At 37.4% G+C, this 125,791-nt stretch overlaps 6 protein-coding genes, 1 long non-coding RNA gene, 1 other non-coding gene and 5 pseudogenes across 9 annotated transcripts; 4 read left to right on the top strand and 9 right to left on the bottom strand.

Moving 5' to 3' along the window:
* Positions 1 to 5,960: 5,960 nt before the first annotated feature.
* LOC149016567 (uncharacterized) lies at positions 5,961 to 8,239 on the bottom strand. Its single transcript, XM_089157092.1, has 2 exons — positions 8,126 to 8,239; positions 5,961 to 7,101 (listed from the first exon to the last, which is right to left on the bottom strand). Exon 2 carries the CDS (start codon positions 7,096 to 7,098, stop codon positions 6,046 to 6,048), a length of 1,053 nt encoding a protein of 350 aa, XP_089013218.1. The 5' UTR covers positions 7,099 to 7,101; positions 8,126 to 8,239; the 3' UTR covers positions 5,961 to 6,045.
* Positions 8,240 to 13,939: 5,700 nt separating this feature from the next.
* On the bottom strand, positions 13,940 to 18,706 carry LOC149016566 (uncharacterized). Its single transcript, XM_089156234.1, has 2 exons — positions 18,540 to 18,706; positions 13,940 to 15,666 (listed from the first exon to the last, which is right to left on the bottom strand). The coding sequence occupies exon 2, from the start codon at positions 15,657 to 15,659 to the stop codon at positions 14,022 to 14,024; it is 1,638 nt and encodes a 545-aa protein (XP_089012360.1). The 5' UTR covers positions 15,660 to 15,666; positions 18,540 to 18,706; the 3' UTR covers positions 13,940 to 14,021.
* Positions 18,707 to 46,199: 27,493 nt separating this feature from the next.
* On the top strand, positions 46,200 to 49,409 carry LOC149016565 (putative disease resistance RPP13-like protein 1; annotated as a pseudogene).
* Positions 49,410 to 49,668: 259 nt separating this feature from the next.
* On the top strand, positions 49,669 to 50,664 carry LOC149016564 (uncharacterized). Its single transcript, XM_089156780.1, has one exon. It carries the CDS (start codon positions 49,669 to 49,671, stop codon positions 50,662 to 50,664), a length of 996 nt encoding a protein of 331 aa, XP_089012906.1.
* Positions 50,665 to 52,197: 1,533 nt separating this feature from the next.
* LOC149016563 (non-functional NADPH-dependent codeinone reductase 2-like) lies at positions 52,198 to 54,838 on the top strand (annotated as a pseudogene). The gene is made up of 7 exons (XR_016173587.1): positions 52,198 to 53,185; positions 53,265 to 53,443; positions 53,533 to 53,762; positions 53,883 to 54,058; positions 54,141 to 54,382; positions 54,476 to 54,655; positions 54,746 to 54,838. The product of XR_016173587.1 is annotated as a non-functional NADPH-dependent codeinone reductase 2-like (transcript).
* A 3,945-nt stretch (positions 54,839 to 58,783) lies between these two features.
* On the bottom strand, positions 58,784 to 60,954 carry LOC149016562 (uncharacterized). Its single transcript, XM_089156256.1, has 2 exons — positions 60,293 to 60,954; positions 58,784 to 59,615 (listed from the first exon to the last, which is right to left on the bottom strand). Exons 1-2 carry the CDS (start codon positions 60,766 to 60,768, stop codon positions 59,498 to 59,500), a joined length of 594 nt encoding a protein of 197 aa, XP_089012382.1. The 5' UTR covers positions 60,769 to 60,954; the 3' UTR covers positions 58,784 to 59,497.
* LOC149016561 (U5 spliceosomal RNA) lies at positions 60,851 to 60,967 on the bottom strand. The gene has a single exon (XR_016173852.1). It is a non-coding gene; the product is annotated as a U5 spliceosomal RNA (small nuclear RNA).
* A 2,347-nt stretch (positions 60,968 to 63,314) lies between these two features.
* Positions 63,315 to 65,370, bottom strand: LOC149016560 (Galactose oxidase/kelch repeat superfamily protein). The gene is made up of 2 exons (XM_089155879.1): positions 65,277 to 65,370; positions 63,315 to 64,592 (listed from the first exon to the last, which is right to left on the bottom strand). Exons 1-2 carry the CDS (start codon positions 65,304 to 65,306, stop codon positions 63,648 to 63,650), a joined length of 975 nt encoding a protein of 324 aa, XP_089012005.1. The 5' UTR covers positions 65,307 to 65,370; the 3' UTR covers positions 63,315 to 63,647.
* Positions 65,371 to 67,500: 2,130 nt separating this feature from the next.
* LOC149016559 (5S ribosomal RNA) lies at positions 67,501 to 67,619 on the bottom strand (annotated as a pseudogene).
* Positions 67,620 to 75,180: 7,561 nt separating this feature from the next.
* On the top strand, positions 75,181 to 101,183 carry LOC149016556 (uncharacterized). The gene is made up of 4 exons (XR_016173347.1): positions 75,181 to 75,289; positions 75,377 to 75,415; positions 95,373 to 95,467; positions 100,441 to 101,183. It is a non-coding gene; the product is annotated as an uncharacterized LOC149016556 (long non-coding RNA).
* Positions 81,988 to 87,275, bottom strand: LOC149016558 (uncharacterized). The gene is made up of 4 exons (XM_089155224.1): positions 87,182 to 87,275; positions 86,970 to 87,045; positions 86,714 to 86,860; positions 81,988 to 82,175 (listed from the first exon to the last, which is right to left on the bottom strand). The coding sequence occupies exons 1-4, from the start codon at positions 87,266 to 87,268 to the stop codon at positions 81,988 to 81,990; spliced, it is 498 nt and encodes a 165-aa protein (XP_089011350.1). The 5' UTR covers positions 87,269 to 87,275.
* Positions 98,086 to 98,953, bottom strand: LOC149016557 (cell division control protein 2 homolog D pseudogene; annotated as a pseudogene).
* A 258-nt stretch (positions 101,184 to 101,441) lies between the features above and the next one.
* Positions 101,442 to 104,981, bottom strand: LOC149016555 (multiple C2 domain and transmembrane region protein 6-like; annotated as a pseudogene).
* Positions 104,982 to 125,791: the final 20,810 nt, after the last annotated feature.

Genomic DNA, 125,791 nt, shown 5'->3' with positions numbered 1-125,791 from the left:
GTGCCTCATTCCACCCTTACCTCATGGTGCCTCATTCCACCCTTCCTCAGGGTCCCACACACGCTTTGTGCCTTTTTGAACTTAATATATAGTATTGTTTTATCCTCCTGAATAGCAGATAACAGAGTTCATATTACAATCATTAATTATTACCTCAAATAAACGAGTTAATTGAGCAGAAAGAGCAAGAGAGAGAGCAAGAGGGAGAACCAGTTGGTAACTCGGAGAGAGAGAGGAGAGCGCCAGGATAGTAGTTCAGTGGAGAGATGTCAGAAGAGATGAAGAAACCGAAGGAGCTGAGAGGCAATTAAGGGTTGGAATCGGTGTTTTACCTTGATAACAAGCTTGGAACTGGACGTCAACTGGTTTGAGCAGTTTGGAACATTTCGTTTGCTTCACTTTTGTATTAGACGTTTGGAATGGGATTCACAACTTCACAATTACTTGTGCTTTACCCAGTTCTCTTAGAACTCCAATTAGTAAATTAATCATAAAAAAATCTTTCTTAATTGCAGAGCAATCGATGAAGAAGCCAACCCAAATCCCATGATATTTCTGTGACTCCATCAATGGAATCTCAATGTTTACTTATCAATACTTTATAATTTCAACCCCTCCCCCCACCAAAAAAAAAAAGAAAAAGAAAAAATCTGTTTGGGAGTGTTAGTGATATTACATAAATACCCTTGTATTTATGTCTTTTATCTTATTTATTCAGGGTATTTATGTCTTTTATCTTATGTATTCTGTTGTATCTGTAAATACCTAATAATAATCTAAGTCTTGCTGAGAGGTTTCATTCTCATTCTTGTAATCTCACATGGTATCCGTCCTGAGGTCGATCCTCTTCCCTCTAGGGAGTGGATCCTTCGATCAAATTTAGTGGGGACATAATTGTTAGGTCGACCGTGTCCAACATATAGTGAGATCTAATAAACTGGTCTCTGTGTAGTCGTTTTTCTTGGAAACTTGTGCTCTTCTTACACTTCTCCTTCATACATTAGGTGTGGACTGCTATTATAAGAGAGTAGCAATGGCATCCTACACATCCTTGCAAGCTTGAAAACCAAGAATGTGGTAAGACAATGATTCAATTAAGGTGGCATTTATGTTGCTCTAACAAGATGATCTTGCTTTTGCCATATAATTATTCAGGATTGATAATAGTTTTGTTGTCTGTGGTGATGGTTGTTGTTGGTGTCGTTAGAGTGTCATCGAGATGCCCCATAGATTGGGACTTATAAAAATTGATTCTGATTGTTCTTTCCAAGGAAGATAATTGGTGTTGCGTAATTTGATTGCAACCTATTTTGAGAGATTTGTGAAAGGAAAGGGAGCCAAACCTGCTAAACCCAACACTGAATCATAGAGTTTTGTGGTTTTGAAAAATAAAATAAAATTCGAGTTTAGATTGTTGGCTCTAGCACCATATGGACGAATGTGATAATGTGGTTGAATGGATAATTTACACAAGGTAAGTCGTTTACTTTATTTATAGAAATAGTTGCAGTATAGTGTTTGAGTTTTACATAACATAGGACTCTCTACAGAGAAGATTTACATGACATATAATTATCTATAAGAAGATAGGGTTGATGAAGATAACATCATACCAAATCAAATAAATGCTGGAGCCCTCTTTGAAGGATTGATCCAAGTGCTCTATTTTTGATCGTTTAAAACAAAGAAAGTTGTTGCGAGAGCATCAACATAACAATTCGCTCCATGTTGAGATTGCACTAAGAAGACATTAACCAAAGCATTGTCACAAAAGTACCAGAGACCTTCTTAATTGTCCCAATAAAATGATAATTATCGTTGTAGAAGCAGCAGTGGTTAGTTAGTCTTGTCTGCATTATCTAGAGCCTCATTCACAATCCCAAGAGCCGTCTTTCTTATCCCAAGAACTGGTTCCTATGGATGCCATAAAATATTTTCGTCGTGTAAGCTCTTGTTTAGGAGAATTGGTATCAAATTGCATAAGCTTAAAAGGATTATTGAAATCAAAATCCGTATCACCGTATCGAACGATACCCATTGGAGTTTGGTCTTGGGGCTTGTCCATTAATTGCAATAGCACCAAAATTAATCAAACTTGAGATATGTTCCATGTTTGTTGACAAAGGTTTTATTCATCCTAAGGAGAAACTCAAAGAAGTTGGTTGAGCCAACTAAGATCCGTGAAGGTTTGAATCTAATATCTATTAGGATTAGGGTTTAAATACAAGGTTGCTTAAAGCATTACACCATAAGTATCTAGATTGGAATACCCAGATCGTTGCTTCCAGCTAGTATTTATAGACCAACACTAGATTCTACGGTTAGTTGGACTCTCCCACAAAGGTCCATTACATCGTTGGATCGTAATTGATTCAATGGCCTATATTAGAACATATATTGGGTTTAACTCAAATACTTCAACCATATATGAGCATGACTTAGATACTTCAATAATCTCCTCCTATGTTCTACATATGGCTCTAGCATTAGTCTCAGAAATGTAATGTTCAAACTCAATATAAAATCATTCATAACTTTTAAAAAAAAAAAAAAGGGATAGTATTCAATAAAATCCAAAAGAACACTTTAAATCAAAATATGAGTTTAGAACAAATCTAAACCCAATCTAATTAGAAGTTCTTCTTGGAAATGAATTACTTATCCTCACAAAGAACTATACAATTGTTATTTGCATCATTGAACGATTTATTGATAAAGTGAATCATCCTTGTCAAGATCCATCATGACAGGTTTGATTGATTTTACTTGTCAAGTAAATCTTTCCACTAAGCCAGAGGATTGGATTTGCTCCTCCATTTTTACCATCTATTGGAAATTTATCAAAATATGAATTCAAATATATGAATTCAATCATTTGCATAAGTATCTAGTTCAATCAAAAGAACTTAGTACAACCCACATGATGACTGAAAAATCATTCGCATTCTCATCAAGTTTCTATAAAAAAACAAGATCTAAATGGTTTCTTTTACAATGAACCATTCCATTTTTCTATTTGGAATGTTAGAGTTATCATGTCCAACACAGTTATTAGTTATATCATCAAATTTGGAATGATAAGCCTTTCTATAAAAAACATATCATCAAATGTGAAATGATATAAAGATAACAATAATATCATCGAAACACATTAATAATTTTCATATTCCTTGTTTGGAATAATAAGGTAATCAAGCTTTATACAAATGTTGTTATATCATCAATGTGGAATGATTTCACGAACCTGTATACTCCACAATCCTGCCAAATTATCTGAAATATGTAAATTGTCATGAATGTTAACTATGGTTAGATAAAATTCGAACAATTCAAAATAACATAGAATTTGATTAAATCCTATCTATCTACATGGTTTTTAACCCCATTTCCCCCACAATTTTGAATGTTCGATTTGTATTTCAATCCCTTTGTAAAGACATCTGCTATGTTCTATCTTGATCACACATCAATCAAAGAGATCACTCCTTGTTCAATAAGATAATTCAGCACGACCTGTTTTAGCTTAATTTGTCTCCTCTTACTACTATAGAGTGAGTTATTGGCTATCATTGTCATTGCTTGATTATCACATAACAAACTCAAAGAGGTTACCTTCAAGTTAACCAATGGAATATTCAGGATCAAATCTCTTATCCACTATATCTCATCTATTGTTGAGGCTAGAGCATATAATTCTGATTCTATAGAGTTTAGAGCAAGTAAGTCTATCTCTTAGATTTATACACAATAGCTGCTCCACCTAGTGTAAAAATATAATCACTAGTGGATTTGTTGTTTCCTATATCTGAGCACCATAATGTATCATATCATTCCAAAATTGGTTTTGAGCATTTCAAACATTCAAAAAATTAGTTGTTTTTAGTGATAAATTGGACAAATATATCCAATGAAAATCCAATTTGGGGCAATGAAAATCCAATTTGGGGATCTCTGTGCTTTAAGGCCTCCATTTTGGGGTGCCAATGCAATTTGCTCTTGTTTTAATAAGTAAAACTTGGTGACATGTGGATTATTTTTTTCTAGTCTAATACGTGGTGCTAACCATTTGAGAAGGAAAGCAAATTTAAGGTCTCCACTCTCAAATGCTGGTGCAATTTGTCTTAAAATTAAGAATTCAGAAGATGATACTGCATGCCTTCATTTATAAAAACCATAGTGGATTCCAAATGAACCCTTATTTTCAAACATCACTCACTAACTTCGTGGGCCGGAAAAAAAAAAGAAAAGAAAAGAAAAGGAGAACGGCACATGAGAACTTGACTAAAGGTGAAAGGATGCTTGGCTCTCTGTATATTTTGAAGTGGCTATCACCGGGAAGGGTCAATGGTCTTCAATGTTTCACTCAAAGCTAAAGGCAAGTCTGCAAAAGGAACAAAATCTCTGATGATCGATCGACTGCTGAGTGCTTGAAGAAGTAGACCAATTGGGAGATGAAGAAGGCGAAAGTCACCACTCACCACAGTTTTATTTATCTCGTGATCATCATTGGTTCGAACTAAGAGCCGAAAGCGCAAATGTATCAGCTCCTAAGCCCTTTATAAATTGATATCTGGGTTTGTCAAATTGGGAAGTTGGTCATATAGGCTGGTTTTGAGCGTTTCTTGTCAATGGCTCGGTTGCTATTCGTCGAGTTTACATGAACTGCATTTGTTGGTTTTTTTTTTTTTTTTTAATTGTCTTCCTGTTCTTCAGTTTAGGGTTATTCTCGCACCTGCAACATAAATAGATCGCGATTTACTTTAGATGATTGTGGTTTCTTTTGAGTCGTTTTAAGGAATCTAATGTAGAGAATCGACTAAAAGTGTTCTATTTTTGGTTGCATATCCGGAATTACTAGTGAGAAATTAGATAGATTAGGAAAAGGTTCTAGATTCAAAGACAAAATCAGATAGAAGGAACTGAGTCAACTCAACGATTCAGTGCAAAATATATTACGTGATCTTCAGTTTCAAACTTTGAGTTATATCAGAGTTTTTTTCATCTTTAGTTTCTCTCTTTGAGTTCTATTCAATCATTTCTTTCCTTATTGAGATTCAGGGGACAGAAAACAAAGATTGATCTTTTTTCATTTTTAGTTTCTCTCTTTGAGTTTTATTCAATCACTTTTTTCTCTTGTTGAGATTCAAGAGAGGAAAACAAAGGTAAATAAATAAGTAAACCATTTTCTTCCAAAGGGGAAAAAAAAAAAAAAAAGATTTCTTTTTTGGTAAAAAAAAAAGGGATTTGAGATGAATTTTTTTTACAATAATTAACTAAGAGTAATATTGTAATTTGACAAAAAGGTAAATAAGTAAAGAGATAAATGCAGGTGTATTTTGGAGATTTAAAAAAAATACAATAAAAAAATACCACAGTAATTGTAGAAAAATTTAGAAGGATTGAGGTTATTTTGGAGATTTAAAAAAAATACAAAAATACCACAGTAATTGTAGAAAAATTTAGAAGAATTGGATTATTAATTTCAACAAACATAAAGGATAAGATAGTAATTACGTTATAGTATAGAGTGATAAGAGTAATTATTCCTAAATAAATCAATTATACAATTGATTAATGGAATGAAACAAAAGGATAATAACTTGGTCATCATAAAATGTTAACGGAAAAGGAGATGCAATAGTTCAATATTTTGGGAGCACCAGAATGTGAAACAGTGTAAGAATAAATGGATAGCAAGTCTAAGGGAGGAAAAAAAAAAAAAAAAAATTTCATTTACATATATAAATTTTGAGAGTAGGGTTTAAGTCCAACATTTTTTCTAGATATCATCTCTTAAAATTAAAAATAGTATGATAAATCATTTGTATACAATAATCATTTGTTAGCTAGTCATCCTCTCTCAATTAGTTAACAATGCAATAAATATAAATAGAAGAAAAAAATGGGATATTAAAAAACAAACAGAACACAATCACATTGATGAAATGATATCTTATGGGAAGTAGAAACATGCAATGTACAAGAGCCAGTCAATTTCTCTAAACCAGCATAAAAAGTAGGGTTACATAGAAAAAACTGCAAACCTTAGCGATCAATTTTGGGGGCCTTGTTATCGACAGTTTTCCAAACTGGTATTTTCTCTGTATTCAAAACAAAGAAAGTTGTTGCCAAAGCATCCACAAAGCAATTCTCGTCGTGCTGGCTCTGTTCAAAGAACACAGTGACTAGAGCATTCTTTCTGAAAGTACCTGAGACTTCCGTTATTTTTCCAATAAAACAGAAATTTTTGAAGGTGAAAGCACAATCGTGACCCAAACCTTCATTTACAATCCTACTGGTGGCCTTGGATGTAAGCTCACGTCCTTCTCCATTAGGTAATGAAACTTCTCCTTCTTCAATTATCATTCCATGTTCATTTGAATCAAACTGCACCAACTTAAAAGGCTCAGACATGATTTGATCCTTGTCAAGGTAGCCAATTGAATTGTAAAAGACGTGGCGAGGTTTGCAGGAATTCTTAGCAGTAAAATGAAACTTGAGATATTTCCCGTTCTTGTTCACGAATGTTCGATTCATCCTACGAAGGAACTCAAAGAAGTTGTTTTGATCACCTAATACCCGAGAAGGAGGAAATTGGGCTTCTTTTAGATTTCGTGTCATTGATTCAGCCAGGGTATTGGCTAATTCAGCCTTGGTATTTTCCAACTTTGCCTTGGTACTGACCAGTTCATCCTTGGTATTCGCAAAGTAAGCCTTGGTATTGTTTAAGCAGCACTGTAACTCATTAAGCATGTCATCCTTCGTCGCCACTTCATTCACTGCTTGTGGCTTTGGCAATGGCACAGTCTGAAAACCATAGGAATCCAATGGAAACACCCTTTCTAGAATGAAGGTTTCATATTGACATTCAAGCAATTCACCATCATTGTCGCGTTTTTGAACACGTACGATAGCTTTTCCTTGACGATTCACTCGAAGGTTCTTAGAACGCAAGAACCTCTTGAAATCATCACTCTTTGGCCCATTGTAGATAACATCTTTGCTTAGGGTCAATTCTAATGATTCCGAAGAAAGATCTACCGTGAAGACTTCTAACTTTGAGTTCACAAAAAATTTATCACTCTCCGACCAACTCATTTCCTATTCAAAAATAAACACAGTCAATCAACCACAAAGCTATGGCGATTGAGATGCTAAAACAATGCTCAAACAATATAAAAGTATGTACTTTGATGTGAAATGGCTGTAGATTGTTTCTAGCACAGTTGTGGAAGCCTCTTATATAGAAGTAGTAAGTCCAAAGAGGTTTCGGGCTTGATTTCCCCTCCCTCCACAACTTCCTCTCCTCTCCCCACCCCCTTTTTTTTATTATTTTTGGATCATTAACACTTGTGTTCAATCCTTTGGCCCAATTATTTTCACGGGTTCATATTGACACCAACTAGCAGCTACTGTCTCATGGGATTATGTCTCAAAATTGAATGTAACTTGTGGATGATTAGAAGGTTGAATTTAGATCTCCCCAACCATGCAAGCCATGCCCCTATCCTCTGACCCTCAAAGTTGGGTTGACATAGGCCTGCCGGCCGTGTACCATAGGCACGCCATATGTGAGGGTGGGGGAGATGAGATAAAGGGCTGCCTGGGTGGAGAGGGTTTGAACACACATAGACACCTGCACATATGCAAGGCGATTAATGATAAGTGCTATAATTAGACTAGGAATTGCGAAAGCTGATCATTTCATTTCATCAGTAAAACACAAGCGCATATAGAAGCACGCACAGACAGAGCTAAGAATCTCATAAGAACATAAGAGAAGGATAAACATCCAAGAGAGGGAATTTAAGATAGATCATGGGAAGAAGCAGGGGTTGGCCCCCAGACACCAAGGTGAAAGATGGTTCCTAAACCATGGCAAAGGCCACAACAAAAGGCCAACTCTCACTTTCATGGCTCTTGCTCCATCAATGGCTCAGTTTATATATACAACTGCATATCACACTATAGAACAAGCATTTCCAGAAATAGAAAATGGTGAATTGTTTATAATGTCTTTCGAACTTATGTTTCATGCATCTTACCGATGCTTGATAGGTGAGTCATGTAATCAAGTATGAATATAAAATAAAACACTGTAGTAATCAAAGAGAATCATTATTACCTTGATGGTACAAGAGAACCCAAGTCAGATGGAAAGAAAATGCACTGCAACGACAGTGGGCACTTGGTTATTGGAGTTTTGTAGAGTTGGGAGAGCGGTTCTGTGAGAGATCTAAGAGAGAATAAAGGAGGTCAGAATAAATAAATAGAAGTTAAGGTTCTGTATTTGTTTTTTTTTTTCGCTTTTATATAGCAAGCTTGGAACGGGATTCTGAACTTATTTCAGCAGTTTGCATGGAAGCTTAGGTTTTCTTTTTCCCCATCTCTTAGAACACGCATGGAAAGGGATTCGGAACTGGTTTGGGCGGTTTGGAACATTCTGTTTCTCCCTTTTATAACACACTTGGAGTGGGATTCGAAACTTCAACTTCTTTCAGATGGGTTCCAGTTTGGCTTCTTTGGTAATTCTTGGTGCTCCAAGGATGGGATATCTTCTTAGACGTTAAGAGATGAGAGATGAGATCCGACTGTAATTTTCACATGTAAGAATATCTTGATTTATAAGTGTTACTTCTCTCAGTTATATATACCATACTTCATTGGAGGTACTTGCAAAATTTTCAAATATATCTGATGAATGGTCTTGAGGAAATATTTCTCCACTCTTTCTTGATCAAGTCTTCCAATGTATTAAGTTATTCTTCCTCAGTTTCAACAACTACTTCAAGCTCCTCCTCATCAAATGATACAAGCTTAGGTTCATCATCTCTTAGTTTTCATGACTCGACTGAGCTACATATATAGTATGCTTGATGGGCAGGCCTCAAGGAATTAATTGAACTTATAAGATGTAAAGAATGGATGAAGGGGATGAAGGATTCAACTTTCAGTCCTCGTATTTGTGGCAAAAAATAAAACAAAACCATTACCCCGGAGAATGAAAAACCCTTTCTTGGCCATGCCTTGGATTAATGTCACATTATAAGAACATTCAGAACAAGATTTGAAAGAAAAATTTTGTAGGATTAATGTAGATTCTACAAAAGTAAGGAAAACGCAGAGTTTGTAGAACTCTTTCTATTTTTTCCACAGAATTTATTCAAAATGGTTAAATTTTTTAAGGTATAGGGTGGGAAAAGTAGGTGTCACATTGGTAGGCAATTAAGCTCTTTAACTTAAAAAAGCTTGTCTATTCGTTATTCCACCCTATTTAACTAAATTCAACTTTTGAGACTTTTATTGAAAACATTATACTTTTCTTCACCTCTTTCTGTTTATCCTATTTATTTTATCAGACAAACAATTTCTAATATCTTATCTTGCTGTTTGAAATTCCACTTTAAGTCAATGAATGGATTTAGTTTGGTTTCACGATCAACATAACACATACATCCACAACTATTTAACTTTAGGATTTATTTTTAGATGTATGCCCTTCTTCTTTTCTTTTTCTTTTTTTTTTTTTTTTTTTTTTTTTTTTTTTTTTTTTTTTTTTTTTTTTTTTTGTTTTTTTTTTGTTTTTTACCAAACACAACAAAGAAATTCATTCAGAGAAACAAGTCTGGGATCCGAAAATCCTCCCAGCAGAATAGAGTACAAAGGATCAAGACCTCTTGGTACATGGTGAGATTATGAATTTTTTGTGTGCCAAACCTTGGTGAGGATTACTATTGCAACTCAAACATAATTTGAGTGACATGGAAAACCTTGAAAGTTTCAACTACCTAAAAAGGAACAACTTTGTCTAGAAGAATGAGCAAGTTGTGTTATCCCTTTCTTTTTATTTTCTGCCCTTGGTGGATTGTGCTTGAAGTTCACACATATAAGAATGTACAGCAAAAAATTCTATATAAATTGGGAGGAAATAAATTAAATAAAAAAAACTTAAGGAATTTGAATGTGGCATTATATATCCTAATTATTTTTAAGTGTCTTTTTAACATTTTCTTCAGTTATATATGTAAGCAGATTTGATAAGAATAAATATATTATTTTCCATTTAAAACTAATAGTATTAGGCCCTAGTGACATTTGTAATAAAAAAATTAAGGAAGAAGGGGGAGAGGGTGTAAACATAATAGTTTACAAACTCAGGTCAATATATACGTGATTAATGTATAGAACTAATTTTCACATAAAAGAAAGTGAGAAGTTGATATTGCTAAACGTATTAAAAAAAAATTAATAATACAAGAATACAACCACTAAAATCACTTTAAGATACACAACCAATCTTCTTAAAACAATAGTGCAATCAGTGGATTCAAACCATCCTCAAAGTCTTAGGGTTAAGCAGGAATAGATTAAAAACTATATAGAATAAACTTCCGAGCTACCTTACCAATCTCTAACTGGTATTTCCTCTGTATTTAAAACAAAGAAAATGTTGGACACTTTAAACATGAAAATTGATTTTTTTTTTTTGGTAAAATTGATTTCATGTTTGTATGAATGATACTTTTAATTTAATAGAAAACAATAGACACGTTTGTACTTCTATAGCTAATAGGAGTCAACTTAATATTTTGATTTCTTTTGGAATGACATCAATATTAGGGTTAATTCATGGCAGTGGTTGATAATTTTCTTTTTAATTAAGGGTATTTTTCAAATATTGGACATCTGTCATTAAATTGGGTCAAATACTTTATGAAATAGGTGGAGTATTAGAAATTGTAGCAAAAAAAGCTATTTCATTAGCTACATCCAAAATGACTGGCCAAACTTTTTTTTTTTGGTTGTAAAAGATGAACCCAATTTGTTAGTGGGATAGGGATGTGGAACCAAAAGAAAGAATTTTTTGTAGTATTAATGTACAACAAAAGTAAGCAAAGATCATAATATGCAGATTCTACAAATTTATTCTATGTTTTCCCCAAAATTCCATTCAAAATATTGGAATTTCCAGTATAGGAAAAGTAGATGTCATGTTAGCAGACAAACTCTTTAACTTAAGAAAGTTTATCTATTTACCATTTTTTGGCAATACCCTATTTATATCATCAAACAAACAATTTCTAATATGATGAGAGCAGATCCTACTATTTGAAATTCTAAGTCAATGATTGGTTTTAGTTTGGGTTCCATGGTTAACACAACACATACAAGTACAACTCTTTACTTTTAGAATTTATTTGTAAATATAAGCCATCTAGGCCTTGTTGAGATTTTAGTATGAAGTGGTGGCTACTAGGGTTTTGGTTGAATTTCTAGAAATATTCCTACTTCTTTGTAGATGATGTGAGCTTACTTTTTTCACAAATACCCTCACTGGTGAACGACTATAGATGATGAATTTAATGCCCTACTAAAGAATGAAACATGGTCTCTTGTCCCTCCTCTTCCTCAGACTAATGTTATTGGTTGCAAGTGGGTGTTTCGAATTAAAAGGAAGGGTGATGGTTCAATTGAACGATACAAAGCCTGCTTGGTGGCTAAGGGGTTCAATCAACAAGAAGGTCTTGACTACGATAAAACTTTTAGTCCTATTGTCAAACCCACTACTATTCGACTTGTTCTATCTCTTGTTATCTCCCATTCTTGTCCTATTCACCAACTAGACATCCAAAATGCATTTTTACATGGCTTTCTTAATGAAACAGTCTACATGAAATAACCACCAGGGTTTGCTGATTCTCTTCATCCTGATTATGTTGGTCGTCTTCACAGATCTTTAAATGTTCTCAAATAGGCCCCTCTTGCTTTGTTTGATCGCATTAGTTCCTTCTTATTAGAATTTGGTTTTGTTGGATTTAAAATTGACACTTCTTTTTTCATTTATCATGGTATTTCTGGTACACTTTATATCTTAATCTATGTAGATGACATCATTGCTACTGGAAGTTCTGAGTTGTTATTTTCTAAATTTATGATTGTTATTGCCTCTGTGTTTGCTATCAAAGATTTTGGTCCCTTATATTATTTTCTTGGAATGTCTGTGTCTCCATTCTCTAATGGTTTGCATCGTTGTCAACAACAATACATTACTGATCTTGTTCATAGAGCTAACATGAGTGATTGCAACCCTGTTACCAACTCTCTTTCTCCTTATACCCAGTTGGGCAAATTTTCGGGGGAGCTAATGGCCGATCCTACATTATATAGAAGTATTATGGGGGCTCTATAGTATGCTACTATGACTTGCCTTGACATACAGTTTGCAGTCAACAAGGTGTGTCAGTTTATGCAAAGTCCGACTCTTGATCACTAGTCTACTGTCAAAAGGATTATGCATACTTAAAGGGTACCATATCTCATGGAATTATTATCAACAAATCCTCTAATATGACATTAACAGCCTATTCTGATGCTGATTGGGCTGGTTGTCCTGACTATCTTAAGTCTACCAGTGGTTATGTTGTCTTCTTAGGGGCCAAAATTGTATCTAGGAGTTCTCGAAAACAATCCACTGTCGCTCGCTCTAGTATGGAGTCTGAATATCGAGCTCTTGCTAATGTTATTGCTGAGCTCACTTGGCTACAATCTCTCTTCCACGAGTTTCATGTTTTTCTAAGTGATGCTCTAGTCCTTTGGTGTGATAATATTGGTGCAATCTACCTCACTGCAAATCCTATTTTTCATGCTCGTACCAAACATATGAAAATTGACTTCCACTTTGTTCATGATAAGGTTGTCAAAGAAGATTTTCAGGTTCGTTTCTTATCTACCAAGGATCAAACTGGCTGACATCTTCACCAGAGCCGTTCTCTACTACACGTTTCAGCACCTTGCTGGCCAACCTCAAGATCACTTCACCTCCCTTGAGTTTGCAGGGGTGTATTAGGGATATTTTTGGAAATTCAACCAAAACCCTAGACACCACTCCATTTCAAGCTTATGCGGCTAGGTTGCTTCTAAGAGTTCCATAGTTGATCAAACACTAGCCACTACACTCAAGAAAGTCTCTACAATTGGAACTCACAAGAACTTTAACCAATCAAAAGAATAGTTTGATATAGATTACAATTTCTACAAAACCCTAGTCAATATTTTATGTAATCTAAAACACTTATCTTCATGTAAATCAAAATACTGTAACTTAGAGAATCTAGAAGATCACAACTACAGAAGTTCAAGAACACTAATGAACAAGGGCTCTATCTCTAAATAAGGAAGCCATGTACACAACTTTCAATATAGTGGAAAATATATGAAACTTTCCCGTGGACGTAGGTTGAATTCAACCGAACCATATAAACTTGGTCTCTCTCTCTCTCTCTCTCTCTCTCTCTCTCTCTCTCTCTCTCTCTCTCTCTCTCTCTCTCTCTCTCTCTCTTAATTCCACGATTTTAGCACAAACAGGTTATCTACCTTTGTCCTTGGGGATGTTTAGGTTAGCATTATTTTTAGTGAGTTTTAACAAAATGATATTGAGAGGAACTGTCACGTGCCCCAGTTGGATGTCCACAATATGGGCCCCACCAAGCCTTAAAAACTGGGGTTGTAACAGTTATAGAACCCTTTCTTCCTCCTATAATCCCATTCTTCCTCCATGAACATCTTCTGCAACCACATCCCCCAAGACATGATTGATCATACAATACACTACCAGGACATATGTTCTTGCTAAGGTAGCCTAGCTACTCTATTCTGCTATGCTAGTCAATTTGGGCCTATAAAGACAGATCTTGCTGCAACACAGACAAGCTCAAACTCAAGGCCTGGAAAGGCCTATGCTGCACGCGTGATGCTTCTTCTTATTACTTGTTTTGATTTTTTTTTTGGGTGTACTACCGGTGCATGAAATCCTTAGAGGGTATCTCTATAAATTTGTCGGGCTTTTTTTGCTTGTATGGATTGGTAATCACAATTATAAAATTTCCATTCTCTTAAGTTTTTTTACTCTTTGACATATACTTGGTAATCTTGGGGGATGAGAAACACAATGGAAGTGTTGATTTATTGATATGTCAACGCAAAAGTAAACAACAATGAGAGAGAGAGACAAAAATGCCCCATTACAGAAATTTTGGAGCCTTGGACTTATCGGTATAAGTCCATGATGTTACTTTCTCTGTTTTCAAAACAAAGGAAGTGGTTGCGAGAGCATCAACGTAACAGTCCTGGCCATGTTGGTTTTGTTCAAAGAACACACTGACCAGAGCGTTCTTGCGGAAAGTACCAGATGCTTTCGTGATCTTCCCCATAAAACAGAAGTCACCGAATACGAAAGCACATTCGTTGCCAAGAGCTTCATTCACAATCCAACTAGGATATTGCACCCCATAAGTTGCTGTAGAAGTAGAGAATTGAACTCGTCTCTGTAGCGTCTCCATTTTGGGTGTATTTACATCAAATTGCACCAACTTGAGAGGAGCCAAAATCCCACCATCCTTGTTATAGTATCGAACCAAATTGTCACGAAACACAGACTGAAACTTGCCTCCAGTAAACTCGAAGTTGAGATAATTCCCTTTCTCATTAACAAATGTTCGATTCATCCGACAAAAGAACTCGACGAAGTCCTTCCGATCTCCCAAGCATCGAGAAGGCGCAAACTGGATATCTTCCAGTTTTGAAGGCTCCTGCTCCTTTAGAAATATACTTGATCCATTAGCATTGATAAACCAAAACCTTTGTTCACCAGTAAGGTTTTGCTTTCCTGCTACTTTAAGTTTCACCATGATCTCATCTGGGAGATTCACATGAATTCTTGTCAAAACACCCTTGAACATTCCTATTGTAGGAATGTTAAAGTAACCATAGAAGATGGAGTTCCCATCGATGTTATCAATTGATTTTGCACCCACCTCCCTTTTCTTGAGCTCAACCACATCTGTTGCAGAATCCCGAAAGATAACTGGCAGGTCTTCTTCGTTCATCAGATGTAAATCCTTGATTATAACACTGCCATCAATGAAGAAATGAGAATCCACCAGAAAACTTCTTAAGGTACTTAGACTCTTGATGAAACGGGCTGGAGTGCTCGGACTGTTTTGTCCCATGCCAATATTTAAGCCAGTGCGTTTCTCAAATACACTTGCAATTGAGGCTAGCATCTCATGGCCAGCTACTAAGAAGGTTGCACCAAAATCTTTTTGAAGGATTAGATCATGTAACACCCTTAGCACAGATTCTGGATCTTCACTTGCAGGTGGTTCAAGACCCAAGTCAACAAACACTCTCTTCATTGATTTTGTGATTGCAGCAATCTTCAGTCGCAAATTTACAATATTCAAGTCCTGATCAATCTTTTGCATCATTAATTCATTAACTTCATTATTCTTCTTAGCCAATTTACCCTTGGTACTGTCAAGAAGGCTTTCCAATTCCTTCACCACTTGTGGCTTTGGCAATGGCACATTTTGGAAGCCAAAAGGGCCTAGCGGTACTATCATTTCTAGAGCATATGTGTCATACTGACATTCAACGAGTTCACCATCCCCATTATGCTTCTGGAAATGTACAATAACTTTTCCTTGACGATTTACTCGAAAATTCTTAGAACGCAAGAACCTCTTAAAATCATCACCCTTTGGCCCATCATAAACGATATCTTTGGCTTGTATCAATTCTAATGGTTTGGATAAGAGGTCTACCCTAAATACCTCCAACTTTGAGTTGACGAAAAAATTATCATTCAATGACCAACTCATTTAATTTCTGTTAAAAAAATAAGAATAACAGTCACAAAACAATGGGATAACAATCATTAAGGAATGAGATTGAAATGCTTAAAAAGTGATTTTTAGAAATTGAATCAGTATGGCTTGAAGTGAAGTATAGGAGATACTTATAACTGTCCTAGTTAGCCAACACTGAATGTAAGTTGTGAAAGTGATATTCCTAAATTGATGATCATGGTGACATTTGCGTGGTATTCATGCATCTTCCTCCAAGCTCAAAACATACTACAACAAGACATTACAGAAATATGGGTTTAAGTATATATATATATATATATATATATATATATATATATATATATATATATATATATATATATATATATATATATATATATATATATATATGAAATCTTGATTTACAATCAAATTTATTAAATATTTTACAATCTTGTATATAGCAAAGGAGATAGTCTCTATCTAGAATTTTATAAGCGTTGTCATATATATTATCATTTAGTCTTTTGTCATTTATTACTTTTCTAGTTTTTCCTCTAATTCGTTCAACAATGCATATTAATTATGAAAGCAACATTAGAATGTCTGGAGTTTGATTTTCTTATAGATTATATTTTATAAGTTTTTTCATATATATTATAAATCCTTTACTATCATTGGCTGTATATTTGGCATGTCCTGTATCTATTCTATGTATTGTGTTAATTATTTCTAATTTACATAATAATTTATCTATTTTCCAATGTTTTAATTGGATATAATTAATTATGCTACCTATTTTTTCTAAATTTCCTATAACTTGTTGGATATCTCTATTATTTTCTATACTATAATATAAGGATTCTTATGTTACTATATTTTCAAAATCATGTAAATTTATGTGCAAAAATCTTTTGGCCATGTGGGAGTGTTCCCACCTTCATGTGTTTTCACCCTCACCTAACAACTAGCCATGTTAGAGGGTGAAAACATGTGAAGGTGGGAACACTCTCACATGGCCAGTTTTTATCGCCACTAGTGACGTGCTTGAATTTGTACAAGAAGAACCAATAATCTACAAATGGTTTCTATCATGTATGCCATGCAAAGAAAATTATAGAACAGCCTAGGAAATGATAGAGGCACGACCGTAGGCATGCTCATGTCAAATCCTTCCTTTATAAAATTAATATATATATATATATATTTGTATATAATATATATAATATATATATATATATATATATATATATATATATATATATATATATATATATATATATATATATCAAATTAGGCTATAGATTTATATCATTACATTACTTGGGTTTTCTTTCAGGTTCCCAAAAAATTAAAAGGGTTGGGACAAAGCCCTTACCATAAGAGAGCTTTATTAATCAAGCTTGTATTTTTTTTTCACTAAAAGATCATTTTATAAAGAATAAGAGGAAAAAATTTCATGATTCAGATAATATATAAGACCTATCCTCAACTATAAAGAGGTAAGAGAAAGGAACAATCAACTGCTCACTAACACTATTAAAATATCAACCTAGGCAGACCCACTACATCCATGTGTAACTTCATTTGGACCATACTAGGCCACATTACACTATAGTTTGATACTCATTCTATAGCAACATAAGGTGCCCAAAAACTCTACTGCTATATTTGTTTCTCTATAACAGTGTGTAATCCTCCCTTTAATATCCACTAGATGTAATTGCCAGTATCCACTACTATTTCTTTAAAAATGATGGTGGGGGGGGGTATTCTTTTGGGATTTGAGTCATAACACCACTAGCCCACTTAACCCACAATTTAGTGACACTCCACTCCTTTGGCTATCTGTATTTTATCTATGTTACTTTTTCTTTGACAATGAGAACGGTTTGGAATAGCTGAGTCATGGCGGATAACAATTGGTACGAGATTAAAGATAAATAACCATGACTCCACAATTTAATCAATATTCCAATGCTAAATTTTTTGATAACAGTTTCAACTATCAAGATTTCTTGATTAAAAAGGTAAGAGAGAGAAAAAAAAAAAATCCGGATTTGATAGTTATCTGAAGGGGAGGAGAATTGGTGTAGGAAGAGCTAGTCTTTAATTTTTTACCAAACCTTTGGGACTTGTTCGATAACCCACCAAATATTTTTGCTTCAAGAGACACAAGAAGAAGTCTTGGATGTTTGTGAAAGTGGGAACACTTTTATAGTTTTTTGATAAAACTTGATTTTGGAATTGGACATTTTATCATAATAATTTGGAGATACAAAAGATGAAGAAAACAATCCCCTTTCATAACGACAGGGGCTAGGGTTTCAACGGAGATTGAGAAGATGAAGATAAATTGTCATAACCATAGATAGAAAATATGAAGAATCAAAGGATACCTATCATTATGATTGAAGAAGCAACAAGTGAAAGAATTACATTACAAGGTTCTTATTTTTTAAATGCCAAATTCAATGAATTCCCCTCTTTAAAATTATTTCATTTATATGCAATATGCTAACTTTTGCTTCAAGAAATCGTTATTGCGTCAAAAATACTCGAAGCAAAAAAAAAAAAAAAAAAAAAAAAAAAATCAATTTATTTTGCAAAATTTACCAGAAATAAAACAATTTTATCAATCAATTTTTAGCTAATTCTTTTTGTTTCTGGAAGCAAGAAAAGCAAAAAACTCTTGTTGTTGAGTAATCAAACATTTGCTTACTCATATTTTTTTTAAAATTTTCTTATTGAAATTTTACAAACATAATACAGCACAAAGTAAACATTAATTGTTTATAATCATTAACAGAATAACAGCACTGTGACTTCTGCCTGAGCGTGGCCTTAAAAATAAATATAGAACCCAAATTATCATTCCATGAAGATCTAACCATGTAAGTTTAGGATGAATACCTTAAAAGAAGCAAGCGAAATGGAACACAAATACACGGAGAGCAGTAGGCAACGCGAAGTATGACGGGAGGAGGTGCCCGGGGAGATGGCCTTGAGAGTTGTTATGTGGGGAGATAACAGAAGGGAAGGGTAGCAGAAGAAGAAGAAGAATGAAGCTTTAAGGGGTGGATTCTGTAACTCAAGGAGGGACGATTTTGCACCTTCCGTATTTGCTTTTATTGCATTCTTGGAAGAGGATTCGAAACTGGTTCAAGCAGTTTGGAAGATTCCAGTTTTATGTTTTATAACATGCTTGGAATGGGATACATGACTTGTTGGAGCAGTTTGGAACATTCGTTTTCCACTTTTACAATACGCTTGGGATTGGGATCGGATTCAGAGATGGTTTGAGAAGTTTCTGGGTCTTGGGTTTTTCTGGAACACGCTCGTAACGGGAGTCGATCGACACTGATTTGAGCGGTTTGCCCGGGGCTCGTCTTGATTGATACAAATTCAAACCGGATGAATCCGTGAAGTGCAGGGTGCAGTGGATATCACGGTGGCTGAAGGTGGAGGATCATGATTATCGATTATCGTTGCCGGAGATGGAGGCAGAAGGAGTTTCGTCAGCGGTGGTTGTGTGGATTTTTTTTTTTTTAAAACAATTAAAGAAGAAGTAAGGGTATAGTGGTCATTTCAAATAGAATTTTAAATTCGACCAATTGGTTGAAAGACCATTCGTTTCCAAGAGAAAAAAAAATGTAGAAAAAAGAAAGAGGAATTATATGATTAGCTATTTTTAGTTTTCTTTACAAAAAGTAATCATATAATATTTTTCTGCCTAAAAAATTAATAGTTCATTAACAAAATTAAATAAAAGTGACTTTGGATTTAGTATTCTAAACAAAATAGTGATTTATTTCTTTTTTTATTATTATTTTTTAACATTTTTCCATCTAATTTTTTTTTTCTTTCTGGGTACAGCTCTTAAAACTAACTGTTGTGGAGAGTAAAGGTCCCGAGTGACCCCCTGGGGAAAGATACACACACCTCTCGGGATGATGTATCCCTCCCTCCATAAAGGTCCCGAGTGACCCCCTCGGGAGAGATACACACCTCTCGGGATGATGTATCCCTCCCTCCATAAAGGTCCCGAGTGACCCCCTCGGGAGAGATACACACCTCTCGGGATGATGTATCCCTCCCTCCATAAAGGTCCCGAGTGACCCCCTCGGGAGAGATACACACCCCTCTCGGGTTGATGTATCTCTCCCTCCATAAAGGTCCCGAGTGACCCCCCTCGGTAGAGAAACACACCCCTCTTGGGCTGGTGTATCTCTTCCTTGGCAAGCCACGATCGAAGCAGGTCTCAGAAGACCCTCTTGACTAAGTCGAGGAGAGTTAGTTACGAATAAATACTCAGCATACCTGTTCCGAGAATTGGGGAGATGAGTCAACAAGATAACGGCTTTATCTGGTGCAACAAAGAAGGAGCCGTTATTCCAATACTCCACTCACTCTTCAACTGTCGATCCGGAACTCAAGGAAGCGCCGCCTCCAGGTAACCTCTATATAAACCCACCTCCTACATGGAGAAAGGTACGAGAACTTCATCTGATAAACTATTCATTACGTTCTTGAGAACTCTCTCAAGAACTCTTATTGTTGCCTAGGCTGACTTGGGCGTCGAGGCGGTTCCCCGGCCAAAACTTGGCCGGACCGTTCTTGCTTTCTTTATGTGTGCAGGCATCCCAGTTATTCCAGCTTGGCTGAAGAGCGTTTAAGGAGGTCATCTCAATATCCGACCCTCGAAGAAGTTCTAGACGCAACACTAACCATATCAACAACACATTAATGAACCATGAAAGTTATATAAAAAGTTGTCTAACATGTCAGTATGATTAATTTTAAGGGTAGAAATACCCAGAGAAATGAAATTCACTATTTTAATTAGTTTAGTAATCCCAAAGTCATTTTTAGATAGTTTTGTTAAATATAATATTAAGTGACTATTTTTGTAAAGGAAAAACTAAAAGTAACTGATTACATATTTTTTTTTCCAAAAAAAACAGCATACAAGGCTCACTAGTAGCGGGGGAGGGGAGTAAGAAAAGAAATGATCTTATAAAAAAATTAAAAATATAGATCTGAACGATAAATAAAATAATGTTTCTTTTAAATTCTTCACATGAGGGTGAAGGGATGGGAAGTTGTGCAATTGTCTTGCTATTATCCCACCTCAACAAAATAAACAAACCCAAATTCTAGAATTTTAGGGCCGGGGGGAGATTTGAGACTATTAGAAAAACAAGCTAAAAAGAGAGATTCAAGAAGAATTAATTTACAAAATAAGAAATTATTATTTGACAAACTCATGATAGAATTAACATACCTCTTCGAAGATAAATTCCAACCTTGTAGAGATGATAAAAATAAAAAGAAGATCTAGCTAACACCACTGGAGCAAAAGTGAAGGATGAGACTTGAAGATAAACACCACAATAAGAAACACGTTCAACACCAAGGATCTCACAAGCAATCGAGGTGCTCACCCCAGCTGACAGGTATACCATTACTTGGTATTTTGAGCTTCTGAAAATAATTCTTATCCATTTGTATGTGTGACCTTGAGATTTTTTTTTTTTTTTTTTCATATCTCTAGGGTGGAGATGACCAGCCATAAAGTCCACCTTAAGTGAGATGCTAGCCTACTAATGCTCATATCCAAAATGCCCTTAAGGCTTACCTTGACAATTATTAGAAAGCCCCCCAAAAGAATTAGGAAACAAAATTACAGAACTGCCATTAATAAAACAAAACAAATTGGTTTTGCAAAAAATAGAGAAGAAAATAGATAAGTTTTTTACTAATAAATAAATACAAATTTGCAAAATCATTTTATTAATAAATTCTTTCAAAAAACAGTCTGTAAGTACGCGTACACTTTTGTAATTGTCAAGTCACTGGCAATGGAGTACTAATCACTAAGATCAACACTCAATGTACACAATCTTTATATGGATGGACTCCACAGATTCAAAGTGTACTAACCATAGAGAGGCTAGTCCTCATATCTCTCATATTCTGAGCAATTTTAACTTGCACCCCTCAAAACCCATCATTATCCAACAATGTATATTTATACAATAATACATTATGATGGGTGTGGTCAAGTCAATGACTAAAATGAGGTTAAACCAGATAATCAACCATAAAATCAGTCCAAACAATCCAATGGACCAAATAACCACATAAATCATCATAAACAATAAATGCCACATATAATCAAAATAACCTTACAAGTGTCCAATGTGAATGTGCAAGTAAAATAATAATATGTGTTGAGCCACATAATTCCTACAGAGACTACTATGAACAATTTAATAGTATCGAAGAAGTAAAGCTGAAAATCAATTATTAAATTCCTCTCTTTCGATGGCATTCCAGTCTTGATCAATGTTCTGCTTAAATAATTGAGCCATTTTATTGTTCTTCTTTGCCAGGAAGTTTTGCAATTTTGAGGGACTAATCTGTAATTTAGCCCTTACTTGGTTTGCTTGAACTATGGTCTGATGACCTATTCAGTTTAGGCTTAACTATGGTTCATGTACTTTTGGGTTTTATTCTTTGCTCTTCTTCTTCTGTACGGTTGTTAGGGTTGTTCAAGAACCTTACTGCTGCCACTTGGTGTTTGTGATGGCTTTCGGTGTATGATAGATGGTTTCAGGCATTGTTAATGTCATTGTAACCACTTAGATGAGGGCTATCTTTGGTTGTAATCGTCGTGCACATCTTGTAAGGTTTCCATACTCTCTTTCATAGTGAATTAGGCTTCTATCTTGAGCCCTGTGGAGAAGTAGATTATTTGATTGAACTCCATGATCAACTCCTTGTGTGTCTCTCTCTAATCTCGTGCATAATCTTTGTTTTGATTCATAACCGGTTTCAACAGCAATTCATTAACTTCATCATTCTTCTTCCCCTACTCAACTTGGTGTTACCAGGAGGCTTTCCAATGTGTTTCCACTTGTAGCTTAGGCAACTGTACATTCTAGAAGCCAGAAGGACTCAGTGACACCATACTTTCTAGGAAGAGGAGGAACAAGGAGGTTAGAAGCAATTTATGTTAGTTGCGAATTCGATACTTTTACTTTTAGAACAAGCATGGATTGGTGGATTCATGGCTGATTTGAGCAGTTTGGAACCTTTGGGTTTTCACTGTTACAGGCTTCGAACTGGATTTGGAACTTAATTTCTCTAGCACTAGGGCTTTGGGTTTTTAGAGGATTTCACTTTAGACGCAGTTTTCATCCCAATAATGCTTTCCACTTCTGCAGGTCAAATATTTGAACTCATAGTTAAAGTTTGAATCCGTGTACAACCAACCTAATTTGATATTCAGAAGTTAGTTGATTCATTGCTAATTCTCTCCTGGTCTAAGGAATCTTGCCAACCACTTAAAGAGGATAAGTTGGGATTGTTTAAAACGTTGTCAATTATTTGTGAGTGATTTTCTAAGAAAAGAATAGCATTCCAGTGTTAGTGATCTTCTAAAAAATCTCCAACTTTGAGTTGACAAAAAATTATTCTTAATGACCAACTCATTTTCTGTTAAAAAAAAATAAGAAAAACAGTCACAAAACAATGGGATAACAATCATTAAGAAAAAAGATATTTAAAAGTAATTTTTAGAAATTGAATTCAGTATGGCTTGAAGTGAAGTCTAGGGGATACTTATAACTGTTATAGTTAGCCAACATTGTATGTAACTTGTGAAAGTGATTTCTAAATTGATGATCATGGTGACATTTGCGTGGTATTCATGCATCTTCCTCCAAGCTCAAAACGTAGTACAACAAAACATTACAGAAATATGGGTTGAAGTATTTGATAGTATATATATAACCAATATTGTGTATAGCTAAAGAGATAGTTTCTATTTGGAATTTAACCATTCTCATTTGTATTATCATTTAGGTTTTTTTTTTTTTTTTTTGAATACTGTAAATGAAATGCGTCCGCAAGGATCAAACCCAAGACCTCTATATCCACTGAGAAGCATGAATTATTACCACTCAACCAACTCTGCATTGACTATTATTTAGTTTTTTGTCATTTATTATCATTCTAGTTTTTCCTCTAATTTATTCAATGTACCTATTAACTATGAAAGCAGCACTAAAATGTATGGAGTTTGATTTTCTTATTAGATTATATTTTATAAGTTTTTTCATATGTATTTTAAATTCTTCGTTATCATTGGCTCTATATTTAGCATGTCCTGTATCTATTCTATGTTTTGGGTTAATTATTTCTAATTTGCATAATGGTTTATCTATTTCCAAATGTTTTAATGGATTATCATTAATTATGATATCTATTTTTTCTAAATTTCTTATAACAACTTGTTAAAAGAGTTGGAGTTGGATGACTTTAAACTTTGGTATACTGGGGATAAAACAAATAAAAATGGAGTGTGTATAATAGTGGATAAAGATTTAAAAAATGATGTGGTGGATGTTAAAAGAGTGGGTGATAGATTATTGCTATCAAGCTTGTAATGGAGAAAGAGTTCGTAAATATAATTTGTGCATATGCACCTCAAGTAGGATTAGATGAAAGTCTAAAGCTAGAATTTTGGGAAAATATGGATGGATTAATGCAAGGAATTCGTCAAGGAGAAAAGATTATCATTGGAGGTGATTTAAATGGACATATTGGAAAAGATCAAAGAGGATATGAGAGTGTTCATGGAGGATATGGTTTTGGAGAAAGGAATGAGGAGGGGATTTCAATTTTGGATTTTGCTACCACTTTTGATCTATCTATTATAAATACTTACTTCAAAAAGAGAGATGAACATTTAATTACTTTCAAAAGTGGACAGCATAAAAGTCAAATAGATTACTGATAGATTGTTGTGCAAGGATTGCAAGGTGATACCGGGGAAAAGCTTAACTGCACAACATAGACTTGTGGTCTTGGATATGTGCTTAGTCCCAAGAACACATAAAAGGTCCAAGGTAAACTATCCCAGAATAAAATGGTAGAATTTGAAAGGAGAGTACTCTAAATCCTTCGTTAATGAAGTAGTCAGACAAGGAAAATGGAATTTTAAAGGGGATACCAATGCAATGTGGAATGAGATGGCTATGTGTATTAAGAAGGTGGCTAAAGATGTTATAGGTGAATCAAAAGGAAAGATCCATTCTTATAAAGAGACGTGGTGGTGGGATAGTGAGGTTCAAGCTGCCATTAGGAATAAAAAAGCTAGTTTTAAGACATGGAAAAGAACTAAGGATATTAAGGATCTTCAAAAGCATAGGTTGGATAGAAATGAAGCTAAGAAAATTGCGGGAAAAGCATGGGAAATGAAGTATAAAGAGTTATACAATAAGTTGGGCACGAATGAAGGGGAAAAATCTATTTATAAGATAGCTAAGATGAGGGATAGGAAGAGTAAAGATCTTGACCATATTAGATGTATTAAAAATGGAGATGATAAAGTATTAGTTTATAAGGAGGATATTAAGAAAAGATGGGAAACCTATTTCTCTAGTTTACTAAATGAGCATTCTTCAAGCACTTATGTTTTGGACAATTACACTTTTCACCAAAGCACCAATGTCCGAACTTTTATATGTAGAATTTCGATGTCCGAAGTAAAAGAAGCTTTAAAGAGGATGAAACTCAGCAAGACACAAAGCCCTGATGAAATCCCAATTGAAGTATGGAAGAGCTAGCTTAGGAACCCATGGAGTAGTTTAGTTGACTAAGTTGTTTAATAAGATTATGAGCACAGGGAAAATGCTAGATTATTGGAGGAGAAGTGTTGTGGTTCCAATTTACAAAAATAAAGGAGATATTCAAAGTTGTAATAACTATAGAGGCATTAAATTGATGAGCCATACAATGAAATTATGGGAGAGAATAATTGAAACCCGTTTGAGATACTTAACTACAATTACGGAGAACCAATTTGGGTTTTTACCGGGAAGATCTACAACGGAGGCTATTTACTTAATTAGGAGACTTATGGAAAGGTATAGAGAATGTAGGAAAGACCTTCATATGGTATTTATTGACCTAGAAAAAGCTTATGATAGAGTCTCTAGAGCGTTAATTTGGCAAGTACTAGAGAAAAGAAGTGTTGCAAGTAAATATGTAGTTAAGGATATGTATGATGGTTCGATGACTAGTGTTAAAACAGTGAGGGGACAAAGTAATGAATTCCCGATAACAGTTAGGCTACATCAAGGGTCAACTTTAAGCCCATATCTATTTGCACTCGTAATGGATGAATTAACCAAAGACATTCAAGATGAGGTTCCCTGGTGTATGCTTTTTGCGGATGATATTGTGTTGATTGATGAGACCCAAGTGGGGATTAATACCAAATTAGAATCATGGAGAGTAGCTTTGGAATCAAAAGGCTTTTAACTTAATAGATCGAAGACATAATATCTAGTTTGTAATTTTAGTCATGATCGAGCAGATGATGAGGTGGTGATACTTGACGATAAAGAGATTCCTCAGAGTGATTGTTTTAGGTACCTAGGTTCAATCATAAGTAAAAGAGGTGATTTAGAGGATGAAGTTTCCCAAAGAATTAAAATAGGGTGGATGAAGTGGAGAGGTGTGTCCGGGGTCTTATGTGATCGGCGTATTCCATTAAAGCTTAAAGGAAAATTTTATAGGACCGTTGTTCGACCAGCTATGATGTACAGTGCAGAGTGTTGGGCTGTTAAAAATAATCATATAGATAAACTCAATGTAGTAGAAATGAGGATGCTAAGATAGATGAGTGGCAAAATTAGGATGGATAAGATAAGAAACAATCATATTAGAGTTGGTTTGGGAGTTGCTCTCATAAGTGATAAGCTTCAAGTAAGTCGTTTGAGGTGGCACGACCACGTTCAACGGAGACCTATAAATGCTCTTGTACGGAGAAGTGATATAATCCATATTGAAGGAACTAGAAGAGCTAGGGTAAACCTAAGATAACCTTAGGAAAAATGATGAGAAAGGATATGTATAGCTTAGGCTTTGTATCTAGCATGGCCTCGAACAGAGCTGATTGGAGGGCAAGAATCCATGTAGCCGACTCCATTTAATTGGGACAAGGCTTATTGTTGTTGTTGTTGTTGTTGTTGTTCTTATAACAACTTTGTTGGATATCTCTATTATTTTATATATTATAATATACAGATTCTATGTTACTATATTTTCAAAGTCATGTAAATTTATGTAGCAAAAATCTTCTAGCCATGTGCGAGTGTTCTCACGTTCACGTGTTTTCACCCTCACCTAAAAACTAGCCATGTGGGAGGGTGTTAACATTTGAAGGTGAGAATACTCCAACATGGCCAGTTTTTTGTGTGACTAGCGATGTGCTTGAATTTGTACAAGAAGAACCAAGAATCTATAAATGGTTTCTATCATCCATGCAATACAAAGAAAATTATAGAGCAACCTAGGAGATGGTGGAGGCACATGTCATATCAAATTCTTCCTTTATGAAATTAAAAAAAAAAAAAAAAATCAGGCCGTAGATTTATGTCATTACCTTACTTGGGTTTTCTTTCGAGTTCCCAAAAAATTCAAAGAAAATTCAACGAGTTGGGACAAATCCGTTACCATAAGAGAGCTTTATTAATCAAGCTTATACTTTATTTTATTTTATTTTTTCCCTACAAGATCATTTTATTAAAGAATAAGAGGGGGAAATTTTCATGATATAGATAATATGTTTAACATATCCTCAACCATAAAAAGGAAAGAGAAAGCTAACACAATATTAAAATCTAAACCTAGGTAGACCCACTACATCCATGTGTAACTTCATTTGGACCATACTAGGCCATATTACACTATAGTTTGATACTCGTTCTATAGCCACACAGGGGCAGACCCACTAAGGGGCCGGGGATGGCCCCGGATTTTTAAAATTTTTTATTTTTTTCTTAGCTTTTTTATTTTTTTATATTAATTTCTTTCATTTTTCCAACTTTTTTTCTTTCTCACATGTGAAATATCACTATTTGCCCCCCCCCCATTTGAAAACAAATTTTAAAGGTAAAATAATGGGTATAAATGTCATCCATATTTAAAAAATAAATCATCAATCCTTATTTATTCTCCCCTCTCCTCTCTCACATCTTTTCTTCCTATATATTCTCCTTCTATAAAGTGGGTTAAAGAAAAATTTTGAAAAAAAATATAATATTAAATATTCAAAATTTAATTTCTAATGGAAATTAATTCCTCAATCCCTATCTATTCTCTCATATCTCCTCTTTTCTTCGTATTTATTCTCTTCGGTTTCTTTCTTTTTATTTATTCTATAAGTGCGGATTAAGGAAAATTTGAGAAAAAATCTTCTGCACAATTAAGTTCTCTTTCTTTTTTTCAATTTATTTATTTTTTATGTTATTTTTTATTTGATTTTATATTCTTTGTTTTTGTATTTCTTTTTTAATTTTTATTATTTGATTTTATATTGTAAATAAAATGTCTATAATTGTAAGGTAACTAACTATTGATTTGCATCTCTTACCTAATTTTTTAGGGTTAAAGTCATGTGTATTTTTTTTTTTTAACTGATGCTTTAATTTACCTATATCTTGTTGAAAAAAAATATCATTATTAATACTTTACCTATTTTTGTCAAATATATGTGGGCCCCACAAAATATATGCTGGGGTATTCTTTAATATAATAAAATAATTCATAGGTGGGACCTCCAATGGGTCCTATAAGGGCCCACACAATATGTGTGGCGAAAAAGCATTGATGCTTTCCAAATCTGAACTTTTATTATTGCCCCCCCCCCCCCCCCCCCCCCACTGTTGAATCCTGGATCCGCCCCTGTAGCCACATAAGGTGCCCTAAAAATCTACTACTAAAATTTAAGATTTCTTGATTAACAAAGTAAGAGAAAAAAAAAATCTGGATTTGATAGTTACCTGAAGGGGAGGAGAATTGGTGTAGGAAGAGTCTTTTATTTTTTACCAAAAGTTTAGGACCTATTGGATAACCCATCAAGTATTTTTGCTTCAAGAAACACAAGAAGCAGTTTTGGATGTTTCTAAAAGAGGAAACACTTTTATAGTGTATTAGACAAAATTTGTTTTTGGAATTGGATTTTATCATAATAATCGGAGATAGTAAAGATAAAGAAAACAGACCCCTTTTGCAACGAACTGGGGCTAGGGTTTCGACGAAGATTGAGAAGATGACAATAATTTGTCATAACCATAGATAGAAACTATGAAGAATCGAAGGATAGCTATCATTAAGGTTGAATAATCAACAAGTGAAAAAATTATATTGCAGTATAGTAGGCTTAAGCAAGGTTCTTATGTTTAAATGCCAATTCCATGAATTCTCCTCTTTAAAATTGTTTCATTTATATGCAACAGGCTAAACTTTTAGACGCAACAAGAAATTGTTAGTTGCATTAAAAGCAAAAAAAACTTGGTAAGTTTCAATTAATGTAGTAAAATTCACCAGAAATAAAATAATTTTATCAATCAATTTGTACGCCAATTCTTTTTGTCTGTGGAAGCAAGAACCGCAAAAAACTGTTTATCGGTGAGTTATCAAACATTTGCCTACTCATTTTTTTTAATTTTCTTATTGAAATTTTACAAACGTAACACAGTACAAAGTAAACATTAATTGTTTATAATCATTAACAGCACCGTGACTTCTGCTTGAGCGTGGCCTTAAAAATAAATATAGAACCCAAATTATGATTCCATGAAGATCTAACCATGTAAGTTTAGGATGAATACCTTAAAAGAAGCAAGCGAAGTATGATGGGAGGAGGTGCCCGGGGAGATGGCCTTAAGAGTTGTTCTGTGGGGAGATAACAGAAGGGAAGGGTAGCAGAAGAAGACGAAGAATGAAGCTCTGAGGGGTGGATTCTGTACCTCAAGGAGGGATGATTTTGCACCTTCTATATTTGCTTTTATTGCATTCTTCGGAGAGGATTCGAAACTGGTTCAAGTAGTTCGTTTTTTTTTTTTTGGTGAAAGGTTCAAGTAGTTCGGAACATTCCAGTTCTATGTTTTATAACATGCTTGGAATGGGATTCATGACTTGTTGGAGCAGTTTGGAACATTCGTTTTTTCCACTTTTACAATACGCTTGGGATTGGGATCCGATTCAGGGATGGTTTGAGAAGTTTCTGGGTCTTGGGTTTTCTGGAACACCTCTCGTAATGGGAGTCGAGACTGATTTGAGAGGTTTGCCCGGGGCTTGGCTTGATTGATACAAATTCAAACTGGATGAATCAGTGAAGTACTGCATGGTGCAGTAGTGGATCTTACGGTGGCTGACGGTGGAGGATCACTATTTTCGTTGCCGGAGATGGAGGCCGAAGGAGTTTCGCCCGCGGTACTGGTTGTGTGGAATTATTTTTTAAAACAATTAAAGAAGAAGAAAGGGGTGGTGGTCATTTCAAATAAGGTTTTAAATTGGGTTCGTTTCCAACTTCCAAGAGGGGGAAAAAAATGGGAAAAGAAAGAGAAATTATATGATTACCTATTTTTAGTTTTTTTTTTTTTTTTTTTTTTTTTTTTTTTTAAATCATCATCAAATATTCTTCTACCCAAAAGAAAATAATATTCAATTAATAAAATCAGGTAAAAGTGACTTTGAGTTTTGTATTCTAAACAAAATAGTGATTATTTTGCTTTTTGTTAAAAGGATCATTTGTATTAAAAAACGAAAATAAAAATTACAAATATACAATTAAAGAGTCATCTCTCTCGAACCCGCATCATCAGTTGCCCCCAAATACACCCAACCTCATTGTATCTAACTCACAGTCATAGATAACAAATAAAAATCTGAAACGAGAACGACTAGAAGCTTCTAAATCAAGTTTACTCCTTATCAATGTTGTCCAGGGTATATTAACAGCAGAAGAATCTCGTCATGCTGCCTGATTGTTTTCCTTATAACAATGCAAAATTTTCCAAGGACGACTGGCAAGAAAAAAAATCAATACCTCTCCAGCGCTACAAGAAAAACCATGAAATCTTCATTTGTTGAATATAAACCACAACTGCCACTGAATCACATTTTATCCATAAACGTTGAATATTTAACTTTATTGCCTTCTATACATAAACGTTGAATATTTAACTTTCTTGCCCACTTTATATCCTGCATTAGGGCTTCCATTTCAACCTCAATTAAAGTTATTTTTTATAACAAAGCTGATGATTCATCCCTTAAAAAAAAAAAAAAAAAAAAAAAAACCAAAGAAACAACAATGCATGCTTGTCTTTCGATCACCATTACCCACCTAATTATCTCATTACTATCTACCACACAAGACAGAGACCTTCCCTTGGTTTCTTGACACAGATGCAATGACAAATTCATAAAAACTTAGTATTATTTTCAATTATCAAAGAATTCATAGCAATAACAAACTCATAAAGACAAATCAAATTAGTTAGAATAGAACAAAGGTTGGAGCATTTCGATGAATGCAAATAGAGGCACCTTGGAGCTTAAAAAATGCATAGAAAAGAAGAGATTCTTTGGAGGTTAAACAAATGCAAGACTCACCTTTGAGTTGCATGACTAAACTTTGTTAACTCGTTACTTTGATTAAAAAAAAAAAACTTTGTTTTCACAACCATAACTATTGCTAATAAGAAAAAAAACAAAGATTGGACCTTACAAAATGCAGCAGAGAGTCCCTTTTGCTAATCGACTTAGTAAATAAGAAAGCAACGCAAAATCGGAAGCTTTATGAACTTGGATTGTCTAGCGCAAAATCGAAAGTTCAAATGGAAGACGACATCTTACATAGAGCTTTACTTACACTGATATTGCAAAGTTCAAATGGAATAGAGAGGGGGGGGGTTGGCGCCTTTTGCGCCCCCCCCCCCCCCCCCCCCCCCCCCCCCCCCCCCCGGCCTTTTGATTTACTATATATATCTCTCTTTGTATAGTTCCCATAGACAATGAAATGAAAAAGACAATTTAGTGTCACTTCTTTTCACATGGTATCAGGCCATCACTCGATTGCTTTTTCAAAGTACGGGTTTGTCCTGGTTTTTTCTTGCTTGTTTTCTTGAAAGTGGTTTTTGACTTTCTTGCTTTTTCCCATTTGTTTTCTTGACGTTTTCTCTCAAGCTTTGTTCATGGCGTCGTCCATCACTTTACCTCTTTCTCGTAGCACCTTCATTTCCCTATCCGCCTTCTTTGAATGTCAACAATTTTGTATCTCTTCGCTTAACCACCGAAAATTTTCTATTATGGCAAACTCAATTTCTTTCTCTCGTTGAAGGCCAAGACCCGTTAGGGTTTCTAACTCGTGATTGTTCCGCTCCCGATCGTGTTCTTCGGTCGTTGATGGAGTTGAGCGCTTAATCCTCGTATACCAAGCTTGGTTACGCACCGATCGACTTGTTAAAGCCTGGATTACGCACACTTTCCACGATGTTCTTGGATTGGCTTTTGGTGTTCAATCCCGAGTTGTGGAAAATCTTGTCCGATGAGTTTTCTCGACATCCGAGCTCGCGAATTTGAATTGATTTCTCGCTTGCATTTTCTTAAGAAGAAGAATACTCAATCTCTTAGTGATTTCTTGCTTCGCTTCAAGTCGATTTGTGACCAGCTTGCTGCGATCGGCAAACCGGTGCGATCAGCGAAAGGTTTTCGCTCTTCTTACTAATCTTGGTGCGCCTATGAGTCTTTTGCCACTACGATGTTGAAGCCACCTGTTCCCTCATACGCAGAGATCATACCACTGCTACATAGTCATGATCTAAGGAGTCGTGGAAATCTTCTTGAGTCTCCTAATCCTAATATGGCTTTTTATGGTGCTCGATCTATCGCGCGGGGGTTTCGTGGTGGTCGCATTGGTCGTAATGGTGGTCGCTTTTATCGCAGAATGATCGAAGTTCATTTTCTTCACAGAACAGAGGTTTTGCTCCTTCTGCCAATGTTTTTGGTAATTCTACTTCTGGTTCTGGTGTATCCATGCCCACTGGCTCTTCTTCATCTGGAAAGGAGAATCAAACTTCCATCACTCCTCTTCGTTGCCAAGTTTGCAAGAAATTTGGACATGATGCCTTGAAGTGTTGGGGTCATTGGAACAATTCTTATCAATCTAACGAGCTACCGAAGGCTCTTGTCGCTATTCAGCTCAATCCTACTCAGGATTCTCAGTGGTTCCCTGATTCTGGGGCTACTGATCACATCACCAACACTACAGGTAATCTTTCTAATACAGTTCCTTTTGGTGGTGCATCTTCTCTGCTGATTGGTAATGGTGACTCTTTGGAGATTTCTCATATTGGCAATGGTTTGATCTCTGATGGTTATAATTCTCTGCCATTGAAGGATGTTCTTGTTGTCCCTTCAATTAAGCAAAATTTGTTGTCTGTATCCAAGTTGACTGATGATCTTGGCTGTATTCTTGAATTCTCTAACATTGGTTTTATTGTTAAGGATCCCTTCACTCGTAGGTTCCATCTGGAGTAGGAAGGGAGGTCTCTATGTGTTAGAAACAATTCTTTGCTAATTTTGTTTCTCCTAGTATGGCTATGTTTTCTTCTCGGCAGAATGTTGTTTCAGAGGATAGATGGCACCAGAGGCTTGGACATCCTTATTCTGGGATTACCAAATTTTTAAGTTCTCATGGTTTAATTCAGCTTACTTGTAAAAATAAGACTGGACTGTCTGTGGTGTCTTCAATTAAGTAAGAGTACTCATTTGCCTTTTATTACTTCATTCACCCTGCACAAGCACCTTTAGATCGAATTCATTGTGATTTGTGGGGCAAATCACCTGTGATTAGTGTGCTATATCGCTATTATGCATTGTTTGTGGATGACTATTCTCGATTTACATGGCTATATCCTTTGCGCAAGAAATCTGATTTTTATCATTGTTTTTTGCGTTTTAAGTCTTTGGTTGAAAGACAATTTGATGCAAAGATTAAAGTGTTTCAGAGTGATGGTGGTGGTGAGTTTGGACTTGCTGATTTTCAGTCACATTTAGCTGATTCTGGGATTGTTCATCATCTTTCATGTCCTAAAACTCCAGCCCAAAACAGTATTGTTGAAAGGAAACATAGACATTTGGTTGAACTTGGTTTGGCTCTTTTGTATCATGCTTCTGTTCCCCTTCGTTATTGGGTAGAAGCATTCCTTACTTCAGTTTTCTTGATTAATCGTTTACCTTCCAAAGTATTGCATATGGACACTCCTTTACATGTTTTGTTTAATCAAACTCCTCAGTATCAGTCTTTTAGAGTCTTTGGTTCCGCATGTTATCCATGTCTTCGTGACTATGCTTCTAATAAGTTTGATCCCCGCTCTCTTCCTTGTGTTTTCATGGGGTATAGTGACCGTCATAAGGGGTATCGATGTCTTCACATCTCTAGTAAAAGAGTTTACATTTCCCGTGATGTCATTTTTGATGAGGGTATATTTCCTTTTAAACACTCGGGTCTTCTTCTTGTTCAGTTGGTCTTGATCGTTGTTCTTTTGAGGGCTGGACCTCTTATCATGATCATATGTCTCCTCTTATTTCGGAGTTACCTTCATCTCCTATTTCTTCTTGCACTCCTTGGTTCTCAGACTCTTTTGTGGCTGATTCAGCAGTACCACCTACGGTTGATCCTCAAAATGTTTCATGTGCTGTTAGGGACACTGTTTCTGTGCATCCTACTGTGACTGGGGTTGCTACTACAGCTGGTTTAGTCTCTTTACATCATGCTACAGGCGGTTCGGCATCTATTGTTGATCCTTCATCTCTGGGCTTTGTTCCAATGACTTGTCTACCGATGGTCTCATGTCTCTACCTAGTGGATTGCAAGGTTCCAATGCTAATTGTGTAATGGGTAATTCTGTTGCTACTTTTGATGGGTCATTTAACTCAAATGGACTGTTTGATAATTTTGTGGGTTCTCCTTCTAATACTACTACCAGCCCACTTGTGTCACCTACAAAGGCCCACTTCGATTCTACACTAAATAATGTTCATGGTTCTCTTGTTGAAGATGGTTCACCCACCGTGGTTGGTTCACCCGTTGTCCATGGTTCACCCACCGTGATTGGTTCTCTTGAAGTTGTTGGTACGCCTATTATGACTAGTTCATCTAATGGAAATGCTTCCTCAATTTTGCCATGCACCCATGGGATGGTTACCCGTGCCCGAGCTGGATTCATAAACCTAATCCAAAATATGCCCTTGTTGCTTCCACTCTTCCTTCAACCAAAGAGTGTTAAAAGGGCCTTAGATCATCCTGGTTGGTATGCCGCCATGAAGGAAGAAATGGATGCCTTGGCTGAATCATACTTGACTTTGGTTCCTCCAACCCGACATGAATGTTGTAGGGTGTAAATGGATTTTTAAAACGAAATTGAAGGCCTGGGACTTTAGAACGTCTTAAGGCTAGACTTGTTGCTCCGCTTTACCCAACAAGAGGGTATTGATTTCTTTGAGACATTTAGTCCTGTCATCAAACCGGTTCTATTCGGTTGGTTCTTAGTATTGCTACGTGATGAAATGGCCTATTCGCCAACTTGATGTCAAAAATGCCTTTCTTCATGGATTTTTGACAACTCCTGTGTTTATGACCCAACCGCGGATTTATTGATGATGTCGCCCACCGATGTGTTCAACTTCACCGATCTTTATATGGTCTCAAACAAGCTCCTCGTGCCGTTTGATCGGTTCGCTTTCTCTGGATTTTGGGTTTACTAGTAGTCTTTTTGACCTCTCTCTTTGTTTATCATCATGACCGTTATATCTTAGTGTTGCTTCTCTATGTTGATGATATTGTTCTTACTGGGAATAATGAAGCATTTCTCCACTCCTTCGTTGCCACTTTGGGTCGTACATTTGCTATGAAGGATTTGGGGCCCTTGCATTATTTTTTGGGCATTGAGGTCACTACTACCGATTATGGTCTTTTTCTCTCTCAATCCAAGTATGCTACCGATCTTCTTCATCGTGCTCGATGGATGAATGTAAACCTATTGCCACTCCTATGGCATCTCGGGCTCCCAATGTCCGATTCACGGCTTTTTGATGTGTTACCTTATTTCGTAGCATCGTTGGTGGTTTACAATATTTGACCATGACACGTCCCGATTTGTCTTATGCTGAATATTGTTTGTCAATCGATGCAAACTCCAACGATGACGGATTTTCTTGTCCAAACGTATACTTCTTACATCAAGGGTACCTTGGATTATGGTATTCTATCCTCGCGATAGCTCTCTTCGTCTTTCGTTTTTCATGCCGTTGGCTGTCCCTTGACTCTCGTCTACTCCGGTTTTGTACTTTTCTTGGTGCAAACCGCATTTCATGGAGTGCTAGAAGCCCTCTGTTTCCGCTCTGCACCGAGGCCGGTTCGGCTTGGCTTCCACCGCCCAGCTCACTTGGTTGGTTATCTTTTACGTGATCTTGGGATTTCTCACCGATCCCTTGTTTTGTTTTGCGATAACATGAGTGCTCTTCACATGTCGGTTAATCCTGTTCCATGCTCGCACGAAGCACATTGAGTTGACTACCACTTTGTTCGTGGAAGTCCGGGTCATCTTGTGACTCGTTTTTGCCTTCCCGTCATCAATTAGCTTTTGTTCACTAAACCTCTAGGGTGTTTACTTTTTATGTACCAAACTTGGCCTGCCCGTGTTTGCCTGACACTGTATTTGATTTACTATATATATCTCTCTTTGTATAGTTCCCATAGACAATGAAATGAAAAAGACAATTTAGTGTCACTTCTCCCCCCCACCCCCCCTTTTTTTTTTTGTTGCACCACACCATCAAACAACCCCCCCCCCCCCCAAAAAAAAAATAAACAAAACAAACCCCCCCCTTTCCCCCCCCAACCCCCCCCCCCACCCCCCCCCCACAACAAAAATCACAAAAAAAAGCCGGGGGAGGGGGGTGGAAGGGAGCCCCGCCCCCTCTCTTTTTTTTTTTTTTATAAACTAGTCAGTTGGGCGTTCTTCTTTAGTATATAGACTAGTCAGTTGGGCCCATGAAGACAGATCTTGCTGCAACACAAACAAGCCAAAACCCAAGCCCAGGAAAGGCCTATGTTGCACGCGTGACGCTTCTTCTTATTACTTGTTTTGAATTCTTCTTCTTTTCTGTCTTTCTTTCTTTCTTTCTTTTTTTTTTTTTTTTTTTTTTTTTTTTTTTTTTTTAAATTTTAAATTTTTATATATTTTTTATAATTTAATTTAATTTAAATTATCGGTGCATGAAATCCTTAGTCGGTGGGTGTCTCTACCCTAGGGGTGTCAACGGTGCAGTTTGAAGCGGTTTCGGGCTAAAAAACCCCCAGCCCAAACCAGCCCATTTAAAAGATAACGGTTTCGGTGCGGTTTCGGTTTGGTGCGGTTTAGATTCGGTTTGACTAACGGTTTGGCCTAATGGTTTGAATTCGGTTTGGCTAATGGTTTGGACTAAATTAAAAATCAATATTAAAATATATTTTTATTTTTTCCTCAACTCCAAATCCTAGTTTCTCACACACAAAACTACAAAAGATAGAGGATGAAGATTCCAAGTAGATCCAACGATAAGTAATGGCATTAGCTTGATCCAAACAACCCTCCACCCTAAAAAAATAAAGAATTTAGATTTTTCTATCATGTGTAGACGGTGAAACAGCGTTAACGATTAAGATTAAGACTTAAGAGTTATCAATTAAGACTTTTAAATTTTAAAATAAAAAACTAAATGAAGTTTGAAAATTAAAAAGTTAACGATTAACATTAAGACTTAAGAGTTATCAATTAAGACTTTTAAATTTTAAAATAATAAAATTAAATGAATTTTGAAAATTAAAAAGTTAACAATTAAGATTAAGACTTAACAGAGTTATCAATTAAGACTTTTAAATTTTAAAATAATAAAACTAAATGAAATTTGAAAATTAAAAAGTTAAAACTTAAAACTTAAACCGTTAAACGTGTTAACACTCAACTCTCAACTACTCAAACTCGAGTCTCAACGTCTCAAACACCGAAATGCATGGATCATTAATTACATTTAAACAATACCAAAAATAATTAATTAAATTTAATATTTTAATTTTATTTATGTAAAAAACTAACGAGCTGATGGGCCCCACACGGGCTGGGCTGGGCCAGCCAGAAATCGTTCGGGCTGAGGACCCTCAGCCCAATTACGGCCCATTAAGGACCGGTTCGGGCTATAACAGGCCGGTTCGGTCCGATTTTAACGGTTCAAGTTGAAAATTGACACCCCTACTCTACCCATTTGTTTGGTTTTCTTTGCTTGGATGGATTTGTAAACCACGAATATGAAATTTCCATTCTCTTCAGTTTTTATCTCTTTCACAGATTCTTGCTAATCTTTGGGGATAAAAAAACAGCAATGGAATTGGTGATTTATTGATTTTTGAACGCAGAAATAAACAACAACAAGAGAGTTTGAGAAAGAGAACAAAATGCCCCATTACAGAAATTTTGGAACTATGGACTTGTCGGTGTAAGTCCATGATGATACTTCCTCTGTTTTCAAAACGAAGGAAGTGGTTGCTAGAGCATCAACGTAACAGTCCCGGCCATGTTGGTTTTGTTCAAAGAACACACTGACCAGAGCGTTCTTGCGGAAAGTATCGGATGCTTTCGTTATCTTCCCCATAAAACAGAAGTCATTGAATGTGAAAACACAGTCGTTGCCAAGAGCTTCATTCACAATCCAACTGGGATATTGCGACCCAAAAGTTGGTGTAGACGTAGGTAATTGAAGTTGTCGCTGCAGAATCTCCATTCTGGGCGTATTTGCATCAAATTGCACCAACTTGAAAGGAAAAAAAATCCCACCATCCTTATTATAATACCGAACTGTATTATCACCAAACATTCGCGGTCCTGAAAACTTGCCTCCAGCAAACTCAAACTTGAGATATTTCCCTCCTCATTAACAAATGTTCGATTCATTCGACAAAAGAACTCGCCAAAGTCCGTTCGATCTCCTAAGCATCGAGAAGGCACAAACTGGATATCTTCCAGCTGTTTTAAAGGCTCCTGCTCCTTCAGAAATATACTTGATCCATTAGCATTAATAAACCAAAACCTTTGTTCAGCAGTAAGGTTTTGCTTTCCTGCTGCTTTAAGTTTCACCATGATCTCATCTGGGAGATTCACGTGAATTCTTGTCAAAACACCCTTGAACATCCCTATTGTAGGAATGTTAAAGTAACCATAGAAGATGGAGTTCCTATCGATGTTATCAATTGATTTTGCACCCACCTCCCTCTTCTTGAGCTCAACCACATCTGTTGCAGAATCCCGAATGATAACTGGCAGGTCTTCTTCGTTCATCAGATGTAAATCCTTGATTATAATACTGCCATCAATGAAGAAGTGGGAATCTACCAGAAAACCTCTTAAGGTACTTAGATTCTTGATGAAACGGGCTGGAGTGCTCGGACTATTTTGTCCCATGCCAATATTTAAGCCAGTGCGTTTCTCAAATGCACTTGCAATTAAGGCTAGTATCTCATGGCCAGCTACTAAGAAGGTTGCACCAAAATCTTTTTGAAGGATTAGATCATGTAACACCCTTAGCACAGATTCTGGATCTTCACTTGCAGGTGGTTCAAGACCTAAGTCAACAAACACTCTCTTCATTGATTTTGTGATTGTAGCAATTTTCAGTCGCAACTGTAAAATATTCAAGTCCTGATCAATCTTTTGCATCATTAATTCCTTAACTTCATCATTCTTCTTAGCCAATTCACCCTTGGTACTGTCAAGAAGGCTTTCCAATTCCTTCACCACTTGTGGTTTTGGCAATGGCACATTTTGGAAACCAAAAGGGCCTAGCGGTACTATCATTTCTAGAGCATATGTATCATACTGACATTCAACAAGTTCGCCATTGTCATCATGCTTCTGGAAATGTACAACAACTTTTCCTTGACGATTTACTCGAAAATTCTTAGAACGCAAGAACCTCCTAAAATCATCACCCTTTGGCCCATCATAAACGATATCTTTGGCTTGTATCAATTCTAATGGTTTGGATAAGAGGTCTACCCTAAAGACCTCCAACTTTGAGTTGACGAAAAAATTATCACTCAATGACCAACTCATTTTCTGTTAAGAGATACGAAAAACAGTCACAAAACAATGGGATAACAATCATTAAGGAATGAGATTGAAATGCTTAAACTAATTTTTAGAAATTGAATCAGTATGGCTTGAAGTGAAGCCTACGGAATACATATAACTGTTCTAGTTAGCAAACATTGAATGTAACTTGTGAAAGTGATATTCCTAAATTGATGATCATGGTGACATTTGCGTGGTATTCATGCATCTTCCTTCAAGCTGAAAACATACTATAACAAAACATTACAGAAATATGGGTTTTAAGCATTTGATAGTGAAAAATTGATCTTGAAACAAAAACTATCAATATATATATATTTCATCCTTCCAAAAGCGCATGGATGAAATCCTGATTTGCAATCAAATTTATTGAATATTTTACACTCTTGTATATAGCTATTCTCATATGTATTATCATTCTCATAATGTAGAATCATTTAGTCTTTTGTCATTTATTATCACTTTAGTTTTTCCTCTAATTTGTTTAGAATGCTTATTAACTATGAAATTAGCACTAGATGTTTGGAGTTTAATTTTCTTTTAAATTATATTTTATAAGTCTTTTCATATGCATTTTAAATTCTTCACTATCATTGGCTGTATATTTGGCCTATCTTGTATCTACTTTATGTTTTGGGTTAATTATTTCTAATTTACATAATGATTTGTCTATTCCCCAATGTTTTAATAGGTTACCATTAATTATGTTATTTATTTTTTTCTAAATTTCTTGTAACTTTTTGGATATTTCTATTATTTTCTATACTATAACATAAGATTTTCAAAATCATGTAACTTTATGCTTGGGCTCAACGTAACAAGTGCATTGAACCGTTCAACAAGACATTGTGGGCCAGTCGGATCGAAATCTCGTCCATTGAAACGAATCAAAATCTCCACCGATATGCATGATTCCATGGCCTAAAATCATGTTGAAAGGTTCAACAATTTTAATTTTTATTTTTTTGGTACTGGTGTTTTTTTTATAACTGGAAATGAAATGCTGCTGGATGGCGCAACCGTACGATCTCCCCAGGGAGTTTGGCCATCCTTCCCATCTTGCATTAACCCACCATTGGTTGTTCAAGCTAGAATTATCGCGTCAAAGCAAGTGAAATCTAAATTTCCACGGTACACTCACAGACCATCCTTCCCATCTTGCATTCCAGCAGAAAAAACACACCATCCACGTGGCCCCGGATGCTCCTTTTGAATCTGACACGTCATCCGAGAGACTCTGCATCATCATCTCCGTGTCCAACATGTAAACCCCACCTTTAACAGCTTGACCTATTAATACCTCTTCACATGCACTCATTGATCCCCAACTTAATGCGGAGACTAATCTCCACAGTAGAAATATCTTCACCTAAGATTAGATAGAACACAATATTGAACTCCCTAATTCTACTAACTAAATCTTGGGACCTCAACCTTGGTAGCTTCACTCCAATATGTATTCTTGGACTCAAAAACAAAAAAAGTAGCTGTTTGAGCATCTACATGGCAATTGTCCTTGTCATACTTGGTTTGTTCAAAAAATACGCTGACCAAAGCATTCTGAAAGAAAGTACCGAAGGCTTTTCACATTCTCCCATAACGCCAAAAGATGCTTAGGGAAAGCAAGAGGCCGAGATCTTGCCGACACAAGATATGGATTTTCATCCATTAGATTGCAATAATGCAACCGACAAGCTTTGCCTAAAGTAAAAGGCAGTGGGTCATTCCACACTAAGTTGGTCAAGCTTAGCTGTTTTCCAAACAAGGGTTAAATGACGAATACGCTAAGAATATACCAAGCACTTTCCCCTTCTTACTTCAGTGTTTTTTGGTTGGGGGGGGGTAATCACGTCATACTTCATTTACAGATCTAGGAGTTGCACTTTTTCATATTAGCCGCCTGCCCTCATCTCACACAAATGGAGCTCCATCCTTCTCTAACTATTCGGTCTCCTCCATAGCACCGTAAACTCATACAACGACCATTCACGCTTATCTTTGGTAATACAACTTCCTGTTGTTGGATGTCCATTGCACAAAATCAATAAATATCCACCCCACCATTAGAAAAATATCGAAGAGATATGAGATAACAAGTACAAGAACTCCAATGCAAGCGAATTAATAGGCAAAAAAAATATTGTAGAAGCTAATGGAGGGAACAGAATCTACATATCACTTACACTTCAAATTCCAATCAAATTGCATGAAGCTAAAAGGATCAATCACTCGATGATGCTTTTCCTACCTATAGGGGGTCATGTTCTATTAACTTGAGATCACCATGTCTTTTATCATCACCTTGATACAAATCATATTTCTTGTAATTTTAATGCCTACACAGATGTCATCGATGAAGAAGATGGAGATATGGATACAGTACAATGAAAGAGAGGGAGAACAAGTTCGGGTCAAATGAAGTTTGAGAAAAATGAATTGGATACAAATTTTAAAAAGAAGGCACAGGTACTCATTGAGATAAAAGTCTCACATTCTTAAGATTCTATATGTGGGAAATGTGCATGCTTGATGACCTATGTTTTATTTGGACCTTTATCCATCTATATACTATATTTTTTATTTCGTAGAAGCCCAAAGAATAATACAGTGAGACATGAATGAGAGAGGGACATTGATTAATTAATTCTCTCCTGCAAACTCATTTTGCTCCAAGATGGTTCCCATTCTTTAATGGAGCTATTTGGAATCTATTCTTTGTACATACAAAATTCTTATTATCATGTATTAAAAATATAAAGAGCTATGACAAAGCTATACATTTTTACTACAAAAGAAAAAACCCCTTTAGATGTTTTTTCTTGTGGCTCTTTGTTTTGCATAAAACTTAGTCTAAAAACTTTGCAGAGAATTTTCCACAAAAAAGTCTAACATATAAACTTTTATTTGTTGATAAAAATATATATTAAAAAAATTTTGTTGTATAAATTTTTTTTCTAAAAAGTACATATGTGCGACTCCTACTCCACCTATTACGTACCCTCCCTTTAGACTATAACTTCTCTCCCTAGGTTTTAAAAAAAACTTTTAATTTCCAATTAAAGAGGAAGTGAAAGACAAAAATAAAATAAAATAAAAAAGAGTAAAAAGAAAGTCTTGAAAAGAAGAAGTTTTAATGGATTCCGAAGGGAATAAAATGAACTTTTTATTATACTTCAAAAGGGGGAAAACTAAACATGTTTGTCAAATGAAATTCATTGAAATTAGTTTCAAATTATCTACAAAAATTCCTGCTATGTTCTCCTTAAACAAACACTCCTTCCAAAAATTAACAAGTTAATCTCTAAAAAAAAAAAAGTCAAAACAGACCTGATTTTCACATGATAAAATACATTATTAAAAAGAAAAAAAAAATAGAACTAATTTTACTCCATTATCTCTCTTCTTTTTTTTCTCAACCTTTAGGGTTCTTATCCGTTGAAAAAAATAAGCTTACCACGTGAATGTTCTTAACTGTCAAATACTATATTTCACGCCTAGAAAGTGAGAATTAAGAAAAAATAAAGGAAAAACAAAAACTTTTAACAAAATCTGAGGAAAAAAGAACAATGCATCGACAGTATCTTTCCAAACTTTATTAATGATACAAAATGACAAAAAAGAAAGGAAAAAAAAACACATGTGGACGGCACCAATTAGGACCACGCCTGTTTCTCTTCTTTTTATTTGCTTAAAATCTCAAGAGTGAAGAGTGAAGAGTGAAGATGTGAAGCCGGAACCACTGCCTGAAACTTATCCAGTTATCCCACACGCAAAGAGAAGAAATATCTCTGACCCACCACTTTGAAAAATGAAAAGAGGTTGCGTGAGATGGGAATGGGTTGGGATTTTCAAGTTTAAAAATGGGTGGGACCCTGGGATTGCGTGTCATGATAATATGGTATTATAAGAATTGGTTTGGGAATCGGGAATTGGGATTAAAATTGAATGAGGAGATCGGCGTCGGCGTCGCCGGTTTGCCTGGTTTGCCAGGTAGCAAACCGGCGATTTCGTACCGTGATTGAGACCACTCTCCCTTCACCAAATCAAAACAATGTACTTTAACTACGTACTACTATTTGTCAACAAAACCCAACATGAAAGATCAAGTATTCAAAGCATAATCAAAATGATTAAATCCCATTAGAAACGGACAACACAATGCTATTGTAGTGCAATATTTCTAGGGAACAAAAGCAAATAAAAAGAAAAGATTCACACTGACCAGTCCTATGGAAGGAAGACACTCGACCTATTAATACCTCTTCACATGCACTCATTGATCCTCAACTTAATGCGGAGACTAATCTCCACAATAGAAATCTCTTCACCTAAGATTAGATAGAAAACATTATAGAACTCCTTAATTCTACTAACTAAATCTTGGGACCTCAACCTTGGTAGCTTCAGTACTCCAATATGTATCCTTGGACTCAAAAACAAAGAAAGTAGGTGTAAGAGCATTTACATGGAAATTGTCGTTGTCAAAAAACACGTTGAGCAGAGCATTCTGAAAGAAAGTTCCGGAGGCTTTTGACATTCTCCCATCACGCCGAAAGATGCTTAGGGAAAGCAGAGGCCGAGATCTTGCCGACACAAGATATGGATTTTCATCCATTAGATTGCAATAATGCAATCGACAAGCTTTGCCTAAAGTAAAAGGCAGTGGACCATTCCACACTAAGTTGGTCAAGCTTAGCTGTTTTCCAAACACAGGGTTAAATGACGAATATGCTAAGAATATACCGAGCACTTTACTTCTTAATTTTTTATTTTTTTTGGGTAATCATGTCATACTTCGTTTACAGATCTTGGAGTTGCACTTTCTCATTATCGGCCTGCCCTCATCTCACACAGATGGAGCTCAATCCTTCTCTTTTTAAATATTCGGTCTCCTCCATAGCACTGTAAACTCATACAATGATCATTCACGCTTGTCTTTGGTAACAACTTCGTGTTATTGGATGTCCATTGCACAAAAACAATAAATATCCACCCCACCATTAGCAAAATAGTGTGTGCTTATCTAGATTTTGGTGTATGCTTGAAGAAATTTGGTCCAAGGAATTCGGGTGAACTTCTTATCTATTAATTGTGTTTGATGTTTAAATTTTTATTCCATCATATTTAAATTTCTTTCCTGTTTAATGAAGTTTTTTTTTTTTTGTTTCGTCTCTTCTTTTGACTCTGTGTTTTCAATTTACATTTAAAGGGAAGGAACTTGATAAATTTAACAAACTTTTCTTTTCCCTAGATTAAGTTACTTCTTGCTCATGGAAGAGTATACGTGCTAGTTACCTTAGTGTCAATAGAAGTGAGGAAGTCCAGTACTTTATCAATTAACCTTTTTTAGCTTCTTTTCTTTTTGAGTTAACATAGAAATAGATTTAGTTGCCAATTATTCCAAGATAAAGTAGAGACTTTTAAATAAAAAATGAGAGGAACTATATAGAATGTGTAATATTTAAAATTGCAAATTGTTTTTTCATTGAAAAAAATATTATCAATAGATAACGATATAAAAAAATTAGCAAATCACATTACATAATTAAAGAAAACTTTGTTTAAGGTCTATCTATTCAAATATCAAAATAATATAACCAAAAGACCATTTTGGAGACTTTTCCTAGCTGTGAATGCATAAACACTCAACCAAACAATTCAATAAACATGTATTAGAGTGGTAATATTCTAGTTTGATGTCCCTCTTACAAAAACTAGCTAGATCATTGAGTTGGGCAGGTAATACCTATGTGATATAAAATTAGAGCGAGGGCCAAGATTGAACATATGGAGAGGTTGAATAATGAGTTCAAATTCCTTCATCGGGTGAGCATTAAAGCATTTTTAACACATATATTGTGTAGGCCCATGTGAAACTCACTGTGGGTCCAACCTCTAAATTATTTTTTCATATTCAGACATCGGACTTAAAATAAAAATATAAATAAATTAATAAGACGACTAAAATATAGATAACATAGTTATAGATAAATTATTAAAAATACATTGAAATAAAGTATAGGGCCTGAATTTTTGGAAAACCATCTCCTGCTATGCAAAACAGTGCACTTATATGTCAATTAAGTAGTTGAGAAAAAAAAATTAAAAGATTATTAAGAATTCTTTAATTTAAAATCAAACTTTTCATAGTTTTCTATTTGGCATAAAAGTGCATTGCTGTACATGGTAGATGATTTTTTTCCTAAAGTTGTAGAATTATATTTTATTATTTAAAAATTTAAAAAATCATTAAAGAAAGAAGGTAAGAAAGAAATCGTGAGAGATGTTATAGGAGAAAAGAAAGGTTTGAAATCTATTAACTAAATATGAAAAAAATAATTAATTTTTATAAATTGAGTACAAAAAAAATTCAATCGTTATGATTAGATTTGATAAAATTAATGGCTAAAAATCGAAATATCCAACTCATAAAAATTTAGGACTGAAATTGCTATTAAAGAAATTATAATTTTAGGAGAAAATTTAAGATTTCTTAGAAAAAGCAGACCGAATACTATATTTCATGCGTAGAAAAAAAATAGTGAACGCTAGCTTGACTTCCTTGACTCTATGCCTCAAAATAGATTCATGCTTTTCATAGTTCCTTCTTCCTCTCCCTCTCTCTCTGATTTCTGGATCTGAACTCTGTTTTTTACATTATCAAGAGAAGAAAATGTCAGATCTTGCCATCCTCTCTGCTTTCCTTCAGGTGGCCTTCGACAGGTTGGCCACTCCTGAGTTCAAGAATTTTGTTTTCAAATGGAAGATTGACTCGAGTGAATTGGAATCACTGAAGCAAACTTCAGCCATGATTCAAGCCTTATCTAATGAAGCTGAAGTGAAACAGTTTAGCAACGGCCTTGTGAAACTGTGGCTCGATCGCCTCAAGCAACTCCTGTATGATGCAGAAGACACGTTGGATGAGTATGCTACTGAAGTTCTTCGGCAGCAATTGGAATCTGAAAATCAGTCCCAACAGGTAAGCAACCCTGCTCCTCTGACTTCAGTTAAAAAGAGTGCTTCTTCTCTGTTCAAATCTGGTATAGGATCTGCTGTTAATGGTTGCGGTGAAGCATTTTCGAGAACCTACAACTTTGCTGAAGAGCCGCTGAGAGTTAAGACGCTCGGATCAAAAGTAAGGGATATCGATGGGAGGTTAAAAAGTATGCAAAAACAAGGTCTTGCTCTTGGCCTGAACTTGAGCGTCGGATCTGGGTCCTCAAGACCAAAGGTATTCAGTGAAAGACCACCGACAGGTTCTTCAGTGGACAGATCTGATGTTTTCGGCAGAGAGAAAGATGTGGAAAAGATTTTAGAGTGGTTGCTATCAAACAAAACTCTCGGCGACAAGGATAAAAATTTCTCAGTGCAACCCATAGTTGGCATGGGTGGTTCTGGGAAAACAACCCTTGCTCAACTTGTGTTTAACGATAAGAGAGTTGATGACTACTTTGGTCGGAAAGCTTGGGCCTGTGTATCAGAAGACTTTGATGTAGTGAGGTTAACCAAAGAAATTTTTGAGTCAGCCACCAAGTCATCCCCTCCTGCTTCTAATTCACTGGACCTGCTACAAACGAAGCTTCAAGAAGTATTGAGCGGGAAAAGATTTCTATTGGTTCTGGATGATATGTGGAACGAACTCGATGATAGATGGGAATCCTTAAGCGTCCCTTTTGCATTTGGTGAACCAGGAAGCAAGATATTGGTCACAACACGAAACAAAGGCGTTGCATCTATAGTGCGCACTGATAATGATCATGATCTGAAAGGTCTATCAGATGAGGCTTGTCTTGCATTGGTTAGACGGCATGCTTTCGGGAAAGGAAATTCATCTGATGCAAACCAAAAGTTGGAAGCGTTCGGACAAGAAATTCTGAGGAAATGTAAGGGTTTACCTTTGGCAGTGAAGACACTTGCTAGTCTCTTGCGAGGTAAAATGGAGAACAATGAGTGGAAAGCTATTTTGGAAGATGAAATATGGGATTTAGGACCAGAGAGAAGTGAGATTCTCCCATCGCTCATGTTGAGCTACCATCATCTTCCGCCACATTTAAAGAGATGCTTCACATATTGTGCTTTATTCCCCAAGGACTACGTATTTAACAAGATTGAATTAGTCCTATTATGGATGGCTGAAGGTATGGTCCCACTAGAAGGAAAGAAACGGCCAGAAGATATAGGGGCTAGTTATTTCGAAGAACTATTTATGAGATCTTTCTTTGAGTTATCCGATCGACGTCCTTGCATCAAATCATCTGCTTTTGCTTTGTCAGCCAATCAAATCAATGCATGAGAAGTTGTTCCATGACCTATCAGATGCACTTTGCATCAAGTCATTCTTTAAGTCGTCCGATTCTCGTCCTTCTAACAAACCATCATCATTTTCTCCACTTGAGAAGTCGTTATATGGCTCTCACTCCAAGTCATATTTTGAGCCATCAAGTTTCTATGGATCTGGATTTGTGATGCACAATTTAATCCATGATTTAGCACAATTTGTTTCTGGTAAAATATATTGCAGGAGAGAGAATGATAAGCCATCAGAAGTCTTGAAAACAACCCGTCACTTGTCCTACCTCACAGACAATTGTAAAATTGATCAGGTGAGTGAATTTGAGTCCATGAAAAGCTTACGCACCATTCTAAATGTAAAAGAGGACAACACCTTTTGTCCTACCACGAATCTTTCTCCCACCATACAATTCCAATTCCAATTCCAATTCTTACGTGTTCTACGTATAAGAAATTGTCACAACTGTGAGTTGCCTGATTCAATTGGCGAATTGAAACATCTAAGGCTTCTTGATCTCTCATTTTCCGATATTTTGAAGTTACCCAACTCAATTACAAGTCTCTACAATCTGCAAACATTGGTCTTAATTGGTTGTTTGAAACTTGAAGAGTTGCCTGAACATATGGGTAAGCTTGTCAACCTTCGTCATCTTTTTCTCCCTATAATACCGGCATTCATGCAGTGTTCCTATAAAATGCCATTGGGGGAGAGTAACTTTCGCGGTCTTCAAACATTGAGCAGATTTGTTGTTGGGCCAAACAATATTGGTGCATTGAAACACTTGTCCCTACTTCGTGGTGCTCTAGATATTTCAAATTTGGAAAACATGAGTAGTAATGGAATGGAAGCCATACTGGCCCATTTAAAGGACAAAAGGCACCTTCTTGGGCTACGACTACATTGGGGTTGTAATTTAGAGAGATGTCAAGAAGTCGAGGAGAATACACTTAACCAACTACAACCTCATACAAATCTTCAAGCCCTATGTATTGAAAACTATGGTGGTATGAGATTCCCAAACTGGATAGAGTATCCAACCTTCTCCAGTTTAGAAGTTGTCGGTCTCATTGATTGTGACAAATGTAGGCTCCTGCCTCATCTTTGGCAGTTGCCCAAGCTAAAACACCTTGTGATTGTAGGCTGCAAGGCTACAAAAAATTTGGGAAGTGACAACTCAAGTGGACATGGTACATTGTCAATGAATAAGCAATTCCGTTCACTGCAAACACTTTTCATTAAACGGATGAATGAGTGGGAAGTGTGGCCTGAAGAGGTTAAAGAAAAGCAAGGTGGAGGACAATTCCCTTGCCTCCGTGAGCTGGTTTTAGACAACTGTCCCAAGCTAAGGATGTTCTCTCATAGCTTTCCTTGCTTGGTGCTACTACACATCAACAATTGTGGCGAGCTAATAAAAGCACCACCACTTCTTCCTTCATTACTAGAGTTGCACATTGGTGATTGTCCAAAATTGGTTCAACTTCCAAGTCTTCATTCCATTGAACGTCTAATGTTGGCCAGTTGTCTCCAGATAATGAGTTGTGCAGACAACTCATTCCCTTACCTCTGTGAGCTAGACATTTATTTATGTCCCAATTTGAGAGAATTGCCATGTAGTCTGCCTTCTTTAGGGAGATTCTTCCTTCGCCATTGCAAAGAACTTTGCGTTCTTCCCATACTTCCATCAATCAAGGATTTACAAGTGGAGGAGTGTAAGGGGATGGTACTCAACGGTGAAACATTGTCTGATCATCTCTCATCACTTTCCTCCTTGAGTATTCGTGCTATGTCAGGTCTAGAATCACTATCACATGGATTTACGCAACACTTGACGGCACTTCAAAACTTGCGCATCTTTGATTGTAAAGGGCTTATGGTTCTAGTTGAGAATGAGATTGAGGGGCTGAAAAACTTCAGGTCTCTCCAATCTCTTGAAATATCAAAATGCGAGAATATCAAGACACTACCCAAGGAGCTGCACACACTAACATCTCTACAAGAATTTGTACTTGTAGGTTGCCCAGCTGTTTTGTCTTTCCAGGAAACAATGTTACCCACTTCTCTTCAAAACTTGAGGATCAAAGATTGCAAGAATCTGGAGTCCTTGCCTATGGGACTACTCGACCAACTCACTTCTCTCCGGGTATTAGAACTCTCTCGATATCCAAATCTAACATCACTGCCGGAGGGACTCCACAAACTCACATCCCTACAGAGATTAGAAATCAGGTTTTGTCCTGGTCTTGAGTTCTTTCCGAATATGGAGTACTTACCCCCTGCTCTTCAATATCTATCGGTTTCAAATTGTGTGAAGTTGAATTCCTTGCCCAAGGGGCTGCACAAACTCACGAATCTTCAAGATATAGAGATTGTGGGATGCGGTTTTCTTATGGTGAGCGAGGATCTTGAACCCCTCCGTAGCTTGGGCCTCGATAATTTCACCTCTTTTTCATCTGTCACCATAGGTGGATGTCCTAATCTGGTGTCCATTCCCAGGGGCCTGTTTCCCACAAATCTTGAATCATTTTGTATCAGAGACTGCCCAATTCTTGAATCCATAAGTGACATGCTTTGTGACCTAACTTCTCTTGCATTTTTGAGTATCCGTAATTGTCCAATGCTAGCAGAACAGTACTGGAAGAAGGAAGGAGAAGAGTGGTCCAAGATTGTGCAAATCCCTGATCTAGAAATAGATCACAGAAAACATTTGAAGTGAAGGAAAGATGTATTGCAGCCAAAAATAAACGAGGTATTCTTTTTACAATAACAAACATATGATGTATGTCCCTAGTTACTTTATGTTTGATGAAATACCAGATGCGGTGGCATGCAAGGAGATCTTGTCCATAAATCAGCAGGGGATATACTTCAACAGGTGGGAAGCTTAGCTTCTCTGCAGAATAATTGGATTGGACTATGAGGTTCATTTGTATTCTCACTTGCTGATCCACTAGAACTGTATACTTGTTTCACAGTATTACGCATGTGAAGCACACAGTTCAAATTTTCAATCCAGTTTTCGTTGCAACGTCTTTGTATTCCTTATGCTGTGTACTGGTTGTAATCCCCTTGATCTTATGGACTATGTATCTAAATTCCTTCTGTGAAATCCTAATCCCTGGCCTCTTTGGTCATATCTGATTGACATGCTGGGGAAGGAGAGGAGAAAAGTGGTCCAAGGTTGCCCAAATCCCTGATCTAAAAATAAATATATTATTACCATTATGGGAATATCCCTAAGTGGAATGGTTCCATTTGAAGATGCACAATAATTGATGTGTTAACTGCATGTAAATTTTCAGCTAATTAGCACTGCTACTGCATCTATAAGTTATCTCTTGTCAGTTTCTCACTAGTTTGTTTTGGCCTTCAGGATTCAATTCAGCACCAAACATGGTTAAGTTTTGTACCAGCGGAATCATTTCTACAAGTCAGCAGGGAATTCACTTAAAACAGGTGGGCAGCTCTCTCTCTCTCTCTCTCTTTCACACACACGCTCGCACGCACTTCTTAGCTATTTTGCAGAACAGAAGCCGCATTGTGGGGTTGTTAATTTTTAGAGCTCATCTCTCCCTTTTAGGCTTCAAATTGGTTGGAACAAAAGGAGACCCATATTATTTGTCAAAGTGTAAGACGTGTCAATTGTGTCTGAACTCTTGTAGCTGTTTTGAAGAATGGCTTGCAATGAAATTTTTTGTAAGGACTTAATGGGATGGATCAGATTTGGAGGAGTTTTTACTAGCCTTAATGTCCAATTGTAGAAGTAAGAGAAAAGTGTGAGCTTTTGGGTTTCCAATTGCAATAATCACTTTCTAGAGAGAATTCTTGATATAATTTTGGTGTTCTTAGAAGATCGTCATTTTACTTCTCTTTCATTACACCGTGAAGCGTTCAGCTACACCTGTAGATGTAGCATATCATAGTGGTATATAAACCGCATTAAATTTCTATTTGGTCTTTGCTCTCTTTGGAATTGGTTAAAGGGTTCAGTAATAGTTTAAAATCTGCATTTGGTGAAGGTGCTGGATTTTAAGTAGATTCAGATCCAACCATCAATAAGCACAGGAAGCATACATAGCATCGGCACTAAGAAGAAGGTTAACTGTCATGTTACCAAAGTGGCCAGTGAGAGAACCGAGGGGTCACATATATCAGTAGAAAAATTGTGTTGATCCACAGTGACATTTAATTTTCAGAATCAATTGGTTTTCCAGTATTCTTCTACTCAAAAAAGATTCCACTAGTCCATGTACTATTGGGAACACTGCTGATCTCGTAGGAATTAGATCAGTTCCTTTGATTAAATGATATTGGAGAGGATAAGACTAGTCCAATGACAGGATAGATCTGATTCGAGCATGCTCGAATCACTGAGTGCCATTCAGTGAAAATAGCATCTTCTTCACTGGACCACCATAATTTCCATTAACAATAAATGAGCTCCATGTTATCAGTAAGTCCACTTGCTTTTTACTCTGGAATTCAGATCAACTATCCTCAAAGGTAGCCTCTGAATGTATGATGACAGTGCGCTCGAGGGTTGAGAAAGCAGACTTTTCACCATTAGTACTAGGTTCATTGACTTCCATCCTATTTGTCATTGATTTCGATCTTCTTGAATATCCTATAATGCTGGACAAGGCCATTGCATTATTGCAATAACCTAGAATCACTGAGGGATAGAAAGAAAGAGGTATGGTTGGTATTCCTGAGGTAACCCTAAACTCTGGCTATGTCATGCCTATACTAGACCTGGGCACAGCAGTCTACCCCTACATGGACTCTAATGCTGTTACCTCGGCGATTCTCCGGGCAATCAAGCTAGGTTATCAACACTTTGACAAAGCTACCGTTTACATGACTGAGCAAGCACTTGGTGAAGCTATAGCTAAAGCTCTTGATCAGGGTCTTATTGTAGTTTGCTTAGAAGCTTGTGTCTATATCTCTTTTTCTTTCTTAATGAAATGTTACAACTCTTGAATATCTCTGTAGGAGTCTTCAATTGGATTACCTTGATCTTTATCTTATACATCACCCAGTAAGCTTAAAGCCAGTACCTTTTATTCCTCCACTAGCAAAAGAGGACCTTATGCCTATGGACGTGAAATCTGTTTGGGAAGCAATGGAAGAATGTCAGAGACTTGGTCTCACACGGTCAACTGGAGTCAGCAATTTTTCTTGGCAAGAAACTCTCTGATTTGCTTCTTAATACCAAAAGCATTCATGCAGTTATTCAAGTGAGTCACTTCGATCTTTATCACCATTTTTTTTTTTTATTAATTCCATTGATGCTAAATGAATTTGGAACCATGAAAGGTGGAGATGAACCCAGTTTGGCAGCAGAAGAAGCTAAGGGAGTTGCGCAAGAACAAAGGTATTCACGTGGCAGGTCACTCTACTTTTGGTTCTCCAGGAACAATTGGGGTTCCAACTATGTTATGGAGTGTAAGGTTCTTCAAGAGATTGCCGAGGCCAAAGGAAAGTCTACAGCTCAGGTAGTTCTAATATTTTTACTCTAATTTTCCTTCTCCATGCTCCAACACTGTATGTACTTTTGATCAAGTTTTTCTCTTTGGGGTTGCAGGCAAGTTTGAGATGGACTCATGAGCAAGGGGTAATCGTTCTGGTTAAGACCTACAACAAAGAGAGGATGAAAGAGAACCTGGGCGTATCCGATTTGGGCATTGGAGGAGGAAGATTACCTGAAGATTCAGATTCAACAGTTAAGTGGATTCCCTACAGATTTTTTTTTTTTTTGTCTCAGCAGCTGGGCCCTTCAAGTCTGCTGAGGAGTTTTGGGACGGAGAGAATCTAGTTCAGCCATTGTGATTCTCATGACTTTGCACCATTAGAAGTTGTGTTTCCAAGAATTATTTTGCTTAGTGTTATTAAAATGACCAACGCTTACCCATTGGTGTTTCCCTTTGAGAATAGTTTGATACAAGTAGACAAGTTTGTATCTCCACCACCAAAGCTCTTGGTGAAGCCATAGCTCAAGCTCTTGAGAAGGGTCTCATTAAATCTAGACAAGAGCTCTTCATAACATCCAAGTTATGGTGCAGTGATTCTCATGCTGATTTAGTCCTCCCTGCTCTTCACAAGACTCTTAGGTAACAAAACTGTATGGGTATACAAGTTTGTGTTCATTTCCTTGCTTAATTAATTGCTTATAACTATAGATAATATCTTCAGGAATCTTCAGTTGGATTACCTTGAACCCTATCTCATGCATCTCCCATTAAGTTCAAAGCCTGGAAAGCTTATCTTTCCACCACCAAAGGAGGACCTTATGCATATGGACTTCAAGTCTGTTTGGGCAGCCATGGAAGAATCCAAGAGCTTGGTCTCACAAGGTCCATTGGTTTCAGCAACTTCACATGCAAAAAGCTCAATGATTTGTTTCTTAATCAAAAATCACTCCAGCAGTAAATCAAGTGAGCCCTCTTCTTCTTCTTTCTATTCCTTCTAATAATTATTAATTGAGAAAGACCTAATGATCTAAATTAATCTGGAACCATGAAATTAAGGTGGAGATGAACCCAACTTTGCGGCAGAAGAAGCTGAGGGAGTTCTGTAAGAGCAAAGGGATTCAAGTGATAGGTTACTCTCCTTTGGGTGCCATAGGCACAGCTTGGGGGACCAACCTTGTTATGGAGTGCAAGGAGCTTAAAGAGATTGCCAAGGCTAGAGGAAAGACAATTGCTCAGGTTCTTACAATTTATTTCCGTAATTTATATTCTCCAGGGTTCATCAACAATGTATTTATGTGTTTTTAGCTTCTGTTTTTGGTATTGCAGATTTGCTTGAAATGGGTTATTGAGCAAGGGGTTGTGGTTATAGTTAAGAGCTTCAATGATGAGAGAATCAGGACATATTCAACTGGAAATTGAGTGAGAATGATTACCAGAAGATCAATCAGATCCAACAGTTAAGATCATTCAAGACTGAAACTTTTTTTGTCAGCAGATGGGCCCTTCAAGTCTGTTGCGGAATTTTGGGATGGAGAGAACTAACCCAACCTTTTGAATCTCATGAATCAAATCTTACACGGTTGTACTTCCAAGAATTATTTGATTTTACTTGGTTTTACTTCTGTGACTAGTTCTTAATTGCCCCATGTATATTACATATAAAATAATAAATAAATAAATGAGAAAATTACTTGATTAGTTAGTTTTAAATTTTCATTTACAAAAGTAACCACTCAAAATTTTACTTAACAAAACTAGCTAAGTTTGAATTTACAAAACTAAGCCAAAATAGTGATTTTTCATCTATTTGGACATTTTTACCCTTAAAATTAATTATACACCAATATATGGGTAAAAATGTCCAAAGGAAATGAAAAAATTAGTGATTTTTTTCTTTTTGAACATAATAGTGATTTTCTCTTTTTAATGTGTTTTATTTTAGGGATTAAAAATGTCAAAGGAATGAAAAAATACTATTTTTGCTAGTTTTAATAATTTTCCCTTTTAGTGATTTATTTATTTAGTAATTTAGTTTTAACCATCCGATGGAATGCTAAAGCGGGTGTTTGTCCGCCAAGATCCCAACCAAATGCCTTAGTTTTGCACATATCCTGTCTTACACATTCGATTATCATGAATCTTCTTCACCAACATGAATGCATGTGAAGTTATCAAATGAAATCAAAGTGGATCTCACATCATTAGTATCATGTACATGTAAAATGAGGCAGATGATATCTTTCTCAAGGCAAACAATAAGAAATCATCATGAAAAAGAGATTTAAGGCAGTTTATACACGAATATGACGTGCTATGTCTGCAAGTGAAGAAGAAAAAGAACTTCTGCGATATAGGAAGAAGACTATAATAGAGCTTACCGATTGTCAAAAACGACATTACAAAAGATCGTATATCTGTAATACTAATATGTATTATCTATCATTCCACATTCTTTAAAGTTCAACAACTTAGCTGTTGACAATATCCGAGTTAAAGAGCTCAACGTGAAAAAGTGGAAATTTTGCCTCTCACTCTCAAAAAGGAGATGACAGATCTCGACAGATTTCCAGGAGGCCATTTTCTCAGCATTCCTGCTAGTGACCAATAGATTTCCCTCGCCTGAGTTGCTGGACTTGTGGTTCCAATGGAAAAATATATTTTGATGAATTGGAGTGACTAAAGCACACACCAGTCATGATCCAGGCTAAATTTGATGAAGCTGAAGTGAAGTAATTCACTAATGATGCCACAAAATTGTGGCTTGATCACCTCAAACTCCATGAAGCAGAGAAGATACTGTAAGAGTATGGCAGTGAATGCAGCTGAAATTGAACCAAACCAAACAGGTAACAGACCATGTTTTCTTTCTTACTTTCTTTTTCTTTTTATTTATTTTTATTTTTATTTACTGTTTATATGAATTTATATTGTATTTGTATTACTGTGGAGATTGACTTCAAAACTCTTAAGACCAAAACAAAAATAAGAACAGTATGAACCATGTTTCTTTCATTCCTACTGAAAGTATTGTCTCTTCTTTGCTTAAGTCTAGTAGAGAACGGATATTGAAAGGTTTACATCAGAAGGCATATCAATTGAGTTCGTTGATTCATCCAAAAAGATTGACAAGGTATAAGGGCACACGAAGGCATTTTTCTGGGTTTGAACTCAAGCATTCAATTTGGGTCTAGCAGGTTCTTCAATCAAAGCCATGGTCGAGTTCTTGGGTGAATAGACCTGGGGGGTTTTGTCAGAGAGTAAGATCTGTCAAAGATTGTTGGATGATTAAAATTCCCAGACCAAGTTACAAAGATAATATTTTCTCAGTGGTGCCCATAGCAGGCGTGACTAGCAGTGGAAAGACGACACTTCCTGTCTTGCTCAACTTGTCTACAACAATGAGAGCATTCAGAAGCATAAACAATGACAGTGCTCAGAGCATTTTGATCAGAAAGCTGGGGTCTACATATCGAAAGATTTCAGTGAAGTGACTCTAACCAAATTAGCCACTGGGTTACAGAGGAATCTAAAGAAGCACCGAGTGATAAGAGTCAAGAGTAAGTGTTTTTCTATATATTAATAAAAGGGTTACAGTGTGACATATATAGACAAGATATTTCAAGATCAAGAAACCCTAAATAGTCCACCTGCATAATCCTATAAACCAAGTGACAGCTAGCAGCTGTTTCTTATTGACACTGAGCAGGAAAAGATTGTTCCTTGCTTTGGATGACATGTGCAATGTAACACTCAGCAGCTGGAGGATATAGTGCCAGAGTACTTTGATGAGCCATTGATGATGTCCTAGTCCTTATATTCCATCACTTGGATCTGTGGGTTGACTGCAAAGGGCTGGATCTTTCTCTATGAGAGCTGTGTGGACAAGCAACTATAACCCTACTTTCTATTGATCTGTATTGATGGCAAAACAGAAATTGGTCCACTATAGATATTGGCGATCTTGTCAAACCGTGTGAATCCTTCTGCATTGAGGATTCTTTCTTGTTTGAGATCTCTGTTCTTTTCTGCATATCATCCTAAGCATCAGGATCCATTCTCTGTGTTGTTTACGTAATGGTGTTCTTAATAATGTAGGATGCATGGACATGCACAAAAGGGAAGGCATCAAATGAGAGGCAAATGACTGAATTTGAAACTGAAATAGTCACATGGCCTTACCAAACCATTTCTTAGATATACAATTTGCAACATCAATCTTCTATGAGGAGATTTAGGAGATCTTTTAGGGAATAGTTGTATGTATGAAGACATTTAACTAATGATTATATAACTAACTACAGTTGGCAACTAAATTTTACTTAACACCATTTAAATTTGAATTGGAAAATGAAAACTGCATTTCAAATCAGCAGCTAGTTACGTGATCATCGTTACAAAAGTTTCTATTTTTAATCTAACCTTAGAGTGAGTAGTAGCACAGCACTCATGCTGGGTCAGGACAATTGATCAACCTGAGAAACACTGATTCCTGTCTTCTCAGCAACAAAATATCTGCACCACTGACTATGAAAAAGAGAAAGACCATGAGAACACAAACAATGCAAAAACAAAAGGAAACAGAAGTGAACCCATGGAGAATGTGAAATACCTTTAACCTGCAACTTCTCTGAACTAGTTGCTGCTGCACCTTCTATGGACTACCAGCCAAAGTGAACTTGAAATCTTAATACATTTAACTTTAAACGTAAAAATTTGCTTAACCCAATTGAACTTGAAATCTCAAACCAATGGAACCAGAGTGTAAAATCAGCAAATCACTACTCAAAAGGGAATATTACCAAAGAAGGAAAGACAAGACAGTGATCACAGAAATGAAGACAGGAGAGACACGGGGAGAAGTGAAGAGAGAGAACTTATATCGGATATGGAGATCACCAAACATAGACAGGGAGAGAGCCAACAAAGAAGAAAAACGAGGAGAAAAGTCAAATGAATGGGATCTCAAAATGCTGATCCAATGGCCATGGCTTCAGAAGTTACTCCAGTCCCAGTAATGCAACTGTTGTGTATGCTTTCCACCTGAACTTTTAAATAATTTTAGCATAACACCATGAGATTTATAAATTTCAATACTTTCCAAATGGAATCCTTTGGTATATGTCATACATTTCCATTCACATCTAATTGATTTGCTTGTTACACAAATACTACTCATAATTCTGGGAACTTCTATTATATTTTAGTTTTAGTTTCTTTTCACTTTACTTGCAACTAAACAAGAATGAAAACAAGGAGAGACATAAAGCAAAGAATGGAAGAGAGAGTCCAACACACAGGGGAATTACAGCCCCCCCCCCCCCCTCTCTCTCTAATATCTTGGGTTGGAAAAATTCTACCTAAACTGCACTTCTATTCTCTCTCCCAAGAGAAACATGCCATCTATATTACTTGTCCCTCTGAAATAACCCTAGCCCTACAGTAATCCTGTTACAATTACCATCTAGAATTGAGAAGGACTTTACATCCACCCCACTCCTGTGCAGGGAATCATCAACCTTGTCCCAAGGTTTCTAGTTTCACAACCATCCTGCTTTGTCCAGCCAAAATCCTCCTATCAAAAAGAATTTACTTGTGATCCCGCATTGTTCTACTCGAAAATTTTTACTTAACAGCATTTTTTCCAGCAAAGGAAGAGCATTGAGAAGGCACTGCTGTTACTGAACCATTCAATTCTAGTGCTTCAAATCACATTAAGCAATCATTCTAGAAAATACAGGTGAACAAGCTATTCATATCCCAAGAGGAATAAACAGTGGTTATTGCATTCAGTTCAAGTTCTTCAAGATATATGAAAAAACCATTGTAGACGTAAACCAAGTGAATACACTATTGTAGAAGTAATCCAAGTGAACACACTATTTTGATCTCAGAAGCAACAAAATCCAAGCAATTTTATTTATGAACAATGACTCTTTAATGAAAAGGAAGCATGAAGTTCCTTGCTCTTTACAACCAACAGAAAGAGGATTGTACATTTTTACAGAGAAACTTACAACAGAAAGAAGCCTAAGAGGCTATGAATTCCACAAAGAGAGAGAACGTGCCAGAAAATGGTAGTCAGTATGGAAGGTCTCCTTCGGGTAGTTCCCAATTATCTTCTTCATCATCCTCATCCTTCTTGTTCTTCGATGTATCCTCTTTCTTAGGTGGTAAATGAGTTTTTGATGATAAATGTCTGAACAGGGAGAACAATTGTGGTGAAAATACTAAAAGAATCATTACCCAAATAGAAAGCAAACAGAGAACCACAATATATTCTTCCAATAAATAAAATGCATAGACAACCATGCAATTCAGCACCACTAGTACATACTGGAAGTAATGGCCCTTCAGTGTAAACATAATAAAATGAAGATGGCACTTAAGGCATATCAAATTGGAGCTGCAGATGTAACATGAGCTGAGTTTCCAGATATATGAGAAGCAAACCAGAGTGACCCACAGGAAACAACCACCAGACAGTAGAAAGCCCATCTCATCAAACTAGCGAAACAAGAGAAAACAATAGAATTCCCACGCAAAAGAGAGACAGCAACAAACAGAAGTGAGCTAGATTTCAGGGGGGGAAATGATTCATGGGAAACAACCAGAACCCACAAAGCCCGTCTCATGTAACTGGTAAAACAACAGAAGCCAATGGAACTCCCACCAAAAGAGAGAAAGAGATTGATGGTGTCACTATTAAAGATTCGAAATAAAATTATCTACGGGGCTTTTTACCCTAATAGAGACCAGAAAGACGATTTATCCAGAGGCGAAAATTTTCCAAAGAAAACACTCTCCTGTAGAGGGGGAAAAATCCATTACGTGCCAATAGATAAAGAAAAACAGAGAACCCAGAATAAAAAATACCTTCTTCGAATCCGCCCAGCTGCTTCCCTTCTAGCCGAATCTCTGGACTTCCTTTTTCTCTTATCTTGATTACTCTCAAAAAATCTTCTCCTCTTGCATTCCTTGACAACCCCAGTCTTCATTACTTCTTTCCGGAACCTCTTAAGCAAGGACTCTTCAGATTCATTTTCACCCACAGATAACTCAAAGTTGTATGCAGATTTAAAGAAGAAGGTATTCTCGTAAAGAAGAGAAGGCCACACTACAGATAATATATCAAATGAATAAGGAGACTTGTTAGTTACAACAGGAGCTAAACCATCCATGTATGTACCACACTGAAACGATATGAAAGAAGAAGAGACAGAAAAACGAACACCCAAAGGGATCGATTGAGAAGAGGAACGAAAACTGAGTTGGTCTTTCCTTTTCTTGGAATCAAATTCATGCGAAGGTACGCAAACAGAAAGAAAATAGCTTCTAGACGAAGCAGCCATGAACAAAGAAAGATTAAGCTGTATTATTACAGAGCAGACTTCGTATTACACCTTCCAGAAATTTTTTGAATAAGGTATGTGGGACCCTCCGTGAAGGAAGATCCTTTAAAAATTGGCGTATGCCGCTTTCTGCGGCGAGCACACGGTATTCTTTAGTAAAAGGCGAAAGAATAGTTCGCTCTGTGCTCACCGCGCGGCTGCGTGATTTACCAAACAACCATGAAAGCTATATATATTTGTGTTGAAGGTGGAGCTTCTCTCACCTTATCGATGTGGGATTATTACCTGAGTAATCAACTAATCTCTCTCTCTCTACCTTCTCGTGTACAAAATTCACATATGACTTATACAGTATTACTATTCACTAAGATGGATTTGCTTTTGATACGGTGGTACCAATGTCTTATACAGAGACAATAAGGTTAAGTAAGGCTTGAGTACCTTAGCTCTTTGACAATCCATGGTTTCTTGATATTAGTATCACAAGTGACTTGTTATCATTATTAACAATTAAATTATAACACTCTCGTTCAATTGATTGGTGAAATAATAGTTAAGTGTAGGCTCCTAAGAGGTTATGGATTTGACTCTCTTATCTTCATCTTTAATTGCATTTGCGGTCACAATCTTGGAGAGGAGATACCTTCATCTTTAGCTCATCATTTGTCGATTCAATGTTAGTTACTCCAAACCCAATGTTGTTACCCATCAATTATTACTTTAGAGTTCTTTGATGGGGACTTTGAGATTGGATTCCTCTCTTGGATGTTAAGGTGTCGTTTTTCTCACTAAGTATGATTAGACCTGTAAACAGATCGGATTCGGCTCGAATACGCCAGTATCTAAATCCGATTAGCAAAACCATTATCCAAATATGAATCCGAATCCGGCAGATATTTAGAGAAGGCATCCGAATTCGAATCCGGAACTATATCAGATATCCAATAATATTCCGATCCGATAAACTATCCGATTATTGATTGGTGGTTGTCATTTTTTTATTTTTCATTTCCGATTACCGATTACCGGTTTCCAAATCCGATTATTAGCTTCCTTTTTAGAGAAAAATGTTTAATAATTTACTCTAACCGGATAATTTTCAATTTTCAATTATTCGGATACCGATTAACGGTTTTAAATCCGATTATCATCGTTTTTTAGAAGAAAAAAGTGTTGAATACTTTACTCTATTCGGATATTATCCAATCCAATAAACAATTATCCAAATCCGAATCCAATCGTTTAGCAGATGGATACAGATATTTTTCGATAAAAAAAATTTCGAATACGAATGCAAAGTTGGAGGCAGATTTTGGCTATTCATTTACAGGTTTAAGTATGATCGATTTTAAAAAAATAAATAAAATTGCACAAAAAGAAAGGTGTACTTCGAGGCTTATTGGCATACAACATAATTAAAAGCCCTATTTGAAATGCCAAATAAACAAGAAACCTTACAAAGTGTAAAATTACAAGGATAGAAATCGTCCAAAACAAGTGGAGACTCGAGATTATTAATCAGAAGTTTCTATGAGTATTGGTCGCAAGTGTAAAGGTTAATGGGATATTGATTTAGTTGGAATAGAGAAGTTCATTTTGTGTACTCATCAGCTTAATTTCCCTATTCAAGATACAAAATTTTTGGATGTAGTTAGCAATTTTCTCTGAAAATAGTTCTTGTATTCTTTCTGTTCTTCTAAGATAAAAGTAATGTTCTCTGAAAATAGTTTTAGTATTCTTCTGGAATAAAAGAACAGGTGATAGGTGTTTCTCAAGATAGTTCCTTCTTTTGTTCTTTAAGGTTGAATCAATAAAAATAATGATTCAAATAATGGCTTTTACAGAAATATAAAAACATGCTTGTCTCCTTTTTTTTTTTTTTTTTCTTTCTTCCTTTCGTTTGTTGGTAAAACATCATTTATTGAAGAGAAGCTCAGAAGGCTTCACAGGAACAAGCCTCCTGAAACCAAGTGGTGGATAACGGCCATAAAGTCTCACCCTCAATAGTCCGGACCTCCTGAGCTACAAAGTTTGCCACAGAGTTGGTCTCTCTAGAAATAAATTCAAAAACAATTGAACTTATCAAGGGATAGTTTCTTAACATCCTCCAGAACCACCCCCAATTGGGTAAAGGCATTGGTAGGCCTGCTATGTAGTTGATTTACAACGGCATTACAATCAAATTCTATAATGATAAATTATAGACCCCTTTTGATTCCCTCCATTACAATTGCTTATATTGCAAAGCTTCTCCCACCACCACCTCTGCAAGTCCCACTTTCTGAGACATCACACCTAAGAGAAAACCGTTAGAATCTCTAATTAAATATCCAACACCTGAATTGCCATCCAGATCCAAAAAAGCATCCACATTGATCTTAACCAACGGTAACATGACCTTATGGTGAGAGTTTCTCCAGAGCACCCTCACCCCTTTTCCTACTCACAAACTCCTTTATCTTGCTCTCCTAGTTTGTGCCTTTGCTCGAAAACTAAGTTTTTCATATGGTGCCCAATTGAGAATATTTCCAATCAAACACACATTTTCAAACAAAGAACTACTTTCCCGCACATATAAATATATAAAAAAGTGTTAATACACAATAATTGATCTCCCAGAACTCCAACATTATCATATACCAAGACAAAGTGATTTTCATGGAAATGAGGGAGGGTAGAGATAGTCAATACACATTATAAAGGGAAGAGTAGACCATAGCCACAACAAAGAAAGGAAGAAAAAACTCAAAACACATAGCATGAAAATACAACAACGCAACTATCAAAATATATTTACATCTAACTCATGAGCATATAGAGCAGGCAGTATAGCTAGAGCCCTTGGAGACTGAACTCAATCCCATCACACTGGCCTCTCTTCATTCCAAAGTAGGAGTAAAGAAGAAAAGATCACCAAGCCTGTCATTACTTGGTGAATTTCCGCCATACACTAACAAACCCTCCTTCCCATCTCGCGTTCCAGCAGAAAAAGCACACCATCCACGTGGCCCCGGATGTTCCTTCGAATCTGACACGTCATCCAATCGACTCCACGTCAAAGTCTCCGTGTCCAGCGTGTAAAACTCACCCGTAAACTTCCCGGCTCCCAGGTGACCCAGATCACTGGGGTCCACTTCTCCACCGTAGACAAATATGTACCGTCCAATCGCAGCAGTCGAAAACACACTCCTCGGTGTGGGTTTCTCCCCTGTCGTCTCTACTTGGGCCCACTCTCCCTTGACCAAGTCAAAACAATGTACATCGTCCATCTCCTCCCCGGCGAACCCATAAACCACCCAGATCTTCCCACCACAAACAGCCAAACCGGGCCCACCTCTTCCACGGCACTTCTCAGGAACCGGAAACTTGACCCACTTGTGTTCCTTCACATCGAAAGCCCAGAGGTCGTTTAACCGGCCGTTAACACCGCAGCCACCGAAGACGTACACGTGGCTCTCATCGGCGACGGTCGAATGGTAGCTGCGGTGATCGGGTCCGTCGGACCCACTAGAGAGGAGAGTCCACTTGTTCGTACACGTGTCAAACATGTAGAGCTCGCTGAGTTCTGTGTGCTCGGCGTCCCTGCCTCCGAAAACATAGATGGTGTTACCGACAGCAGACATGGAAACACCGACACGTGGCGGTGGGATGTCACCCGTCGCATCGGCGACGGACCATGTTTGATCCTGCAAGTCGAAAACGTAGAGTTTGTTGTCCACGGGGACACGTGGCGAGTGCTCACCTCCGAAGGCGTAGGCCTTATTTCCTACAACAGCGACTGCGTGGGAACTTCTTTCTCCTGGTCCGATCCCGTTCTGCTCCAGCTGAAACAAACAGAAAAACAACGACCATTGTAAATTGCTAATTGGGTTCTTATTCCCTGCTTGGGCTTGGGCCTGGGCCTTTTAATATGGGCTTGGGCTATCCTATTTTAATAGTTTAAATTGGAATTAAATTATTAATTTTTTCCCTGCCAAACCAGTGTGGGTGGTGTCTGAGGAGGATTCCAACTCCGGAGACTCATCGAGGGAAGAAAGAGAAGACACTCTCAGCCGCATGGTTCAAGAAATCGGAATTGGCTGTTTTGAATTTTCAAGAACCCTAGAAATCAAATATGGATTCTCCAACTCAGCCTGAATCGACAATTCGATTCCGATTTCCCAATCCATGCTTCAGTGCATCTGACTATATAAGCTTAAATCGGAGATTTAAGTAATCAGAAACGATGAAGACGATGACAGACAAAACATCCTGAAAATAAATTAATCGACAAGAAAGAAACCCTAGGCTGTGCTTGATAGTTCTTGAGATCTCTAAACTAAAGCTATTTTGCATTAAATTACAGTTCAAATGGAATTTTGTTCAGGACAGAGGCTTCAGATCGTCGACCCAGAAATAAGAGAGAGATTTACATAGCCCGTAAGTTGGAATTTGTGACGAAATGTTTCCCCAATTTTGGGGGCAAATGAGGTAATCTTGGCGAAGGAAGAAGGAAGAAAAAAACTTACCTTGATCCATTTGCCTTGAAAGACAGCCATGGAGAGTAATCACCAAAACCCAGTTAAGAACACCACCAGTTGAACAGTTAAACCTTTCCAGAGTTTTTGAAGTTTGAACAGAGGAGTGATTCTCAAATTCTTATATAGCAGTACATCACTTCTGATATTTTGACTTTTGATTGATGATTAATTAAATTACCAAAAAATAATAATTAACGATTAATTAAATTACCAAAAAAAATTTTACCATTATTTAATTCTTCCCCTAAAAAATAATTAAATAGGTATGCACTGCTATAAAGTATAAAATATAAATTTCTTTTAGGTATGGTACAGTTCTAGTTTTTTATATTTAAAGTTAGTACCATACTGAATTACGAAGTATTCAAAGATTAACACCCTCAAGTTATCATATTAGTTGAGTGACCTCTTAAGTAGGTCTTATTAGTTAAGAACATTTTGATGCAATCTAATGCGTATCCAAGAAAAAAAATAAAGAGGATTTCAATATGTATCGTATCGACTATATCCAATATAATTACATATTAATTATTACCATATGTATTGCAAGATATTTTAAGCAATTGAACTTAGTCTCCCACAATACTCTTGGATTAAAGTATCATAAGGCATAATTTACTTTCTTGATTAATTGTTAATTTTAAAGAGAAGAGTTCTCTTATTTATTTTTATTTTTTTTGGGAAGAAAACAAAATCAATGTGAGCAAGACAACTTGAATTATAATATAAAACAATCATCGAGCAAAAGATATAAAAAAAATGACATGATTTCAAGTTGGGGGAGTCCAAAACATGCTGTACTTGATTACTTTTTGATTGTGCGTGTAGATGTGTGCCTTCTGCGTGTATGCTTGTGTGTATTCGTGATTGGCATGTGTGTATATGTAAAATACAATGCAACATTATTAAAGTGTTTGCATTAATATATAAAATGCAATATAATTTTTAACTAAATTTTAGCTTTAAGTTGAATTTTTAAAGCTAACTTCTTTATAAATTACCCATAATTATTCTAATGTTCTAGTGAACCTAATTAATTCGAACCCAAAGACTAAATGCGACATCTCATCACCACCTTCATAAAAAAGAGTTGCATATTTTTAACTTCACATTTCTCTATTTTGTGACCTAAATAGTCTAAATAGAACCTTATCAATTGTAGCCTCTAAGAAGCTCAAAAGTCATATTTAAACAATCTTATCTTTATAAAAATGACTATGTGGAATGACAAAAAAGATAGATAAATAAGTCATATATACTCAATTAGCGATAATAACATCTCTCTTGCAAATTTGCTGACACATATACATATTTGTCGTTACTATGAAAACATTAACTTAATAATAATTATCATAATCTACTTAGATCACCTTACTTAATTTTTTTAATAATTATCATATGAAAAGATAGATGACAAAGAATACTAGGATGATCAATTGTCATGAAGTGCGCAGTTGTGGCCATTAGACACCTATCAAATACCTAATCACAAGAAACCTTTAATTATTAAAGCTCACAACTAATCCTACAAAGCAAATCATACTTTAACCTAAGGGAAAATTAAAAATATCAAACATAGTGTCAAATTACTTACGTGTAAATTAAGAAACACATTAATACAAATAAAAAAAAGTTTTTTTATGTATGGATCTCCTTAGTAGATTATAAACTAATGTTAGGTTTTCTTAGTATAATATATTCCGTATGAGTTCTAACTAAACTAACACCGTTAGTCATCATTAAATATATTCAAATTTCAAATGTTAAGGGACCAAAATCAGGTTATTTAATACATTATGTTATCTATTAGCAAAAAATAAAAAAAACATTATGTTATTATAATTTTTTTCTTTTTTATTATCTATTTTTTAACCATATAATTAATGTTTAATGACTAATTATTTCTTTTTAAAACCATAGATTAATGAAATGAAAGGGTACTTTGGTCATTTTACGTTTGAAATTTGAATATATGGCGGTTAATGGTGTTAGTCTGCTTGGGACCCACACATAATATTTACATTCAAAAGACCCAACATTAATATATATATATATATATATATAATATTTTTTTTTTTTTTTTTTTTTTTGTGGTACTGGTGTTTTTTTTTAATATTGGAAATGAAATGCGGTCCACAAGGATCAAACCCAAGACCTCTCTACTGAGAAGCATGGTTTTTATCGCTCAAACAACCTAGCATTGGCTTTTAAAGGGGTGCAACACGGGGACTTCCCAGGAGGTCACCCATCTTAGTACTACTCTCGCTCAAGCATGCTTAACTTCGAAGTTCTGATGGGATCTGGTGCATTAGTGCTGGTATGATGACACCCATATATAAAAGACTCTAATAATAATAATAATAATTAACACTTGCATAAAATTGGGTATTCTATCAAAATAAAAAAATAAAAAATAAAAACCATAAAATTAGATATGCTTATTGTGATGAGGACAAATTTCATCATTCAAAATGTTTCAAGAGTCCGGTTTTAAAAGATTTCATGCATTAATTAATTTTGCCTACTTCTCCGATATGTGTTACCTGGGCTAGCTTTTCTCATAACTATGATGAAGTGCTAGTTCATGTGTTATACTAAGGCGTCCAAGTAGCAGTGTCTCTTTAGTTTATCTATCACTTGTGTAGTTTCTGATTTTTGGATTGGTATCATTTACTTTATGTGTCAACTAAACCATGGTCATCCCTTTTGTTGTTTATATTACCACATCTGCAGTAGATTTCTTTCCACTTCAACCCAGTTGTTGCTGACAAATTGCAAGCCTTATATGTACAATTAGTTTAGGGGTCTTGTTGTCCCACAAGATCCGGTTGTACTAACCTGTAATTGTCAAATAAAAAAAAAAAAGAAGTGATGATGTAAAGGGGGAAAATGTAAGTTCAAACTTAATATTTTTCAAACATTTTATTAGAAATTATAAGTATATACTAATATACATTAGAGGGTTTTTTTTTTAATGATAAAGAGAAATTGGATAGAAATTATAAGTGGTAACTGCAACCAGTATGAGACATAGTCTCATTATAAATGGACCCTATATGTCCAGTTGTCAAACTAAGACCAGTCTTTAATTGTATCTTGTTTTAAATTACAAACTTCTAATTTGGATGTGATTAATATCATCATCACTAAAATAGGAAAAATGATAGAAGAGAGTTGGTTTATCTCTTTGCCTATGGTTAGACATTTTCCTAAGGTTTGAACTTTGATCTGCCTGGTGGTCGTCCCCACCCTTCTTCATTATCGACCAATCACTTGTTCTAACCAGGCAGATCTCCTGGAACTCTTTTATATGATATGATATTTCCTTTAGTTCAAAAAAAAAAAAAAAAAAAAAAAAAAAAACTTTGATCACACCAAATATACTGTAGATGTACATCATTTTTTTGGGCACTTTGTATCATTGCCCAAGTGGTTTCTAATAAGTGTTTCAAAAGTTGTCTTGCTGGGGCCCTTCCATGTTGTAATTCCATCATGATTCTATTTTGAAATAGTCCTACGCTCTATCTGTCTTCATTTGGTTCAACAGATACACTTGCATACATGAGCGTTGGTGACTTTCCAAAATTGTTTTCTAAATGCAAGCATTTGATACAATTAGTTGATGATGGTTTTCCATTATTTGTCATTTCAGTTTTTTTTGTGAAGATTTTTAAGTCCTTGGTTCATCTATTACATTATTTAGTAATTGAGATGGATTAGGGTATTTATTATTATATTCGACGCAAAGAGTAAAAACTTGCTTTCGAGCTAACCAACCATGGAGCTACCAGCTAAGATTTTTTGCATTTCTTTCTAACTGTGTGAAATAATATTTAACTATAAAATTAGAAACAAACCAGATTTTAGTATGTTAATATAGGTGATGCTCATTTAGAAAAGAAATGCACAAGTTAAGAAAGGAGTTGTTGCTAATGAATTCCATTCTCAGCCCCAAAGTTCCTGCTGCCAATATTATTTTTGTCCAATCGCACAAGATGAAGATATGCCAAGTCGATTCTTTTGTGTTGTTGCATAAAACACACATCTGATTTGTTTTCGTCCATTTGGAGAGGATCATCTTTGTTGATAATCCTGCATTTAATAGATGTCAAAAAAATATTTTAAACTTTGGATGTATTGGTGACTTCCAAAGGTACTTCCACCATTAAGCAGATGTTGGCAGTGGGTCGTGGTCATTCATTTTTGACAATGCAATTCCTGCTAGTCTTGCAAAAAAACCGCATGTTGTCAATAAAAAAGATAGCCATGAGTCCTGTGTTCGGGATGGGTTAATTGAAAGAATTGACTATGATGGAAAAGAGGGCCTTGCCTTTTTTCTTGTCATTATGATACAAAGAGCGACCATTTCTAGTATGGGAGGGGGTTGTTGTGATGAGCGAGGTGAGTTTGCCTAGGCTGAAGGCCTCACCATTCTGCTTCTGCACCAGAGGGTAGGGGAATCGACAAAGGGGGTTGCAGCTTGCCATTTGTAACAAGCATTCGGGAGATGGAGCAGATAGTAGAAAAGGTGAGACATCCTTCCATAAATAGGAAAATGGTGGTAGGTGTTCGTACAAGCTTTTAAGAGTAGCAGGTCCAGATTTGAAACATCCCTTGTGAGAGTAAATTGGTTGAAGTTGTGATAAGTTTTGGATCTCATAAGTTGTTGTTTCAAAATTTGGATTAAGGCTTCTCAGGGGCATTAGTTGTGATGGGATGGTCACACAACGTAGGAAGAGAGGGGTGTTTCAGCATCTCATATGCATAATACTTGAGTGTTAGTCATGTAATGAACAAAACAAATGGAGACAACTTACCATCAACGTACATATCTTAGAGTTTAGCCCTTGGAGCCAAGGCCTAGCCCCCCAATAGAGATCTAAGCTACATAATTTCCATCAAAAATAAAGGACCAGCACAACGGTTTACATAAGCAGATCATGATAATGGAGTGAGTCTGAGTGGAGAGGAAGAGAGGATGAGTTTGGTTCAGAGAAAATATAAAGGGATAAAAAAAGTGTGGTAGAAAGAAGAGGTAAAATATAGATCTCAGATCTTAAACATACTAGATCTCAGATCAGAAAAGGACCTCAATAGATCAAAAGAAAATACTAAAGATGATGAAGAAGAAGCATGAGAAGATGAACACTTGCTTGAATGGCTTCTCCACTCCGTTTGATTGATTTAGAGTTTGATTTCCTATCCTATGCAAACACTTCATATGAGAGTACGTTAGGGTTAGAGTTCTTCATTTTTCCCACTTAAGTTGGGATTTTTGTTCGCACCTGCATGAATATCCTCCGCACAGGAACGAAATGGTGACACATGTCTTTGGAAAGATCATACGTTTGGAAAATATGGGTAGATTGGTAATTTAAATTTTGAAGGTTTAAAAATTTTACTAAATTACAAAAACTCATCCCGTCTAAACTAGAATTTCAAAAAATGATCAGTTCACCCAACTATTGAAAAACGAATCGAGTGAAACTCTAGCAGTCGTGCGCCTGCTTCCTTCTCTGGTGATGGCAAGTGAATGTAATTCCTATAAAAGTATAGATACCCCTACCTAAAAATGTAGACAAAACAAATCAATGTTTTGGAATGCTAGATCTCCCACGTTTGCATCTCCGTTTTCTGGTCAATCAAATAGTTGTTGAAGTAATTTCATCAACACCATTGTTGGAGAATAGTGGAGTCTCAAGGAACTATCCAACAACATAGACAGCAAGGTTGCCATAGGCTTGGTTTCTACTCCAAATCTATTTGTTTCTTGTTATTAGGGTTTTCAATTATTTTGTATTTCTTCCCCCTGTAAGAACAAGTTACTGTTGTATTTTGTAAGTAATATATCAGTGGTTTCTCCAAATTTGTGATTGCTTCTAGTTTTGTGCCGACAGTACATGTTATGCACTCAGAATCCTCTTTAATGTGATTTAGGGATTGAAGGATTAGAAATGGAAATGATTTAAGAACCACCAATCTTAACAATCTCAACCCACCATTTCATTAGATTATTTAGGAAAGGAAAGTATTGAAATTTGTTTGGAGCACTTCATTTTCTAACCCCACTGATAATGGAGCCGATTTCTATGGATTATGAGATTTTAAAGCGGATGTTTCACTTAGATTGGGGTTATTTCATTCATATATAAGTGATAAATTCTTAAGAAATTTTGGTTACTTGAATCAAACATGATGAAGTGTTCAAGTGAAGCGCAGGTAATTGCAATATGGTTAAATTGTTCTTTTGTGTAAATTTGACTTTAGACGAATGGGTTTTTTTTTTTTATTAATTTTAGAAACTTAATTACCAATATGCCCATGCCCTAGCCATAGGATCTTTTAAAGACATGTGTTACCATTCTGTACAATTTGTTTGAGGGAGTGCTTCAGCCAGATATAACTCTTCATTTTTTTTGGTCAACAGATATAACTCTTCATTCAAAAAGCTTGACCTTAAATCAGATGTTCAAAATTAACTATTATTAATCCATTGGTTTCCTTCAATATCTCAATTTTTTTCTCTTAATTTTTATCATTATACTTTATAAACATCAACCTCATAGGAGAAAACTGAAAAAACAATGAAAGAAAAGTGGATGAATGATGATTTACTTCGAGCAATAATCTATTATAGACAAGTGTCACATTAACAATGTTTATAAATCCAAAACTCATGAAAAATGCATTATTTTTCAGATTAAAAAAAATCAAAATTAAAAAGCCAATCCAAATCACTTAAAATAGATGACATTCCGTCATGAAAGGCCAATCAAAATGAAGAATGGATCATTTTACTCAAGTGAACGATGAACTAACCAACATGAAGTTTCCAACAATACATGACCGATTACCTCGATTGATTAGTAAATTAATGAATAATAGTAATCTAATTCAAAGATTTTAATTAAATTGCCTATTTAGTAACACTGTTTTAACTTAAAAACAACTTATGAGCTGTTCTAGAATTTCTATTTCGTTGAGATAAGATCAGAAATGAAGGTTTGATATGGGGTTCATGGTCAAGAGAAAAAAAAAAAAAAAAATAGGGAGTTGGGTATTGTTGTTCTCTCCATTTATTAGTCTCTTGTGGTCGTCGCAAATCTGACTCTCTCCATCTCGCTCTGTTCATTTTCATTCGTCTGCAATCAAAACCCCAATTCTTCCTCTGTACACAAAAGGGTGTTTAAACCCTCCAATTGCTACGGTGGAGTGGACTCAAAATTCAACACCTAAAATGGAAGGAAAACCCTGATTTTGAAGAAGAATTTATTTTGAAGAAGAAAATTTCCAACGTTTTTGCTGCTTCTCCTTCGAAGAAAACCCTAGTTGCGGATCCAAAACTCGTCATCCATGTCAAGAGGTTTAAAAAAGTTGCAGCTTTTGTCTATAGTAACATCTTAGATTCAATCAGTCGATTAGCTAAACAGACGTAACAAACTGTTTCTGTAATTTTTTTTAAGCTTGAAAACCTTAGTAGCAACCTCGCAATGTTGATGAACAAACTCACCTCAACGAAGCTTGGATTGTAGATCAACAAACTAAAACTTTATGGTTTCGTCATCCGAAACAACTGCAACCATAACAAGAAAGAGGTGAAATATAGTAGAAAAATTCAGGATTTTGTTTTTGGTGGAAGGGTTTGGTTTCAGTTCGATTTGATGCTGCCTTGCCCTCCCCATAAGCCTCTTTATCCATACCCTAAACTCTAAACCTTAGTTGTGGATCAAAAGATTCAAAACCCATCATCTCCGAGATTTAAAAAACCTGAACGATTCCCAAATGATCTCAGAGAATGTAGAAAAAGAGGAAACAGTATGAATGGATGGAGGAGAAGGGAGTATACACCTATAAGCAGAGACGTTCCATGATCTGATGGGAAAGAAGAAAGTGAAGAAGAAATTAAGGAGAACTGAAGCTCTTGTTCCTCTGTGAACGCATAGGGGAGGTGGGGATTGGGGAGGTGGTTGTGGGCGGTGGTGGGATTCCAACGAAGTATAGAAAGAAGATGATAAGTAGGGGTGTAAATGGATAACCGAATTTTGCTTCCGAATTTGCACTTGCATCCGTTTAGGGGTATCCGAATCCGTCCGATTATTAATAGGATACGGATATGGTATACCCTTTTCTTACCGAATATTATCCGATAAAATTATCCGATTAAGTTACTTATTTAGATTTATTATTCTTATTTTTATAAATTTTACCTATGATATGTAACTATTTTTCTAGATTTTCTACTAAAATTAGCTACCAAAGTTGTTAAATTCTTAAATTTCAAATATAGCTTTCACAAATAAAAAGGTAAAGATGTAAATAGGTAGTCGAAAATTTGTATTCAATCTATATTAATGTCCATTTAGAAGAATCTACTTAAGAAAATAACTATCCGATTATCATCCGAATTCGACAAAATCCGTCCGAAACCGATAGGATATTATCCGAATCCGTCCGAATATAATAGAATGCGGGTATGGATATACCACTATCCGATCCGAATCCGGTCCGTTTACACCCCTAATGATAACGGTTGGGTACACACTGAGTGAGAGGGGCCTTTTAGTCATTCACATTGGTGAAGAGTATTTTAAAAGATGCAGCATGTTGTTGATGTTGGGTTTCGTTGGTTGTTGAAATAAGCAAATCGGCTCACCGAGATTTCGCCAATTAGTATGATAAATGTCGTCTAAATATCAGAATAAAATATTAAAAATAATTGAAAATACTTTCATTAATTGTTTTATAGTTCCACGTAAGGCAAAACATCAATGTAAAGTTCAAGTATGTGTTTGATAACGTTTCTGTTATGAAAAACTAGTTCTTATGCAAAATCGTTTTTTAATGTTTTTGTGCTAAAAGACCGTTCTTTGCTTGAAAATGGCGTTTGATAAATCTGTTTTGAAAAATATTTTCAGAACACTATAATAGAATAAGTTGGTGCTTTTTTTTTTGGGTTGAAAATAAAGTTGGTGTTTAATAAACTCGTTTTAAGGCTTCAATTTGAACAAAATTTATCACTTTCATTTTTGTTCTTTGGTAAAAACATCTTTTTGATGTTCTGCAAAAAGCGTTCTTTAGAACCCTTTTAGGACCGGTCCGTTCTTAAAGAACAGAAGAACGAACCGTTTTATCAAACACCTCTAACTTGTTTTTCCGTTCCCAAAGAACAGAAGAACGCCAAAAACATTTTTAAGAACGTTATCAAACATCAATGTAAATTGTAGAAGTTTAAAAAATAATAATTTAAAATATTCCTGCAAACATCAGTCAGTCAACGTAAAGTTTGAAAAAAATAATAAAACAATATTCAACTAGACCAAAATCTCTCTCTTTGTAACTCTCTCTCCCCCTCTTCGTCCCTAACCTCTGCAACTATCTCCTCTTAAGGAAGCTGCATATATCGCTTGCTGCTAGTGTCGTTTGAAATTAAACTAGAAGGTTCGATCTTTGGTTCTTAATGCTAGAGATCGAACAACTCGATGATGACGCACAGCCGGAGACCGCCGCCGGCCTTAGCAGCAGTGAAATCCAGGTTTTATGGCCGAAAATATTGCTATTTTCAGTAATAAATAGCGAGATATATCTTGCAGAGTTGCAGTATCGAGTTTCGGTGACTGTTTCGGCAATATTTCGCCAACCACCGAAATTTGACTACGAAATGGTTTACCATGAGTATTTATATCTTAACGCATGAAAACTTAACAGTTTAAAAAACTAATGTTGAGTTTTTTTTGTAATATCTGAAATTCATATGACTAACTGCCACTTAAGTGGGCAAATAACAGTTTTGAATCCAACTTAACCGGGTAAAATGTTTTACCAAAAAAAAAAAAAAAACCGGGTAAAATGAAAAAAACTCCATACATTGTTTTCGAAAGCGAAACTAAATCGAACCCAGAGAAGAGCCGTGGTGGCTGTGGGAGTGAAGTCCAAGAGAAATCACCTTCAACTAGAAGTCTACAACAGCCGTCGCCCTCGGCTCTCCGTTACCTAAAATTCTGGTACCTAGGTCTCTTCATTCCTCTTTTGCTTCCCGAACTTTTTTCCTTTTGGGTATTTACGAGGTTCTCTGTTATTGATTTTTGCAGACAATGTACATTAAGACATTCGGCTGTTCTCATGACGAGGTAAGGCTGTTCTTAGATTTATTTGTTTCTTGTTTCCCGTCGCACCCCATTTGTTCTTTCTGTGAATGGATGGTACCTTTAAATTAATATGTCAATAAACATATGCAGATTATTTTGTGTTATTTAATCCAAACAATATTTAACCAAACCAAGCTACCCTCCCGAAAATTAATAGTGAAGTGAAAATCTAAAATTGGTCATCTTTTCGATGAATTCATTTATAAACTATGTATAGAAACACAAGTGAGTATAAATGCAATTAGCTGCATCTTGTATGATAAACTCAAGAGGGGAAGTAGGAAATGAATTTGAATACAACAGAATCTCGTGGATAGAAGCTACAATAGGAGGCTCCACTATTTGCATTTTCTGGGTCTGACTATCTGCTATTCTTTTTTTTTTTAAAGGTAAAATATCAGTTGTCTAAAAGATGAAAAAGGGTACTATAGGAATACAAATATCAACTCATGTCACCCACAAGTGGTGATCTATGAACTAGGCAGAGAATCTGAACCGAGATCATTACATTGCATTTTTCTCTAATTCTTGAACAATCCCTACTGGCCATGATTGAATTGGAGTAGACATTTGCTCCTTTGTAGCTGATTTAGCCAAAAAGTTAGCCACCATGTTTGTTTCTCTGTAGTAGTCAATGATTTTCCAATCTACTACTGCTAGATATGGTTGGAGAGCCCACAACACTGCAATACAAACCATGGATTTTTCTTCTTGGACACCGGATAAGCCACAGCCACTGAATTAGTCTCCACTCAAACCTAAAAAATAAAGTCCCTTCCAATTTGCAAACCTTGTACATTGCTTCCATTTCTGCTTCAAAATTTGTTCATTTGCCAATAAAAGGCAGAATGCGTACAATATGTTTGCATTTTCATCTCTGAAAACATTGCCTGAGCCAGCATTACCAGGGTTCCCAACTGAACACCCATCCATATTTGACTTCACCCACCCCCTTGAAAAAACTTCCTCTGCCCTCTTTGACACATTCACCCGTAGCCCTAAGCTTCTTGCTTGCAACCACATGACTCCTTGGCCATGATATAGTGCCACATATGCTCTTTTTTATTGCTTGCAGCACCCACCTTTGGCACCACCCTTTCCTTTCCTATCTTCTAGAATTTCTCTGTAACCATGTGAAGTATGCCACAAGCATGGTAAAAAATTCGAGGGAAACTCAAGTTTCGACCGGGTGAAAATGGGAAACTTAGGTGGAAACTTGGGAAATTTCGAGGAAACCGAGGACTTTTCCGTACAAGTTTCGACATCAAGTTTCAACAGGTTTTAGAGAGTATTTTGGGGGTGGGATCCTGTATTTAAGCTAATTAGAGTATAAAGAATGCATTTGTTGTATTTTGCTAAAAAAATCAATGTAGATATGTCATTCAATGTACATAACATCAATGTAGAGTTGTCCAAAAGTACATTATAAACTTAACTACTTAAGCACATAAATTCAATATATAATTTATAACTTCAAAATAGTTGACAATAAAAGGAAAATACAACTTAGTGTTAAGAGGAGTGCCAAGAGTGGATTCATCCTATGAGCTGAGTAGTACTATGTCTGTAACATCCTCTCCTCCAACCGACGAACATAGACATCCCATGACATTTTATGCCTATGGTTGTCAAGTTAATCGACAACTGTAACTTTATGAGTCTGGTCATCAATATGCTTAAAAGAAGTAGATAACCAACCTGAGGGAATACGCACTTTGGATAGAGAAGTCATGATGGAGGGGGTATTTGTCGTGGGTATTTGGGGAAACATGAAATAAACAAAAAAATTGAAAATTTGGGAAGCTACAAAATTTACAGGAAAAAAGTCCCAAGTTTCCACAAAATTTCCCAGGTTTCCACGAAATTTCCCAAGTTTCCACGAAATTTCTTAGTTTTCCACCAAATTTCTCAAGTTTCCCCGAAATTTCCTAAGTTTCCCACGAAATTTGGGAATTTTATTTCCTCATGAACCAGCTGGTCCAACTGGGTTGAACAAAGTTTCGACAAGTTTCGACGAAATTTCAAAAGTTTCGATAGAAACTGAGGACTTTTTTTTCAGTCCTCATGAGTTTCGTTTCGCATTTTCCAAAATGGGAAATTTCGGTGGAGATTTCGCAAGTTTCGATGGAATTTTGTTCTATGGCCACAAGTATAAAACCTCTCAGCCATACTGTCCTTAAGGCACTCATCTTTTCTTTACCACAGGCTATCTGCTCTTCATTAATAAAAGGATTCGACGAACTCAATTCAGATATTATACTTCGGTGATGCTCCCTTTGTTTCAACAGGAATATAGTTTCAAACAATAAATTAGTAGTAACAAAACATTCTTCGTTCTTGTCTGATGCGTTCAAAATCTGCTTAGCCCTTAGATCTCCTTAGAATGACCTGCAAAACGAAAGCGTCAGATGTGGCCCGACCGCTGGGGTCGGGAGACCACCTCCAAAGGCTAAGTCAGTTGATGAACTTAATCACAAACGGCTCTGCTAGACACAGAGCTAAGGAATGAATAACTGGAAAACGATGTAGATCGTAAGCATATGAGTGTTTACGTCTTAAGGTGTGTATATGGATCTGGCCTCCCCTTTACCTTGTAGGTAAGTGGTGTTCATATAGAGTGTACCTTCGAATCTTCTTCGTTGGATGTATTTAAGCCTTCTTCGGATAGTCGTTGGATTCTAACAGTTAGATCCGTTGAGCGATAGACTTCTACTAGTTTGAACTAGTAGAGGACTCCTAGGATAATCTCGTGGTTAGTTTGATGATTATCCCTTCAATAGCGATAAGTGACAGCCGCCAAGTTGTGTCTGCCATCATTAGGATAATTAACCTAATCCATCAGTTGGATTAGGGCGTGTTTGTTGCTGATTTAGTTTTCTTCCTCAGCAAGCTATCTCCTGGACCCGGCTCGCTCGGAAGCGAGTCGATTCCCTTCGTCTAGACCGGAGTCGAGGGGCCAAACCAAGTATGAACTAGGTTCGATCATATTTTCTCCACATCACGAGCCCCCCAGACCAAGCGTTTGGTCGATCCCGAGGGCTTGGTTTTTAATTGGGTTCTTTGTCAAGCAATAGTCTTTGCATATCCCATTAAATGTCATATCACATTTAATGCGGTGGTCACTTTTTCCTCGAGCGTTGTGAGGGTAATGCCACGCGTCTTATTGTAGTCGAATGATCCTGGCTCACGTAACCCAAGCGACGGTTTCTGAACGCCTGTTTTGGATTCGTGAGTTCAAACTTTCAAACCGTCTCTAAATCTCGATCGTCGATGCTGAATCAATCTCGATCGTTCACGTCCTAGAACACTCGTGCGGGTGCTTAAAAGTGGTTCGTTGTCTTCGTAGGTTTCATTCTTCTGGTCTGGAATTTTGAAACCTTGTTGTCTTCTTCGCACCTTCTCGTTCTCGAGCTTTTTGCCTTATTGAATCAGTAAGTTTACTGATCCCTTTGCAAAGTTTAACTTTCTGTCTCCAGGTTTTTCTTTTCGTACCGTAGTGAGACTTTAGTAATGGAAGATAATAGGGTTTCTTCTGAAGCTTCCCTTGTGCCCAGCGCCAGTAAGAGTGATAGTGGTAACGAGGCCTTTGTTTCCTTTCCTTCTGAGCAGTCGGATAGTGATAACAAAACCCTAACTGCTCTCTGGCGTGACTTCGCTGAAGTTAACCAGAAAAGATTATAAAGTAAAGCTGAAACTTCCTTTGCCCTTCTTGAGTCTGGACCATCCACAACTCCTAGGATGACCGCCGAGTCTTGTGGGCAGTCAAAACAAACTTCCAGGTCTAGTGGGGGACCTGATTCTGTTCCCTCCTCGTATAAGGAAGATACTCTTCTTTTGGCCATCTAGGGTTTTGATTTTCCTCCTTCTTACCAACTTAGGGCTCCCAACCCTAATGAGAGGGTTAATTCGACCCTTCCGGGGGAATTTTCCCTATATATAGATGCACTGGAAAGCGGGGTTCGCTTTCCCTTCTTTAATCCTTTGTTCGCAGCCATCCTGAATCACTGGGATGTTTGCCCTGGAATGCTCCTTCCCAATAGCTGGCATCTCATTGTCGGTTTCTTGGGTTTATGTTTTGAACTTGGCATTACGCCTTCTCTTGCTCTTTTTGTGCATTTTCATCTTCTTTCTATCTCCCATCCTCCTGGTTGGGTTGTACTTTCCAAGCACAATAAGACTGAGCTTGGCTGGAGGGGCAGCATCCTTGCCAAAGGAACTTGCCCTTCCAATCATAAAGGATGGTGCGAACGATATTTTTTTTTGTCGAGCGCCTCAATCAGATCTCAACTTCCCGACCGTCTGGAAATAGTATACTTCATACTCTAAGGGTAACCGGGTCCTTCTCTTATCCAAAGAAGACGAGACGGCCGTTAAGAAGATCAAATCAGTTCCATGGTACCAAGAGATACATGGGTACGAGGTGGAGTACAACTCCATCCTTCAATACTGGGGGCTGGCTCATTGTGAGCTTCTTAACCACCCTCTTTCAATTTCATAGAAATGATATGCCTTTTTGCGATCCTGATTTTTGTCTTTCTTTGTAGTGCCACCAAGAATGAACCCTGAAAACCTTTAGGCCAAAGTTGTCAGGGCCGTCGTGACAGCTGAGCAACGGTCGCCTCGAGCCTTGACTGCTGATCAAGTAGCCTCTGTTCCCTCTCTGACCCTTCCTACAAGGGTATTAGGAACCTGAAACCAGTGGTTGAGGCTTCGGGAAGAGGGAAAAAACCAATGGTGGAAGAGTTTGGTATCTCCTCTGCCGCTCAAACTAAATGGAAGCACGATTCAGTGGATGCTTCCACCCAGAAAAAATCCAAAAAGAATGAAGATTGCGAGGAGATCTTCATGCCTCAGTGGTCACTGGCGCAGACTGATAGGGTAACACAAGACCCTGAGAAAGCTGCAGAATGGAGCTTTCTTGGTCTTCTGCCTGCCGATCGTCAGGCCTTTGAAGCCTTGGACGATGATGCTCTTGTTAGTCAGTCCACAAGGTACCAGCCTTCCTGATCTTTCATCAATTATTTTTCATAATCTCTTATGAGTTCTTCTGATAATCTCCTCGTCCCCAGGAATGCTGTGTTGAGCTTTTATCAACACATGGAGGCAATGAGCCGAGTTGGTCGCAATGGCTCCTTGCTGCAGACCTGTAAAGAGAATTTGGCGAAGGCCAATTCTGAAATAGATCGGCTGAAGACAACAGCCGAAGAGTTGAAGGTGAAGCATGATGAGGAGATAAAATCCTTGAAGAAGGATCTCGACTCTTCAAATGCCCGTGCTTCTGCTGCCGAACGCGAGGCTAGGAAACAGAAGCAAGCTGCTACGTTGTTCGGTAACAGTCTCGAGCTTAAATCCATAGAGAACGAAAATATACTGAAGATGGCAGTTCCTAGCAAGCCCGAACATATCAAGCCGGAGCTTTGAAGGGATTGCATTCGGAAGTATCTGAACAACGTTCCTTTCTTTAACCTGCTGGGCGGCTTCAACCTTCAAGCTTATCGTGTGGGGCAGAACGATGTTTGGGAAAAGATCCTCGGATCTAACCCTTCCTTCGACACAACCCCCTTTCGTGAGGTGTGTCACAAAGAGATCTTCGGGAAGCTTAAGTTGGACTTCCCCAAATGGGCTTTGGGAGAGGAGGATCCCTTTCCGGCCGACTCGAATATCGAAGAATATCTTGCTGATGAACCGCCCCTTCAAGAAGAAAATTCACAGGCTACCGCTGAAAAGGACCCTGAGAATGACGATCCTGAGAAAGGCTCTCCTGTGAAGGACTCTTCAGGCGATAATGAGGAAGAAACGTAGGGAGTTTTCTCTTTTTTTTTATTTTTTATTTTTTTATAAAGATTGATCCTCCGCCATTAATGAAAAGAGAAACTTTTCCAATAATTGCCTTAATATTTCCTCATCTTATATCCAAAAGCTTGTCTTGGAAATAAAATATAAATGATAAAACTTATCACTTACTTCTTGTGCCTTGACGAGGGATAACCTTTGAGATATCATGAAGAGACGTTCGGGAAAAATGCTTTTGTCCATTCTCCACTGCTCCTTCATTTATTGCGAAGTCCAAACGTTTCCCCGTCCTTGTATACCACTCACTTCTTTCCATGAGTTGGGAATGCAACCATTATTTAAATGGTGGCGCGACGGTTGGAGGTATTCTCGTACTAGGTGCATACTTCCACGTGGCTTCCCCATGACCGTTGATCTTGCTTTTTGAAGAATTCGAAGTGTTTCTTCGATCTGGGCCCTTGGTTGCCTTTGGCTCTCAACCGTTGCCTCAATACCTGAGGCTATTTAAGTCCCTCAAGGGTACTCTTCATTTATCCTGCTATCTGCAAGTTAGATTTACATTCCGTCTTCCTGCGCTGCATCCGTATTCCTCGTACTCCAACAATATTTTCGATCAGCTTCTGAACAAGTAAACCTTTTGCTTTTGTCTATGTCACAAATCTCCTCTCCTTTCCCTTGAGTGAACTCCACAGTAGTAATACTTGGGGTTCACTTAATGGGTATTCTGAGTAGTTCATATCTGACTAGGGTTTTCCCTTTTTCTATATGTTGTTGGATTTTCGTACTGATACTGCTTTTTTTGTACTTGCAGTGCCTCCCAGAATCGATCTGAGCTTTATTAGGGCGAAGTCCTGTAAGAAGACTGCCCCAGCACCGACGGAGGTTGTGGCCAGTGAGGTGATTGCATTTGGTGAATCTTCTGAGCGTGAGGAGACTGCTGTTGGTGAATCTTCAGGTCAGATTCCCACAGTTTCTACTGATGCTTCTCTGATGCTCCCTCTGCCTGAAGAGATCGCTCGGTCTTCCCAGGAAGATATTGATCACTTCGTCGCTGATGGTGCTGATGATGCCCCTGCTGGAGAAACCATTCGGGCCTCTCCGAAGGAGACCCTTCGGACATCTGAGGCAACTATGTTGGCATCTGATGTAGGCGCGGTCCCAGCAGTCCCAGCAGGTGCTGCTTCTATTTCCAACTCTAGAGCTTGTTTGGCATCCTCTTCCTCTCCTTCCTTGGAGCCGGAGGATGTTGCCACTAGGAAGCGTTGTCGGTTGGTGGATGATGTAGCTCATCCTTCTCTTGATGTGGCTCATCCTTCTCCTCCTTTGAGGAAATCTGAATTAGTGTCAAACGAGTTTGACAGAGCATTGGAGTGGTGCACTACTGCTCAAATGCCTAGCCAGAGCAGAGTTTTTTCCAAACTTCCAGACGATGACTTTATGAAGTCACTGGTGATGTAAGTTTTTCTTTATTATCTTTTGATGTTGAAGATTATTCTTTTACTCCTGTCTAACTCGGAAGTTGTTTGTAGGAGTCTCACTGGCAACTTCCACAACCAAGTGGAAGAAGCCTCTAGACTCAGTAAGACGAGTAATAAAGTTTCTAGGCTTCGGGAAGACTCCAGAGCTAAGGACGTTGAAATTGCTCGCCTTAGGAAATTAGTTTGGGAGGTTGCAGGAGAGAAGAACTCTGTGATTGAGCGTCTCCACTCAGATTTGGATGATGCCAGGGAGAAGATCCGGCGGCTGGAACGAGAAGTAGGAAAGTTTGGGGCGAAAGGATCTGAAGCGTTACCTCAAAGGCAAGTAACATTCCCTTGCCCGAATCCCTTCCAACTGATGTTCGCAAAGCTTGCATCTTCAAGTATTTGCACAGTAAGCCCTTTGTTGACATGCTGAATGCTTATAACTTGCAGGCATACTGGGATGGTGAAAACGAAGTATGGGAATCGATACTAAGGAAAGATCCTCATTTTGACACGACTCCCTACAGCGCTGATTGTCATCCTGAAGTGTTTGCCAAGCTGGGTCTTCCTTCCCCTGACTAGACCAAGGATAAGATTGATCCTCCGCCCTCGGATCCGGATATCATGCATTATCTCGATGATTCCCCTCCTTATGCTCCTTTCCAAGGATTCAGTTATGAAGAACTTGGCCTGAGTCCGGGTTTGATCAAGGATCATACTTCTTCTGGTCAAGCTGGATGAAGAGTATGGAATTGCGGAGGATTTTTTACATACTGAAATGCTTTTGTAATCCCCATTCTTCTTCTTCTTCTTCTTGAATCCGTGGTGCTTCTTGACTCTTGTGTTTGTTCTGGCAAAGCTACTCCGATCTTGTTTGATTTCTTAATGATCACCGATGATGACATTCTTTTTTGACCGAGCGAAGATTGTATCTCAACTTTTGTAATCTCATGTGTATGTTTGATGTAAAGGTTGGCCACTTCTGGTCGTTTGAAGAAATAAAAAATTAACTTCATCTTGAACTTTTCCAGTCACTTGAGTTACCGTTGCATTAGTTCTTAGTTGTTCAGAAGAATGCCTTTACTTAAGGATTTCCTGAGAAATTCAATAAGCCTGAGAAGGAACTCACTCGGGTTTTAAACCGATGCCTTTACTTAAGGATTTCCGGAGAAATTCAATAAGTCTGAGAAGGAACTCACTCGGGTTTTAAACCGATGCCTTTACTTAAGGATTTCCGGAGAAATTCAATATGTCTGAGAAGGAACTCACTCGGGTTTTAAACCGATGCCTTGTAGAAGGAACTCACTCGGGTTTTAAACAGATGCCTTTACTTAGAGATATTCCGGATTCAATAAGCCTAATAAGGAACTTACTCGGGTGTTAAACCGACGCCTTGTGGAAGGAACTCACTCGGGTTTTAAACCGATGCCTTGACTTAAGAATTTCCGAAAAAATACAATAAGTACGTGAAGGGACTCACTCGGATTTTCATCCGATGCCTTGTGGCTGGATCTGTTCTTGAGTGTGGTGTATGATGCCCCCCAATCAAAAGATAGTTGTTGAAAACCAAAAATTGCATTGATTGAGTTGAAATTTCTTACATCACGAACAAAATTGATAATAAGACTATCAAGCAGTCCCTGCTCGTTCGCTTTTTCTTCGAACTCTCTGTCCCGCAATGTTCCCGCCATTACTTCCACAGGTGCCAATGCTTCGGATCCATAAGCCAACTTTAAAGGAGTTTCTCCTGTGGGTGTTCGAATCGTAGTTCGGTAAGCCCACAGTACATTATGTAGCTCTTCGACCCATAAGGCTTTATCGGCCTCAAGTCTTCTCTTTATCCCCTCAAGCAACGTTCGGTTAGTAACCTCTACTTGTCCATTGCTTTGGGTGTATGCCACAGATGACATACGATGCTCGATCATGTAAGTTCCACAAAATTGCTCGAATTGTGGACAATCGAATTGAGTGCCATGGTCAGTGACAATTATCTTTGGCATTCCAAAGCGATATATGATCGATTCAAGCACAAACTTCTCCACCTTTCTCTCAGTGATTGTTGCCATGGCGCTGGCCTCAACCCATTTAGTGAAGTAGTCAATTGCTACTATCAGATATTCTCGTCCGCCTGACGCCTTGGTGAACTTGCCTATAATATCAATTCCCCACATCGCAAAAGGGATGGGATCTAGAATTGAAATCATGGTTTCCGCTGGGTGTTTTGATACTGTAGCATGAATTTGACAATTGCTACACCGATGAACATACTCCATAACAGCTTGTTGGATCTTAGGCCAATATAACCCAAGTCTCAGAATCTTGTGTGCTAGGGCTCGTCCACCCATGTGTGCCCCACAAATTCCTTCATGTACTTCGGCCCAAGGTAAAAAATTCGATTGAAATGAACATTTCGACCTTGGAAAAGGTCGAAATTTCGAGGTTTCGGTCGAAATTTCGACCGAAACTGGATACTTTTTTCTTGATTCTTGATAACTCAATTTCGAGCCTCAAATGCATCAAATTGATTTGGATTTTTGCATACTAGCTATTTCAAGCATAATAAACACTATAATAACTACTAGTTTACTAAAAAACTACTGAAAATGTAACATCCAACATTCCAAGTATATAGTACATGAATCAAAGAAGAAGCTGTATTGTTATTACTTACAAGTTATAACTTACAAGTTACAAGTTACAAGTTACAACTTGCTTACAAGTCTATTCTATTCAAGCCTCAAGGTCTCCCTCTTCCTTCTGCACCCCATACAAATGACAATATAACTCCCATGATGTTTGCCCCCACCCCATATAGTTTTGGACATAGTCAAAAACTGCACCTCTATATGTGGCCTCATCCACATGCATAAGATTCCCTAACGGTGGGAAGTTGTGAATCTCCAAAGGAACTGGTGGTGGTGGGCCTTGTGGCTGTGGAATAGTGTGGAAGATCTGCTCAACAAATGAAAGACCACCCTGCCCTTGGCTCTCAGGAGAAGGATAAGGATACTGATAAGATCGCAGTGGCTGACTCCGATAATCGACAGTGGGAGGGACACCATAAGCTCCATAGGCCGCTCGATAACCATAAGGCTCCGTCGTGGCTGACTGGCTTGACCCTGAATCTGATAGCCAGGAGGGACACCATATGGTCCATAACCATAAGGACCATAACCATAAGTCGACTCGGTAGAACCAATACTCTCCACAACAGTATCATATGAGGACTCTGCAGGCCTATGCCATCCGGATCCTCTGGAGGTGGAGGAGTCTCTAGCATCATCAATGCTCATCGATCTCATAGATCCCACCAAGCTCTCGGCATCGGATGGACGGTAGGACCCATATGATGGCGTGTCCTCTGTGCTCCAGCCATGCTGTCTCCCCTTCCCCTTCCTCGAATATGTAGAGGAAACATTTTTTCCTCGAGATGCAGCTCCAGTATGGTCTGAATCCTGTGTCGTGTGGGTGAACTGACTCTCTCCTGTGAATCTCGGTGGTCGTCCTCCCCCTCGACTCTCACGTCCAGCAGGTGGTGGTGGTGGTGGTCTCTCCCTAGGATCAGCTGAATCCTGATCACGAGGTCCCACACCCTCCTCATCCCCTCCATCATCACCATCACCGTCATCATCACCACCATCGTCGTCATCGCCGGAGGCCTGAGTCACCTCATTCTCAGTGTCGGATCAGAAAATCAAATCCTCACTCTGGGTGGATGCACTAGGGTGTGGCACGAAGGGACGGGCGGGCTCTGCATGTGGCCTCCCCTCCTGGGCCATGAAGTCCCCCACATCAGCCCCCATCTCCTCTGCAATATGACTATTGGGAAGATCTCCATCCTCATCCAGCAATCCGTCTCCACTATCCCTGATCCAGTCAACTACTGGGTTATCATCATCATCCATCTCAAATATGTTGGCCAACTCGATATTGGTGCTCTCTCTGTCCATCCCCTGTCTAATATGATCCTCTCTCAGTCTCATATTATAGTGTAGGTAGACAAGGTCCTCTAGACGCTTCACACCCAATCGGTTGCGCCTCTTCGAGTGAATGAGGCTGAAGGTGTTCCAATTTCGCTCACAACCAGTGGCAGAACATGTTTGGGAGAGCACTTTGCTTGCAATCCTACTCAAGTTGTGTGAATCACGTCCAAATTGCAACCACCACTCAGCTGCAACAAACATAGACTCCAAGTCATTTTAATACTTAAATAACTAAATTAAAGATAGAATATAATAATTAAATGTATAATGTATAATGAAATAAATGAATGAACTTACCTGCAGGGGCGGTTTCCCGTCCCGATACAGCCACAGCACGACCGAAGCTCCCAGTGGCATCCCTAAAAGCCTTTATCTAATATATAAATAGAAAAAACAATAACTAGTTAGTATTTAGTAGTTACTAGTTACTACTTACTAGGTTAATGACTTAGTATAAAACTACGAATTGTGAATATCAAATGATTCTAAATTTCTAATCACTATCTCACCTCCATAAGGATGACTGCTTGTTTAGCTGTATCCAGTTCGAACTTCTCCACTACAGTTTGGACAGCATCCATCAAATCTTGCCTCATCCCAAGACTGTCCTTATAATGGTACTTGGGATTTAAATAGTATGCTGTGTAAGAAAAAGTATGTCATAAAAGGGAATTGTTAATGCTTAAGCCTTAATAGTGTGATAACATAATGAAAATTAAATTAAATACTAGACTTAAGTACTTAACAACTTAACAACTCACCAGCCTTATGCAGTGGATGCTGCAACATAGACTCCCATCTACTGTTGATGATTTGAAGGACTTTCTTGTTGCCGCGTGGGTGGACCTGAGCAACTTGCTGCTTCATCCTATCTACTGCAGCAAATATGTGTGCTAGAGTAGGTTTTCTTTGCTGATCTACCATTCTCAACACATTCACCACAGGCTCAAGCATCTTCACTACTATCCTCACATTGTGCCAGAAACTCTCATCAAGGATAGTCAACTGAGCTCTCCTTCCTCCCACTGATGAAGAACCCTCCCAATTAAACCACTCCTCTGATGCAAACATACTCCTAAGGCCAGTCTTCCTACTCTCAAAGAGTGCTATCCAATTAGTAGCAAATCTGGTTATGCCTGGCCTCATTAACTCACCCTGACACTTGTCCCTCATCATCCTTAATGCATAGGTGTGGTTATATATGAAGGTGCTAACATGTCGAGCTTGGTCCACCGTATTCTTCACAAGCTTGACCTTTCCAATCTCCTTCAACATTAAGTCAATGCGGTGAGAGCAAGACAAGGAGTCCAAAAGAGTCTATATCTGTCCATCCATCAAGGCATCAAGCCATCAATACAAAGTTATAAAGTGTACATGTGTAATGTAAATATATGTATTTATAAATGAAAATTAATACTATATGTTTAGACTTTAGATACCTAGAGTTCTCTTGCATCTTCAACCCAGCTTTCTTGTAGTTGGAGCCATTATCAGTCACAATTTGAACTACATTTTCCACTCCAACCTCCTTCACCACTTGCTTCGATAATTTGTAAATGTATTTTGCATCCTTCTTCTCACCGGATGCATCTACTGACTTGAGAAACACTGTCCTCCCATCACAATTCAACATGAAATTGATGATGGACTGTCTAGTGGGACCAGTCCAACCATCAGCCATCAGAGTCACTCCATAATGATTCCACATGGGCTTTAATCCCTTAATGTATTCATTTATGTCCTCTTTATGCTTAGGCAAATACACATTATATATCTCATATGGAGTGGGGCCCCGTACACCACTCCCACCTCGCCTATCTCGCTCAATCATATCTCTCGTAGTAGGGCCCCTGAGCTGTATGTGCTGGAACACTATGGTAATGCGCCCATTTGGAGAAAGCCATCCCCACTTTCTCCTTCACACTCCCCCATAAGTGCTTCAACTTTCTCTGTTTATGCTCAAGCCTCGCAAATAGGGCCGGATCATTGCGAAGAATCTCAAGATCCAGATCTGTAGGATGTGCTGAGGAAGCTCGACCCCTTGTAGGGGCCCGTGGGATTGGAGCCTCCTGCCTGACACTCGAGACCTCCTCATAGGGACTTGGGAGCCACCTATGCCTCCCATACCTCATCGGCTCTCTCAGAGGACCCACAACCCGGACCCCTCTGTTGCCTCCTGATGTCATCCATCCTCTGTTGCTCCCTACTCATCATCATCGCCCTCCTCAGCTGTTCGGCCTCTGGATCAGGGTCACTGTCTCCTGGCTCATCCCTACCATAACCCTCAGGATCTGGAAGGTCATCTAAGCAGGCATCCTCGAACTCATCCCTCTGTGTTCTCTTCTCTTTCCTCTTTTGCTTTCCACCACTAATATATGAGGCCATTGCCTTCTTGACCTCTACTGAGCACCTTTGGGCACCCCTGTTACATCCCTGTTGCCACCAGCTAGATGCACCTTCAATCTAGTGGCCCCACCTCCTCCTATTTGTTTCTTGCAGTAATTACACTCACTCTTCCTCTTATCAGCTGTCAGTGGCCTCTCATGATCCCAAGCTATGTCTGACATCTTTAAAATAGAGTGCCTGATACAAGAAACACACACTAAGTATCTTGAAAAGCTCCACAATATGCTCCAAAAATGACATACATGCTTCTAATAATAACCTCCTATTTTTAAATATATAAAAAATATATGTATAACTATATAAGTATTTTTTAATATATAAATAATTATAAAATATATAAAATACACACTAACTATCTTAAAAATATCCACAACATGCTCAAAAAATTGCATACATGCTTCCACTAATACTCTCCTATTTTTAAATTAAAATCAGAAATTAATTATTTTTTTAATATTTTAATATTTTTTAAATTATTTAAATATATATTAAATACAGTAAAATTACATAATTAACAGAAAAAAAAATTAATTCAACACCATCACAGCAATATGGTGTCTCAACTCTCACATACATCCATTTGAAGCTTATACATGTACTATACATAAACATTTTTAACAATATACATAATTTAGTAAATAATTTTTAATAACAGAAAAATAAAAAAATAGTAGGAAGAATCAAATAATAATTTTGACACTACAAATTCATAGATCATCACTCTAAAGTAAACATATATAAATTTGGAAGCAATCTAACATGATTTAAGGCACAAATGAAACAAAAATAAAAAAATGAGGAAGTTGGTTACTCACCTTGCAAGATTTGAGAAAATGCACAAATGGAGGAGCAAATCAAGTGTTTGAAAGAAATGGAATACTAGAAATTAGATGTAGAATGGGATGAAAGCAAGAGAAATGAGCAAAAAATGCAAAATCAGGTCGAAATCTCCTAGGCGATATCACTCGAAACAGTCGAAAATGAGCTCGATTTTGGGTATTTAATAGCCTACGCAAGTGTCGTTTCGGCCAGATATGAATTTCGACTCGTATCGGCTGAAATTTCGGTCGATACGAAACGAAATGGATACTTTTCGTGCCTACTACTCAATTTCGTTTCGAGTTGGATTTTTGCAGGCATTTCGATCGAAATTTCGACCATTTCGATCGAATTTTCTTCCATGCTTCGGCCAAAGCCGACTCCGCTCCTTCGGGACCCAAACATCTCAGAAGGGGTCCAGAAAAAGATCATCTGTACAATCTTCCATTTTGCATAATGAATCTCGTTGATCGTACCTTGACCAATCTCGCCTCTTTTGGATCCTTCGGTAGTTTATCATCTCTTAGATATTCAACTATTGGATCCATCCAGCAACGCTCTGCTTCAATGTAAGAAATTTCTTTCTCATGATAACTTGGAAATGTTATCTCTTCAATGTAGACCGAAGGGTTTAAATTTTTTTCTTTGGCATTGGCTAATCGGGATAACTCATCTGCCACTGTGTTTTCTGTCCTTGGAATCTGACATACCTTCAAATTCCTGAATTCTTTTTGAAATGCTTGCACCATCTCTCGATATTTCTGCAAGCGAAGCTCTTTAATACCATACTCCCCCTGAACTTGGTTGACAATAAGCTGAGAGTCACTATAAATACTTACATCTGCTATTGCCAATGCTTTTGACAACCTAAGTCCAGCTATCAAGGCTTCATATTCTGCTTCATTATTGCTAGCTTCGAATGCAAATCTCAATGCATATCAAATGATAAATCCCGCTAGACTCTTTAAGAGAATTCCAGCTCCTACTCCATCTTTATTACTCGAACCGTCCACATATACTTCCCAAATGGTTGGTATAGTGGGCTCTTCAACAATGTTCTCCATTGGTGCAGTAGTTTCTACTACAAAATCGGCTAACGCCTGAGCTTTGATTGCCGTTCTGGGCTTAAAGCTTATTTGGAACTCACTGAGTTCAACCGACCAGGCCACCATTCTTCCAAACAAATCAGGTTTATGAAGAACTTTACTAAGAGGGAAAGTTGTAAATACCTCTATTGAGTGAGCCTGAAAGTATGGCCGTAGCTTCCTGGCTGCTGTCATGAGAGCTAAAGCCTGCTTCTCAATCTGCGAATATCGTGTCTCCGCATCAAGTAACACGTGGCTAACATAATAAATCGGCCATTGCTTCTTATCTTTCTCCCAAACGAGTACCGCACTGACAGCTGAAAGGGATGCTGCTAAATATAGCTGTAAGATTTCTCCCTTCTTTGGTCGGGACAAAAGCGGTGGCTTTCCCAGTATTTCCTTTAATTCCTCGAAAGCTTTCTGGCACTCATATTTCTTAGTAACATTCATATTTCTGCATATCATCCATATCATTTCATATGTGCATCGTGGATTGTATTGATATATATATATATATATATATAGATATATGAGAATTGTCTGTTCCTTACTGAGTTCGTCAAAACTCATTCCTTTCATTGTATATATTATGAGTTGTACAGATGGTGGCACAACGTCGGAAGTTGGAGATGATTCGTATGAAAGAGCCTTCTCGTATGAAGCTGATGTGGCACAAACAGTGGTTCATGGACTAGCAGAGTATGAAGCCTCCTGAAGATGCTTGGTGTGCGCTTTTAGCACCCATTGATGGTCGACGGAGACAGAGTGCCGGGATTTTGATGATCGTAGGGAGAAAGATTAGAGGACATCTTTACTTGCTAATTAGAAAACTAGTTTTTAGATTTAGAAAAGAAAGCCAAAGAGAAGATTATTTAGTTTATTTATTTTGCTTCCGCTGAACTCGATATTATATTTGATTCTTGATTCTTTCCTTTAATCCTTTCTTGGATATTTATTGGAGTATTTGGACTCCTGTAACCTTTTTATTAATTATTGCACTATTCTTGCTCTTGATTACATGTATTTGTATTTATTATTATTGATAGACTAAAACCGTGGATCCTGTGACGGATCGCACCCACGGGTTGTCGGGCGGGTAACCGAGATTAGCGGGCGGGGTGTGACACCAGGAGTCTTCGGTTAGTGAGTCCAGTGAACAAAACAGTTTTAGCTACTTGCTCATCTAGATTCTCTATTTCCATTGTAACTCTATTGAATCTTTTCAGATATTCTCTAATCGATTCGTTCTTTCCTTGTCTGATGGTAAACAAGGTTTCCTCTGTCTTCTTGACCTGGACTCCACTCTGGAATCGCCCTATGAATTTGCGCACCAACTCATCAAAATTTACAATCCTCCCCAATGGGAGGTTCGAAAACCATTTCTGCGCTGCCTTGGTTAAAGATGAACCAAAAACTCTGCAGAGAATTTCATCAGAATTACCTGCAACCGCCATAGTCTGCTGATAATAACCGATGTGGGCCGTAGGATCTCCGGAGCTGTCGAATGTGGAAAAAGTTGGCAAATGGAAATTGTGAGGAAATTGGTATCCCGCAATTGGTTCGGCAAAAGGAGTCTTTCGAATAACTGAATAAATATCATCAGTTATCCTTCCTTTAGCCAATTGTCCCAGCTTCTGATTAATATTGGCCAATTCCGGACCAATATGTGTTGTACGATCTTCTGCAGCACGATCTTGACCTCGAACAAAACGATCATCACGAACCACTCGTTCATCACGAACAACCCGATCATCACGAACTCCTCGATTATCACGAACAGCCCGATCATCACGAACAACTCGATCATCACGAACAGCTCGTCTAACAGTTGGCGAGTGAGTTCTCACTCCTGTATCCAACCTCGTAGTCGAATCGGTTGAACTGCCTTGTGGTCTGTCAAACCGATCGTCCCGCCTAGGCAAATCATCGATTCTCCTAGGCACTCGGTCACCTTCACGAAAGTTCTAACCGATATTTGGATCTTCGATCAATCTTTGATCCCGTGGTAAAACATGCCTCCCTGCATCGCGATGATCAGGTTCTTGTGGTAATACCACCTGTCTAGTTAGCACTCGGAGTGCCTAACTTACTTCCAAAAGTTGGATCTTCACTTCATCCAATTGATCTTGGAGTGTCTCTGGAGGATTATTTCCCCCTTGACCGCCATCTACCTCAAGAGGTGGTAGACTTCTCTGAGGAATATCTGGATTGTTTACTCTAGGGATTTGGACACCAGCATCACGTTGTGCGGCGGCTGCGGCCCCGGCTGTTGACGATCTAGTCACCATAGCTTTTTAAATCTTTTCCACAGACGGCGCCAAATGATGCGTCCAAAATCTGCTCAGCCCTTAGATCTCGTTAGAATGACCTACAAAACGAAAGCGTCAGATGTGGCCCGACTGCTGGGGTCGGGAGTCCACCTTCGAAGGCTAAGTCAGTTGATGAACTTAATCACAAATGGCTCTGCTAGACACAGAGCTAAGGAATGAATAACTGGAAAACGATGTAGATCGTAAGCATATGAGTGTTTACGTCTTAAGGTGTGTATATGGATCTGGCCTCCCCTTTACCTTGTAGGTAAGTGGTGTTTATATAGAGTGTACCTTCGAAACTTCTCCGTTGGATGTATTTGAGCCTTCTTCGGATAGTCGTTGGATTCTAACAGTTAGATCCGTTGAGCAATAGACTTCTACTAGTTTGAACTAGTAGAGGACTCCTAGGATAATCTCGTGGTTAATTTGATGATTATCCCTTTAATAGCGATAAGTGACAGCCGCCAAGTTGTGTCTGCCATCATTAGGATAATTAACCTAATCCATCAGTCGGATTAGGGCGTGCTTGTTGCTGATTTAGTTTTCTTCCTCAGCAAGCTATCTCCTGGACCCGGCTCGCTCGGAAGCGAGTCGATTCCCTTCGTCTAGACCGGAGTCAGAGGGCCAAACCAAGTATGAACCAGGTTCGATCATATTTTCTCCACATCATTGTCACATTCTCTTTTCACATTGAAAGGCTACCTTTATAGAATGGGAAACGAAGAAACTAATTCAATTGATTGAAGTTGGTCTCTTCCTTCCTTGTGTCACAATTCTATATTTGAGTTAAGACTAGAGCAATTTCTCTTTTCTTCTTCTTTCCTGCAAAATTCTGTATGGAACATCCAAGGGGCAGTTCTGAGGTAGCAGCAATTGAACCAGTGGAGAGATTCAGTGCTGTGACTCCTAAAATGACAAGACAGTCTACAATTCAGCTATTGATGAAGAACCATATGGTGTTGATAAAGGAGATATTGCTAATGAGGATGGTATGGACACTCATGGCGTTCGTGTCTTTTCTTTGGCCCATTGACTGATATAATTGTGAGCAACAAAGTGAAAGTCCAAGGAGCTCAGCTCTGAAGTGGATTTTGAAATGGTGGAGGGTCAAGATACAACTGAAGGAAACTCAATGGACACTAAACTTGAGTGCATATCTGATCTAGAAGTTAAGCACGTAGGGTTAGTCATTCCTCATAAGCATTTCAAAGAAAGGACTCCCTGCCTTGAAGACTATTTTCCCAACTTCCAGGAGCTGCTATACTTTTGCCATTGGGCTTAAATTGGATGCTATTTTATACAAAGCTTTTCCTTGATTTTCAAGAACTCAAGGTTGGATTTCTGTTAGGCTGGAGATAGCTGATGTAGTTCAGATAAGGAAGAAGAGAAGGCTAGTAAGCCTAGCCCATCAAGCAGTCCAGTTTGGGAATCTTGTGGTTGGGCCTGGTGTACTTTTCAGGGCTAGACTTAAGTCCATCAACTAGTTCTTAACATTGCTCAGGTGTGGTGGGTCTTTTTTTGGTTATGTTTGCATATTAGTGGTTACTAAAAGTAATTATTTTCTGTGTTTGTGTATTTGGTAGCATAACATTAGTTTCGAAGTTTAATTTCCTTGATGTACAAGGCACCACTAATTCATGTGCTGGTCTATTATTTTCGGAGGTTGTATTTATTAATTTCTGGGAGTTAATTAATCCCCTTCTATATATTTTAAGGGTCATAGAGCCCAACCTCACAATTTGATAGTCCATTAAATTGGCTTTTGCTTCCATTTGCTGAGAGACAGTGAGCATTGTGGGATTCCTTGCAAAAGCATGGTAAGATGCTATAAGATTAGTGAGAGGCCTTGGTCATATACCTCTCTTCTTCCCTTGTTTCTGTTTTGATTTTTCTGCAACTTTGTGCTCTACTGAAGCTATTTGATGCCTATAATTGGAGCTGAAGCACCGTGTTGTGCCCTGTTCTTGGAGTATTAGCATAAGAAGTTGATTATTCCTCTACATTTTATCTATAATATGCAAATGCCAGATATGGGTTCTTATTTGCTTATATCTTATCTATACACATCTGTCTGGCAGATTCTGTATGTTGTTTGCGAGCTTCAGTTGGCTGTTTGAGGCCCTGCATGGACCAACACTTGAGCTCCATCTACCAAATTAGATCTAAAGACAGAGTAAGTTAAGATATTCTACAGTAGCTCTTTAGGGACTTTATCATAATATTTTTCTAGATTCATAAACATCATATTTAAGATCTTTCATGCTCTCAATATATCTTTCCACATGTCCATAATGAGTGAATTGGCTCCATTGACAATCTTCTTCTCATATTTCTGCATTGGTTTTCTGATTACTTCCCTTTCTCTGTTAAGTTTCAATGACTCTCTCTCGTAACTTTATTGCTTGACATCAACTTTGTACCTTTAAAATTGTTACAATTCTAAATATCTCCTTTGCAGCTTTGCTTGTATAAATTGAGGACCACAAAGCTTCTTTTTCAATCTTTTGGCATTTTTCTGGTGACCATAATCTTGTTAAACTACTTAGCCAGGATATACCTCAAAGTCCTGCCTTTTTCCACACCTTAGTTAGGATCACTCTTCAATGTCTTCACCCTTTATAAGTGCTCTGCCAATATCACTCTTAATATACTGAGCATGGTCTTAAACGTCTGGTCATTGGTTCAAGTTAGCTATTTTAAGGATATCTTTTTTCCCATCCTTCAAATTCAGGTTATTATAGAGAACATTGTATTTCTTCACCCTTGCTTTCCTCTCTATCTGTTCCTGATATCTCTTGGTCTAATCATCAAATTTTTGAGCTATTTGGATGAATGTCTCCATTGACCAGGCCCTTTATTGCCCATTTCTGTTTGTAACCTTTAACTTTACCTTTGGGTTCCTATTAAACTTGTAAGTATCATTCTCCTACCAATTTCTCAAACTTAACCAGTTCCTTAGTCACTGTTTCCCTTTCATTGCTGAAAATTATGGCCTCCACTCCTACTTGGGATAGTTTCTTGCTTTTTTTTTTTTTTTTTGGGGGGGGGGGGGGGGTTGCACGTGAGTGCATGTTGCCGGATGGGTTGGTTTGCAGAGATTGCCTGCTGTCCTTGCCGAGAGAAAGTGCATTTCAAGCTTGGTAAGGTGGATGAAGAAGATCAGTTGTGATGGTGAGTCAAATCTATTTATAATCTTTATATCTTGTTTTCTGATTTTAGGGCTTCTGTACAATTCCCGGATAGGCGAGCAGATCAATGTTTCTTCTCTCTCTCTTTTTTTCCCCCTCTTTTTGAGAGAAGCTGATGGGGTACTTCAGAAAATGATAGATCCTTTATAGCTTCGAGCTTGAGTACCTAAGCTTCCTAGAACTCTTGCAGCAAATTTTTTACATGATGGATTAGTGACATTTTCATTCTTATTGCTTTTAGGATTACATTAGATTTTGTAATTCTTCTGTACATACTTTTCATAGTAAGACCCAAGACTACGCCAAGTAGGGGACTGAGGCACGTGCCTGCATAGCTGATGCCTTGACAACTATGTTAATGTACCTGTTCTCCGAATTTGTCTTCCCTGCCAAAGTTATTAGAAATAAAAATGGTTTGAGATATCTCAATCATATTAATCCTGTGTATACCACTTTCAAACTAATCATGCTTTCTGTTAAAAAAAAGGAAGTAATGCAGTGGGAGGGAGGGAGGAGGGAGAGATAGAGATGAGGCTTACTTGTGTTAATTAGAGGAGAGGAATTGTAGTACACAGTGGGGGCATTGATCATGAATAAAAGAATCTGTGGTTCTTTTAACCCCATTCCTTGGCTAATACTCCATGTGCTCATTAATCAAGGAATGCACTAAGAAATGTTTGAGAAATTTAAGAATACAATTCTCAGTAAGAGAAAAAGGAGGTCTATTTGGGTTAGCTTTCAACTAGCACATTTGTGACGTAAACTCGTTTGGAAAATCATCTCTAAGGAAAATTCGATTTGGGTGAAATGGGCTTACTCTTTACCTCCTCAAACGCAATTCACTCTGGTCCACTCCTGTCCCTCCTAATCCCTCATGGGATATGAGGGAATCTCCTTAGTCTCAAGCCCCTTGCCTCCTTGGCCATCTCCCTTCACATTGTCGATGGCTCCTACTTTTCCTTCTGGCTCAACCCTTGGCCCCCTGCCTGTGTCCTCTCCCAGGTGCTTGATGTCCAAGCTCTCTATGCCCCTCCCTCCCTTTTCATCTCCTTGAGCTCTTGGTCCCCCCTACCAGTTATATCCTTTCCCTCAAGCCGATTTGGTCCAATCTCCCTCTCGTTCCCATCCCTAGCCCTGGTTGAGACAGAATTATTTGACTCCCCTCCAATAACGGCCTCTTGCCTGCCTCTTCAGCTTGTAACCATATCCACTCCCCCTCTACCCCTGTACCCTGGGCCAACTTAGTCTAGTTCAATGGCCACATCCCTAGGCAGGCCTTCACCACATGGAGAGTCTTCTCCAACTATCTCCCTACCCAATCCCTCCTCTTGGACCATCATATCCCAGTCTCCCCTCAGTGCATCCTCTGCTCTTCACTAGTTAAAGATTCCCCCATCTCTTCTTCACCTGCCCTTCCTCTGAGCCCATTTTGGCGTCTTACCTTGGATTCAATTGGGTACTGTTGTTGACGACCTCAACCCTTGGACCTCGAATCTCTTTGGGTTTTGTCTATGTTCAACGGTACCTCTATTACAGACACGGTTGGGAAGCTCATCTTTAGCTCCTGCATCTCCCTCATTTGGTTTGAGAGGAATCTTTGCAGATGGACTTCCAAACCATATCTCTTTAACAAATTTGGAAAGCCATCTTCAAAAATTAGGAACCACTGATGCCAGAGCTTTTTGGCTTCATTGAGGATACTCATGCCAGTTCATTAGTTTGCTGACTTCTGGCCAAACTTCTTTATTTGGAGTACCCAATAACTTGAAAATATGAAGCAGTTGCTGCAGTTCTGAATCTCAGGAAATAGTGCTTGATTAGTGACCAGTTCAGCAAAAATGCAGCCACAGACTACATGTCCACTGTTTTTGAGTAATGTATGGCTCGAAGAAGCACTTCTGGAGCTCTATACCAGAGTGTCAAGATCCCGTGTGTGTACTTCTTGAGTAGAACATCGATTTCTCGAGCGAGTCCAAGGTCTGCTATTTTAAGCCTCATTTTTTTGCAATCCATTCGAAGATTGTGAGGCTTCAGATCCTGTGTAATACTCCATGACAATCACAGAAGGCAACCCTGTTGCAGAGTTGGTACATTAGGCACTTGACGATTTTAGGTGGGAACAATACCCTGTCGGGTGAATGATGTGATGAACTTCTTAAGATCAGTATCCATGTACTCAAAAACCAAGTACAGAATTGCCTTCCATTCCTTGTTTTGGCCTTGTTTTACACCAACAATCTGACAACGTGAGGATCTCTAGAGAGCATCTTTAGCAGGGAAATTTCCTGGAGAGTAGTAGGTGACACTCCATCGTCTTCATGGAGGCGAGGCTTCTTGATTCTTGAGTGCCATAATCTTCCCAGTGGCTTTCTCTCGTGCTCTGTAGACTTGCTGTATGTTCCTTCTCTGACTTTTTCCAGCTTCTCAAACCTGTCCATGGCAGATTTCTGATTTTCTCCGAATGCCTCCATTCTCTCTCACGGTCACTGGCACTGGCTCGCCAGGTGTTGGGGTTAGTTTTTTCGAGAAATGAGGAGTAAAACAAAGCACTTCTAAAAAGAATGTAAATTACTGTTTTATCCTCACTTATAACCATTAGAGTCACTTGTCTTTTAAGAAGCAGCTCAAAAAACAGATGAAAGTAACTTTTACAGAAAAATCAAAAACAGGTTGAGACCTGTTTTTGACTTTTTATTTTTTTTCAAGTCTTTTTAAACTGAAATAGGCTGTATAAATTGTACCAAAGGCTACCATTTCTATTTATTTGGGTGAAAATAAAAAATTAAAATCATGCCAAAGACTGCCTTAGTAGAAATTCTTTCTTTTATCCTGATATTACTAGGGCTCTGGCAATTAGTAAGCATTACAATATAAGTTTACTTCATAACTATTGTAAATAAATGCTAATGTATTCGATACCTTGATTTTGTTAATAGGTTGATTGACTAGATCCTACATAACAAACTATGATTGGTTTTAAGAGTTTTGAAAATACGGATTTTAGTACTAAGGCTGTCAGCAGTCGGCGTGAACATCCTACGAAATGAAATTTTGACTTTCTCCATTTCTTGATTTTTTAAAATTTACCAATGAGATTCTGCTAATAATAAATGGTGTATTACATTTACAAGGTAAACTTTTAATTTTTGTCTGATTTCTACACTGTTAGTGGGTATTCACTGCAATATATATTACCTCAGTAATGTTTTCAAGTCTTTCCATATTACAATAAATTTCTTGTATTGACATGATCTTTCTAACTAGTAGTAAATGTCACAAGACAGGTGTTTGTGGGCTAGACAATTAATACAACTGTAGTTATCACCATATACATTTACAACACAGTCCTCCTGCCTAATTAATTTAATGCCTTTATGTTTCAAACATAGACTAATGCGATGAGATCCTATCAGTAGTGAACTGTTAAGTGAGATGGTATCTCATTATAATCCTACTGAATGTGGAAGCCTTATTTATTGAATGCCTTTATTTTGTTGAAAATATTAGCTGAAATGGTCTATTTGGTAAGAGATTCTGGCTGTGAACCATTTCTCACCCTGCCAAGGAATGGAAGGTCAAATGGAGTAGATATGGATCACTGAAATTGCAACTGAGGAGTTCACTTGGCAAGACAATCTGTGTAAATGTTTATGCATATTTGAGTTAATGATCTATAGGTTCATGGTTGATTTTTTTTCCCACTGACCTCAGATGCAGTTCAACGCGAGTTTCCTCAAAAGGATATGTTAGTATAGTGCATACCCAAGCAAGGTGCTTTATGCATGTTAACTCATGATAATGATGTTGCAATGGTCATTATCTTAGGAACCCCCTTTTTTCCTTACCAGGCTGGAAGTCCCCAGCATGCTATTTCTGTAGATGTTTTCCTCTTCTTCTGATTCCCCCCCCCCCCTTCTGTTTCCTCTCTTGTGGCTTAATTCTGCTGCACCATGTGCAGGTGCTTGTTTCTGCTCCACAAAGCATGCTGGGGACTTCCAACTGATGTCAAAATCATATCCATTGGAAGGTTTTTAAAAGTGTCTGCTTTGGGGATTCAGACTCTGGACTAGAAAAGAACACAGTCCATTGAACACAGTCCATTGCCAACAAATGTCTTTTAGGCTCTAACTTGAAACAACAGTTTTGTTTGTTCAAATGACTGAACCTTATTACTGTGAGGTTCGAAGCTGTTAAAGATAAGATACCGTGTGCTAGACCGTGCTAAAGCACCATCAAAGTGGACATCACATGGCTGGAAGATCACAACAGAAAAGTCCATGGAGCAAGAAAAGATGGAGAAAGTGCATCTTTTAGGATCAAAGCAGAAGCAAGCTGAAGGTAGAAGGATGCGGTTGTATGGATTGATGCTCTAACTTTAAGCTCCCTGACAATTGTAGCAACTGGTGTTGTTTCTGGATGCTGTTGTCAAAAAGGAGAGCATGTTGTTTATGTTGTAACATCATTAATCCTAGGCTACCTTTTAACTGAGATTACAGTATTATATATAAAGCTGCAGTTTTGAACGTAGAGCTGTAATGGTTGCCATTTGTAAATCTTTGATTCTGATCTAAATATATATATTGAAGCTCTTTTTTTAATTGTTAATATTGGAGTTGCAGAGTTGTTTAACATTTCAATACACCCTTTTTATCAGTTTTGTTTTTGGTGTGCATGTGCCAGTGTTTCCCAACTAATAGAGTTATTTCTTTCCCTCCTGTAGCGTGAGAATTGAGGCCAACCCAACAAGTTCTGACAGAAGACCAGTTGGATTCTTCATTACAGCTAGCTAACAAACCATTGAGTTAGAGCCAAAAAGAGAAATTTGCTTCCATTGGTCGAGGAGAAAGAAAGATATGCATTTCTTTCCGTCCTTCAATGTGAGAACTCGAGAATTGAGGCCAACCCAACGAGTTCTGACAGAAGACTAGTTGGATTCTTCATTACAGCTATGTAACAAACCACTGAGTTAGACCCAAAAACAAAAATTGCTTCCATTGGTTGAGGAGAAAGAAAGATATGCATGCTAGAAAAAGTTGAGATTCCTCTGGAAGCGACTAAGTAATAAAGGTTTCTTCTTTTTATTATTCAACTTGACAGGTTCAGTGGGTAGCTGAAGAATTAACAAATAAATAACATGTTCTAAACAGAAGTCTTATTCTCAGAGAAGCATGTCTGCCTTGGCAGGCAATCTTTTATAGAAATTGAAAGGTGCAGAGGGTAACTTGCTCCTAAACCTTGGGTGCCGTAGCAGGTAGAGCCCCACAAGCACTCCCACCACCTGAAAAGGAGTAATATATAGAAAAATTGCCCAAATCAATGCGAGGAAGATGAAGATTGCCGTGGCTCTTGGATCTCTCCAACTTAGTAAGGCAAGAGCCCTCTCTCCTTGTGTTGCCAGGTCCCCTACCACTGTCTGCACTCTCCCTGCTACACTTCTCATCCGATCATACCTCATTCTCACAATTTCCGAGGGCCGTGATGTTGGAAATGTGTCGAATTCCTCGTCTAGTTCATCTGGGTGAGCAAATTCTGCATGTGATAGTCTAGCATCCATGTGGGGTGGATTCCTTGGCCTGAATCGGTAATTCCATATCCCAATCACAAACAGGTAGAGGAACACAGTGGGCAGAATCAGCTCTGGGTAGCACACCAGTATCAGGAACAGAACATGAACCAGAATTGTAGTCACTGGGTTCTTCCACTTACTGATATCATCAAACCACCTGGTTACAGCCATTACCCCAGAGAGGAGTGACATTATGCGATTGAAGTTAGCCTTGCTTCTTCTAAGACTCCACATGTGGTAATCCATGTCAAGCATGTACTCCACGGCCTCCCTGCGAAGTGGTGGCTCAGCACGCATAAGCCGTGTTGCCACAATCTGCATTGCTTGGTGTCGGAGGATATCGATATGGCGTACTGGAATTGGTTGAATGTAGTGCATCTTGGGTAGCAATGGCCTTGAATAAAGGGTCACCATATTCACCCATGCAGTGCAGGTGAAGCGAACTGCCAAGTGAAGCTCCCCTGTCTTTTTAAGACCAGAGGGATGAAGGACCAACAGAGGATAGAAATGAGTGTAGACACGATCAGTTTCTAATGTCGACAATCGAATTCTCACTTTCCCTATTCTTTGATCCTTGGAATCATCTTTGCTTCCGTTGACATGGGAGTTGTCGAAAACACCGATGGTGATAACTGTACATGGATCATAGACCTCCCAAGTATACTGCTCATTCCATCGAGGGTGCTGAGTGTCGAGAAGAGTTCGAGTTCTAATCCATTTGTTCCCGTACTTAGCAACACAATATGCATCCTTAGCCTTAAGATTTCTGGCACTCAAGAATGCCTAGTTCCAGAATTCCAATTCTTGGCTTCCTGAGGTATCTTGCCGATGGTTGCAGATCACTGCTGAAATGTGTAGACTCATCAAGGACATGATAACCGGTATCTAAACTGAGCCGGAGTTGAATTTTGCTCGAGAATTTCGGTTCTTTCTTCTTCTCAGTCACAGCAATGGCTTCCTCTGAAGAATAAGGCTTTTCAAGATTGATCCAAACAGGTGTAGGAAGTTTATGGTGATCCGGTCTGTGGGGAATTTTTGAAACGGGCAAAACTAGCCTCCCTAAGATTTCATCCTTACCAGGACCAACTCGGTCCTCAACTGTGATGATCAAGAACTCGTCTAATGGCTCTGAGGCCACTAACATTACCTCCTCATTCCATACAGGATTCACAGATCTCATTTGTGCAGGCCTAATGATTCTGGCTTGGTTCCCTAATTGTATCTTCGCATAAGCATCAGGAAGCCTGCCTTTATCAGAAGGTACAAGATCCTGAGCTTCCAACACACTTACACGGAGATAATAGAGCTTAGGTGAGAAGTAAACCTGTGAGCGAGTGCTAGAGAGGTTCTCAGATTTGACAGAGTGAGCATCAGAGTGCCATGCTCCAGGGAATGCTTCATCAGCCTGTGTACCCATCCACACAGCAAGCATGATCTCTCCTCTTACCTTGTCACCCTTCTTGTCTTCCAATTTATACCACTGTGGAGCCAAAGGACTATCTGGCGGAACTCGAAGAGGAACCTCCGAAAGATCGAAGCTGATTCTGCCAACAAAATCATCCTTCCCAACATCTTTGTCCTTCACCACAACCTCAAGTATATGGGACTGTAATCTTTCCTTTGAGAAAGCGAAAACTTGATTCCACACAGGATTTTGATTCTTCTCTAAGTGTTTGGTGATGCCTCTGTAGTTGCCAAGCTTCACTTCAACATATGGATCAAGACTTCCAGTGACATCCATTGCAGGAAGATCTTTAGCCTTAACTACATTAACATACAAGAAGTGCATCTGCTCTACAAGATCATAAGTTGATGAAGTCTTGTCGCCACCCCTGTAGCGCAATCGAGCTGCAAGTGGTGGACTAGTTTCCACCAGGTTGAATTCAGGATTTTGCTTTGGAACCTGCATATGCATCACACTAGCCTGAGGACCAGGTTGAGCTGCACGAGCAAAATCAGTCCTAGTTTCCACTGGTTTTTCCTTCATTGGTTGGGGATTAGTCCCAGAACCAGAGAAAAACGAAGCTGGTGGAGGACCAGAAGGTGGAACACCACCAGTGTTAGTTCCAATGGAGTGAAATGTTCTCCTCTCCTTCTCCTTCTTCTCCTTCTTCTCCTTCTTCTGCTCTTTGATGTTGATATTCTCGCCGCCACCGCCGAGATTATTTGTATGGAATTCTTGCAGGGGAGGATCTCCAGCAGCATCATTGGCTTGTGGTGGAACAGGGTAGGAACCATCATGAACAGCATAAATCTTCAGAGCAATATCACCACGTATGTTAGAGAAGAGACCTCTCTTGTCAAGTGGGTAACGTTGGATTTCTGCTTCTGATTGAGAATTGGGAACCGAGACACCAGAAATCCTGACTCTGCCTAGAAAATTCTTGTGGCCTTGCTTGTCGTTGTACACCACTACATCAATGGTCTTATTTGGAAGGTCTCTTGGATCAGATACATTGAAAGCAAACTTCTCATTCCATGATGGGTTCAGATCTTTGGTCTTCGTCTGTGTCCGGTGGCGTTGATCATCGAATTCGACTTCGACGTATGGACTTGCAGAGCCTTGCCCATCTTTGGGCATCAAGTCACTTGCATCAAGAACCTCAACAACCAGCTTTGCCATGACCAGATGAAGATAATTCTACTCAACCAGTTTACCAGCCCAGAACTTTGACAGGAGAATTTGATGCTGAAGAAGTGGTAGAGGTAAACAGTAAACTGGTATAGAAATGGAAATAAACAAAGCAGATATGATGGGTAATTGGAGTGTGTTGTGAAGAAGAAGAAGAAGAAGAAAGGGTAGTGGAGGAGAAGAGTAGGCGGTGGGTGATGAATGCTAGTTATTTTTTTGTCACTAACAAGACAGCAATTTTATGAGGAGGAAATGTCGTCTGATAGGGTGATCTGGGTCCCATATGTTGTATTTTCTGAGTTACAATATCTGGATGGTGCACAGAGAGAGAGAGAGAGAGAGAGAGAGAGAGAGAGAGCTTCTGGTTTGATTTTCTTAGAGATTATCATGTAAGGAGGTGGAGAGATAATCTTTTTCTTTTCTGTTTTTTCTTTTGCATTTTTTTTCTGGGTAAGGAAAGAAAATAAATTGATTAGAGGAAATAAAGGGTAATAAATTTTGGATAGAGAAGTTGTGACTTCCTTTCTGGATGTCAAGAAAACTATCCTTGCAAATGGAATTAGGTAGATCTGTGATGAATTTGGTATTGTTGCGTCCAAAATCAACCTTGTTGCTTTGATCCAACTGCCTACATAAAGATGTTTTCCAGGTTCTCAAATGATTCATTGGCACTCAAGTCAGATTTAGAAATATTTGGTAATAAAGGGTAATTTTCATCCCTACAAGATAGAATCATAGAAAAGGGTAAAGAAATGGAAAGGAAAAAGTCAAATAACAGTTCATATGAAGCATCAAAGTCTGTAATTTCTGCTGGATCAACTCAACTCAGTGAGTTATTTATTGAAACCAAATTAGATTTTTCTTGTTGGGAAAGGAAGGTTGTTAGAGGGGAGGGCCTTATCTGATAAGCATTGAAGTGGAAGAGAACTCCATTTATATGCTCACCAGTAAAGAAATTTGATCCATATTTTGTATAAAAACATAGAAAACCATATGAAACTGTGGAAAAAGTATACTTTAAACATCCCTTAACAGCCCATATGGAACTTACATGGAACCAAATCATAACCCAAGTAGAAAGCCATGAAACAAACCAGGGAAAAAGTCTGAAATCTTTTTCTGTCACACAACTGTAGCGTTGATTGAATATTCATGAAGGAGCTTGAGAAACTTTTGGGCAGATATGACCAAAAATCCCTACTTTTAAAAAGCTTGTCCTTTTGTAATGGAAGTTATGTGTGTGGGGTCTCCATTAGCCAAAGGTTTTAGAATTCGGAATTGGGTGAGTCAAGTCAGTTGATTTTGGATATCTATCTTGAATGTGGACATTCTGGAATTATCTTTTACAGGGTGTTGGTGGCAAGACACTGGCTTTTCTGGGTTTCTAAAAGGAATCCTAACTGCATGATTGGAATTTTGGTTTAATCTTCAGTTTGATCCTCAGTTTGATCAGATTGAAATTTCAAACTGATGACAACTAGGTCTTACAAGAGGGCTAGACACAGAGAAGCTTATGGGTGAGTTTTGATAAGTTCATCTCTGTGGTCCAATCACTAGTGAAGCTATATGCTGTGGGGAAGAGGGAATGCATCACAAAGCACTGAAACCTGGGAAAGGGTATGTTCCCAAGGGTATTATGATTGATAAACTTTGACTCTTACAAGAGAAGTGGACAAGTGTGATTTTGCTTGGTTCAAGTGCATTAATGGCATGAACCGGTGATGTCGTGGGCCGTTGAATCAAGATCTCGGTTAAGATTTTGATCTCTATTATTAATAATCGAAATCTCGACCGAGATGCATGATCCGATAGCTTAAAATCAGGCTTAATGGTTCTGCGCATTAATGCCAATGAATCAAGATCTCGATTAAGATTTCGATCTCCATTGTTGAGAATCGAAATCTCGACCGAGATGCACGATCTCGATAGCTTAAAATCAGGCTTAACGGTTCAATGCATTAATGGAACTGAACGGAAGCAAATTTAGATAAGTGTGGATACATCCTTCATATGTGGCCTTTTTCTAGATGCTAAATAGTTAAGTTAGCCGTATATTTAATTTACATATAAAAACTGCTTTAACAATGTAATCGAGGTGCATGTAAGTTAATCGGATGAGCCTCAGATAAAAAAATGTATATATATTTCTAATTACAAGAGTAATTGATGATTAGAAAATCATCTGAATTTATCATTCATTAAATTTAATAATTTCTCTCACGATAAGTTGGTAAAGGTGTCAATTCTTCATTCTAGGTATATCAGTGTAAAGTCTCACACTATTATTAACAATCAAATAGATAACAGGCAATAGCGAAGCCAAGATTTAACATTGCCTAGGGAGAGAAGAATAGTAGTGAATTATATGCTTTGATTTATATGAATTTGTCTAATACTATAAAAATTAATTATTAACAATGACCTTTCTATCCATTGTCTTTGCCGTCAAGAATTTTCTCCGAGTGGATATTTCATATATGAAAAGAGGGTTAGGGGAGCTTCACTTGAATTTTAAAAAATTAAGATAGAAAACTAAGTTTTGATATTTTACACATAGAAAGAAAACCTAGAAAAAGAATATGTGGTGATATATGCAAAGAAATTTGTCAATTCTACCTAAACCACTAATAATAACTTCTAATTTATTATTTTGTTATGTCATTTGAAAAACTCTATTTATGTTGAAATTTGACAAAATCTCAACCTTATTCAATCAATCATGTAGCAAAAATTAGGCAATACTCTATCGATCACAGACAGAAAGCAATAAACCCTTTTTCCTAAAATTCACATTTCCTTCGAACTGCAGCAAAGAGAAGAGCAACAACCAGATTGAAATGGTGAAATGGTGAAATGAAATGATTCCATACATAAGAAGAAATTGAGATTACTTCATAAGAAGAAGAAAAAAAAAAAAAGAAAGGAAGATATAGGGAGGGGTGGAGAATGTCACTATCATTTGAATGACATTTAATTTCCTCTAACTACATTAAATACCATCCGAACACATGCATAATTATTCAGACAAACTTTGGCCTAATTAATAATAAGCATGGATGAGTTTGGATCTTCCACCACATGAAGAGGGAAATTTTTAATGGGTATGTAGATTGGATATTTGACATTTGTTTGACCTAAAATAATTTTTTAAAATACGAAAAATATAGAAATTTAAATATTCTTTCTGCTATTTTGAAAATGAATATTTTGGTTTTAGATTGAATACTTGTTAAGCATCCAATTCCATAAATTCTGCTAAAATCTTGTTGGGTCTCTTTCATATGAAAATTATGTCTAGGTCTAGAGAGTTAATACCGCTTGAAAGGTATTAGGTTTGTTTGTGAAATGGTCAAAATACCTCCTCCACCCACCTCTAGTCACCCCACACCCAGTCATCTTGCTGGAAATGAGTTTGGATCGTCTCCCCTGACGGGAATCACTCTGTGAACCTCCGATGGCTGTTGATCATGACGTACAGGGGAGAGCACATAATTTGTGGTTGTAACGCCGTCAGGGGAGGACAGAGTGCTTGTTGTCAGGGGAGATGTTCCACACTCGTTGGGCACCCATCATTGGCATTTAATTGTTAAATACAAATATTATTTGTCAATGATAGAGATATAAGAAACATAATTTGTTGATGTTGAACCAATTGATTGGATGTAGATTAGATCATGTACTAACCGACGTCAAGATTAAATTTCATCCGGAAGTCAGAGTGGACCAATCATGGTGATCAATAGACTTGAGAAATTCAAAATAGTGCTTAGAAAATATATACGAATGAAAATTACTATTAATTAGCATTGAATAGAAGTATTTACATTTATGCTAGTTGAAATAAAGTAATGTCTCCTGATCAGCGATGTAGTACCAGAAATGAAGGCTTTTGTCCCATTGTCTATGTAAAACATATTAAGAAACCGTCGGTGGCTCAACATCAGTCCCAGACCAAACCAAGTCTAACCGTTTGGTTTAGTTGGTTTATTCTCGAATCGGTGGCTAAACCGGTGGTTGGCATTTTTTTTACCCAGAAAGAAAGTCATTAATAAAGGAAAAAAGATCATGCCGACAATAAGAAGATGCTTCTCATGGCCTACCACATCACACCACATTGACAAATTCATTTTCAGGTTATAGACTTATAGCTGGCCCATTCCTTTCAAGTGCAACTTTTAAAGAATTTCTCCTTACTCAAAAAAAAAAAAAAAAAAAAAAAAAAAAAAAACTTATAAAGAATTTCTCGCCATTAATGATGTGATGTTATGATTTTTTTTTTTCTGCCTCTATCTTTCATTCTTAATTTTTCATTCCATTAGATTTCGATTTGACGTGCTTATGGTAGATGACAGCTTTTTACGGAAAGATAATAAGACGAATAATGTTTTAGGTTCAAATCTTCGGTCTTCTACACGTTCTCCTTCTCTCATTGCCCTTTCTCATCCTCTAGGCCAATGACATCAGTCTATGTTGAAAAAGTGTAAGAAGTCTATAATCTTCTGAGTATATAAATCACCACTTCGTAGGGAGAATACGTATTACTTTCTTTATGCTTTTTCTCTGTATAATATATTTACGACCTACATATGAGTACTCATAAACTGATTCAGAAATAAGAATCTAATGGATTTCATGTGAATCCCACGTTTATTATGTAATGAAAAAGCGTCAAAGAAACAATAAGAAAAAAAGGTTCCCAATAAAAAATCTTGTAAAGATTGGTCTATCATATCTGTACTAATTAGATTAATTACAGTGTTGATGCATTTATCAAACCCAATAAGAATGAAAAAAAAAAAAAAAAAAAGGGTTCCCATGGCTATAGTCTATGTGGTGCTGTGGTGTATGATAAGAAAATCCACAATGATTGAGGTGGGTAGAATGTGGGCCTAATGAGGCCCATTTGAAATTCCACTTTCATGGACATCAGCATTACAATGTTGAACCAGAAAAAGCCAAAAGCAAAAAATAATAATAATAATTTAATAATATTGGTATCATTATTTAAGGCGGCTGCTTCTGTTTGAGAACGAGAACCCAGCTAATTAAGGAATCTAAGAGATGAAGAAGGAATCTTCCAGTGAGAGTGAGTTGGTAACTTCAAACTTCAAAGGGTCATCATATGTTTTGTAATTAAAGGCTCATCATATTGAATTTTGTCACCAAGATAAAATAAAATAAAAATAATATAAAATAAATTGCCAAGTTATAATAAATTAAATTAAGCTACATATATTCAAAACTAGTATGTCCATATTTTCGTTTTTATTCTAAACCCCAAGGATTTGAGGTCATTTTTGCTAGTTTAGGTGCACAAAAAACAAATCTTACAAATAGACTTCCAAAATTAATACCATTATTTACTTGTTAATAATTTAATCAAAATTATCATTTTACTTCACTTAAAAAATAAATAAAAAATTTAAAGTAAAATTGCAAATCTATCCTAACCCTAATCTAATAATTTACCCTAAACCTTAAACAACAACCTACTGCCTTTGAGCTACATCTCCATTTCAAAATATTTTTCAAAAATGATTTAATGGGTTTTCTATTGGTTTTTTACAAGTTGGTAAAAAGAGTAAAGTCAAATATACATGATGATAAAACTGGTCTTCCAATGTATAGAATGCAATTGAATTAGTGTTTAGGGGAAGGTTCATTTCTCTCTTCTGCTTCAGTGAATTTGTATTAAGCTTTTTATAAATATTTCTTGGGTCGGCTCAATGCAATTTTGCTTTCTAATTAATGTCGCAGAGTTTTTCCAGGGTTAAGAGGCCCTCCGTCACTCTTCAACCTAGTTTTTGAAATTTTCCTAAAGAGGCTTCTCTTAATATTTTTTTCAAATTTTTGTAGAAAATCCTCGATACCGGAACCTTGCCTAAGCTAACGAAGCTGCTTACCACTTGGACCAACCCCGTTGGTTTTTGATACTCTTTTATCTGATTTGTCAATTATACTTGACCACTAATAATAAATTTTAATTTAGGGATAATTACTATTGGCCCCCTGTAGTTTGATTTTATTACAAATATATCCTCTGTACTTTTCAAAATTACTAATCCAACCTTCGACTTTGTCTATAATTACTGTTGTCCCCTATCGTTAAGTTCCGTTAGTTAACTGATGATGTGGCATCTTTATATTTTCTCAAAAACTCCAAAATACCCTTATACTTATCTCTTTACTTATTTACCCTTTTGTCAAGTTACAGTAGTACCCTTAATTAATTGTGGATAAAAAAAATAATTATAATACGTTTTATTCTCAAAAAAAAAAAAGAAAAAGAATGAATGATTGAGTAAAACTCAAATAGAAACCGAAGAGGAAGGAAAATCGAATTCAACTCAAATTGGAAATTGAATATCACCTAAAAAAATTTCAAAATAAATGAAGTTTAGTGAGGGTTGGAAACCAAATTGGATTTGGATTTTGTTCATTTATTTAATTCAAAATAAATGAAGTTTAGTGAAGGTGGGAAACCAAATCGGATTTGGATTTTGCTCAATTCTTTAATTCAAAATAAATGAAGTTTTGTGAAGGTGGGAAACCAATTCGGATTTGGATTTTGCCCATTTCATTAATTCAAGATAAATGAAGTTTAGGGTAAAATTGACATTTAATATGTTTTTATAAATGGGGTAGAATCGTCTTTTGAGTTCTTAATTTTAATGAAGGGCAAATTAGACATTACATATTCAAACTTAACTGCAACTTAACACCGTTATAAGGAAGGGGGCAACAGTAATTTCGTAAAGAACAGGGTTTTATTAGTAATAAAATCAAACTACAGGGGACAACAGTAATTATCCCTTTAATTTATTATTTTATTTTGTCATTTGAATAATTCCATTTGAATTGAAATTTGTCATGTGAATAAGAAACTTTAAAATTTACACATTTACAAAATCTTGACCTTTTATTCAATCAAATATGTGTCAAATATGGGCAGTACTCTATCGATCATACCCAAAAGAACTTAGCTCTTTTCCTAGAATTCACCTTTAAGGAAGTAGTAGTTCTTTGAACAAGCAACATAGAAAAGAGCACCAACCTTACATGGTGAAATGATTTCATAAATAAGAAAAAAGCGAGACCATTTCATACAAAAAAGAGAAAAATATAGAATGGATGGTGGAGTTCACACAAACTTTACTAATAGGACAAATTTTGGGTTTGGATACTCCACCACATAGTGTGGAAAAACTTCAATTTACATGATTTGATGTTTACCTATCTTTGATAAAAAAAAAAAAAATTCTCTTTTTTTAGAAAAATGTTGAAAATATAAAATTTAAATCTTCTCTCAACTTTTTTGAAACATAATATTTTGTTTTTAGACTGGATACATGTCAAGCATTCAACTTTGTAGTTTCTCCATTTTATGAATAAATGATACAAATTGAACATGGATATTGTTATACCTCTCTCTCTCTCTCTTCTAATAAATGAGCCTTAAGGCACCCTTTATTTATTTTGGGTGTTAGAAGCTGATCCAAACCATTAACTGTTAACATGTAGGTTTTGGGTTTAAGTGTTCAGTTTTTATCGGTTAAAAATCAGTTTGGGTTAACCATTGGACCTTGAAGAAGGCTGACTGTTCAAGTTCAACTTTGAAAAAAGTGAAGGCTAAAATCTTGACAGAGGGTCTCTTTAGTAAAGGCTAGCTAAAATCTTGTTGGGTCTCTTTTGTAAGAAAAACTATGTTTAAATTTATAAATAACTAACATTATTTGAGAGTTTATAAGTTTATTTGTAAAAAAATCAAAATATTCTTCCACCCACACCCAGTCACCTTGCTAGAAATCACCCAACACTGACATTTAAATGGTAAAAAAGAGTATTATTTGTCCGTGATAGAGACATAAGAAATAAGAATTGTTGTTATTGAATCTGACCAATTTGGTTGGATCATGTACTAATTGATGTTAAGATTGAACCCAATTCTCTACATAAAACAACAAAAAGGCATAGTAGATCAACTGTGGTGATTGACGAATTGCAGCAATGCTAAACTTCAAATTGCGAAGCAACACTATCCATATTAAGGTATTGAGAAATCCAAAAGAGTGCTTCGATAATAAAAGAATGAGACTTCAAAGTGTGTACCATTGCTATGCATTAATGAATAAAAGTATTTATATTCAACCTATTTGGGGTAAGAGTAATGTGTCCTAACCAACAATATAGAACCAGAAAGGCAAAATAAAGTGGAGTATATTTGTATATGACAGTGTAGCATACATGCACCAAATACGTGATCTACTCGACTTGGTGGATTAGTAGTCAGGTGGCGTAGTTCACGCACGGGAGCACCTGTCTCTATGTGGCTGGCTCAACACCAGCCCCATGCCAAACCAAGTCGAACCAATGGTTTAATTGATTTATTCTCGAATTAGTGGCTAAACCGGTTCGGCATATTTTGACCCAATAAGGGAAATATTAATAGGAGAAGGGTCATGCTTCTCATGGCCTATCACATCCAACCAATGCAATGGATTTTACATTGACAATTATATTTTTAGAATTATATTTTTAGGTTAATATAGCTGGTCCATTCCTTTGGAGTGCAACTTATAAAAGAATTTCTCCCCATTATTGATGTGATGCTATGATTTTTTGTCTCTATGTTTCGTTCTTAAATTTTCATTCCTTGTCTCTTTTTTACATGGGTCCAGAAACTTTGTTCAGCATGTGTATACCAGTGAGACATGGAGATGGAATTCACTAGTGGTAGATTTTATATAATAGGACACTTTTTTATTTGAATATCTCATAGATTCATGTACATGATATTGATTAGTCATCCAATTTAGTTGATGTGAGGTCTTAGTTTCAACTATTATATAATAGAGAAGTGTTAAGAAAACAATATGTACTCTTCCGATGGAGAGGTGTTCCAAACTCCAATCTTCTATTCTCGTAGATAAAAAATCCCAACTCACCCATCTCGACAATCTTGTAAAAATTTGTCGATCATCTCTACATGATGAAGAAAAAATAAGGCTGGACCAGTTTCAACCATGGTCGGGCTGATGATCTTCGGTGGGAACTGGCTCGACGATCGAACCATCAAGTAAGCAAGAAGAGGGGACTTGACCCGTTATAGAAGGTGGTGTGATCCCGTAGAATTCGGGATAAATGAGAAAGTTGTACAGGGTTAACTACCACTAATACAAGGTGGACGTTTGTGCCAGGAAAGGTAATTGCCATTAACTCCTAAAGAGGGGTAAAATCCCTAAGATCGAAAGGCCAAGAAAGAAGATTATGAACGAATCCAACTGTTGAAGATAAAAGGTAAACCCTATATAAACTAAAGGGCCGCACAAAGCAAATGTATCTGAATCGTTTTCAATCTATACGGTCGGTCCCTAGGGAGCCCTTGACCGAAGTAGGGCTCGAAGAACGAGCCATGCAAGGACGCAGAGATATAGCAAGGTTGCAGCAAGGTTCTCCCGTTAGGGCCGACTACAACAAGCTCGCCACTCTAATAGAAAGAAAGGGTAAGTTCTCTACTCTATTTGCTTGCAATGCTATGCCTATCAAAGTAGGTGAACATTTCTGTATCTGAATCGTTTGCCCTCATTATCGTTTTCAATCTAAGCTCTGTAACTAGCCAGAGTTCTGTGGTGCTTCATTACTGACTTAGCCTTTGGAGGTGGTCACCTGACCGTGTGGTCGGACCACATCTAATCTAATTTTACAAGTCATTAATCAAGGATTAGTTTTTGGACGCATCACTATAGTAATTAGATTAATGAGAGTGTAGAGGCATTTATCATAATCAAACCAAATAATAGTAAAAAAAAAAGGGTTTCCATGGCTATAGCCTATATGTGGTGTCGTGTAGGATAAGAAACCCAACAATGATTGAAGTGGGTAGAATGTGGGCCCATTGAGGCCCATTTGATATTCCACTTTCATTTCATGGACATCAACATTACAGTGTTGAACCAGGAAAAGCCAAAAACAAATAATAACAATTTAATGATACTGTTATCAGTAGCTAAGGCTACTGCTGTTTAAGCACACCCAGCTAAGGAATCTAAAGAGATGAAGGAATCTTCCGGTGAGAGTTCGTTGGCAAGTTCAAAGGGTCATCATATTGTATTTTGTTACAAGCAAAAAAAGAATACAATTGCCACGTGATGAAATAAATAAAATAAAATTACATACCATTATTTTTTTGTTAATGATTTAATTGACAAATGAATAAAAAATCTAAGGTGAAATTACTAATCTACCATCTACCCTAATCTACCAATTTACCCTAAATCTTAAACAACAACCTGCCGCCCTGACCTACACCTCCATTTTGGGGTGTAATATTTTATCAAGAAATAGAAAATGAGTTAATGGAAGTCCTAGTGGTAAGGTTTGCTTTTTCGAATGTCTAGAATGCAACTGAATTAGTGTGGAGGGTAGGTTTATTTCCCTGCTCAGTGCTCAACCCTTCCCCACAAGCTAATTATTCTAATTAAGGTTGGAGTAAGAGGTGAGTGAATTAGTATTAAGCTTTTAATAAATATTTCTTGGGTTGGATCAATGCATGATTTCTCTCTCTAATTAATGTTAGTGGTAAAGCTTTTCTAGGTCAGGAGGTGAGATAAGTAAATAATAATACGGCTTGAACCATGGTCGATTCGATCGCCCCCGTCAGGACCGGTTTCAGAAGATAACTAATTGTGCATTTAGCACGAAAAGCCTGGTGGTTAAGGAAAGAAACGTGATCCTACCAAACTCGGAATTAATGTTTGTGTCCTGTATGAAAACCTTTACTAACCCAAATTGAGGGAGAGAAATTCTACGATTGGACAGCTACCAATAAAACTGACAAATTGATCTTAGGGTCGGAAATAAGAGGTAAATCCTATATAAACCTATGCACAAGTTGAGGAGAAGGAATGAATTGTTTCCCTCCATTCTCATCTTTCAATTAAGCTCTGCCATTTGTCAGGGCTCCATGATAGTTCACTTAACCTTAGGAGGTGGTTACCCTACATCTAAGGTCATGGCTCTCCTTCACCCTCACTCTCATTTTTTGAAATTTTCCTAAAGAAACCCCTCTTACGATTTTTTTTAATTTTTGTGGAAAATCTTTTTTGGTCCTCTTTCCATTTGTAAAATACGAGCACTTGGTCTCTCGAAAGTTAAATCTTGACTTCCCTAATTGAAGTCCTTACTAGCCCTAAACTTCATGACTAGTGAAGAAGTTTTCGTATAGATTTTCACTTTTATGGTCTCAATTCTCAAGTCACAACTCTGGCTAGCATCCACCAAAATACGGGGGAAAAAAAACAGAACTCAGCTCCAGCAAAAGGAGCCTACGTGAAGTTTCAAACCTACCAATTCAATGATCCTAATCATCTTTCAAAAAATTATGAACCATGGTTTTTTTTCTTGGTGAGCTTGGGCTCCTCATTGCAATATATCAATGGGCTTGGGCTTGGGCTTGGTGATCATTTATTAGTATAAATATTTATCTCTGTTGGGGTTATTGGTATAAATATTTATCTCTCTGGTTTCCGTCTGGTTCAACTCTAAATCTAATGTCAACTCTATCTATCCTTTCCAGTGCGGGGAGCTGAGAAACTTTGTTCAGGCATGTGAATACAAGTGAGACATGGAGATAAAATTCACTAGAGGTAGATTTTATATAATAAGACATTTTTTATTTGAATATCTCATAGATTCATGTGCATGAATATTGATTAGTCATTCCAGTTAGTGGATGTGGTTGGATGTGGTTTTGTTATGGTTCTAATTCAGGGGAAGAACTCTGAAGGAAAAAACAGAGGCATAGAGGAGAAGAGAGGCGAAATTAAAAGATAATTATTGAATTCATTGCCTTCTTTAGGGTTGCTGTTTACAATTTATACACCTGTGTCTTTAGAAACATAGCAAAATTGTATGGCAATCATTGGATTAATCCCAAAACACATCTGTTCATCTCTGCCCTTTAATGTGCATATTACTTCGAATCAAATAGGAAGGGGTTTTACTCATCCTCTCTGACCTTCTTGAAGGTTTTGTTCCCTTGTCTTTTTGTGCCATGACCTGTCCTTCCACATCTGCAACCTCCTCTTTATTTATGTGATTCGTATCATTGCCTACCTCTGGGAGATTAACCTTGTCCTCAAGGTTAAGGTTAGGGAATTGGCGAAGCAGGGTTGGAAGGTCCTCCCGTGATGCATCTTCAAGTGGCAAGCATGCCCATTGCACTAATGCCTGTGGCATGGCTCGAGTACCTTGCTTGATTGTGCGTGTTCGGATGATGGCAATGGGACATGGCTCAGTAGGGGGTAGTGGAGGCGTGGCACTCTCTTCTGTTGGTAGTGCACCCAGGTGTGGTTTGAGAAGTGAAATATGGAAGACAGGATGGATTTGGGACGCCAGCAGCAGTTGGAGACGATATGCGACCTTGCCAATTCGATCGCGTACTTGATATGGGCCAAAGTAGTGCTTGGAGAGCTTGGGATGTAGTCTATTGGCTATGCTTGTCTGCCGATAGAGCTGAAGGCGGACATACACCATTTCCAACTGCAAACTCTTTGTCAGTACGTTTGGCATTTGCAAATGTGGTAATCCGAGACTGTGCCTGAGCAATATTACTCTTTAGTTTGGAAAGAAGGAGGTCGCGAATCAAGAGGGTATCTTCCACGGCAGCATTGCGAGTACCCTGGGGAAGATAACAGGTCATTGTTGGAGGAGGGTGACCATACAACACTTGAAAGGGAGTCATGCCAGCCGTGGTATAATATGATGTGTTGTACCAGTATTCTGCCTAACTCAGATATTGCGTCCACTATTGCGGTTTGTCGACGATGAAGCTTCTGAGATACATTTCGAGGCATCGATCAAGCACTTCGGTCTATCCGTCGGACTGAGGATGGTAGGCGGTGCTATGAGCCAGTTTGGCGCCTTGAAGTCTGTGCAATTCCTTCCAAAATTTGCTAACAAAAAGGGGATCGCGATTAGATACAATAGAGCGAGGACACCCATGCAGGTGTATATATGATTTCAGCAGCAAATATGGCAGCGATGGTATGGCTCGTGAACCCAGGAGCTAATGAAATGAAATGAGAGTATTTTGTCAAGCGATCCACGACGACGAGGATGGCTACCTTCCCTCGTGAATTGGGTAATCTTGTGATGAAGTCTAGGAAATGTCTCCCCAAACTTGCGCTGGAATGGGTAGTGGCTGGAGCAGCCTAGCAGGGTGCATGTTGAGGCTCTTCATTGCATTGAGTGATGAATTGACTAACGTCCTTGAGCATACCCTTCCAGGTGATGTTTGCCCCAAGTCTTTTGAGGGTGCGTATATAACCAGCGTGGCCGCCGATTGGTGTACTATGAAATTCATGGAGGAAAAATTTGAGAGTTGGAAGGCAAAACCAGTTGAGCACGATGGAAGAGTAACCCATCTCGAAACTGGTAGTTTGCCGATTCCGGTGCAGCGGCGGTAATTTGAGCGCAAATCTTCTGCAATTCTTGTGATTGCTGCACTTCTTCACAGAGCTCCGTTAGAAATTTTGGGGATGGGGTAGTAATTGAGATTGTACTCACCGAGGGTAAGCGAGAGAGAGAATTTGTTGCTTGATTATGGATTCCCGGCTTGTATCTGATTTCGAAATCGAAGCCAAGGAGGCGAGTGAGCCAGTCTTGCTGATCTGGGGTCTGTATTACTTGTGAATTCAACTCCTGTAGGCTCTTCTGGTCAATTAGAGTCACAAATTTTCATCCCAGCAGATATGGTCGCCATCATGCTACCGCCTGAGTAATTGCAAGCATCTCTGGGTTGTAGGAGGATGTGGCTTGTGCTCTGGCCGATAGCTTACGACTGAAATAGGCGATGGGGTACCCCTCCTGACTCAACACCGCTCCTATACTAGTACCAAAGGCGTCGGTTTCGATGTTGAAGGTCTTGGTAAAATCTAGTAAAGTGAGAATCGGAGCTTTCATGAGTCTTCGTTGGAGTTCCTTGAAGGCAGATTTATCGTCATCATTCCAGCGATACTCACCCTTGCTAGGGAGGTTGGTGAGAGGAGCAGCAACTTGGGCGTAGTGTTTGATAAACTGTCTGTAATAACCAGTAAGACCTAGAAACCCACGAACTTCCTTGATATTTTTAGGAATGAGCCAGCTGAGAATTGCAGCGATTTTTGTTTGATCCACCTCCAAAGTCCAAACCATGGCTAGAGACCACGTGGCCCAAGTAATCAATACTCAGTTGACCAAAATTGCATTTGCTTCTTTTTGCATATAAGGAAGGGCCTTGAGCATAACACTTTCTCCAAATGCTTTAAATGATGGGCCCAAGTTGGGCTATAGACCAACAGACCATATAAAAAAAATTAATACAAACTTTCTGAGATGGGCTAAATACACTATTCATCATGGCCTGAAATGTGCTTGGGGTGTTAGTGAGCCCAAATGGCATCACCAAAAATTCATAATGCCCTTCATGGGTACAAAATGTGGTCTTGGGCACAGCTTCGGTGCGTACTCGGATTTGATGATATCTTGACTGTAAATCCAATTTGGAAAAATAGCTGGCTCCATTTAATTCATCGAATAGTTCGTCGATTGCAGGTGTCGGAAATCGGTCCTTGATAGTAATGGAATTCAAGGCACGATAATCGACACAAAATCGCCGCGTTCCATCTTTTTTTTTTTTTTAACTAAGAGGATCGGGGATGAGAATGGGCTAATGCTGGGCCATATGATTCCGTGGGCCAACATGGCAGTCACTTGGCATTCATTTCTTCCTTTTGGAAGTGGGGGTACCGGTAGGGTCGGACATTCACTGGTTGTGAACCAGGCTGAAGGTGTATGGTATGATCCTGCTCTCTTATACAGGGTAAGCCCATGGGCTCAGAAAAAATGGGTCCATATCGGTCCAACAAGAGTTGTAATTATGGGTTGACACTTTTAGCCCCCTTATCTTCTTCTATCTCCAATTTAAAGCATGCAGCAAAATTATGGGCCTCAACACCCCATTTTAACACATGAATATTCACTTGCATTGGGCATGGGCTTGACTCATCTATTAATGTTATCTCTCGGCCCATATGGGAAAATCTCAGTGTGAGGTGCCCATAATCAAACAATATTAGGCCTAGTGTGGACAACCATTGCACTCCTAAAATAATATATGTGCCAAATACTGAGAGTATGTACACATCAAAGATGAGAGTGTTAGTCTATACCTTGAGTTTCAAATTCCGAAGTTGCCCTTCGTAGGTAAGTTTATTTCCATCTCCAACCCTTACTGTCACTGTCAGTGTCGGCTCAACAACTAGCCCCAGGAGTTTGGCGATACGACTCTGCAAGAAATTGTGAGTGCTGCCTCCATCTATCAGGACTTTTACAGCATGACTCTCTATGGTTCCTGTGAGTCGCAGCGTTGTGGTCGAATTCATGCCCATTAGAGAGTGGTAAGAGAGCTCCGACATAAGTGGCACTGCAGTGTTCGTTTGTTCTGCTTCTTCAACACACATCTCGGTATCCTCGTTCATGGACAACTCTTCTTCCTGGGTTTCTAGCAACAAGAATTGATGCCCTTTACATTTGTGCCCTGTTGAGTATTTTCATCATAGTTAAAACACAAACCCTTCTCCCTATGCTGTTGCATTTCGATGGGAGTTAACTGTTTGATGGGTATGGTCGACGAGCTTGGAGTTGTTGTCATAGCCTTTCCAAGGGTGATGGGAAGCAAGGTTGGTCGGGTCGATAAGGGAACAATGCGTATTGTTGTCCGTCGAAGCTCCTGTAGTTTGGTTTCATGCATTCTGGCAAGCCCTACTGTTGTAGCCATATCTTGAGGTTGTGCTGACAAAACTTTGTGTCGCAGCTCTGCCTTCAATCCGGATATAAAACAACTGATCAAGAAGGATGCTGGAACACCATCTACCTTGTTCGCTAACTCTTCAAAGCGTGATTGATATTCAGAGACTGTGGTAATTTGGGAGAGCTTTGTTAAGGCCCCTTGCGGATCTTCCGAGGGAGATGGACCGAATCGTTTTATCAACGCCCTTGTGAATGTGGCCTAGTTCGATAGCTGTCCTCATCGCTTCATCCATTGAAACCATTGCAGAGCAAAGCCTTCCATGTGAAAGGAAGCTATCATTAATTTGTGATCATCTCGTGTAGAGTGGTACTTGAAAAAAATTCTCTACTCGGAACAACCATCCGTCTAGATCAATCCCATTGAACCGAGGAAAATCCAATCGTAAGGCTCTCATTTGGATGCTTCCGAACGGTTGGGAAGGCGTTGTTGATCTTGTAGTTGCAAAAATGGGTAAGGAGTTTCCTATAGTCGGTGTTTGTTCCAGTGCTCGATCGAGCCGTCCATCCATCTCTGTCAATCGCACCAGCATTTCACTCATAGTTTCATGCTACTCTTCCTGAGAAATTTTGTTCTCTGCAATAACTCCCTGCAGCGAACTTACTTTTATTCTGTGAGTGGCGGCAAGTGCCGTCAGGTGCTTAATCGCCTCGTCTAACTGACGACTTCGGAGTCCCTCCGCCATCTAGTAGGTCGGACTAGTTGTTATGGTTCTAATGTAAGAATATTTCTATCCAAGATCGCATAGATCGATTAAAAACACCTTAGTATGATAATGACACAAGATGATGATGAACATACCTTTCTATGGTTCTATTTGAGACGAAGCGCAGCGGAATATCTTCTTTATGTCTCCCACTAGGAACAAACTTGAGGTGGAAGTTGATTCTATGATCAACTTGATGTTGGATCTTCTCCTCTAGACTCCTCCCTATTCACTGGCTTGATGGTATATTCTTTCTGACTAAGCAGATGTGATTGTGATTATGATTAGGGTTTAGAGGAGGGACCTAGCATCCTTTATATAGGCAAATCCATTAGATCGTCCATCAAGATCTAACGGTTCCTATTAGCCCACACTAGCCAGTCCATATAAGAGTTCTAGTAACCGTATATTACCCATATCAGACCAATAAGAAACCAAATCAAAGTGTAACACAATCAATGAAGCCCACCTTATGTGGAATATTCAATTAATATTCTAACATTCTCCCACTTGGGCTATATTGATTGTGACACAGTCGAGTAAAACAAAACATCTCCTTTGTTTTAAGAAAACATTTAAAAAAGATATATTGAAAACATTTTGACCTTTATGTGCACAACTTTATATTGGTCTGAGGATAACCCTAGAGCTCAATCCCTTCACATAGAGCCTTAAGTATCGAATCATGGCAGTGACTGCATCTTTTATGCAACACAGGACCATCCATGGTCACAAATACTCTTAACTTTACTGAAAATGGATGCAATATGGTAGTGTGGCAACTAATGACACTTTATAGAAATCCTCATGTGTCATTATGTTGTCAATCCAAATCTCTCACTTTATGGTTCCCATGAACCTGACTCAATGCCACGAGAGAATATACTTTATGGTTCCCACGAACCTGTGACTCAATGCCACAAAAAAATATACTTTACGGTTCCTACGAACCTGTGACTCAATGCCACGAAAGCATGTACATTATGGTTCGAACCTGTGACTCAATGCCACAAAAATGAGATTATATGTACATTATGGTTCCCACGAACCTGTGTCATCTTTATAACTCGAGTTTTAACTTTATGTGTTACATGACACACCTTAAGGCTAATACATGAATGCCTTAGCTTTTGCTTAAAGTTAACACATACTTTAAGACTTTCATTACATGCAACATGATAATAATGTGAAGATTAATATGTCACCAAAGAACTTTATTGAATTCAAATAAATTATCAGTGCATACAAGAGACAAGTACAGATAGAATACCTTATTACACAATAGAGCAAAATTCTCAAACTCCCACTAAACAACCGCATCTAAGGTTCCTCCTAAACCCATAGTTACCGCATGTCTATCAAAGACGTCTCAAGGCGGGGACCCTTAGTTAGGGAATCTATAACCATATTATCTCGTACAAATATGCTCTACTGTGGTGTCACCTTCTTTAACCTTTTCTTAATAGTCAAATACTTAATTTCCATGTGTTTAGACCCTGTGATACCCTTATTGTTGTTAACAAACTACACAACATAATTGTTATCACAGTATAACTGGATATCCACAATAAAAAAAAATCAACTGTCTAATGAGGTTATGAGGTTCCTTAACCAAACAGCTTTTTCTTTAGTGGTCAAATACTCGACCATCATGTATTTAGACCCTATGATCACACATTTCTTGTTGTTAATAAACAACACAACTGAATTGTGATCATAGTACAACTGGATGGGTCTATCCGTAATGTTAAAATAGAACTGTCAATTATCTGATGAGATTCTTTAGTCAAACAATTTGAGTAACTGCCCCATAACATGTAGCAAACTCAACCTTTATGATGAAATAAGTAATTTTAACTTATTTTACACTTTTCACAATATTATCCCTCATGCCATCAAGGAAAACAACTTCAAGTAGACTTCTTATTATCCGGACAATTAGCAAGGTCAAATCTATATATATATATATATATATATATACCTTAATGCTATAGGTCTGGAACAAGCTTGTAGATTATCTTATCATCAATTGTCTTCTTCAAGTATCTCAAGATAAGATACTTTCTTCAATTGTTCTCTCTCAAGCATCCTTTATAGGACAACTGTAATAAGCTCAGTGTATCTCCCTTGAGAATCAAAACCATTCTCAAGTATGCAATCTAGCATACTGAACTTCTTTAAATATAAATTATATATGCCCTCTGAGAAAGATCCAATAAATAGCATGAACAATCCCTATGGATCTCAATGCCCAAGACAAAGATGCCTTACCAAGGTCTTTTATATCATAATTCTCAAATAACAATTGCTCGGTCTTTATGCAGTAGGCCAACGTCACTACTAGTGAGCAAAATATTATCAACATAAATAATGAGAAAGATAAAATTTCTCCCACTGACCTTGCCATATATATATTTATATATATTGATCTACAAGTTTCTCAACAAAATCGAATGAAGTCACAATATTATCAATCTTTAAACACCATAGTTGAAAGCTTACTTAAAACCACAAATTAGACTTCTTGAGTCTACACCAAGATGATTAAAATCATCAACCGCAAAATCCTCAGGGTCATCAACCGCAAAATCCTCAGGCTAAATGACATGGACTTCTTTATTAAGGTTTTCAATTAGAAAGGCGATCTTCACATCTATTTGGTATAACTCTAAAAGAGTCCTTAGAAGAGATAGGTGAGAAAATTTCACTAGTCAACTTCCTCTTTATGAGTAAACTCTTTAGTCACAAATCTGGTTTTAAACCTTACAATCTTTCTTCATGAATATTTATTAGTCTTATACACCCACTTAAAATAAATGGGTTTAAAGCCTTTGGGCAACTTAACAAGCTTCCCAAACATCATATTGTCTCATCAACTATATCATATATCTCGTTGCACCCAATCATAAATCTAATTAAAGACAACTTTTTAGTAACTGGGTCAACCATAATGCCAATGTTATTTTCATGTTCATTATATCAAGTAGTCTGGGAACAAGCTATATTTCTTGGCTATATCAAACTCCAGAAAACTATTTAAGAATTCACAATTCTGTTGTCTTAACAATGATGGTAAAACAAGATCTGATTAAGAAACAAATTAACAATGAAAAACTTTTATGTTCCAATTTCTGCAATACTTGATTATTCAACCTTAGATTTGCAAAACAACTCAAACGCTAAAATGGTTTAAGTTAGATTTATGAATAATTTGCAATGGAAAAGGGAGTAAAAAAAGAACATATTTGGAAAGGAACATGATCAAGGATATAAGAGGCTGTTATCAGGGCTTCACCTTATAAAAAAATAATTCAGACAAAATAGTTTTCCTACCATACTGTTCACTATGTCCACAAAAGTGTGATTAAGCCTTTCGGTTACACAGTTTTGCTGGGGACTATCAAACATAGTGAACAGACCAACTATATCAGAATCTTCCGAGTATTTGGCGAATGGGCTCTTAAGTCATCCAAAGATCCTCATATCAACCATAATACTCTCCTCCCGTCCGGCGATCTAACAATTTCTTAACTTCAGTCTAAAAAATTCTTGAAGATCTTAGAGATTTAGATTATTCTTTAATTGAATACAAAAACCATATTAAGAGTGGTCATCAACAAATAGTGGTCATCAACAAATATGATGAAATAATAATTTATACGCAAGGTGGCGGAATAAGGACCACTATCTAAACACCAGGACTGAATGGGACAAGAGAAAATCAAATCTTCAAACAAGAACCAAAGAATCATAACTTTCATTTTCGCACTTAGTTAACCAGACCTTATACTCAATGCAACTTCTACTTACAACAATCATCTTTATTTATAAGGAAGTTTTCACAGGTCCCAAATTGTTAGTCTGATCGGACTCTTAGTCTTTACCCTGAACATTTTTATGAGTATTGATGCTCATAAGAACAAAGTTTCTTCTTGGAAAAAGGTATTGATCTTTATAATTTCAAACTCAGTAGATGATGCAAAGGGCATTGATAGATAATAGCAAGGGTAATAAAAGAAACATTAGGAATCATGAGTTTTATCTTAAAAAATAATCATCCTGATGAAATAATCCCTAACTCCTCCAAAACCATCACACCTTATGATAAAAAACTCTTACAGAAATATACTTATTTCAACACTAGATGAGACTTAGTATCTTTACGCTACTGCATTCAACTATTTCAAAACAGTGCATTCAGTGGGTAAACAATTCATCAAGTGTTCCTTGATGGACTTCTTAATGAGCAGTAAAAAAAAAAAACATAACTACTTTTGTCTTCTATACTCTTATGAGTCATATCCATCAGTTACTCAGTAACAAAGAATGTGTGGTTAACAACACATTATCTACAATTTCTTGAAGTTTGACTTTATAAGAATCTCAATAACAATCATATTGTTATAGACAGAAAATGTGACTAACAGATTAGCACACATATATCATCATGAAAACACCTTTGGACAGAATTCATGACATACAATTGTGATACTCCCTCACTTTATTAGCACTTTAATATGTAACTTATTAGTACATCACTAGAAAGAGCACACACATA

Source organism: Hakea prostrata, chromosome 5 (assembly GCF_041222555.1).
Source record: "Hakea prostrata isolate BN-2017 chromosome 5, UWA_Hpros_2, whole genome shotgun sequence".
Classification (NCBI taxonomy): domain Eukaryota; kingdom Viridiplantae; phylum Streptophyta; class Magnoliopsida; order Proteales; family Proteaceae; genus Hakea; species Hakea prostrata.
Note: the sequence above shows the minus strand (reverse complement) of the source record. Positions and strands in the feature narration are given on the sequence as shown.

What these genes read in the sequence shown, in the direction of transcription:
- LOC149016567 (XM_089157092.1), bottom strand. Translation starts at nt 7,098, where the DNA reads ATGAGTTGGTCGGAGAGTGATAAATTTTTTGTGAACTCAAAGTTAGAA.
- LOC149016566 (XM_089156234.1), bottom strand. Translation starts at nt 15,659, where the DNA reads ATGAGTTGGTCATTGAATGATAATTTTTTCGTCAACTCAAAGTTGGAG.
- LOC149016564 (XM_089156780.1), top strand. Translation starts at nt 49,669, where the DNA reads ATGGTACTCAACGGTGAAACATTGTCTGATCATCTCTCATCACTTTCC.
- LOC149016562 (XM_089156256.1), bottom strand. Translation starts at nt 60,768, where the DNA reads ATGGCTGCTTCGTCTAGAAGCTATTTTCTTTCTGTTTGCGTACCTTCG. An exon ending in GCTGGGCGGATTCGAAGAAG is followed by an intron (nt 59,616 to 60,292) that starts GTATTTTTTATT and finishes CTCCCTGTTCAG; the next exon opens with ACATTTATCATCAAAAACTC.
- LOC149016560 (XM_089155879.1), bottom strand. Translation starts at nt 65,306, where the DNA reads ATGGCTGTCTTTCAAGGCAAATGGATCAAG. An exon ending in TTCAAGGCAAATGGATCAAG is followed by an intron (nt 64,593 to 65,276) that starts GTAAGTTTTTTT and finishes TGTTTGTTTCAG; the next exon opens with CTGGAGCAGAACGGGATCGG.
- LOC149016558 (XM_089155224.1), bottom strand. Translation starts at nt 87,268, where the DNA reads ATGAGGCAAGATTTGATGGATGCTGTCCAAACTGTAGTGGAGAAGTTC. An exon ending in AAGCAGTCATCCTTATGGAG is followed by an intron (nt 87,046 to 87,181) that starts GTGAGATAGTGA and finishes TTTATATATTAG; the next exon opens with ATAAAGGCTTTTAGGGATGC. An exon ending in GAAGAGGCGCAACCGATTGG is followed by an intron (nt 82,176 to 86,713) that starts GTGTGAAGCGTC and finishes TCTGACCTGAAG; the next exon opens with ATTCACCAACAGCAGTCTCC.